The sequence below is a fragment of the Rhinopithecus roxellana genome, chromosome 11, assembly GCF_007565055.1.
Source record: "Rhinopithecus roxellana isolate Shanxi Qingling chromosome 11, ASM756505v1, whole genome shotgun sequence".
Taxonomy (NCBI): Eukaryota; Metazoa; Chordata; class Mammalia; order Primates; family Cercopithecidae; genus Rhinopithecus; species Rhinopithecus roxellana.
The window spans coordinates 31190528-31334706 of NC_044559.1; the positions used below are offsets into that span (position 1 = coordinate 31190528).

Here is a 144179-nt window from a genome sequence, read left to right on the forward strand (position 1 = left end):
CAGGCATTGTGCTGGACAATTTTTGAGGTATTGTTTTTCTGTGAAAAAAGTAGTTTGTTTTTATGCAGGTGCACCCAGAGACATCAAATATTTTTTGCCATCCCGGTTAAAACAGTGTTCTACTCTGTGGTAAGTCTTGGAGAGAGGCAGGGAAGGCTGCGGGGACGGGCAGGGGCGGTCCCGGCCTCGCTAGTCTCCACCTTTTATTTTGACCGGTCCGATGGCGACAGTCTCGCACTAGGACCCAGGCGCCAGAGCGCCTCCGTCTGTCCTGTAGGTTCATTCAATCTCCCATACACACAGACCCACTGCGAGACCGACACACACTCCCATACACTCACACAACTGCAGGCAGCGAGGCTCGGGAAGTCAGGCCGGCTCCTCGCCCCGGCGCCTTCTCCTCTCCAGCCGGCCGGGTCTCCCTGGGGGCCCGGAGCTCGGCCGGGCCGCGCAGCCCCGTTAGAGGACGAGCTCGGCGGACCCCCGTTGCTCCATGGGCAAACGCGGGCGGCCGCGCAAGGAGGCGCGCTGCGAGGGCGCGGGGCTGGCCCCCTCCGCGCCCCCAGTTGTGTCCCCCGCCGCGGCCGCGCCCCAGCCCCCGGCCCTGCCCGAGGAGCCTGCGGGGGCCAAGCCCAGGTGCCCCTTCTCGGACATTTTCAACACCAGCGAGAACTCGATGGAGAAGCACATTAACACTTTTCTGCAGAACGTGCAGATTCTGCTCGAGGCCGCCAGCTACCTGGAGCAGATCGAGAAAGAAAACAAAAGTAAGTTTGGGGGCCCCTGCTCTTCCTCGGCGCCCGGCTCTTTCTTTCTCCCCTACTTGGGCGACCCCTGTCGCGAACTCGGCCTGTGGTCCCCCCACCCCCCCACCACACATCCAGCCCTTGGCAGTAAAGCCGATGACACCGGAGAAAGGACACGCACGCACAAAGCTGCTAAAGATGTAACAAAGACGGGCGAGGGGGAGAGAGGGGCCTGTCGGTGCGTCGGTCTGTCTGTCTCCGGCGGGCTGGGGCTGGGAGGATGGCCCAGCGGAGGAGCGGGGGAGTGTTGTTGTTTGCTGACAACTGAGCCGAGAGCTCATCTCTTTGAGGTCGCCTTTCTTCCTTTTTTTTTTTTTTTTTCCGGAGCCTTCTCAGGCAGACAAGTGTTGTTTTTCTGTCGCTCGTTCCTGGGTGGGGTGGGGATTAGAAGCCGAAAGTTGGAAACCATAGGCAGAGCTCAGAGGTTCCAGAAAGAAAACACACAGACACACACTACAACAATAACAACCAAACAGCCCTCCACGGCGTGGGCTCGGCTCCGTCTCTCTCTCTCTCTCTCCCTCCTACTTCGCCTTTTTCCTTCCTTCTCGCAGCAGGACTGGGCTCAGGCCATCACGTCCACGGACACAGTCCCCCAGTTGCCCTGGGGTGCCACCGCCCCCCCCCAAAGAAAGAGGCCGGCGGGGCCAAGCAACGCCAGCAGCTCACCCCGGACACGCCGTCCTGAGCCCGGGAAACTTGGCCGTGGGGACGCGGCTAAAAGGAAACTTTGGGATCTTGGAGAAACAATAGTTGGGGAACAAGGTGTGGGCTGTTGTGTGCTTTTTCTTTATTTTCCGGGAGACGGTTCCTGAGTGAGCGCGCAGGGCAAGCAAGGCAAACGCCTTCCTGGTCGATTTCTACCTCCCCCCCCAACCCGCCCACCCCCAGATTCACGTGGAGAATAGTGCGTGGGTGGGGGTGTGCTGGGAACCCCACCGTGGCCTGGCCTCTTTTTTGTATATATTTGTTTCATTTTTGCCACTACCAGCCAGGTCCCCCAGCTTTCCCCAGGCAGTCGACTCAGAGCCCTAACGGGGGCACGCGTGTGCAGCGTATCCAGCACGGTCCTCAGAATAATAGCTGTGAAAAGGAGGAAGGGAACTAGGCAGACAGACCGATAGACAGGAGGAAACCGGGATGTTTAATGTGTCCGAACAAGTAGGAAGATCAGTGAGGTGCGAGTGTGTGTGTGTGTGTGTGTGAGAGAGAGAGACAGAGAGAGAGAGAGAGAAAGAAAGAAAGAAAGAAGAAAGGTCCCGATTGCAACGTGTCAGATCTTGCAACCTTCCCCCCACCCAACACAACAGCCCTCAGACACAAAAACACCATTGCTGACTGACACCCCAGGTCTTTAGGGTTAAAGTAACCGTGTGTTGGCAGCGCAATTATGCAGACGCTGTAAGGCCAAAACAAGGATTTGTGTTGCGAGGTCGGTGGTGCGTTCTTTTCTTTCTCTTCTCGCCTGTTTTCCCGGAGTGCATGGGTTGCGAGAGAGGCGCATCGCAGGCTATGCAGCCGAATCGCTTCGCAATTATTCATGCTGGTGGTGGTGGGGCCGGGGGGCGGAAGGTGGGGGGAGGCTATGTGTGCATTTGTCTGGAGGGTAGTTTCTGAAAAGCCAGAGCTGCTGGGGAGCTGGGTGAAGACGTGGTTTTGTTTGGTGTGTTTGCTTTTGTTGCAGGGGGGAGGGGCGCGATTTCTTTAGCTACCCCTATCCCCGGCTCCCAGTTCTCTGGAGTCTGTCCCGTGGCTTTGACTCTAACTAGGGGTACACCCCATGAGGGCACCTTGGCAGTGTGTGGCAAAGCTGGCTTGTCCCCCCACCCCAGCCCCCCACCCCCGCCCGCCAGCGAGGTGTATGGAGGAGGCGGTCGGAGCTTCCTCAGCGTCCCGCCCCCACTTCGCACCCGCTCCGCAGACAATCGGAGACCTCCCCCCGCCCCACCCCGCCGCCCGGGCCGCCGCCACCTCGTTGTTTACCCCGTGCCGGGGCTCCGGCGTGGCCACCAGTCACGTAAGCAGAGAGCCAGGCGCGCTGGGCTCGGGCTGCCCCGCGCGGGGCGGGCCCGTGGCGGCGTAACCGGGCTCCAGAGGCTGGTGAAGCCGAGGGGCTTCCTCCCAGCCCATCTCCCGAGACGTCCGTCCTGCAAATCTGCCGGCCCCCGAGAGGGGTTTGGAACCTTAGCGCCCTAGTCTAAGTCAACTTCGTGTGCGTAATAAGTCCCTCGGCCCCGCAGCCCCCCTTCTCCGGCCGGCTCCCGGAGGGAGTATTTTTAGCTCTCTCGCTTCTTTTCGCCGCTGCTGTTTGGCTCTAAATGACGTGATGCCAATGGCCCCCAGATTTCCCCGAGAGCTTGGGGTGCTGCGCTGTGCCCAGTTTGACTGCAGAGACCCTGCTCCACGCCCTCGCCCGTCCCCAACAGCTCGGACAGGCTGGGGTGACCTCCGGCAAACTCCGTGCGACCACCCGCCAGGCCCTCTGTTATCCCCCTCGCAAAGAGAGGCGGCCCACGGGGGCCACTTTATCCCACCCACCCCCTCTCCTCCCCTTCTACTGCCCGGTCTGGGTCTCTGGGTACGGAAACGGCGGGCCCTACATCTGCCTCGTTTTATGGGGGGCGCTTCTTCGCGCTGGCGGCGCTCGTCGTTGTTTTCTGCTCGCTGCACACAATGCCCGCGCGTCACGGCAATCCGCGTGTGCACAGCAATAACGCGAGTTGGGGGGCGGGTCGTGCGTGCGCCCGGCTCGGGCACTGCGGGTCGCTCCGCGCGCGCGGGGCTTGTTTTGCTCCAGAGCTCTGCTTTCCGAAACGCTTACATCATTCAGTCGTTGGGGGAGGGAGAGGGATCTGGGCGTTCCGATAGGATTCCAGCATCTACTGGGTCCCTGGTTTCTGGAAGGCAGCAAGGACCCTAGCTTTTTAGTTATTATTATTGGGAGTGGGGTGGGGTAGTTTGTTGTGTACGTCTTTTTTTTTTTTTTTTTTTTTTTTTAGGTCACTACTGCAAAAGGGCATCGCTGGCCGACTCAGGTGCACAACCTCCCCGCCTTCATTTCAGCGAGTTCCCCTATAATCACTTGATCTCGGTTTCTCCGCCTTCTCCTCCTCCCCCTCCCGGCTAGAGACACATGGTTTCCACATGGAGACAAACTTCTTTCCTCCGACTGGACTTGACCTAGCTGCGTCATTCAGCCAATCGGCAGCTCCAGCCTCTTCTGACGTCACGCGTTGCTGAGGCCGGAGGCTGCGGGGGTGGAGCCAGGATGCAAGCCAGGAAATCTCTGGGAGCTGTAGTGAGGCCAAGCTGGTCCAGTCTCTTCTTAAAGGGACGCTCTTCTCTCCGGAGATGAGTGTCGGGCCCCGATTCTCCATTTCGGGTTCGGTGAGACCTTTCCGAGATGCACGGTGGACCCTGGTCACGAGTTAACACGTTCCATTTTTACTGCTGTTTGCAAAGTACTTACTTGGCGGGAGCTTGCCTTATTTTCCATCGTAGCCAGAACTGCTTTTCGTTCCCTTGTTGAGGTTTCTGTACTGGTAGTGTTCACCAAGTTGTGGCCACATTGCTGAATTATTTCTAGTGGAGAGGTTGAGTTTTCTTGGAGGAGGGATTCAAATTAAGTCACCCATTGTTGACTGTCTGCTGTGTGCAAGGCAGGGGGGATTCCCTAGGAAAGGCAGGTACATTCTCCCAAAATTCCAACTGATGTGAATCTCTACAGATCACAAATTGAAGGCCTCCAGAAATATTAATCATGAAGGCTGTGACCCTGTTACCACAAATTCAGAAATTATATGTAAATAATCTCTGACATCACCTATACACATTTTGAGTCCAGTGGAAGGGTGGGAATTGAGGACTGACTCATAAGTAGAAAAAGATTTTGGAAAAGGTTAAAACTAAAAGAGAAGAAGAGATCCATAAAGGGATGTTATGTGCATAAGAGCTGACTGGCAGGTAAGTGAAAGAAGCTGTGAGAGCAGGTAAGGTCTGGAGGAGAGAAATGGGCTTCCTAGTGTCTGGGGGAGGTTGCTTTGGAGGCAACACTTAAGATAGGGAAGGGCGATCAGATGAGAGTAGAAAACCATAAGGCTCCTTGGAGTGGATCACCTGGTTTGAGGGTGGGGTGCTTTCCTAGGGGCATGGAGAGCCCAAGAAGCAGCCTTTTCCTCCTGGCAGGGGAAGCTGCTGTTGTGTGGTGTCATTTGGCCCCACCCTGCCTTCCTGACTTAATCTCCTTTGCCTTGCCCTGAAACCTCTGTGTGTGTCCGGCAGATCCACCAGCAAGCAGGCTTCACAGTAGAACCTCTGTGCTTGACTTCTACTGTCTAGAATGCCTTCATTCTCTTACTCCCCTAGGGATATCTGTATCCTACCTTCTCTTCAAGACTTAGGTCAGTTCCCACCTCCTCCAGGAAGCTGCCCCTAGGTATTTCAGCCCATGTGGCTCTATTTCTTAAGTCATTGTACTTAAGAGAATGAAACCTTTGCAGTCACATGGAGCAGGGCCCAGCTTGCTACTCTACTGCTTACTGGCTTTGACTTTGTACACAACTTACTTAGCCTGAGGTTCCATTTCCTTTTTGCAAAATGGGGATAACAATAGTATGACCCTCATATCATGGTCAAACAACTAAATGAGGCACTGCACTTAAATATTTAACGTACCTGAAATATAATAGGTGCTCAATAAATAGCACCTTCTCTGAGCTTTGATAATCAGTACCATGCACTTCTCTACTTGCTTCCTGTGTGTTAGCTTTATCTTTACAAGGACATTATTAGTAACTTAAGAGAAGAGATCACTTACAGTATTCAGTGTATGTTACCCATTGCATATAGCACACCACTGGGCATACAGTAGTAGATCCTTAACGTACATTTTTTGATTGGTTAGATTTGTCATTTACTAGCTATGGCACAAGGATCAGGTTTGGAGGCCAGGGGACACATGACAGCCTTTCTGAAGATTTGGAGAAGAATCAGAAATACTGATCTCTAACTCCCTTGGGTGATGAGACCAATCCCTGTAAGAAGATGATAGTTGAGACCTGAAGAGCTGAGACTGCATCCTGTGAACAGCTGTGACCCTGAGAACAAATAAGAAAGTAGGAGACTAGAGTGACTTCTGCTGAAATTGAGGGCTTTGACGGCAACTAATGTTCAAGCTGGTCACATTTTTCATGGCAACAATCTTATGATGAATTCATACATTCTTCAAATGTACATTGAATGTCTACTATGTGCAGATGCTTCTTTCTGAAAACTCTGTAGGTTGAAATACGGTGGGAGTGGAGTGGGGTATTTGTCTTTAGTGGAGTTATGTGAAGAGCATTCTTACATCAGGCCCTATTTCCTCTGCATCCCAAATTATGTTCCCCAGATTTAACTTATTTTTTCCAGTTTTAAATATGATGTCTGCTGACTGGTAAATACCAGAAGAAGGCTTTTTTGAGGATATTGTTATGGCTTTCAGAGTCACAGAGCTCCCAAGGACTGCATGCCCTGGAAAGGGGATCCAGGGAAAGGGGACAAGGCCTTGGAAGTTAGAGAAGCTGAATTGAGCCATTCCTGGTTTGGGAGCAAAAAGGAGGCTCCATTTAGCTACTAAGGCAAAACAGTAGCTGCTCATCCATCTCTCATCTCTGATCAAACACTCTCCCACTGACACATCCAGAAATGGGGATTCATCTGGGGATGCCTGGGCAAAAGTCTAGAGGTGAAACTGAAGAAAATGAAGAGGGTGCTGGCATGCAGGAGCAGCAATGAATTGTATGGCATAATATCAATTATGGCTACCATTTATTGAACACTGACTATATTCCAAGTATGGGGCTATGCATTCGTTATCTCCCTCGATCTTCATGCTAACCTTCTGATGGATGCAATTTTATTACCTCCTTTTACGGAGGAGGGAACTGAGGAGCCGGGATGCCAGGTAATTTGCCTAAAGGACATATAGCTAGTAAGTGGCAGAGCTGAGTTTTGAACTTAGTCCTCTAATTCCAGAGCCTGTGCTCTTAACCATATACACATGTACTCATTTTACAGCCAAGGAATGAAGTCCAGAGAGGTGAAGTGACTTACTCAAGGTCACCCAGGAACCTGAAGCAGAGCTGGTATTTGAAACACCTTGTTTATTGTCCAAGGTCTTCTTGTACACACCTTGCTTAGAAAAGCTTTAGAAGTGAGGCTGGAGACAGAATAGCCAACCAGAGAGTTTTTTTTTTTTTTTTTTTTTGGTCTTTCAGAGTTGTTCAACTCTCCTGGCCTTAACTCAAGTTTAGGGCTCCTAGGAAACACCACCCTCCTCCTACTGCCTTTCCCAAGTCTGTCCTCTGGGCATATTAGAGGACTTGGGGCTGTTGCTATGGTACTGGGGCCAACAGCAGGTTCATCAAAAGCTGGGTCTTTTGCCTTTTCAAAAAAAAAACCAAGCCCTGCAGAAGCGAATTGGCCACAAAGATTTGCATCAGTCATTGTGGCTTGTTCTGTTTTAGATCCCCCTGCCTCCCTACCCCACCCCCTCCTCCCTACCACCACCACTTTCTATAAATACAGTTGGATAAATATTGATTTAAACTGGGTTTCTGGAGGAGAAGCACATGCTTGCCTTGGCTTGGTCTTCACTTAGATACCACCAGTATGTCAGGCCTGACACACCTAACCCCCGACAGCTCTGGCTTCCAAATGTCCTGTTTTGGGGAGATGAATTGTGGTTTTGTGGCTTTTGAGTTTTTTTTTTTTTTTTTTTAAAGGAGAGAAAGAAAAAGAAATACAAAAGTAACAACCCAGCAAGAAATGGGAGTTTTCCTGCAGAATGAGGAAAGCAGTTTTCAGCAGGCAGAAATGCAGGAGCTTTATGGTAATCTGGCCTCCTAAACCATTCTTCTCCCTTCCAATGTTTCTTTCCGGTCCACTTCAGTTTTTTTTGTTTTGTTTTGTTTTTTTTGAGATGGAGTCTCACTCTGTTGCCTAGGCTGGAGTGCATTGGCACAATCTCGGCTCACTGCAACCTCCGCCTCCTGGGTTCATGCGATTCTCTTGCCTCAGCCTCCCAAGTAGCTGGGACTACAGGTGGGTGCCACCATGCCTGGCTAATTTTTGTATTTTTAGTAGAGACAGGTTTTCACCATGCTGGCTAGGCTGGTCTCGAACTCCTGACCTTGTGTTCTGCCCGCCTTGGCCTCCCAAAGTGCTAGGATTACAGGCGTGAGCCACCGCGCTGGGTCCAGGTTTTGTTTTTAAAGGAGGCAGGTAGTAGCACAGAGCATCAGGTTCAGAAGGAGACCCAGAAGTCACAGAGCATCCATCATCTGTACAGTCATGGAGTCTGAGACCCAAAGAGGGACACTGGCTTGCCCAAGATGACACAGCAGAGGCAGAACTAGGTCTTTCTGGGCTGTGTTCCCTCCCACCTGATATGAGAATGGGTTCCAGGTAGAGTCCCAACCTAGGCATGTGTTTCACAGGTCCAGTGCTCGTAAAGTCAGCAATTTTCAAACCTGGTTTACTGATCCCAGGGTGTGTCCGGTTATTGCAAAGGTCGTTGCAACATTCTCAATAGTCTTTCAAAATGAAGCTAATTTCAATTTGCCATACTTAGAAAAATACTGTCTTTTACATTTGGGGGATGGGAGGAGGGAGGAGCTAGAAGGTGGTGGCAGTGTCCAGATGGCTATCCCAAGCCTTGACTGAGGAGGAGGAATTCAAGTCTTGGGGGAGCCTTCTGGAGGTCAGGAGTGGAGCTCTAGGCTCACAGTGGGGAGAGAGAAAAAAAGAGAGGGAGGGAGGACAGAAGGGAATGGGAGAGGCTTCAATTCCCCAGGGACAGACACCTGCTCTCTGGCTCTTCTAACTTAAAGGAAGCAATTGTCTCTGATGTCATTGTATCCAAGTGGCCTGGCTAGAGGTGTTAAAGCTGTCAACAGCTGACTTGATCTTTGTGGTCAAAAATAATGGGCATTTGCCACCATCATGCTGAGCAGGAGGCTCCTTCTTTGCTTCCTCATCTTGGCAGAATGTGTGCTGGGCCCCTTGCTTATGAAATGTTTTGAAAGTTCAGGTGACCCTTGCTTTGAGCAATACACTCTAGGAAATATATGTAAACAGAATCCTCTTTCAAAAAATATTTAGAGAAACTCTCTTGAAAAGCCCTTGTGGCAACTATTTTAGTAAGATGTGGAATTATGTTGTGAGCCATTCTCCCTAAATTTGTGTTTATTCATTCATTTATTAAACCAGTACATAAAGAGTACATACTTGCTTAATGGGAGGCACTGGGCTAGGTCTTGGAGGTGGAGTCCCTGCCCTCATGGAGTGTATTATTGTAGTGCCAGATTTTAGAGGTAGTGTTCCTGTCCTCATGGAGTGTACTATTCCACTGCCAGGTTTTAGAATTTCACTTGTCTTAAAGTGAACCCCAACAATGCAGGATGGCATTTGACTTGAAGTTTTCTGTCTTTGGTTCTAGCCATCATCATAGACTGAATAAAAATTTAGCCTGGGCTTCCTAAAGGAGTAGTAGTTCCTTCCCTCCCTGTCTCCTCTATCTATGTTTAAAATATATACATATTTTTGGAGACAGGGTCTTGCTCTGTTATCCAGGCTGGAGTACAGTGGCACAGTCTCAGCTCACTACAACCTCTACCTCCTGGGCTCAAGCAATCCTCCCTGCCTCAGTCTCCCGAGTAGGTGGGACTATAGGAGTGTGCCACCTTGCCCCACTGATTTTTTGTACTTTCTGTAAATACAAGATTTTGCTATGTTGCCTAGGCTGGTCTCGAACTCCTGGGCTGAAGCAGTCCGCCAACCTCGGCCTCCAAAAGTGCTGGGATTACAGGCGTGAGCCACCGTGCCTGGCCTACAATCCTTTGTATTTTTGTGTTTGTCCTTGTAATGTCTACAGATCTATTTTTTTTTTTCATTTACTGCCCGAGCTTAGGAAACTGTAAGCAACATTGTAAATAAATACATTCCACTCTCAGTTCTTTATAGATAGGGGCCTTCTGCACTTGGAGGATTGTCCACACCAGCATTCCTCCCAAGTCCACTCTCCTGTACAATATGCTCTTGGCCACAGACCTCGAATATCCAACTCCAGTGTCTGTAAGGAAATTTAGACACAGCAAAATTAGAAAGATAAACACACTGTCCTGAGGGAGAGGGAGATTGAGAGATTCAAACTAAAGCCAATAAAAGGGGATTTGGATTACCTACTATTTGAAATTTCTTTTTCTGTGTCTTTATTGCCATTAGCAAGGATACTTGAATAAAGATGATTTGGGAGTAGGAAGGCTATTGTATTGAAGTGGAGGGCATGCCCAGGGCTGCTCTGGGCAAGTGAAAGCTGGTGTGGACTTGGTTTTTATTTCTACAGGGGCTCAGAACTACCTTATGGTGCCCCTGTGTTATTTCCCTCTTAACTCCACTATAGCCTGACCGTCCTGCCATATTTCTTGGCTCCCAAGACTGTGTGTGCCTTGCATACAACTTCCATTTTTTTCTACCAGTTGTAAAACTGAGCTAAGTTCAACAAATAATTTCTAAAACCTGCCAGAGAGCCAAGCTCTGTGCTTGGTGCTTCCAAAGTGAACCATGTATGATCTCCAGTTCCACGTCTATATTCTAGTTCAAATGACAGACATAGAAATCAGTCAACAATTCTTGTCTGTCTTCTGGGAGTGTGATAACCTGTCCCCAAGAGAGCTGCTGACAAGCGCAATGTCTTCTCTGTTTTCCAAAGGAATGGTGATAATGGCCTCCTATTATTGAGCATTTACTATGGGCCAGCACAATGCTACACGCTTTGTATTAAATTCTCACAAACATCCAATATGCAGGTGCTGTAATAACCCTCATGTTGTAGATGAGGAAAGCCTTAGCTTTAGCAAGGCTAACTTTCCTAAGGCCACAGGCTAATAAATAGTGGAGTAGAGACTAAAACCTCAGGTTTTTCTTTCTTCCTAGAGAGACCTTAGGGCTCTGGGAAAAGCCCTGGGGAGTAAGAAATGTGCAAGAGGCAAGAATTGGAATCTGGAGGCCGGGCACGGTGGTTCACGCCTGTAATCCCAGCACTGTGGGAGGCTGAGGTGGGTGGATCACAAGGTCAGGAGATCAAGACCATCCTGGCTAACACGGTGAAATCCCGTCTCTACTAAAAATATAAAAGTTAGCCAGGCGTGGTGGTGGGTGCCTGTAATCCCAGCTACTCAGGAGGCTGAGGCAGGAGAATGGCGTGAACCCGGGAGGTGGAGCCACTGCACTCCAGCCTGGGTGACAGAGCAAGACTCCATCAAAAAAAAAAAAACATTTGGAATGTGGAATGTTTTAACTTAGGCTGAGGGTCTCCTTGGGGATGCCTCCCTGGCATTCTTTTCTCCCTACTCTTGCTAGGGTAGAGAGCAGGCTGTCAGAACCTCCAGGGCCCTTTGGGTGTTGACAGTGGAGCCAAATGGCTCCTTTCTCTAGACGGAGATGGTTTAGGATGTCACTGCTTACACGTGCAGTAGTACCTTGCCCAGCAACCCCTGGGGAACTCACCCAACCAGTGTCTCCTGTGGTTCTGCATACGAGGGTGTCAGGGTGTGAATCCACACCCTGTCAGGCTGTATTAGGCTTCTGGAGGAGCCCGAGCTTGTAGGGCAACTGGGCTGGCCCATACATGGAGCCAAGGGCTTCTGCCAGGGAAGCCAGAGGAGAGAGGCAAGTGTGAGCTGCAGAGATGAGCATTAAGTCCTCGCTGCCACTGTGACAGTGTGGGTCAGCTGGTTCCGGTCAGACAATGACATAGGCCAACCTCTTCCTCTCACTGATCCAGAGCTAGGAGATAAGAGGGATCTTTAATATAACTGGGTTTGGCCGGGCATGGTGGCTCATGCCTGTAATCCCAGCACTTTGGGAGGCCGAAGTGGGTGGATCACCTGAGGTCAGGAGTTTGAGACCAGTCTGGCCAACATGGTGAAACCCCATCTCTACTAAAAAGTACGAAAATTAGCCAGGCATGGTGGCGGGTGCCTGTAATCCCAGCTACTCGGGAGGCTGAGGCAGGAGAATTGCTTGAACCCGAGAGGTGGAGGTTGCAGTGAGTCAAGGTTGTGCCACTGCACTCTAGCCTAGGCGACAGAGTGAGACTCTATCTCAGAAAACAAAAACAAAAGCAAAAAAACCCAAAATATAACTGGGTTCCTATTACTTACTTTTTAAAAGCCCTTCAATAGTTTCTTTCCTGCCTCACTTAAAATCCAAACTCCTTGCCACGGCCTTCATCATTGCGGTTCAGAGTGAGTGTGATTGGAGGATGGAGAGCCTTGGTACCTGCTGGGAGCTTGTCAGAAATGAGACTCCAGATCTGCTGCAGCAGGATCTGCATTTGCCACAATACCCAGGTGATTTGTGTGCTCCTTAAAGTTTGAGAAGATGTCCTAAACAGTCTTTGTGATCATCCCAGAACTCCTCACCCACCCACCTAAACCTTACCCCACTTTTATCATCTATCCTGTATCCTACTCATCACAATTTACACTTACTCTACTTGCTTATTGTCAGTCTGGAGGGCTAGAATATAAGCACATAGAGGACAGGGACCATAAGTAGTTTTGTTCATTATTTTATCTTTGGCATCTAGCTTAGTGCCTGGCATATAACAGATGCTTAAGGAGTATTTATTGAATAAATGATGAGTTTTCTGTCTTTATCTTTCTGACCTAGTGTTTCTCAACACAGGAGCTGTTGGTGTGACAGTTCTTGTACAGATTCGTCTGGAATATGGCAGGATTTAACATCCTTGGTTCCCACCCACTAAATGCCACTAGAACCCCCCCAGTCTTTGTGACAATAAAAAAGACACTCCTACAATGTTTCTAACACCTCTTAGTGTGATGGGATTGCCCTTGGTTGAGACCATTGCTTTAACCAATTTCATCTGACCTTATGCGATTGAACATAACATGATGTATGCTGTAGGGTCCAAGAGTCAGAAAATTCAGGTTCAAATCTTTTCATAGCCTTTGTAACCTTGGGCAAATCACCTAACCTTTCTGGGTCTTATTTGTAAAACAGGAATCTCAGAGGCGTGCTGAGGATTAAATGAACTGACTGGAGGAGCAGCACCGTGCATGTCGGCCCTAGTTATGTGGCAGCTAGTAGGCAAATGGATGCGTATTGTTCTAGGATCTAGGGACAATCCCAGCTTCCTCAAATCAAACCACTGTTGCTAGAAGAGCTGGTGAGATCAGCTACACCTTGGACAGGCAAGAGAATGTTATTTTTATTGTAAGTGCTGCATCTGAAACTGAGAGAACTCAGATACAAGGTGGCAGGAGCTGCTTGTGTGGTTTGGTGTTCAGGGCCTGGCTGGACCTAAGCGTGACCTCTACAAGTTTCTGCTGCCTGGAGAAGGGTGGTGATGCCAAGGGGTGGGGGCAGGGGAACTCAAGGTCAGCTCCTGGCAGGGGAGGGAGGGTTACCCAGGGCTTTGGCATGAATGTGGGGCATCCTCTTAGCAGTAGGAGAAGGCCTCTGGCAGTCTTTTTTTTTTTTTAAGGTTTTAAAAACAAGTTATATCTAACTTTGAAAGAACAGACTATTGCAATACCAACATCTAGTAAACAAAACAAAAAATACAGTTTACTTTTGCTTTCAAATATAGATGCAGAAATCCTAAACAAAAATATCAACTCTTGGAACTGAACAGTGCTTCAAAAGAATAACACACCATGGCTGACCAGGTTATTTGCCAGATATTGCTGAAAGTCACAAAATCTACCAGCATAAATTATTACAGGCACAAATTAAAGAATAAATGTGATTACACTAATAAATGTTGAAAAGTATTTGGGAGGCATTTCTAATGAAGAAAACTACTTCGACACAACAAAGATTGTTTCCTGTGGTGGTCTTTTAATTATAGTGGAAGGGTGAGGTTGGGCCCAAGGCTTGGGGTCATCACCAGGAGTGAAGGAATTCACTCTGATGGCAACATTTCCTTGGGGAAGAAGGAACCATGAACAGAAAAAAACAGCACTCGGATCCTTTGGGAATGTAACTTGATCTTGATATTTAAAGGATTGGGCCCCACAGGTTTAAAAAGCTTGAGTTCTAACCCTTATTCCATCAGTTTGATAGACAGCTGTTGGCCTTCGGCCAGTTACCATACCTCTCTGAGCCTCAACCTTCTCAACTGAAAAATGGGGACTGTATTGAGAAACAAACTTAATAACACAAACTTCTATGACATAAACCTTGAAATGTTATTTGGGGAAATATTCACTTGGCATGGCCCTAGCAAAATCCTCCCAAATACCTTATTGGTAGCACCCTGGTGTCACCCCAAGTGGGGTGCTCCAGAGTAAGCAAGCCACTTAGATGTGCATGTGAATTGAGTCCTGCAATGCAGATGTCTTCTTGGATCCAAGTTCGTGCAAAAAAGAAGGAAAAGGACATTTGAGAGATTAACACATCCATTATAATCACTGAAATAGGCTGCTGTAATAAGGGCCATTTAATAAAATGTAAGAAGCCCTTTTCTAAGAGGGAAGAGATGGGTCAGGATGGAAGTCAAGTGCAGCTGTTTGAGCCTTTGCCAGTGGTCTGATCTCACCAGTAAAGCTGGAGTTAAAAAACAACAAACTTCCAGATTCAGCGGTCTCAGATAAACACTGCCTCCCCCTGGCGTTCCACCCACCCCATGTCCTTTCCCTTTCTCGCCAGCTCGGGCAGCACCTGAGTCGCTTGGTGCGTTTCCGTGTGGTTGGGATGTCAGCCGGCAGCCCTGGCGACCGGAGCCCTGGGAGGCGGCAGCTACCTCTCGGGTTTAGCATTACGTCATCCCTTCTAGGCCCAAATTTATCTCGGCTGCACAGAGACCCGCAGCTCTGAGCTGCCGCTGACTTGAGGAGAGCTTACGCATGAACTTAGGCAAGGCTGACTCACCGGGCGAGGGAAAGGTTTTCTGCTGTTCTTCACGTTTCTGGGCTCTGGGGGAAGAGGAGGGGAGGAGGCTGCGGTAGTCATTTTGGAGTGGGGGATGGAAAAATGTATAACTGTTACGGTTCTCATTTAAGAGCTTGGAGTTCACCTTCCCTATCCCCAATGTTGAGTATTTGAAAACGCTCATCCTTAAAGATAGTTGCGGAAAACAGTGCCCTATTCAGTAAACACTTTGCAGTTTCGGGAAGTTTTCCAAAGTGCAAGGTGTCATCAACACAGTGACTCTGGACTTGTAACTTAACCTCATGGCCCCTTCCTCTCTCCCCATCTCTCCTCCCTGAAGAAAAGATACAACACATCAGCCTCCATTGTTTATGAATCTGCAATAAATCACTTGGAAATTGTCACTAAGTAAACTGCTGAGAAAGGACCCTTAAGAATTGAGGGCTGGCCGGGCGCGGTGGCTCAAGCCTGTAATCCCAGCACTTTGGGAGGCCGAGACGGGCGGATCACGAGGTCAGGAGATCGAGACCATCCTGGCTAACACGGTGAAACCCCGTCTCTACTAAAAAGACAAAAAACTAGCCGGGCGAGGTGGCGGCGCCTGTAGTCCCAGCTACTCGGGAGGCTGAGGCAGGAGAATGGCGTGAACCCGGGAGGCGGAGCTTGCAGTGAGCTGAGATCTGGCCACTGCACTCCAGTCTGGGTGACAGAGCGAGACTCCGTCTCAAAAAAAAAAAAAAAAAGAATTGAGGGCTTTGCCTGCTTCCTTCAGAAGGCAGATTGTCCCCATCTGTGGCTGTGATCGTTATAGGCCTGGGGGATTCTGGGGGACTTTTTTCATTTTCAAATGACTCCCTTGAGAGAGATACATACTTTAGGGAGAGGGCAGGACAGAGACTATGGGTAGGATTCCAGGTTCTTATATCGGTAGACTTCGGAAGCCTTGCTTTTCCTGTTTCCCCATCTGCATTTGTAGTGGAAACTAGTGCATTGGAGCAAAAGAAAGGCCATGGCTGCCTCTGGGTTCCTCTGGGTTGAGACTGTTGCTGAGGGATGGTTTGTGGGCAGCATTACTTTCCTGTGGATAGAGCCCTAAGCTTTGTGCTGGAGAGGCCCTTGTAGCTGATATCCTAGGAAGGACTCCAGGAGGCAGCCAGAGCGGGGAGAAGGAAGTGGTACCTAAGTTGCTTTTGGAAAAGGCTGGAGATTTCTGTACATGAACCAGCCCTTAATACTGCCCACCATGATCATCATCTCTCCTCTTCTTCAATGCAGGTGGCCTTTTGGTGAGTCTCGCTCTACTTTCCATGTCCTCATCTCCCTCTTGGCCATGGCTCTAGAAGAAGGGCTCTAGGTTAGTTCACCTGGAGGTCAACTGTGGAAGGCCATGCATAGGCCCCAGGCCTCTTGCATCTAGCCATCTCTTCCTAACCAGCTATGGCTCTGTGACCTCTGGAATTAAAGCCATCTTGAATTCATGTATATTTTCAGTTTGTACTACTTTTCTTGATTGCTTGTCACACAAGTTTACCTCCTATTAGGAAAAGTAGAGTTGTATTTGTCCTGACCAGGCGCAGTGGCTCACGTCTGTAATCCCAGCACTTTGGGAGGCTGAGGCGGGCAGATCACGAGGTCAGGAGTTCGGGACCAGTGTGGCCAACACGGTGAAACCCTGTCTCTACGAAAATACAAAAAATTAGCTGGGCGTAGCGGCAGGCACCTGTAACCCCAGCTACTCAGGAGGCTGTGTCAGGAGAATCGCTTAAACCCGGGAGGTGGAGGTTGCAATGAGCCGATATCGCGCCACTACACTCCAGTCCGGGTGATAGAGTGAGACTCTGTTTCAAAAAAAAAAAAAAAAAAGAAAAAAAAAGAAAAAAAACCTCTACTCTCAGCTAACAGATGTTCTAAATGAATGATATTTTCTGTAAAATAATCGAGTCCCACCCCTACCCAACATGACTTTTGTTGAGGGTGGAGGGTGGTTGTTACCAACACCCAATGGGAAAGCCCAGATCTGAAACGACCTAGTCAACAGCTAAAAAAACAGTCCCTTTTTCAAAGCCTTTGCAAAAAAAAAAAAAAAAAAAAAAAGTTATTCTGTGGCTTGTGAACACCTCTCATTTTGGGTCTTCTTGCATTTGATGGAATATCTATTTGGTTTTAAATGTGGTGCCAAGTGTAATATTTAAAAGGACTGGCAGAATTTCGCAGCTTGTGACCTCACTGGAGATTTTATTCACTTTAGAAAAAAAGAAAATAAAAGGTATGAGGGAAAGGTATGTTAAAATGCAGCATGAAGCCGTTAACATTTTTAAGAGGGTAAGAGTTCCATCTCAAGATGGTATTTTCTGCAGGAGCCAATGGAATGACCACGGGAGGAGGAAACTCTTCCCTCACCAGGAGCTTCGTGTTATTTTGGATGTGATGTCAACCAGCAGATTAAAACAATTGGGGTGGAGGCCCGGCGCAGTGGCTCACGCCTATAATCCCAGCATTCTGGGAGGCCTAGGCAGGCAGATCATGAGGTCAGGAGATCGAGACCATCCTGACTAACACGGTGAAACCCCGTCTCCATTAAAAATACAAACTATTAGCTGGGCATGGTGGTGGGCGCCTATAGTTCCAGCAACTCAGGAGACTGAGGTAGGAGAATGGCATGAACCCGGGAGGCGGAGCTTGCAGTGAACCGAGATCGTGCCACTGCATTCCAGCTTGGGCGACAGAGCGAGACTCCGTCTCAAAAAATAAATAAATAAATAAATAATTGGAGTGGAGAACAGTTATGGGTATGTTTGCATGGTTCCCAGCTTGCTCCTAGAGCATTCAACAAGTATGATCCTCTTGTCCTTCCTCTCCCTAGATCCCTTGTTCCCAACTCGGGGACAGGGGAGGGATTTTGTGCCCCAGGAGACATTTTTGGTTGTCACACCGGAGGGGTAGTGGTGTGCTACTGGCTTCTAGTGGGTAGAGGCCAGGGATACTCCTAAACATCCTGCAAAGCACGGAACAGAGCTCCTGCTCCAAGGAGGAATTACCCAGATCAAAATGTCAATGATGCTAAAGTTGAGAAACCCTGGTCTAGACTTTGAGAATTTTTTTAGATGGAGGACTTAGAAATAGAGTGGCCATGAGAGCAGTCAGGGGCCTTTTTTTTTTTTTTGAGACTGAGTCTTGCTCTGTTGCCCAGGCTGGAGTGCAGTGGCGTGATTTCGGCTCACTGCAATCTCCGCCTCCCAGGTTCAAGCGATTCTCCTGCCTCAGCCTCCCAAGTAGCTGGGATTACAGGCACCCGCCACCACGCCAGGCTAATTTTTGTATTTTTAGTAGAGACAAGGTTTCACCATGTTGGCAAAGCTGGTCTCGAACTCCTGACCTCAGGTTATCCGCCCGCCTCAGCCTCCCAAAGTGCTGGGATTACAGTCGTGAGCCACAGTGCCCGGCCAGTGGCAGTCTTTTAATGTGGTCTCTGCTCTCTTTAGCTAACTCCCCTTTTAGCTACAGAGGACAGCGTAAGAGAAAAACATCATCATCGCTTCTATTTACTGAGTGCCTAGTATATACTGAGTGCTGGAATTATTGCATTTAATCTTCGCAAAAAGCCCTACTGAATACAGGAACCTCGAGAGCAGGTCTGCGTCTGTTTCTCTTTTAGAGAAAAGACTATGCACACTAAGTCTAGTACAGTGCCTGGCACATGGCACGCGCTCAAGGCTGTGGATATGATCATATCCATTTTATATATAACGAAAATGAGGCTGGAAGAGTTCACACTGTCAGTGTAAGTAGCAGAGTCAGGATTTGAATCAAACTCTGTTCAGCACCAGGGAGAATTTTCTGGCGTCTAAAAGCATTAGTGAGGGACTGAGGGAGGAAAGTTTTAAAAAGTAAGATAACTACTTGTCTGTGTGGAAGCTGAGGTGGAAGAAGGGCTTCATGGAAACCCTCTCTGATGAAATCATCCCTCGTTTTTGAACAGCAATTTCGGCTTTTCCAGTTTCTGTGTGCGCTGTTGGTGCAGGTGTGTTATTCTCATTTTGCAGATGAGGAAACTGAGGCACATACGTTACATGAGAAAGTAGGAGATAGAGGACTGCAACATGATACTTGGAATAAAGAGTGTCTCAGCCCCTGGGCAACCGCAGGGAGTCGCTGAGAAACAAGTTTCCCCGGGAGTAGACTCCCAGCTCGCTCAAATCCTTCCCATTCCACATCGTGTCTGGAGGGGGAAAAAAAAATCCTTCCCTCCCAGAAGCAAAGTCCCGCAACTTCTTAGGCTTCCCTAGAGACAGGAAAGGAAACCCAGCGGGACTACACCTTCCGACGACCTTTGCGAATCGTGCGGAACGCAGGCGCTTGAAACATCGTGCGCACTACGATTCCCGGCAGCCGCGGGCGGGGGCGGGACTACATTTCCCAGGGGGCAGAGGCAGGGGCGGGAGGGGGCGGGCCGCAGCGCTGCTCCCGCCCCTCCCCCGTGCTCGCGCGGAGAGGTAAACAAACCACGCGCGGGCTGCCGGTGGCACGGTGGGCGCGGCTGGCGCGGCTGGGGCGGCGGAGAGCGCGCCGAGCCGCGGCCGGGCTGGCCCGCCCGCCTGCCGCACATGTTCCGGGACGGCGCCTCGCCGTAGCCGCCTGCGGCTCCTCCTGTCGGTCCGAGAAGGGAGTGCAGAGAGGCGCCGGTCGCCACCCGCGGTGCCCATGGAGCGGGTAAGGATGATCAACGTGCAGCGTCTGCTGGAGGCTGCCGAGTTTTTGGAGCGCCGGGAGCGAGGTAATGGCTGGGCGCCGCTGCGTGAGCCCGGGTGCTACTAATCTTTATGGGGAGTGCGGTGCGGCCGGTGAGGCAGGGCACGCGTGTGAGGTGCGCGCATGTGAGGGAGAGGTGTGCGTGCGAGTAAGCGTAGGGGAGCGCGCGTGTGAGGGGAGGGGCGTGTGGGGAGGGGAGCGGGCGTGTGAGGGGAGGGGCGTGTGAGGGAGGGGTGCCCGCGTGTGAGGGGAGGGGCGTGTGAGGGAGAGGTGCGCGCATGAGGGGAGGGGCGCGCGTGTGAGGGGGGGCGTGTGAGGGAGGGGAGCGCGCGTGTGACGGGAGGGGCATGTGGGGAAGGGAGCGCGCGTGTGAGGGGAGGGGCGTGGGAGGGAGGGGTGCGCGCGTGAGGGGAGGGGCGTATGAGGGGAGGGGAACGCGCATGTGAGGGGAGGGGCGTGCGCATGTGAGGAGAGGGGTGCGCTCATGTGAGGGAAAGGGCGTGTGAGGGGAGGGGAGGGGCGTCTGAAGGTAGGGGAGCGCGCGTGTGAGCGAGGGGTGCGCGCCTGTGAGGGGAGGGGCGTGTGAGGGAAGCGCGCGTGAGGGGAGGGGCGCGCGGGTGTGAGGGGAGGGGCGTGCGCATGTGTGAGGGGAGGGGTGCGTGCATGTGAGGGGAGGGGGCGAGCATGTGAGGGGAGGGGCGCGCATGTGAGGCGAGGGGCGCGCGCATGTGAGGGGAGGGATGCGCGCATGTGTGAGGCGAGGGGTGCGCGGGTGTGAGGGGAGGGGCGTACGCGTGTGGGGAGGGGCGTATGAGGGGAGGGGAACACGCGTGTGAGGGGAGGGCCATGCGTGTGTGTGAGGGCAGGGGTGCGCACATGTGAGGGGAGGGGCAACTGAGGAGAGGGGCAGGCGTGTGTGCGAGGAGGGGCGTGTGCGGGAAGGGTCGCGCGTGAGGGTGCGCGCGTGGGAGGGATGGTGCGGGGGAAGGGGCGTGTGCTGGAAGGGCGTGCGCGTGTGGGAGGGGCGCGTGTGGGAGGGGCGTGCGTGCGTGGGAAGCTCGCGCGCGTGAGGTGTGCGTGGGGAAGTGTGTGTGCTGAGATCGTGAGTGGAGGCGTGTGTGAGAGGTCGTGCAGGTGGGGGGGGAGGTGTGAGGGTGCGCCCGGAGGGTAGGGCTGTGCGTGTGCGGGGAGCGGGAAGGAAACTGGCCGAGGGGAGTTGGAGAGAGGGCGGTCCGAGACTGGAGAGAGAGTGACCGCGGAGAAACCAGGAGGGCCTGGAGTGGGAGAGGGTGCTGGGAGTTAAGAAGGAGGAACGCGTATGCTGGGGGTGTCTGGGGAGGAGACGAGGCCAGGAGAACACCGAGCGGGGGAAAGCCGGTGGAGAGTGGGCAGAGGACTGGCAGCGTGCGGAAGGGGCCTCTGAATACCTGCGGGGTGGTGAGATAGGGCCTCTTTAGCGGTGGCAGCCCAGGGGGCTGTGGAGATGGGGCAGGAAGAGCAGGAACTCGGAGATTGTGGTGTCAAGAGAGAGAATGTCTCTGTAAGACTTGTTCGAAGTACACGAAAATACTGGGCTTAAAAGAGACTCTTTAGAACAGAGAGAGTTGAAAGTAAACGGGAATTTTTGAGGCAAGTAAAATCAATGAGGCAAATGGTAACTGGTCAAAAAAATGTTGTTCTAAAGCATCTGAAACCTCAAAAAAATTTTTGGGGAGAGAAGGATTTTGGAAAGGGAGGATAAATTATTTGGTTTAGAGGAGGTATCAAAACACCTTCCAGCTGATGGGGTGTCACAGGATTGATGTCCAGGCGAGGGACATTAATCTTCTAACCAAAAAGAGTGGAAACATTGTACCTTTTTTCTTGCTTTCAAAAACCTGTTACTGCAAAGACCTTGGATTTGTGGTTCAATGGATTTGGGTACTATATTCTTCTTACCATATCTTTTTTTTCTTGCTCTCTTCAGAGTGTGAACATGGCTACGCCTCTTCATTCCCGTCCATGCCAAGCCCCCGACTGCAGCATTCAAAGCCCCCACGGAGGTTGAGCCGGGCACAGAAACACAGCAGCGGGAGCAGCAACACCAGCACTGCCAACAGGTAGCAAACTGGGAACGCTTAGAAGAGGGAACTGGAGGGAAGGAGCACATTTCTCCTGTAATCCCAAGTCTGGAGGAGCAGCACTTGATGGGTTCCTTTACCACTACCCTGGGGTGGGGATTTGGCCCTTTTACAATAATAAAGTCTGGAAATCATAACCTGGTTTTGCATGGAAGGGAAGGAATAGAATCTGGAAAGACAACCAAAGAAGTTCTTGCTGGGATTATTAAGATGGCTATGACTGAGAGGACAGTAAGTTGAGAAACTTGGCAGCATATGTCCATGCATGTAGCCACCTGCTAAAAGTAATTGTGGGGTGGCTTTTAATATTCTGGTCAAGTTTAGGACAGTCCAGGAAGATGTAAAAAAAGTCAGAAATAGGTCTGGCAGGATGTAAAGCAGAATCAAGGGCTTTGTTAAAGGAATAAAAATATTCAGATAGAATTGGTAGTGAGCGGGTGTGGTTATTTGTTTAAGGAGGAAAGGGAAGACCGTGCTGTGAACGTTTTGCCTCTTTAAATAAGATCGGATTGGTTGGTGGGCTCTACAAGCAAAAATGAAAAAAAAAAAATCTGCTTATCTTTCAAGCAGAATAGATCTTTTAGAATATACTTGTCTAGATGTACTTGGAAAGGACGGGCCTAGTGGCTCTCACCTGTAATTCCAGCACTTTGGGAGGCTGAGGTGGGAGGATTGCTTGAACTTAGGAGTTCAAGACCAACCTGGATGACATAGTGAAATTTTGTCTGGAAAAGAGAAAAAAATAGATGTACTAAGATGTAGTTGACTTCCATTTTTCAAAACTTTGAGTAGTATCTGGCTGTCTCTTCAGTGTTTTTATTCTAGAGAGCCAGTAAATTCCTAGGATTCATCTCATAAGAAGTTTTCAAAAGGCCTTTCTTTTTTTTTTTCTTTTTTTGAGACGGAGTCTGGCTCTGTCGCCCAGGCTGGAGTGCGGTGGCCGGATCTCAGCTCACTGCAAGCTCCGCCTCCCAGGTTCACGCCATTCTCCTGCCTCTGCCTCCCAAGTAGCTGGGACTACAGGCGCCCGCCTCGTCGCCCGGCTAGTTTTTTGTATTCTTTAGTAGAGACGGGGTTTCACCGTATTAGCCAGGATGGTCTCGATCTCCTGACCTTGTGATCCGCCCGTCTCGGCCTCCCAAAGTGCTGGGATTACAGGCTTGAGCCACCGCGCCCGGCCTCAAAAGGCCTTTCTTAACAGAAGATTAACAGATGGCTGCCTTTTCCATTGATAAGGGGAATTAAATGAGACCTTTATTTCTGTTTCCCAGAGCTTTGTCTAGAGAATATAATAAACATTCATTTTGGGGAGGACAGAGCAATCCCTGGGTAACCAAATTTCCCTGAAGGCTTTGGGGAGCTTCAGTCAGGTGGTTGGTTAGTCATTTGAAACTGCAGATTGGGACAGAATGGGGCTCTTGATGCAGAAAGCCTGAGGCTTCTATAGATAGCAATTGGAACTCATGAGGTTGGATCATCCCACTCTGTATTTCAGACATCTCCAAGGAAAAACTAGGATTCACTTTTCTCCTTTGACCTCTCTGTAGAGGTGCATGTTCCCTTTTTTAGCTACTTTTCATTAAGACTACTATATAGTTTTTAATTTCTTAAGTTATAAAAATAATTAACCATAAGCTTGATATACTATATGTGTTGTGTGTGGGTCTAGAGATTTTGTTGTAGTATGGTGGAGATGAAAATATGTGGTATGATATAGAGCATTTTAAAAAATGTACATTTGCTTGTCCTTACAGTTTCAATGTTTAAGCTATCAAGAATTAAGACCTATTCAGGAATTTATGTATGTTTTAATCCACATAGATTAAAACAAACTCTCTTTTTCAACTTGGAGACATAGTAAGAGTACACATAGGAAACCAGACCTGGGTTCTGTCATGCTGCAAGTATTTAAGCCTTTCCTATTTTCTAGAAATTAGGTATATAATTTCAGTACATTTCCCATCCCTTACTATATTCATCTGTAAAATGAGATGTATTAGATTCTCACCAAGGTCCCTCATTCTCCTGAACTTCTGTGACTCTGATTTATTGACAGTTTTAGAGATTGGTTACTATATTAGTAATTTAATATGTCTCCCATCATTGCAGATGTGACATTTTTAGGAACTCAAGGATTGTAGAGGCATAAATAAAATGCACATTCCTAGGTTTTTATCAATTATGTTACCGGTCATTAATAAAAAACTCTTAGTCATCTGTTGACTTACACTTGGCTCAGCTTGGGGTTTGGGCTAAGTGATGTTTCTCTTTCATGCTAGCATTTCTGTTAGGATTCTAATTTTTTTTTTTTTTTGAGACGGAGTCTTGCTCTGTCACCCAGGCTGGAGTGCAGTGGCTGGATCTCAGCTCACTGCAAGCTCTGCCTCCCGGGTTTACACCATTCTCCTGCCTCAGCCTCCCAAGTAGCTGGGACTACAGGTGCCCGCCACCTCGCCCGGCTAGTTTTTTGTATTTTTTAGTAGAGACGGGGTTTCACCGTGTTAGCCAAGTGGTCTCGATCTCCTGACCTTGTGATCTGCCCGTCTCGGCCTCCCAAAGTGCTGGGATTACAGGCTTGAGCCACCACGCCCGGCCAAGATTCTAATATTATGTGTGGGACCACCGTGCTAATTACTGTGTTTTGGCATAGCATGTCGGAAAATTTGTAAAACTGCAAGCATGCCATAGTGTTCTGATAGTGCCCAAAGGAGAATATGTGAACGTTAGACCACCTAAAACAAAAGAAGGTACTTTTTTATGGGAATGTAAGTAGCAAGAAAGAGAGAGAAATAAATAGATTTTAGAATGTATAATCTCGAGATCCACAAATGTGTGGGGTTTGGGCTGGGGCCTATGAGAGAGAACTAGTATGTTAAAATGAAACACTAGAAATTATTTCTCCTTAGCCACTTATTTAAAATGCCTGCTTCATGGAATTAAGGAGAGCTGAGGTGGAAGTTCCAGTACTGGGGTATTTGGACAATAGTGTTGATCCATTTCAAAGAGGACTCTGTAGGCTTCTTCTTAATTTTAAGTTTACTGTTGGATTTTAATAGAGATTTTATTATGTGGGTTACATAAAGCAGAAAGAAGACTTACAGAAATTTCCATGTGTTTATCATCTGAAACAAGAAAAGGAATAGAGTTCATAAGTATATGTGTCTTAGTTTTACCTGATCAAAAAGCTACTAGTGTGGAAGTAGCTTTTATTACTATACATCTTGAACATTGATGTATGTTATAAAATGACATTTGTTTCTCTGACATCATAGCATCTTTAAGACATAATGGTGATTGATTCTTTTACCCCTGATATTCTCAGGTATTATATGATATACCTGACAAAAATGTTACTTTAGGCCGGGTGCAGTGGCTCATGCCTGTAATTCCAGCATTTTGGGAGGCTGAGGTAGGTGGATCACCTGAGGTCAGGAGTTTGAGACCAGCCTGGCCAACATCATGAAACCCTGTCTCTACTAAAAATACAAAAATTAGCCGAGCATGGTAGCGTGTGCCTGTAATCTCTGCTACTTGGGAGGCTGAGGCAGGATAATTGCTGGAACTTGGGAGGCGGAGCTTTCAGTGAGCCGAGATTACGCCACTGCACTCCAGCCTGGGCCACAGAGTGAGAATGCATCCCAAAAAATAAAAAAATAAAAAGTTACTTTATAAATTTATGCTGAAAGTTAACTCCTAATACTATAAATTCCTATTCCCCTTCACCTATGTCTTAAAATCTTATTTTCACAGAAGTACAAAGGAGAGAAAATAACTGATATAATGTGATATTACAGATATGTTCCTTGCAAATACCAGTAATTTTATCATTTGGGATGGGTCTGATAGTTGGAAGTGGGACCTATAATATATAATTTTTTTTTTTTTTTTTTTTTGAGACGGAGTCTTGCTCTGCCACCCAGGCTGGAGTGCAGTGGCCGGATCTCAACTCACTGCAAGCTCCGCCTCCCGGGTTTACGCCATTCTCCTGCCTCAGCCTCCCGAGTAGCTGGGACTACAGGCGCCTGCCTCGTCGCCCGGCTAGTTTTTTGTATTTTTTAAGTAGAGACGGGGTTTCACCGTATTAGCCAGGATGGTCTCGATCTCCTGACCTCGTGATCCGCCCGTCTCGGCCTCCCAAAGTGCTGGGATTACAGGCTTGAGCCACCGCGCCCGGCCAGTATATAATTATTTTTAAAATAAATGCTTGATTTTACTGTGGTCTTGGTCACAGCCTTCTGGCACACTTCCAAAAATCAACATTGCTAAGATGTTACTGCTGTTAGAGAATGTGGCTGCAATAGCTATCTGGCTCTTTGGGGAGCATCAGATAAGCTCAGATTCTAGCTTCTTTACTATTTGGTATCACAGGTGAAAAAATCTCAAGGTCTGTCATCCTTAAAACTCTACTAAATAAGCCATTGCTGCAGTGTAACACTGATTTCTTCCTAAATATCTCTTCAATCGGCCTTCTTTCCTGTTACCTTCATTACTGTCCTCCTAATCTCAGCTACCGTCATCTCTTACCTGGACGACTGCAGTAACTTCTTACCTGGTGTCCCTGCAACCACAGTTCTTTTTTTTTTTTTTTTTTTTGTCTTGCTCTGTCACCTAGGCTGGAGTGCAGTGGTGCGATCTCGGCTCACTGCAAGCTCTGCTTCCCAGGTTCACGCCATTCTCCTGCCTCAGCCTCCCGTGTAGCTTGGACAAAGGTGTCCACCACCACGCCTGGCTAATTTTTTGTGTTTTTAGTAGAGACAGGGTTTCACTGTGTTAGCCAGGATGGTCTCAATCTCCTGACCTCATGATCCGCCCGTCTTGGCCTCCCAAAGTGCTGGGATTACAAGCGTGAGCCACCATGCCTGGCCAGTTCTTATGAATTACATTGGCCAGACTTCTTTGGATACACGTTTTCTTCTGCCTCAAGATCTTTGCATACTTTCTGTTCCCTGCTAGAAATCATTTTTCCTCCCCCTTTGTTATCTCTGTTGAACAACACTTTTCCTTCAGCTCGATCATAAGTTCCTCAGGAATGTTTCCTCATCTGTCATAGTAGATCAGGTCTTCACATACTTCATGGCACCCCTATTTTTCCTTCATAGTGTTCATCACATTTGTAGAAATACAGTTATCCAATTCTTTCTTAAATTCGTATCCTATTCACTGGATTAAAAACACTGTGAGGTGGGCAGCGATTGAGTCTCTTCTGCGTAAACATTTATCCCTAGTACTTATCACAGTGCCCCGTACATAGTATGTGTTTCTTAAAGAATGGAAGGTTTTCAAACTCCAAGTAGACTGTCTTAAATTGAGTTTCTTTTTTGTGCTGAGTACCATATTAGACTTGAAGGAAGGATGATAGAACCCCTGCTTTGGCAAACTTTAATTACTTTGTGTTCCAAGGGATGTTAATGATATATTTGGAAGAACAGTATGTAGTATTTAAAGAATAAAAATCTCTAAACTGTCAATTCTTTTAAACAAGTAGGCTACAGAATGCCACACTTAATTTTGAAGAACGTTCAGTGTCATCCTGTTTCGTGAAAATAAAATAATATCAAAACTTGCGTATTGAAAGAACCAGAAGTTTGTCAAATATTGACAATAAATATTCGTATGAGCCTGTGACACGCACATAGTAATTGCATTGTTTTAAGGTAATCTGGGAAGTAGTAAATAGCCAATTTATGCTTTAATTTCAAGTTGATATGTTTCTTCTCTTTAGTGTCCTATGGATACTAAAGAATCTCGTAACAGCAGTATTTCAGTTCCACCTTCTAAGATTGAGGACACTAAAAAACAACTTTTCTGTTGCTTATAAGGGTTTAGTTTAATTTTTCTTAAACTATAGAATAAAGAAATGTTTTAGTCTTATTTTAGATAGAATTATTATATTGTTACATTTTTAGCTTTGCATCCTTATCGGCTATCTTCATGGATTTTTAGTTTTTCTGCGGGGAGGGATGGTGGTGAATTATTTTCCTAGGATGAGTTACAAAGGATTTTTTCCAGTAGTAATTTGAGATGCTTTATCTTCTCTTTATTCTACATAACCTATTTGTTCACAGAAGAATTGAATGAAGCCTTATTTTTATTTTTGTGTAATTTCTTTCCACTATTCTGTGTTTTTCAAAATTTATTTTAAAAAATAGTTTCTGGGTCTTTGTCCCATAGAAAACTCCCAAAGTTTCAGGACAAAAATGTAGATTAGTAGCAGTTAAACTCTTAATGATGTTGTTATTATTCTTCAGTATTTTCTGCATTTTGAGTGATTAACACTTCCAGTGAAATGTGTTTTGTGATAGTCTTCCACGAAAATTGAGTTAAATGAAAAATTCCCAAGAATTATATGCTTTATACTAAAAAAACTCAGGCTTTCCTTTAAATGCTTCCTTGAAGTGTAAGTTCGCTTCCTTGAAGTGTAAGTTTGCTTTTTTTTTTTTTTTTTTTGAGAGAAGTCTCGCTCTTATCCCTTAGGTTTGAGTGCAGTGGCTCGATCTCGGCTCACTGCAACCTCTACCTCCTGGGTTCAAACAGTTCTCCTGCCTCTGCCTCCCAAGTAGCGGGGATTAAGTCGCCTGCCACCACGCCCAGGTTAATTTTTGTATATTTTAGTAGAGATGGGGTTTCACCATGTTGGCCAGGCTGGTTTGGAACTCCTGACCACAAGTGATCTGCCCGCCTCGGCCTCCCAAAGGGCTGGGATTATAGGCGTGAGCCACTGCGCCCGGCCTGCTATTGCTGGGTTTCTTAAGGTTATATTCCTCTACGAAAGTATTCGAAGGAGACTTGTATGATCATGCCTTGTAAGTCAGTAGGACAGCTGTTTCTGTTCCCATTAGATGAAAGGCATTTTTGTCAAAATATTGAATATGTGATGTAGAAGATCACAAAATGTAGAAAGGGAATGCTTCAGTACAGTTCTCTGTTTTATGAAGACAAAATATTATCAGTCATTTTATGATGAAAGCACATGTGGCTTAGAAATGGTGATTGCTTAAGCCTTATAGCTGTAGATGGTGGCTGACTTTATTGTCAAGCTGGATTTTAAGCAATACATGCATCACTGTTGTAATCAGGCAGTACTGTTGACTAGAAGAAAGCTTTCTCTTCTAGATTTCTCCTTACAAATGAAAGAACATTGCCTCCTTTTGAATATGGCATGATTCTTTGTCATTTTTTCAGTAAGGACAGTTTTCTAAATACTAATCTAATCAAAGAGGTTTGATGGTATGCTTTGACAAAGTATATTTCCAGGTCCCATTTTTAGTGTGATTTTATAGTGCCGATGAAATATAAACATGAATTTTTTGTTAGATTTTTTTTTTATTTTGATTTCCTACATTGTAAAACACAGTCAGTGGTACTATAATTAACAGCATTACCCATAATATCAAGTCTATTTTTTTGAAGTTGCTCCTAATTTTTATATTATTATTAATATACTCACCTCCTCCCCATAGATGCAAGTGTTATACATCTGTAGGACCACTCATTTTCCCCCAACAATTATTTACTGAATATTTATTTCATGCCTGACTCTTCTTTTTCTTTTCTTTTCTTTCTTTCTTTTTTTTTTTTTTTTGAGACAGAGTCTTGCTCTGTCGCCAGGCTGGAGTGCAAGGGCACGATCTCGGCTCACTGCAACCCCCACCTCCCGGGTTCAAGTGATTCTCCCACCTCAGTCTCCTGAGTATCTGGGACTACAGGCGCGCACCACCATGCCCAGCTAATTTTTGTATTTTTAGTAGAGACGGGGTTTCACCATGTTGGCCAGGATGGTCTTGAACTCCCGGCCTCAAGTGATCTGCCCGCCTCAGCCTCCCAAAGTGCTGGGATTACAGGCATGAGCCACAGCGCCCAGCCAATGCCCAACTCTTTCTTAAAATGATTACCTTTGGAAGTCAGGTGAGTTAGGAAATTGCTGATATTTTCTGTACTTTTAAAGGTTTTTTAGAATATTGCTCTGTAATAGAATTTGTTGTTAACCAATGAAGTAGTTTAGATAATTAGTGGTTTATGTTAATGTCTTTTTAAACTTTGAGAATATGTTTAAGACCAGTTATTTTAACCATCAAAATTATCTGTAGTTTCTAGTGTTGCTCCCTTACCTAAGAAGTATTATTTTACAGGGTCGGGCGTGGTGGCTCACACCTGTAATCCCAACACTTTGGGAGGCCAAGGAGGGCGGATCATGAGGTCAGGAGATCGAGACCATCCTGGCTAACACGGTGAAACCCTGTCTCTACTAAAAATACAAAAAATTAGCTGGGCGTGGTGGCGGGCGTCTGTAGTCCCAGCTACTTGGGAGGCTGAGGCAGGAGAATGTTGTGAACCCGGGAGGCGGAGCTTGCAGCGAGCCAAGATTGTGCCACTGCACTCCAGCCTGGGCGACACAGCAAGACTCCGTTTCAAATAAATGAATAAATAAATAAGCTCTGTTGGCCAGGTGTGGTGGCTCACGCCTGTATTCCCAACACTTTGGGAGGACAAGGCAGGCAGATCTCGAGGTCAGAAGTTCGAGACCAGCATGACCAACATGGTGAAGCCCCATCTCTACTAAAAATACAAACATTAGCCAGGCATGATGGCACATGCCGGTAATCCCAGCTACTTGGGAGGCTGAAGCAGGAGAATCACTTAAACCTGCATAATGGAGTCTACAGCGAGTTGAGATAACACTACTGCACTCCAGCCTGGGTAACAGAGTGAGATTCCATCTCAAAAAAATTTTTTCTTCTCTATTTTCTTCTAGCAGTTTATAATGTTAGGTTTTACATTTAGATCTAAAATTCATTTAGAGTTAATTTTTGCAGAGGGTGTGAAGTAAAGGTTGAAGTTCATTTTTTTTTTTTTTTTTTTGCAAATGGACATCCAGTTGTTCCAGCATCATTTGTTGAGAAGACTATACTTTATACATCAAATGGCCTTGGCATCTTTGTGAAAAATCAGTTGACCACAGACTTGTGCATCTTATTTCTGGATTTTCTGTTCTGATCCTTTGATCTAAATATTCATCCTTATTCTAATGCCACACAGTCTTAATTATTATAGTTTTTCAAAAAGTTATGAAATCAAGTAATGAATGTACTCTGACTTGGTTCTTCTTCTTCTTTTTTTTTTTTTTTTGAGACGGAGTCTTGCTCTGTTGCCCAGGTTGGAGTGCAGTGGCCGGATCTCAGCTCACTGCAAGCTCCACCTCCCGGGTTCACGCTATTCTCCTGCCTCAGCCTCCGGAGTAGCTGGGACTACAGGCGCCGCCACCTCGCCCGGCTAGCTTTTTGTATTTTTTAGTAGAGACGGGGTTTCACCATGTTAGCCAGGATGGTCTCGATCTCCTGACCTCGTGATCCGTCCGTCTCGGCCTCCCAAAGTGCTGGGATTACAGGCTTGAGCCACTGCGCCCTGGCCGGTTCTTCTTTTTCAAAAGTTCCTTTGGCTATTCTGGGTCTTTTGCATTTTTATTTTAATTAATTAATTTTTTTGAGACAGGCTTTCACTCTTTCACCCAGGCTGGAGTGCAGTGGCATGATCATGGCCCACTGCAGCCTTAACCTTCTTGGGCTCAGGTGATTCTCCCATCACAGCCTCCTGAGTTAGGAGCTGGGACTACAGGTGTGCACTCCTACACTTCGCTAATTTTTGTATTTTTTGTAGAGGTACGGTTTCACCATGTTGCCCAGGCTGGTCTTGAACCTGGGCTCATGCAATCCTCCCACCTCTACCTTCCAAAATGTTGGGATTACAGGCGTGAGCCACTGCACATGGCCTGCATTTTTACATACATTTTAGAATCAGTTTGTCAATTTCTATAACAGAGCCTGCTGGAATTTTTGTTGGGATTGCATTGGATCTATAAATTAATTGGGGGAAACTCGATATGTCTTAACTATTGCATCTTCTAGTTCATTAACATGGTATGTCTATTATTTGGATGTTTTCAAATTTCAGCATTATTTTTTAGGTTTTCAGAGTGTAGGTCATGCACATACTTTGTTAAATTTACCCTTAAGTATTCTTTGATGCTATTTTAAATGGCAATTAAATTTGGCATATTGGTTTTGTAAACTGACTTCACTAAACTTAATTGTTCTAATAGTCTGTATATTCCTTAGGATTTTCTTTTTTTTTTTTTTCCCTGAGACGGAGTTTCACTCTTGTTGCCCAGGCTGGAGTGCAATGGCGCAATCTTGGCTCACTGCAACCTCCACCTCCTGGGTTCAAGTGATTCTCCTGCCTCAGTCTCCTGAGTAACTGGGATTACAGGCATGCGCCACCACGCCCGACTAATTTTTGTATTTTTAGTAGAGACGGGGTTTCTCCATTTTGGTCAGGCTGGTTTCGAACTCCTGACCTCAGATGATCCACCTGCCTCAGCCTCCCAAAGTGCTGGGATTACAGGCGTGAGCCACTGTGCCCGGCTTCCTTAGGATTTTCTAAATAGACAGTAATGTTGTTTGCAAGTAAAGACATTTTTATTTTTTCCATTTCCTTCTGTGTGTTTCCTTTTTTTTTTTTGTTTTATTTCACTGGCTAGAATCTCTAGTACAGTGCTGGAGAGAAGTGATGAGAATGGACATTCTTGCCCTGTTCCTGATCTTATGAAAAAATGCATTCTTTGACCATTGAGTGTGACTATACTTTTTCTTAGATGCCTTTTAGGTTGAGTGAATTTCTTTCTTCCCTTATTTGCTAAGAGTTTTTATCATGAATGGATGGTAAATTTTATTAAATGCTTTTTCTACATTATTGAGGTGATACTGTCATTTTCTTTTTTATTCTGTTAATATGGAGGATTACATTGATTGATTTTTGAGTCTCTTAAACCTGCATTCCTGAAATAAATCCTACGTAGTCATGTTGTATTTTGTACTGTTGCAGTACCAATACTAACAACCCAGAGCTAAAACAAACTTCACAGGTTTAAGGATTTAGTCCCCAACATGTCTGCCCTTGCTACAGATGCCAGCTGTAAGTTTAGGAGTCCTCAGGCCACTCTCACATCTGACCAACTGGCTGCAAATTCAGAGGTTCCTACAGCCCCTTCAGGTTTGACAATTTGCTAGAACTACTTATAACTCAGGAAAGTGCTACACTTTGTCTTAGAGACAGGGTCTCACTGTCACCCAGAGTAGAGTGCAGTGGTAAGGTCACAGCTCACTGCAACCTCAAAATCCTGGGCTCAAGGCAGTCCTTCTGCCTCAGCCTCTCAAGTAGCTAACAGTATAGGCATGCGCTACCGTGCCCAGCTGCTAGGCTTATAATTACAAGTTTTATTGTAAATGATACAGATCAGGACCAGCCAAATGCACAGACACAGAGAGTGAGGTCTGGGAGGAACCTGGACACAGAGCTTCTGTGCTTTTTCCATGGAATCAGGATGCATTACCCTCCTGGCACATTTATATGTTTACCAACCATGAAACTCACCCAAGTTTCAGGTTCCAGAGTTTTTATTGGGATATTATTACATAAGCATGATTGATTGAATCATTGGTTATATGGTTGTCAGTTCCCAGTACTTTTCTCCCCTGTGTTGGGCCAGAATCAGTGACTCAAAGCCCCAACCCTCTAATCACATGGTTGGTCTTTCTGATGTGACTAGCCCCTATCCTGAGTTATCTCTCCTTGGCATAAGCTCAGGTGTGGTCCAAAGACTCACCATGAATAATGAAGACACTCCTAATTACTCAGAAAATTTCAAGGTTTTAGAAGCTCTGTCCCAAGAACTAGGGTACTTTCTGTATATTACTGGGTTCAATTTGGCAATATTTTGTTAGAATTTTTGTGTCTATGTTCATGAGAGATATTAGTATTTGTTTTGTTTGTTTTCTATGTAATTTCTTTGTCAGGTTTTGGTATCAGGCTAATACTGGTCTCATAAAATGATTTGGAAAGTGTTCCCTCTATCTTTATTTTTTCAAATATTTTATGTAGGATTGGTTTTATTTATTCCTTAAATGCCTGGTAAAATTTGCTAATGGAGAACTTACAGGCCTGGAGTTTTCCTTGTGGGAAGTTTTTTTTTTTTTTTTTTAAATTATGATTTCAATCTCTTTAATAGATGAAAGGCAGTTCAGAGTTTCTGTTTCTTCTTGAGCCAGTTTTGATCATTTGTATCTTTCAAGAAATTTGTTCATATCATCTAAGTTATCAGATTTAGATGATCTGGACAATTGTTGGCATAAAGTTGTTAATGATATTCTCTTATCCTTTTAATGTATGATGTATATAGAATCTGTAATGATGCACACTCTTGATACTGTTTTTGTATTGTAATTTTTGTCTTTTATTCTTCATCAGCCTTAGCGGTAGTTTATCAATATATTGATTTTTAAAAGTCAGCTTTCAATTTTACTGATTTTCACTATTTCTCATTTTCTATTTCTTTCATTCCTGTCCCTGGTTTTTATTATATTTCTCTACTTCAGTTTCTCAACGTTAGCAGTCTTGACATTTGGGGTCAGATAATTCTGTTTTGTGCACATTAGGATGTTTAGCAGCATCCCTAGCATCACCTTACAAAATGCCAGTAGCCTCCTCCTAGTTGGCATAACCAGAATATCTCCAGACATTGTCAGATGTCTTGGTGGGCAAAATTGCTCACAGTTGAGAACCATTGCTCAGCTTCTTTCAGTTTAGTTTGTTCCTTTTTCTACTTTCTTAAGGTGGAATCTTGGATCATTGATTTTGGACACTATCCTCCCAACAGAAGGATTTAAATCTAAACAGTTGTGTTTAAGCACTGCTTTAGCTACATTCAACAACTTTTGATATGTTGTGTCATTAAGTTTAGAATATTTTCTAATTTTTCTGCAGTTTGTTCTTTGAGCTGTGATTTATGTTCCAAATATTGGGATTTTTCTAATTAGCTTACTGTTGCTGATTTCTAATTAAATTTCATTGTGATTGGAGAACTTACTGTGTATGATTTCAGTACTTTTAGATTTGTTAAAAATTATCCTTTACAAAGCACATTTCTTTGAGATGTTTACGTAGTATGCCAAAAGATTTGTCAAGGACTTACATTAGGGTGTTTGCTATATTTGAAGTAAGAATTGATTTTTAAAGAATTCAGTTTGTATGCTATTAAAAAAATTTTTCCTGTTTACCAAAGTAAAATGTACATACAAAAAAGCATACAAATTGTGTGTACAGTTCAATGCATTTTTACAAAAGCAAAGAAATATTACAAATCTCAGAAACCCCCTCCTGACTTTTCCAATCACTGTCACCCCTTCCCCAAGGTAACTGCAATTCCAACTTTTTTTTTTTTTAATTCTAACTTTTTATGCCATAGTTTAGTTTTACCAGTTTTGAACTTTATGTGAATGGAGTTATGTAGTGTGTACTTTTCGTGTGTGTTTGGCTTTTTTCATTCAACATTATGTTGAAATAGTGTCAATTAATCCATGTTACTGCACAATAGTTGTAGTTAGTTTATTCTCATTGCTGTATAATACTACGTTGTATGAATGTTTCACAGTTTATGCATTCTGCTATTGATGAATGTTTCCAGTTTGGGGCCAGTATGAATAGTTCTATACGAGCATTCTTTTGTATGTCCTTTGGTGAACCTGTAAACATATATTGGTTTGGTATATGCCTGTAAGTGGAAATACTTAGTCACGAAGTATACATATATCCAGCTTTGATATGTAAGTTTTAAGAAAAAAGGTTTTTGGGCCGGGCGCGGTGGCTCAAGCCTGTAATCCCAGCACTTTGGGAGGCCGAGACGGGCGGATCACGAGGTCAGGAGATCGAGACCATCCTGGCTAACACAGTGAAACCCCGTCTCTACTAAAAATACAAAAACTAGCCGGGCGAGGTGGCGGGCGCCTGTAGTCCCAGCTACTCGGGAGGCTGAGGCAGGAGAATGGCGTGAACCCGGGAGGCGGAGCTTGCAGTGAGCTGAGATCCGGCCACTGCACTCCAGTCCGGGCGACAGAGCGAGACTCCGCCTCAAAAAAAAAAAAAAAAAAAAAAAAAAAAAAAAAAAAAAAAAAAAAAAAAAAGAAAAAAGGTTTTTGATTGTAGTTATTGTTGTGCATCTTGTTTAGATACTTGCTGTTTGGGGCTTAGTTATTGTGGTGGTAATGGTTTTGTCATTGTTAAGAAAGAAGCAACATATTTCTTATGAGGCATTTTTTCTAAAAGTTTACAGTATTCAACTTTTACTGTTTTTAATGGTTTTTAAAATGAGATGTACTTTTTGATGGAAACAAATGCACAAAACTACCATCTTAAAAGAAGAGTAATAATAAATAGAAGTTTTACTATTCCGCTAATCCCAGTATATTTTCAATCTCAACCCCTTTGGTACATCCTTGAGAGATACCTGCTCTACTGTAGCTAAAATTTTCTGTTTTTCTTGCCCTCTATGTATATGTATAAGAATTGTAAGCTTTAGGATACCAGTTAGAATTTAGCTTCGTAGAATGTGTTCTTTTCATTGTGTGGAGGGCAATGTGTGAGGCACTTCAGGATTAGAAAGTAAGTTAAATGATAATGTTAACAAAGTGTAGGAGTTTGGCTCATTAATTCAGCAAAATTAGAAATCTTTTCTTTTGCTAGAAGAGAGTATTGGAATTCTGGAGTAGGGGTTTTTATTTTCTTTCCACGATGGTACTGTGCTTGAGCCAAACTGTACCATTTCGTATAGTTTCAATTCTGTGGTTCATTTCTTTGACTGCCACCAAACTACACCCTAAATAATCACAAGTTTATGTATTGGAGCTATGTTGTAGTCAATGAAAAGTCACATATCTGGTTAAGGTAGTCACATTTCGTAGATAATGACTCCCATTCAAATAGGGAATACATTAGGATGCCTCTCTTAAAGGGATGCTGTTTGTGAAAAATATTACCTGTGATTCAGTGATGAAATGATAGACGTGTCTTTTTCTCTGTCATTGGAAGTTGTTAAGCATTCAGGGTAAGGGTGTTTGAAAGGAAGACACAGTTCATTAGTGTTTGCTCTCAGAGGTGCATTTTATTGGGAGAAGAAAAGTGGGCTAACTAGATGGATTATTCAGAACATCTCAGCCTTACATAGGGAATTTATCGTAATTGAATATTTCAGTGGAACATTATTGGAAGGGCTTGGTTGGACACATAGCTCAGAGAAGCAAAGGGGTTGTTTCTGAATGTGCTAGCGTGTGATACGTTTAATTACTTGTTTATCGCCTCTGCTGTTTGGATTACTTTCTCTGTGTACATATAATTAGGCATCTCTCTCTGTAATATACTCCTAAACCTTGTACTGTCCTCACAGCTGACTAAATGATCAAGTAGCTTCAGTCACCTATCGTTCAGTTTCTCTTTCCATCATTATGGTTGTCATTTGCTTATTTCCAGGCTAATTCAAAGTGTTACTGAGAATCTATCAGTTTGTTATCCCATGTAGTATAGTTAATAACGTTTTGGGTAGCATAATTTTAGTCTTTTAAAAAAATAATAAAAATACTAACAGCTAACAATAGCTAACATCTATTAAATATTTATTGGGAGCTAGATGTTTTTACATATGTTTCTCTAATTCTCACAGTAACCTGGCTGAGGCATGTGTAATAGTCCAGTTTTACAGATGAGGAAACTAAACCAGAGAGGTTAAATAATTTGTCCCAAAGTTACACAGCTAATGTGAGTGACAGAGTTAATATTTAGATTCAGGACTGACTTTCTCTAACACCATGGGTCTTTATGATCTCTCTGTGTTGTTTGCTGGTTTTGCTTTGGACTTCACAACTCGACTTTTTTGCTTATCTTATCCCTTCCACTTGGAATGGCATCTCCTTAACAGTTTCAGACTCTACTAGTAGCAAATGTACCTATCATTTAAGCCTTAGACCAAATGCCACCGTTTTCTAAAGTTTTTCTTACAGTGCCATTTGGAAGTAAACTGTCTCTTTTGAACTCCCACAATACTTTGTACCTTTCTTTGTATATTTATTTTGCCTTCAGTTATAATTATTGCTAAACATATCTTAATTTACCCAATGGAGACGGTCTTTGATTTCCTGCACTGTAAGACAGCCTTGAACACTGAAGGTTCTCAGTATTGTTGACTTGATATTACAGGTAAAAACTCATCAAAACAGAAGTAAACACTATTGATGCTTTTTTAAAAAAATTGGAAGAACATGGCAACATGGTAATGATTTGTATATTTATGATCATTTTTGCTTCTTGTTATTTGAAAATCTTGCTAAATTTTGCTGGTGGTATAATTAAATGTGGCATGCATTTCCTGGTTTGGTGAAAAGGTTCATAATCTTAGCTATCATTTTCTTTAAAAAAAGATAATAAAGAAATGTCTGTTTGCCAGGCAGGAAGAACCCGCTGTTTTAATTTTGTTCACAGCAGTGGGTCAGATTATGATCTTTTGGAGCTAGCTCTGATAATAGACTCAATATAATATTGGAATTCAACAATTGGTTATTGTCGAGTATATTATCTCTTGCACTGATGGCTGTCAGTGCGATTGCCAGACTGTTTAGAATAAGTTTATGGCTGTTTAGAGTAAGTCTATGGCAAATAGTCTACTCTTCTCTAAATACAATGTTTCCATTTATTACTTACTGTAGTATTTTATATGTGCATTGTCTTTTTGTTTTGTTTTGTTTTTAGTTTTCTCAGAGAGAGGCAATTAAACCAAAACTGGCTCACTAGTGGGGGTGGGGAATCTTATTATTGATTCTTTACTCCATTTTGAATGATATTTTTTTCTTCTAAACCTCTTTAAATAGGCCTTTTCCCTCTTCTAACTTAACTGGTTTACTTTAACATTTAATTCAAACAAAGATTAACAAAATTGTAAATAAACACTTTTATGGTGATAAAGGCACACTGTCGTTGTAATTTATTGAATTTTGAGCTCCGAGTCTCTGTTAAACTTAGATTTCTGACTATGCTTTTATAGTTTCTTCTATCTGAATTATTGAAACATCCTCAGACTCTATTTACTTCCCTCAAAGGAGAAGTCCTTTTGTTAAGATAATATTTTTTAAAATGAGTATCAGTCTTTTTAATCTCATGTCTCTTAGACTTTATGAAATTACTCATGAAGCAAAAGGTGAATAGGAGACAGTAACTCAAAGAAGTCTTTTGGCCCTTGAGCTAAGACAGTGGATAAAATTTACACAAATTATGAGACCAGCAAAAGCACTCTTAATTTTAAGGTTTGAGGATCTGATTATTAAATATCCATTGAAATAATCAGATTAAAGCAATCAATATTCTTTAAGCATTTGACATTAACCAGAATCTACAAAATGATGAAAGTTTTAGTTCTAGTGACAGGAATTTAAATTGTCCTTCACAAAATTCCTATTGTTGTTAATGTTAAGTTATTGCAAAAGTAACACATGTTAATTCCAGGGAACTAGTATAATTCTAATAGTAGCTAACTTTAGAGTTCATTATATTTTGCTATTTAGCGTAAACTTGTTAATCCTTATAACAATCATATGAGGCAAATACTGTTATTTTTCCTATTTCATAGATGAGGAAACCGAGCACAGAGAAATGGAAGGACTTTACTGAGGCCATACAGTATTTGAACTCAGGGAGTTTGGCCTTAGAGTCTGTGCCCTTAACCTCTATTCAGTATTGCTTCTCACTGAATGGTTAAGATTTGAGGATTATTAAGATAGACCTGGATTTAAATCATGGCTGCCACTTTATACTCTTGGGATAGGAGTATATTTCTTGACTTCTCTGAGCTTCAGTATTCTTGTTTATAAAACAAAGGTTGTTTTAGGGATAAAATAAGATATATTAACTGCTTATCCCACTGTTCCCCAGATGCTGTGCTTGTTCAATAGATGGTATCATTTAAAACAAATAATGAGAAGCAAAATGAAAAAAAGGCACCAAAACAAAACAATAACCATTGCTAACATTTCGAATTATCCAGTCTTGTAAAACATGTTTCTTGATTTTATTAATATGTTTTTTCTTTATATTAGTATATTTTTCTTTCATGTGTAACTTTTTCTTGTTTTTGTTTCACAAAATAAGGTGGGAAGACTTGGATTTGCCTGTATCACTTAGCAGTAAGGCAACCCTTTTTCGGCTTCTATGCTAGCCAAAACTTTTTTTTCTCTATTTAGAAGTGGGTAGATGGAGATAGAGGAGAACATGGAAGTACACACACTTTTTTTTTTTAAAACAAAAACAGGATTATATTTAAAATTTCTTATATAACATCTACAGATTAACAAAATCTAGGATGCTAGAAGTAGGGAGAACATGTGCTAGTATTACTTTTATTAAAATAGCAACAGTTTCAGAATATTTAGAGTTGTTAACTGAAAATACTATATTTGAATAAGCAATCTTAATGAATGTAGACTTTTCCTCTTGATGAGTGAGCTTGTAGAAGTCTGACCATATATTGCATTGCTAAATACATTCATTGGGTGTAGCATAACCTCCTGTCTTTCTATAGCTTTTATCAACAAAGCATGGCTAATGCTTTTTTTTTTTTTTTTCTTTTAGATCTACACACAATGAGCTGGAAAAGAATCGGTGAGTCAGTGATGAGGTGCAGCTTTCACTTATGTTTAAAAGCAAACTCACCATTTTACCTGTGAAAATAATGTCATAGTGCATATGTAGTTGTAATTTTGCTTTTCAGATGTACAGCTTATTGTGAGTCTGATACATATGTATTTTCTCTAAAAAATGACTTAAATAGTAAGCTTATAGCAGCTAGAAAATGTAAATACATTTTTAAAGCTTATTCGAATTTGAGTTTTGGGTGTAGCCTTTATTTCTGTCTCCGAAAATGAGTTAATTATTAAAAACTCATGGTTTAAATGTAGTTTTACCAAAGGGTAGTATTTCTAAAGAGTAGGTAATAAGCATTACAAATTGGAGGGCATTGAATTTTTCTTTCTTTGTAATTCATTCATTCATTCATTTATTCATGCATTCAACAACTATTTATCAAATATGAGCTGTATGTCAGTGCCAGGCAGGCAGAATGCTTTATATAGGAAATATAAGAATATATAAGATAGTTTTTATCCTTTCCTTAAGGAATTCAGAACTTTGTAAAGGAAAGACAGGTAATTAAAGTACTATATAATGTGGCAAGTATGGTAATGGAGAAGCAGAAGGTACTGGACGGTACTGAAAGATGTTTTGGAAGGTCACCTGATTCCTTTTTGAAGGGAGTCTTGGAAAGTCTGCAGAGGATGGTGAGTGAGCAATGTATACTGAGGAAACTGCAAAAGGGTTCAGTATGACTATAAAAGATTGTAACATGAAGTGAAGCATGCCAGGTATTGAAGAGTCTTGTCTACCATGCCGAAGAGTTTAGACTTCCTGAGATCCATAGGGAGCAGTTAAATAATTTTAAGGTGGGTTATCATTTGATCAGCCTGTTTCTTGGAAATATCATTTGGCTACAGTTTGAAGAATTGGTTGGTTGGGAGAAGGGATACCAGAGGCATAAAGATGCTTTTTAAGACTATACAGTAATCTAGGTAAGAGATGATGGTGGCCATTGAGATAGAAGTAGACAAAGTAAAGAGTATGGAATGGAGTCAATAGAAATTGGTGATTAGTTAGCTATGGATAGTTGAATCTTAGATGGTATTACTATTAATTGAGGAAAGAGAAGAAGAGGACAAGTTTGGAAGAGAACATAAGAATTATAAGAGTAAAATACTTTGTTTTTGGTATAGCGATTAGGTTAATAGCAGCCAGGCCTGGTGGCTCATGCTTGTAATTCCAACACTTTGGAAGGCCCAGGTGGGAGGATTGCTTGAAGCAAAGAGTTCGAGACCAGCCTGGGCAGCAAAGTGAGACACCCTCCATCTCTACAAAAAAATAAAAATAAATTAGCTGGGTGTGGTGGCATACAGTCCCAGCCACTCAGGAGGTTAAGGCAAGAGGATCACTTGATCCCAGGAGTTGAAGGTTGCAGTGAGCCATGATCATGCCACTGCACTGCAGCCTGTGTGACAGAGTGAGACCCTGTCTTAAAAAAAAAAAAAGAGATTAATAACAAACTGAAATCATATGTACCAGCTGTTTTTGACAAATAAGATCTCATGACCTTCAACTTTTTGTCCTCCCTTTAACACAAAATAGATTGACTAACCTAACTGCCTCATTGCAAGTAAGTTTAAATGTCAAATCCCCTTGAAAAGGCTTAGCATAGTCTTTTAGGCAGACTCAGTAGCTGTTGACTACTTTGTTTGCACAATACTCTGTTCTTGTCTCCTATTGTAAGGCTGAATAGTTAGCATTGTAATTATTTGTTCATATGTCTCTTTCTGCCAAATGACTATGCCCCAAATGCAAAGATTCTGTTTTGTTCAATTTTGTATCCTCAGTGCCTAGCATTTGAGGCATGTATAGGAGACAGTGGCTCTCATATTGAGTGAAGGATAAAACTGGAGCTCAAAGTTGAGTGGTCGAGTCAAAGACATTTTGGTGTAGTTAGTGGTAGAAACTCCTTCGTTTTAAAGAATCTCTTTTCTGCTTTTTTATTTCTGATTTATTAAAGATCTGGATAGATAAAGGAAGGACATATCTGGCTATGTTAAACATAACAAAAAAGACTGAGAAATGAAAGTTCTGAGGATCCTAAAAATAAAACCTTAAATTGAAGTTTACTCTAAATTAGATCATAGAGTATGTTTTGGGCCCATGGATTAAATATTGATAAACACGTGGCTTTTATAGTTATTTCATTTGAATGTGGTCGTTGGGAGACCCTCATTGGAAACCTGGCGAAAACCATTAACACTGGAGTAGAGACTCTTTTTAGTAACTATTTGGAATGGAGCTTTAAAAATCTTTGATTCAGTTTTGTTGAATGCATTTTGCAGATTCTTTCTGACTCACTGATAACCTTTTTAAAAACCCTCACAGAAGATGTGTGCATCACCCATAGTATTACTTTGGTATGCCATGTAAATTGTTTAATCTAGCATCTAGCTGTGGCACAGGTATAACGTGTGTGGTTTTATTACCTGGGCTGTGTGTAATCTCCAATAAAAGTCATTTGTTCCTATTTTACTTACTTAGATATAAGACTTTTAGACTGGTTTCTTACCCTACCTTACTTCACTTAAGGCATGATTTCCTTATCTTCTTCTAATAGCTTTGGAAGTACTAACAGATATTCTTTATTAGCCCAGAGGACTAATAAGACATTGTTTATTTCTCAAATTATTTCTTCCCCTCTCTCTTTACTCCTTTTCCTCTCGCTGTTCCCTGAGGCGTCATTGAAAGATGATATAGAATTAACTTTTCCAAGATATATTTGTTTTTAAAAGGGATTTTTATCAACAAAAATAAAACTCAAATTTAGAATAATAATCTGTACCCCGCTTCTGGAAAGTTACCAGTGGTGGTCTGGCAAAAAACAAAAATACTGGTAGACATAGGATAGGGGAGGTGGTTTAGCAAGAAGGTGGCACAGGAATATTTTAAAAATTTAAGCCTATATTGTTTTTATGTTTTAAAGCCCCCATCCAGTTCTGTTTAACAGTCCTCTTTACCAAGGCATCATTTTTATTTGACATATTAAAGAAAGAAAAGTTAATCTAGCTTTGGCATCCTTTAAAATAAATAGAATTTTGACTTTACCTTTGATATGCCTTTGAGTGTGATGTTATATGAAGACAGTAACTCACTATCAAAAGATTAGTTTTGTCTTCATTCTGAAAAGACATTCCTGAAGTAATTCATGTTCTTTAAAATTTGTCACTTTATATAACATATTCGTGTCAGAAATTGCTTTTTTCCTTTTTAGCGTGGTTCTGAAATCTTGGATATAAGCTTCTCTGTGTCAGTGTTTTTTTTTTTTTTTTTTTTTTTTTTTTTGAGACGGAGTCTTGCTCTGTCACCCAGGCTGGAGTGCAGTGGCGTGATCTCAGCTCACTGCAAGCTTCGCCTCCTGGGTTCACACCATTCTCCTGCCTCAGCCTCCTGAGCACTTGGGACTACAGGTGCCCACCACCACGCCTGGCTAATTTTTTTTCTATTTTTAGTAGAGACGGGGTTTCACTGTGTTAGCCAGGATGGTCTCGATCTCCTGAGCTGTGATCCACCTGCCTCGGCCTCCCAAAGTGCTGGGATTACAGACTTGAGCCACCGTGCCCGGCCTGAGTTAGTGTTTTTTTTATTGGCGCAAATGCAGTGAGATTTAGAGTAGGTGATTTTAAATTGCTGATGAATGGCTAAGTAATTCCAGATAGCTATCTCAAACAAAGCCCTAAAATTGTTGAAGCCCTGGGATCTGGCCTAAAAGATATAATAGCCACCAGATGTTGAGGTTCATACTACTAGATCTCCAAGGGAAGTCTAGTGGTGGAGATTTGGGTTTTGACAGGCCCAGAGTAGTTGGTTGTGATCCACAATTACCCCAGGATTCCTATAGCCCATTAGGGAGCTCTAGGTAGTTTCAGGACTGATAGAGAAACTCCGATTTTCTTCTTGGATAGGTCTTGGGAGCTGTTTTCTGCCCAACTCCTTATTGGTTATACTGAGTCTGCTCTAGATGGTTCAGAGCATTTGTTACCTGTATACCAACCCTGTCCGCCTAGGCCCACAACAGGTCATAATAGGCCTAGGAGATGGAGGGGAAGCAAAATACTTCAGATGTTCTGCATTCCTCAGGAACCTGTGTGAATCATCTCATAGAAAACTTAATGAGACTTTGAGATTGAAGAATTAAGATATTACTTTGCCCATTGGCTTATCTTACAGGTTGGGTCCTTTGCCAGAGAAGACACAATTCAGTATCAGTACAGATTTTAGATTGCCTCATTGTTTTTTCATTTTTTAAATTCAGATTACTGATGATGTTTTAGAAAGAATCAAAAACTCTGGCCAGGCATAGTGGCTCATGCCTGTAATCCCAGCACTTTTGGGAGGCCAAGGGAGGCGGATTGCTTGAGGCCAGGAGTTTGAGACTAGCAGGGCCAACATGATGAAACCTCGTCTCTACCAAAGTTACAAAAATTAGCCAGGCATGGTGGTGCATCCTTGTAATCCCAGCTTTTTGGGAGGCTGAGACACAAGAATTGCTTGAACCTGGGAGGTAGAGGGTGCAGTGAGCTAAGATCATGCCACTGCATTCCAGCCTGGGCAACAGAGCAAGACTTGTCTAAAAAAATATAAAATCAACAACTTGAACAGGACTCTGATGGTCAAGAACCTTAGTGCTAGAAGGGCCAAAAGAGAACACTGGACTAATAATGTCTTCCTAGGCAGAGGAGAAGTGACTAAATATTTGTTAAAATAAAATAAAATAAAATCAAAAAAGAAAAGGATGTCTAGTGAGTGATAATAGGTGTTCTCCATATAGGGACTTTCACATACCTCTGAGGGGAAAATGGAAATTAGCATTTATAGAGTTCTTACTGTGTTCCTCCACTGTGCAAGGCTGTTACATAATTCTGTAAGGTAGAAAGGCTGAAAGTTTGAGTCAAAGTGTCAAAAACTGACCATTTTATCATCACAGCTACAATTTGAAACAAGATGGATATGAACACAAAACAGTTCTAATCATGATCCTTTTTGATCATGAATATGAGAGTTATGGTTAATATCAATCTTTCTCTTCAGCAACAATTAATAAATACTGTATGTGGCATCATGATAGATCAAATGAAGTATAAGATACCCTATTCTATTCTAAGGTTAAGGTCATTATAGTTTGGTATTTATATTTCATCTTTCAATATCATGATCTAGTTAAGTTACCAGTAAATGTCTAGAAGGGTACACTAATAGTGTTTTTCATACTGAAAATTGAAACTCACTAGTGGTCTATGTGATCATTTAGTGAATCATTTTGAAAAAGAAATTGAAGAAAACACCAAAGTACACTGCATGAAGTAAAGTTAAATATGGAATTGTAAAACTTGTGTATACTGGATTGTGATATAAAATCCTGTGCGTCATAGTCAAAACCTACTACTGTGGGTAGTTAAGGAGAATGTATACTGAGCCATGAAGAAGAGAGATAATTTGAATATAAGAAAAGAATACGGAAAGGAGTCAGTGTGAGTAGAGCCGTGGAAGCAGGAATGTAGCATTGTAAGCTGTGTTCAGGAAGGAGTGAGTAGACCATATTGAGTTAAATAGCAGAGTCTTATCAGATCAGTAGTGGAAGACAAGGCTGAAAAGGTGGTTTGGAATTAGACTGTGGAATGTTACTGAATGCCAAGGAATTTGGATTTTACTTTATTGGCAGTGGTGAATTTTTGAGGCTTTTGAAGCAAAGAGATAGGCATGTACAAAGCATTAAAAAAAGTACAATCTAGCTATAGAAGCAGGGAGACCAGTTTGGATCCTTTTTGAAGTAATCCATATAGTAAAAAGATATGAGTCAGCACTCAGGTGATAGAATTGGGAACAGAAAGAAAGACAAAGGTCTAAGAAACACTATAAATAAAAAATTATTTTCTGTTAATTGGTACTACTTATTTCTTCACATAGCTGCAAAAGTTATCTTCTCTCAGTGCCTACTGCAGCAAGGAAAAAAAAAGTGATCTTCTCAAAGAATATATCAAATTGAGTCATTTCTCTGTTTACAGTCCTCCACTGGCTTCTCACTACAATTAGATAAAATCTGTGGCCTGCAAAGTGCACCACTGTATCCCTTATCTCCTGTAGCCCTTCTGACATTGTTTCCTCTCTTTTCTTTAAACACAGCGTGATCATTTCCATCTTAGGACTTTTGCACTTGCTGTTCCTTCTGCTTGGAAAGCCCTGCTCTAGTTCTTCATCATTATTTAGTTCTCAACTCTCAGATCATCTGATTAGAGAATAATCATTACCTCCTGGTCACACTCTATCGCATTACTTTTTATGTCACCTTAACATGTATATCCGTCTGAGTTATTTATTCATTTATGCTGTCTGACTTCTTTCACTAAAATATAAGTTTCAGGAAGGCAGGACTTTGTCTTATTTACCCAAGGACATAGCAGTCATTTAGTAAAAGTTCATTGAATAAAAAATTATATGTGATAGTAGATTTATAATCAACATGTTTTCACATTATAATGACTTCAGTGAAAAGTGATGAAGATATATACTCTTGAGAGTTCAGTTGACCTGATAAAATAATTTTATAATAGGCAAATAGAAAATTTAATGAATTCTCAAAATGTAAATAAATGATATGAGAAAACTTGATAAGTGAGAACAGCTTAAAGGATTTTTACCATGCCAGAGTTTATCCTACTTTTTTAGAAGTGTATGGACTCATTTAGTCCTTTAGGATATCATACAGTGCACTAAGATAAGGATAAGTAATTTTATAAAGGAGAACACTTTATCTGATGGAGTTTTTGCTGTACTTGTGGGATCTTTATTCCTTTCTCATCCCATGACTTGAAAATGGTAAGCATTTTTACAAGGAAAAGATTTATTTATACTTGTAGACAAGAATCCTGTAAAAAATTTCAAATTTTTCGTGTTAGAATTTCTGATGGATTAGTTCTGTTTATTCTAATTATTTGGACATGATAATGAATATAATTTTTTTTTAATCTATACTGCCTATCATGTCCCCATTTTACATGGATATTTTAACAGAGTGATGGTTTTGGTCTACCTTATCTTAGAACAAAATGTAAAAGTAAATCTTTATGACTGAGGTTAGGCAGTGTTTTCTCTTGGTACATCATCAGACTAATTTAGGATTCCTTGGCAGGAAGAGCATATCTGAAATGGTTTTCACTGCCTATTTTTTGTGCTTTTAAGATACTTGTTTAAAAAGGACCTTTTTTTTTTTTTTTAACATGGTGTGCACATTCTAGAAAAAGAATGTTCACTTGTTAGTAGGAAAGAAAACATTGGTTTGGCAGAACTTTCTTTAAAACTCTTACCTCAACTAATAGTACTTAAAGGGTATTTGCTTGCATTAAAGTCAAGTTGCAGGGTTAGGGAAGTCAAACCTTTATTGTAGGTTTAAAATTAACCTATAACTTCAGCTGGATTAGAAGTCTATGGTTTTAGATTGGGTACTGTAATTTTGAAAAGTTTAGTCAAAATCCCATTTTAGCCTTGGTTTTTATTAGGATGCAAAGGGTATTAGTATGTCTCAGTTTGAAAATACTTTAGAGTAACTTTCTCAACCTGATAAACAGCATTAATGACAAACCCACAGCTTATGGCACTTGTAATGGTAAAAAACTGAATGCTTTCTCCCTAAGATCAGAAATAAGGATGTCAACTTTCATGACTTAATACTCAACATTGTACTGGAGGTTCTATCCAGGGCAGTTAGATAAGAAAAAAATACATAAATAAAAGGCATCTAGATTGGAAAGAAAGAGGTAAAACCATTTCTGTTTGCAGATATCATAATCTTATGTACAGGTATACTTCGTTTATTGCACTTTGCAGATACTGCATTTTTTAGCAATTGAAGGTTTGTGGCAACCCTGTGTCAAGCAAGTCAGTTTCCAACAGCATATGTTCACTTCGTGTTTCTGTGTTGTATTTTGGTAATTCTTGCAATATTTTAAACTTTATTATAATTGTATGCATTATGATGATCTGTGGATCTGTAATCTTTGATGTTACTATTGTAATTGTTTTAGGGTGTCACAAACCATGCCCATATAAGATGCAGACTTAATAAATGTTGTGTGTGTTCATCTGATGGCTTCACTGACCGGCTGTTGCCCCATCTCTCTCCCTCTTTTGGTGCCTCCCTATTCCCTGAGACACAGCTATATTGAAATTAGGCCAATTAATAACCCTACAGTGGCCACTAAGTGTTCAAGTGAAACGAAGAGTCACGTGTATTTCACTTTAAATTTAAAGCTAGAAATCGTTAAGCTTAGTGAGAAAGGCATGTCAAAAACCACGACAGACTGAAAGCTAGATCTCTTATGCCAAATAGCCAAGTTGTGAATGCAAAGGAAAAGTTCTTAAAGGGAATTAAAAGTGCTACTCTGGTGAACATCCAAATATGAAAGTGAAACAGCCTTATGGGTGATATGGAGAAACTTTTGGTAGTCTGGATAGAAACCAGCCAGAACATTCTCTTAAGCCAAAGCCTAATCCAGAGCAAGGCCCTGACTCTATTCAATTTTATGAAGGCTAAGAAGGGAGGAAGCTGCAGAAGAAAAGTTGGAAGCTACCAGAGTTTGGTTCATGAGATTTAAGAAAAGAAGCCATCTCTATAACAAAAGTACAAAGTGAAGCAGCAGGTGCTAAGGTGGAAGCTATAGCAAATTATTGAGAAAATCTAGCTAGAATAATCAGTGAATGTGGCAACAGGTTTTCAAAGTAGACGAAACCACCATCTATTGGAAGAAGATGTCATCCAGGACTTTCATAGCTACAGCAGAAGTCATAGAGAAGAGAAGTCAATGCCTGGCTTCAAAGTTTCAAAGACTGGGCTGACTGTCTTAATAGGGGCTGATGGGCTTATGCAGCTGGTGACTTGAAGTTGAAGCCAGTACTCATTTACCATTCTGAAAATTCTAGGCCCTTAAGAATGAGGGCAGATCTCCTCTGCCTGTGCTCTGTAAATGGAATAATAAAGCCTGAATGACAGTACATCGTTTATAGCATAGTTTACTGTTTGAAGCCTACTGTTGAGACCTACTACTCAGAAATTTTTTTAAAAAAATTATTGCTCATTGACAATATACCTGGTTACCCAAGAGCTCTCATGGAGATGTACAAGGATATTAATGCTGTTTTCATGTATGCTAACACAGCATCCATTCTGCAGTCCATTGGACCAAGGTATGATTTCAACTTTATTATTTCAGAAATACATTTCATAAGGCTGTATCTGCCATAGATAGTGAATCTTCTGATGGATTGGGCAAAGTAAGATGAAAATAATTACATGTACAATAGCATCCAAAAGAATAAAATACCTAGGAATAAATGTAACCAAGAAGATGAAAGCTTTGTACACGGAAAAGTATTAATACAAAATACTTTTGAAATAAATTAAGGAAGACCTAAATAGATGAAAAGATATCCTGTGCTCATGGATTGGAAGACTTAATATTGTTAAGATGGCTATACCCTCCAAATTGATCTACACATTCAGTGCAAGCCCTATGAAAGTTCCAGCTTCCTTTGTTTTTTTTTGCAGAAATTGACAAGCTGGTCCTATAATTCATGTGAAAATATAAGGTACCCAGAATAACCAAAACAATCTTGAAACAAATAAAGTTGGAGAGCTTGCATTTCCTGATTTCAAATCTCACTATAAAACTACAGCAATCAAGGCAGTATGGAACTGACCAAAGAATAGACTTACTGATTAGTGGAATAGAGTTGAGCGTGTAGAAAGAATTTCTGACATTTATGGTCAACTAATTTTTAACAAGGATCACAAGACAATGTAATGTCTTTTCAACAAATAGAGCTGACACAACTGGATACCTACATACAAAATAATGAGGTTGGATCCCTACCTCACACCATACACAAAACTCAAAATGGATCATAGACCTGAATTTAAGAGCTAATAAAATTCTTAGAATAAAACATAAGTGTAAATCTTTGTGGCCAGGTGCGGTGGCTCAAGCCTGTAATCCCAGCACTTTGGGAGGCTGAGACGGGCAGATCACGAGGTCAGGAGATCGAGACCATCCTGGCTAACGTGGTTAAACCCCATCTCTACTGAAAAAAAAAAAAAAAAAAAAAACTAGCCGGACGAAGTGGCGGGCATCTGTAATCCCAGCTACTCGGGAGGCTGAGGCAGGAGAATGGCGTAAACCTGGGAGGCGGAGCTTGCAGTGAGCTGAGATCCGGCCACTGCACTCCAGCCTGGGCGACAGAGCAAGACTTTGTCTCAAGAAAAAAAAAAAGTAAATCTTTTGTGATGTTGCATTAGGCATTGGTTTCTTACATATGACACCAAAAACACAACCAACAAAAGAAAAAAATAGATACATTAGAATTTATCAAAGTGAGCCAGGCGTGGTGGCTCGTGCCTGTAATCCCAGCACTTTGGGAAGCTAAGGTGGGCAGATCACCTGAGGTCGGGAGCTCAAGACCAGCCTGACTAATATGGAGAAACCGCATTGCTACTAAAAATGCAAAATTAGCTGGGTGTGGTGGCACATGCCTGTAATCCCAGCTACTCGGGAGGCTGAGGCAGGAGAATCACTTGAACCTGGGCAGCAGAGGTTGCAGTGAGCTGACATTGTGCCACTGCACTCCAACCTGGGCAAAGAGTGAGACTCCGTCTCAAAAAAAAAAAAAAAAAAAGAAATGGCCAATATACATGTGAAATGCTTAATATTAGTAGTCATTAGGGAAATATGAATCAAAACTATAAGATACCACTTCACAATTACTAAGATGACCATCTAGGGTTGCTCACCAACTTTGTAGTCATCCATTCATCATACCAGTTACCACTGATCGGAGAAAGGTCTTGAAAAGTCCATTGAGTTTGCAGTTTGGCACTTAAAAAAACTGATAATCTCATCATCAGCTGATGGCACTGCACAGATGGCTCAACACTTTGCAGTTACTTAAGACATGTAATTAACCACAGGTAAGTTTTCAATATATTATGTGGTGCCAGTATGTAATGTGATATGAGTATTTAATAATGGAGAAAGATTAGGCTCAGTTTAGCATATGAAAAGAATATACCTTTCTTTTAGCTGGAACTACCATCTTCCAGTAATTTACCAAAATAACAAACATAAAGGGAAAGAGAGAGATTCCTGACATATGTTCTCTGGGTTTTTTAGAAAACATGGAATCATTCCTTTGGCCACAGACATGCGATTCTGCAAGAAAGATGATATTATAGACATCAAAGGAACGGGTACTGTTCAGAAAAAAGTCCACAAATGTTACCATGGCAAAACTGGAAGACTGCGAGCATGCTATTAGCATTGTTGTACACAAACTAAGTTAAGGGCAAGTTATTTATTTATTTATTTTTTGAGACGGAGTCTTGCTCTGTTGCCCTGGCTGGAGTGCAGTGGTGCGATCTTGGCTCACTGCAACCTTTGCCTCCCAGGTGGTCCAAGTGATTCTCCTACCTCAACCTCCCAAGTAGCTGAGATTACAGGCATCCACCACCACACCTGGTAGTTTTTGTATTTTTAGTAGAGATGGGGTTTTGCCATGTAGGTCAAACTGGTCTCGAACTCCTGACCTGAAGTGATCCACCTGCCTTGGCCTCCCAAAGTGCTGAGATTACAGGCATGAGCCACTGTGAAGGGCAAGATTCTTGCCAAGAGAATTAACGTGTATTGAGCATATTTTTTAAGCACTTTAAGAACTGAGGTCGCTTCCTGAAATGCATGAAGGAAAACAGAAAAAGAAGCCAAAGAGAAACATTTCTGGGTTCAGCTGAAGCACCAGACTGCTCCATCCAGAGAAGCGTACTTTATAAGAACCAGTGGAAAGATGCCTGAGTTGCTGGAACCTATTCCCTGTGAATTCATGGCATAATAGGTATTTAAAAAACAAACAAGCAAACAAAAACCCTCTGGACTGGAAAAAAAATGGGGGGTGGGGGTGGTATAGGTTTCAAGGATTTCTAAATAACAGTGAAATCTAACAAAATTAAGACCAGATATTGAAAGAATTTACTAGTTTTATAAATTTCATTTAAGATATAATGGAATATAACTTGATTGTATTTGTTATAACAACAAAATTAAAGGAGTATAGTTGTGGAGGAAAGAAGAAACAACATTGTCCAGTGATCAGGAAGTAGCTACTGATCCAGTTTTCTGGATTTTATTTCTGGCAGATAAAAATGGTGGTTACTTCCCATTTTTAACCTAAAGGTAGAAAACTGACACCCATACTTTTAATTATTGGAAAAGTCCTGAAGAAGATAATTATATTCTTTGCACTTTTTTAGACAGTAGGAGTCCAATTGCAGGGCTTAATTATAGAGGGTTACTGTAGAACACTTAAAAAGTGACTATGTCTTGAAAAGTAGGGATCCCTCATTTAATTGAATTTTCTTATGAAACTCTTAGAAAGTAGGGGACACTCATTTACTTGAATTTTCTTAGGAACCAGATAAACATGTAAATTAATATCAAACAGTATGAAGAATAGTATCATTTGTCACAGAGACATATAATTCATGTATTTCTTTTTGTATGCAAGTAAATGAATATTTTAACTGTAATTTCTATAGGGATAGGAATACTGAAAACTGTAGACCAACTAAAAATAGTTGTCAGAGGGCAGAGATAGGCATCTGTTAGAGTTATAATTGAATGCTATATGAGATAAAGATGAAGTAATATGCAGCTTTTAGAGATAAAATAGAGGAAATGTAGCCAGGATAAAATTACACATCTAAAATGCAGTCTGTACAATGAAGTCATGGCAGTTGTGTCTAGATAGATTCACAGTTTCTATACTGACCTTTGTTAGAAATAGTTCATTAAGACTAAGCTTTCTTCTCCCTGACCTAGGTTACATATACAACAAGGTGACAGAGGCTCATTCAGAGACAAAGACTGAATTGTAGGAACCAAGTGTTCTTAGTATTTCAGCTATCCAATTATTAAAGTTTGAAGCATTTCTACAACTGATGTGTAGGAAGAAATGAGATCATGAGATCTTAAAAAATAATCAGAAGTATTATAACTTGAGATTCAGCTTCTAAAATTATGTATAGAAGTAAACAAATAAGTGAGACCTTGAATTATTGACATGGTATATTACAGCAAAGTTGAGGTAGCTTTTTGTGCAAGTGATTGCAGAGTGCCTAACTTAAGCTGTAACTTGTTTAAGAAAACAATTCTTCTCAAACTATGAATTTGTAATTTAAAAAACGACAGGAAGAGTTTAATTAATAGATTTTCTTGAGATATTTTAGATGATGCAATATAAATTTATTTTATATGCAGCTTTGAGGAATGTGTTTGATTCATAAACTGACTATACCTTTAGTACTGATGCTTGTAATAATTACATAGGAGAATCCTACTAGACTTTAAGGCAGTATGTTATTTTGCCAGATTCTTTTGCTGCATATTGTAATGGAATTTGTCCATTGTAAATGCTGTGATAAATATTGAAAGTTGAATAGTAAGCACAATTCAAATAGTTTTCCTTAGACTAGAATCTTCTTCATTTAAAGATAATTTCTATTCTGGTACAAATTTTGGCAATTAAAGCATGCCAAGAGGAAAATCAGTAAGAAATCTGTCTTTTTATTAGATGGGAGACTTTGTTAGTATCTTGCATTTATATTCTAAAAATGAAGAGATTCAGATTTTTTGATATATTTTAGCTGTTTTGAGGAAGAGGGTAATTCTTTTCTGATTGCTTATCTTTTTCTTTTTTCTTTTCTTTTTTTTTTTTTTGAGACAGAGTCTCGCTCTGTCGCCCAGGCTGGAGTGCAGTGGCCGGATCTCAGCTCACTGCAAGCTCCGCCTCCTGGGTTTATGCCATTCTCCTGCCTCAGCCTCTGGAGTAGCTGGGATTACAGGCGTCCGCCACCTCGCCCGGCTAGTTTTTTGTATTTTTTTAGTAGAGACGGGGTTTCACTGTGTTAGCCAGGATGGTCTCGATCTCCTGACCTCGTGATCCGCCTGTCTCGGCCTCCCAAAGTGCTGGGATTACAGGCTTGAGCCACTGCGCCCAGTTTGCTTATCTTTTTCTATTTATTCTAGTAAATAATGTCAATCCCATGACAGTGAAAGTCCCGAGTTACTAGTGAAAAACTTTAGGTCTAAACTAGGATTCAGTAATGACAACAGAATTTCCTAATCTGATTACTAGTTCTAACCAGTTCTTTAAGACAAGTTTGTTTGGAAAATAATTAATCAGCACTATGACAAACATATGACATATTGCTTATACTCACATCTTCTAAATCAAGAAAAGTTGGAACTTAACTCATAAGTAAATGACTTCCTTGTTTTGTTGTTATTTTGGGAAACGCTAATGGAGAAAGACAGGTTTTAATACTAAACATGATTTTGGAGCCAAATTGTCAAAAACGATACCCAGAATCCAACACAGGTGACCCTTGAGAGATATGTAATGCATTGACTTGAGTATCATACCAGAAGTCAGAAGACATAATTTTTCCGTTCATCTCTACTGCTGATAGAGTGTGAATGTTGTATAAGTTATACAACTTCTTGGGGTCTTGCTTTTCTTCGCTATTAAAGGAGGAGCTCTAGATAATCTTTGAAATCCCTGCTTACATGTAAAGTTTTGTACAGTTTTGTGAATTTTTGAGTTCAGTAATTATTGGCATATTAGAAACTTAGTTGTTACTCTACTGTTTCTGAAGCATTTTCCTTGATACAGGTGTGTATGTGTATATATATATATAATATATATATATATATATATACACACACACACACATATATACATATATATAACACTTGAGACACACATACACACAAAATGAAAGACCAGCAGGAAAAATCAGCTTAGAATCTCACTTCATTTAAAATTTGGTACTTTGTAAATATCTAAAGATTATTATAATACATGGTACTGTAGCTATAATAAGGTTTTAATTTATAATGAAGTACTTTGATAAGTAGTAAATATATAAGACTAGAATTTGCCCTAAGAAACATATATTTGTGCATATATTACAAACACATTCCTCAAAGCTGTGTGTACACATATACACACTCATATGGATAGATACAGATACAAATTCTGAAATTTAAATGCTTAGGAACATTCAGGACCCTGTCCCTTTTGGAAAACTGCTTACCATCGACTTCTTTTTTTTTTTTTTTTGAGACAGAGTCTCACTCTGTCGCCCAGGCTGGAGTGCAGTGGCACGATCTCAGCTCACTGCAAGCTCTGCCTCCCGGGTTCACGCCATTCTCCTGCCTCAGCCTCCCAAGTAGCTGGGACTACAGGCGCCCGCCACCTCGCCAGGCTAATTTTTTTTGTATTTTTAGTAGAGACGGGGTTTCACCGTGTTAGCCAGGATGGTTTCAATCTACTGACCTCGTGATCCGCCTGTCTCGGCCTCCCAAAGTGCTGGGATTACAGGCTTGAGCCACCGCGCCTGGCCACCATCGACTTCTAAGGAAATGTAGTTAATCTGGTAAATGTTATTGTGCTATAACTTCTGGCCACTTTTTTTTTTGTATTCTCTGACAAGTTTGTGTTTGCTCAGGCTCCAGAAATCTGGTTTTGTGGTTATAACTAAATTATATTGTTGTAGCTCATCAGTCACTTTAATAGGCTCCAGTGATCACTGGATGGAGTGAGCCATATACCAGGAGGAAAGAGCACACTGCTCTTACACAAAACAAGGAGTTCAGCTTAGCTCATCTAAAATATTTGTCTATAAACAATCTGAAGAGAAAGTAGCTGCAGATCAGTATGTTGGAATCTTTCTTCCTAACCATTTAGACAATAAAAAGTAGCTTTTAAATAATGTCCTCCCTGCTTTGATAATCTGCCAAGCACCATTCCTAATTCTAGGACATGTCTGCTGTTTATTTTTTGCTTGCAGAGTTTCTAAGCGTTGGAAATCAGAGCTGTGCTGACTGAGTCCACTAGATAGTTACGCTGTGTTTTAATTGCAGCCTTTATGGATTGACCATTTTCACTTCTCATTGTCCCCCTATAGCATTTACATAATGACTATTCAAACCATTTTTTTTTAACCCCTTCAAGAGAGAGTGAGGCAAAAGCCAAAGCTCTAGGGGTCGTCAAATTATATTGTACTTTACAGACAGGACCTTAGTTCCTCTAAAATTATGTGACAGAGATGAATATCTTTTAAGATTTCTTCGAGACTAAAAATTTCTGCTATTTGAAGTACCCAATCCCACTTTTTACTCTTAGATCTAGTTTTTGATCCAACGGCTAGGACCTGTATCTCCCATCTACTAGTCTAAAGGTATTTCCAGTATCCTGTTGTGACTCTTCATTTCTCCCTTTGCTGAAAATATGGATGCCTGGTCTGAGCTTTTTCATCTTCTTCTATATTTTCTACCTTTATAACTTCAGCTCAGATTGACTATATACTTCCCTTGCTTTTTGAACTTCTACTCATGCACAGATAGTCATGAACAAGAATAACAAAAGAGTTTATAATAACAAAAGAATTAGAAGTAACATGAATTTCTGCTAACAGGGGAATGACTAAATAAATGATGATACATCCATACCATGTAGCAAGTAAAAAGAATGATGTAGATGTGTATATGTGTATGTGGAAAGATTTCCAAGTCATATTAAATGAAAATAAGCAAATTGCAAAATAGCATTTCAATATGATCTCATTTATGTTAAAAAATAACAAAGCAAAATCACATATAGTTGGCTGTTGTATCTGTGAACTTCACATCCATGGATTCAAATGACTATGGACTGAAAGTATTTGGGGGAAAAATTGCATCTATGCTAAACATATACAGACTTTTCCCCCTTGTCCTTATTCCCTAAACAATACAACAACTATTTACATGGTATTCACATTGTAGTAAGTATTATAAGTAATCTAGAGATGATTTAAGGTATAGAGGAGGATATACATAGGTTATATGCAAATATTACACCATTTTATATCAGGGACTTCAGCATTTGGGGATTTTGGTATCCCCCATTGATACTGTGGGATGATTATATTTCTGTATGTACATGTATGTGTATATAAACGCATCGGAAAAGGCGCACCTCAAAAGAGATGTCAAACGGATACACTTTTGTTACTTCTGGGGTAAGGAGTGAGATTCAAGGGGAAATGATCATGTTGATTTTATTGTCATAGTTTCTGTAGTAAGAGTGCATTAATTTGTGAACTTAAAGATTTTTTTTGAACCACTTAGTTTACAGTACTTTAAAAAGATTTTTAAAAAGGCAATAGATGTATTCTGTTCATACATTTCCACAGATAATAAAGGTGGGAGAGACCTTAGAAGATCATCTAGTAGAGTATTGAAAATCTAAGTCCCTTTAAGTAATATGCTCTGCCAGTCTGGTTAATGACAGTCAGGATGAGAAACTAGGTTTTCTGATTCGCAGATCAGAGTGTTTTACACTACCTTCAAGGTGCACAGCTAAGATACATAATTTTTCACAAAGTGTTTCCTGATTATCCAAACTAATCTCTCTAAATTCCTATCTCAGATTCACTGTTTGTGTCACTTGTATGAATTTTAACCCATACTACTTTATAGTGTTATTTCCTCCCTTTCTAGATCATTTATATTCTTGCTAGAGCACGTATATTCCATGAGGGCAGAAACTGTAACTTGCTTGTCTTTGTATCTGACATAGTGCCTTACACTTAATACTTAAGGTGAATTAGTAAGGAACATTTCTGTAGCAGGCTCTGCACCTTTCGTTAGATTAAGAGAAAAAAGTTGACTGCCAAGTCAAATAAATAGCTGAGTTTTTTTTTTTTTTTTGCTGGTAAAACCTGCCATGTCAAGATAGAAAATATTTTAGGAAGGCACATACTGAGATATTTGCTACCCTGCAAATATATTCCCTTTCCAAGGAAAATAGTTTTGTTCTCCACTCCTGCTTCAAAGAGAACAGTTTGTCCCCATAGAATATTCTAGGTAATATGACCCACTTAGGAAATATGTGGTGATTGTGCTTCATAATGGGACCTCTTTGCTAAAGTTGTACCTTGAGAAAATGCCTCGAGTGCAATGGTTTTACAGATGAAAGTACATTTTTTTCTGTATTTGAATTGGTGCAGCAGACCAAGAAACTCCATTGTAACTTGAAGTTTACTGTAATTAGCATAGAAGCTGTGACAGATCTTTTTTGTTATGAAAACATTCCTCAGAATTTTTGGAATTTATACAAGTATCTGGCCCTTGAGGTGGTGTTACCCTGTTCTGTCTAAATAGCTCTATAATTTGATAATAGCATCTTAGGTTTCAGCTTGCTTTTCGAGATAAACTCTTTTCTACGATTTTCATCTGCAGTTGTGTTAATCCTATTTTCCTTCTGTTTTTTTGTTTCTTCTCACAACTATTTAATTTGACATCATTTAAGGCCTGTAGAATTATTTACAGAAATACCATCTTTCATGGAAGTTTCCATGATCTGCTGGAACACTGATCTTGGACAGAACCTTAGGAACACCTATTCCTTTTTGGAAAGCTAATGTCTCTCTTAGTTTAGAATTAATAGCTTTAGGAAAATATGTTAGGATGTGCTAAATTTCCATACATGCTGCTAGCTACAGAGATTATTATTGAAATGGTCAATGGGTTCATCTGGAGCCACTTTTCTGTTACCACAATTTAAAAGCGTGTGTGTGTGTGTCTATGTGTATGAGAGAGATACATATACACATCTTTTTTTTCCACAAAGGTATATGAGTTACATATATGTGAGTTCTGAGTTTGATTCATTTGAAGGCTGTGAAGCAATTAAAGTAGAGATAAGAGGTTATTAAAAATAAAGTAATTTGGCTGGGCGTGGTGGCTCATGCCTGTAATCCCTGCAGTTTGGGAGGCTGAGGTAGGCAGGTCACGAGGCTAGGAGATTGAGACCATCCTGGCTAACACGGTGAAACCCCGTTTCTACTAAAAATATAAAAAAATTAGCCGGGCATGATGGCGGGCGTCTGTAATCCCAGCTACTCAGGAGGCTGAGGCAGGAGAATGGTGTGAACCCGGGAGGCGGAGTTTGCAGTGAGCCAAGATTGCGGCACTGCACTCCAGCCTGGGCAACAGAGTGAGACTCCGTCTCAAAAAAAAAAAAAAAGAAAAAGTAATTTGTAACTATTTTAGTGAGTTTCAAATATCATATACCAAAACTTGTTCCTGCTGTATTGGGCATTTTATTAGAAAACTTGAAAATAGTTTTGTTTAGCACATTCTGATATGCTGTGCTTAGAAGGAAATATATTAGTAATTGATTTTTTTTGTTTTGATACGGAGTCTCGCTGTGTCGCCAGTCTGGAGTGCAATGGCGTGATCTTGGCTCACTGCAACTTCTGCCTCCTGGGTTTAAATGATTCTCTTGCCTCAGCCTCCTGAGTAGCTTGGATTACAGGCACCCGCCACTATGCCCAGCTAATTTTTATATTTTTAGTAGAGACGGGGTTTCACCATGTTGGCCAGGCTAGTCTCAAACTCCTCACCTCGTGATCCGCCCACCTCGGCTTCCCAAAGTGCTGGGATGAGCCACCACACCCGTCGTAGTAATTAATTTTTAAATATTCTCGAGATCATAAAATTTTAAATTTCATCCAGATAAAGATTTCTTATGTTGATTAATTTACTCAGGCAAGTTCCTGTTAACTTTATTATTTTTTAGATTTTAACTGGGTTTATAATTTGCCATAATAAAATTCCATTCATTTAAAATTGTAGTCAACAATGTTTAGTAATAGTTGAATGGAATGGAAAAAAATTGATTTTTAAACATTAGCTTGAGGCTACTGCTGTTTAGTGCTTTATGTTAAAAATTTTGTTTTTTCAAATGGTGGTCCTCGATGGAGAAATGTTTTCTAGAAATGGTATAGAGAACGGTATTCTACTTCTATTTAGGATTTTTTAGTTTGGATATGGAAAAGCTGGAGCTCAAACATACGTTTGAGTTTGGCACCTTCGATTTGCAAAATGGACACATCTTTCTTGGCAGGTGAAGATTTTGGTAGAGCTCTTGAGTATGGCGGAGTTAGATGCTAGTATAGGCCCAACAGTAGTTAGGAATAAATAATAGTTAAGAATTGTTTATCTTTTAACAACAGTTTTACTGTTTTCAATAAAGTACAATTTGGCTCCTCTCTCTGACTCTCTTCACTTCCTCACCCTTTGCACTTTTAGATGAGAGAATAAAGAAATAAATAAAAATTTAGATTTAGGGTTTGTTTCAAACTTCCTTGATTACTTGATCTTGAAAATTTAGGATTTATTTTGAACTTCCTTTGATTATCAATCTAGGGTGACTTACAAGTAATGGGTAATTATGCTGATGTCTCTTGACAGTCTTACATACCCCAAGATGATGTTTTCTGATTTGAAATTTTTGGTGGAAATGGGAGTTCATTTGAAGTGGTATAGATCCTAACACTGACAGAGGACTTCTAAAGATAATTACAAATCAACTGACAAGCACGTATTAGGCATTGATTGTATGCTAGGTAATGGGGATAGGATAAAAGAAGTAGAAGTCCTAAGCCCTGCTCTGGAGACTTGTCGTCTAGGTAGAAGACAAAAGATATTATAAGCTTCTATAAGCAGCAAATAATTAAGTGCTAAATTGTGTGTGTTTGAAATGGGAGTTAAGGTAAACTCATAGCAGGGGTTATCCCAGGCTGAAGCTAATATGAACAGCTTAGACATGAGTGGCTATTCCTCTGCATGGTTCTCCCTTGGAGTTTGCCATAATTGGTTTTTATCATGTTTTCAGTATGTTTAAAAGGGCTTTCAGGAGAAATACTACATCTGAGTCATTTTTGCTCTTTTAATTGTTATAGTTGTCACCTACTCTGGGGTGAAAGTGAACTTGCAGCTTTTCAGCATGGATAAGATAGATACAGGCCTGAGAGTACATTTGGAGAATGTGATACAACCTTCTTATTAATTTACAGTTGCTTTCCTGGTATGTCTCTGATGACAGCTAAAATACAATGTCATTTTTAATGGCTGTGTTTTCTATGAAGGAGTGTCTACAATGGTTCTCCCTCTTTTTGTGGTGGCAATGTTGGTGAATGCCCAAATGTCTTGTGAAAACAACCAAAAGCCTCAACTGGGACAGATCAATCTATCATTACTTCTAAGTAAATAAGGATAACTGAACATCCAATTCCTTAGCCCTCTATAATTTTCTTTTTTCTTTTTTTTTTTTTTTGAGATAGAGTCTTGCTCTGTCGCCCAGGCTGGAGTGCAGTGGTGCAATCTCGGCTCACTGCAAGCTCCGCCTCCTGGGTTGATGCCATTCTCCTGCCTCAGCCTCCCAAGTAGCTGGGACTACAGGCACCCACCACCACGCCCGGCTAATTTTTTTGTATTTTTAGTAGAGACGGGGTTTCACTGTGTTAGCCAGGATGTTCTCTATCTCCTGACCTCATGATCTGCCCGCCTTAGCCTCCCAAAGTGCTGGGATTACAGGCGTGAGCCACCACGCCCAACCAGCCCTCCATAATTTCTTAGAGGTCATTCTGTTTTGGAGTACTATTGAAGATGTCAACTTTATTCTAGTAGGCCCTATATGATGAAGAGCCTAGTAACTTTTGAGATTATGTATTTCACCTTGTACGTTGTATTTTATCTGAGTGCTTCTCATCCTTTAATAGAGAAGCCCAAGCAAGATGTTTGCATGGGAAATCCTGTGCCTTTTTAAACTTTCTGCCTGCTTTAGTGCATCAACCCGTGATTATTGATTTTTAAAAATTTTAACCCATAACCTATCTCTTGTAAGCTTCCCTAAAAACTGAGGTTGATAGGGGATTTTATGCCATTACAGAAAAATCTATGTTTCATAGAATGCATTATTTTCTGATACTTTTATCCTGAAGTAACTAGAGCAAAGCCGTCCCTTTAAAATCTAAAATTAAATGAGAAAGATACAGGTTTTCTAACATTGAAGTGTAATGGCTAAATTAAGATAAGGGAGAAACCCAGAAATTAGGAAAAGGTACACTTAGATTTCTTCTTCAAAAATCATAATGACTAAAATGAGGCTGTCTATTCCCTTTGAATCTTAAAAGAGGAATTCTCAAATTAAAAAAAGTCTTAATACAATGTGTGGTAACTATCTTACTACCCTAATAAAAATAGAAATAAAATCAAACCAAGTTTAGATCAGTTCTTTGATTAAATATTGCTGTTGGGCTTTAGTAAGGAGATGTTAGGCATATGTTTCTGTAATATATTGGTTACTGTCATGGAGGACAGCCATCATAGTTTTTTGTGAGCCATCTGTTGGTGTCATTGTCAAAAGTGAACTCTTTGGCATTTGGACCATTGATGCAACCAAATATGTCATTTTTCTTTAGAATTGTAATGTTTGTAGGGTTTTTCTATCTTGATTCACTTTATTCCAGCCTGATTCACAATTACTCCTTTATAGAACAGCTTGTATTCGACAAAGCTGTGAAAAAAAATCACTCTTTTCTAAATAAGGTTCTTTTTTTGATTAGAAATTCCATCTTTGCAGTTAAAACATTTGTAAACATAACAATTTAGATAGAGCTGATTGACTTTTCAAGACTGCTATTTTTTTTTTTTTTTTTTTTTTGAGACGGAGTCTTGCTCTGTCGCCCAGGCTGGAGTGCAGTGGCCGGATCTCAGCTCACTGCAAGCTCTGCCTCCCGGGTTTATGCCATTCTCCTGCCTCAGCCTCCCGAGTAGCTGGGACTACAGGTGCCCGCCACCTCGCCCGGCTAGTTTTTTGTACTTTTTAGTAGAGACGGGGTTTCACCGTGTTAGCCAGGATGGTCTCGATCTCCTGACCTCGTGATCCGCCTGTCTCGGCCTCCCAAAGTGCTGGAATTACAGGCTTGAGCCACCGCGCCCGGCCAAGACTGCTATTTTTATAATGGAAAATGATTTTTCTTAAAGAAGCAATTTGGTGATATGGGCCCTTAGGACTTTCTTGAAAACAGTTGGAATTTACTGCCAGCATATATTAGGTCAGATGAATGAGGGAATATGGGTTTGCTGGTTTGCAATGTTCAAGAAATATTGATGTTTTAGAAGAAAATACAGAATATATGTTGGGTTTTATTTTCCACCGTGTCCAAGTATCCTTCATATGCCTTTTGTTCTGTGAGTTAACAGTTGTTGGTGATCCTGAAAGATGTTTTAGAACTTTCATCCTGCAGTATCTGAAAGGAAATGTAGCCAAGATTGGAAAATGTAACCTCCGTAATCTACTGGCTTCTTTAGTTGGAGTAATGGTCAATATGTTCTTGCTGTTGGAATATACTTAGGCAAGAGAGCCACACAACCTGCCTGATGAACAACTAAATTATTGATTGGCAATGGTAACAAAATGAAACATGTTCCCCTCCGCCTGGCTCTTCCTTCTTTTCTCAAATCTGTGGAACTGTATAGATTTTTCAGGAGAACCTGAGCTATTGATGAAATGAAAATAATAGCGCTTGTGTAGCAGTCCTTAGAAAACTGTAATGGTATTGAGCTGAGGCTGGAATCATATAAAATAAATACTAGAGCTCTGATTCCTCTCTCATTTAATCTTTTCCTGGGCTTTTCTAGAGGAGAGTCAAACTAAGATTTAGACAAATATAAATAGAAGCAAGTCACACAGTGTAATGTTGCAACCCAGATATAACTTGAACCCAGTCTTTTACTTGATAAAGAGGAGATAATTGTAATTGGTGTTAATCTATCAAACCACCTTTCCCTTTTCAGAAGGGTTTTAAAAAATAAAGTAGTTCTTAGGGCATGTTCACTTTCTATCTGCCTAAAAGTGCTAATCTGTAAGTGCCCTACTATAACACTGAGAAAATTTCTGCCTTATCAGAGGACAGCATGCCCAGGATTGGTGCCAGGTGTTGTGTTATGCTAGGCTGCCTCCAAAAGTTACTCTCAAAAACTACTCTTCAGTTGGGCCCTTTGTGGTCAGGGAAAAAAAAAAAAAGGTGATACAGTATAATGAAAGAGAGCTCAGAACAATTAAGTAATTTAGAAATAAAAACACATACCAAAACATCGGTTCTCTATTATTATTATTTTTTTTTTTTTTGTGAGACGGAGTCTGGCTCTGTCGCCCAGGCTGGAGTGCGGTGGCCGGATCTCAGCTCACTGCAAGCTCCGCCTCCCAGGTTCAGGCCATTCTCCTGCCTCCGCCTCCCAAGTAGCTGGGACTACAGGCGCCCGCCTCGTCGCCCGGCTAGTTTTTTGTATTCTTTAGTAGAGACGGGGTTTCACCGTATTAGCCACGATGGTCTCGATCTCCTGACCTTGTGATCCGCCCGTCTCGGCCTCCCAAAGTGCTGGGATTACAGGCTTGAGCCACCGCGCCCAGCCGGTTCTCTATTATTATTAGCGACTATGGCATATTTTGAATTCTGTGAATTTTATTTTTCCAGAGGTTGCAAATGGCCTGTAAATGCCTCAGTTGTTAACAACGACAACACCACCACCACATACACATACACATTGGCCAGCAGTTCACTTTGTTACCCTTTTTCTACCGCAAATTTTATCTCCTCCTCACCAAAAAACAAACTGTATTTTGATTTTGGGAAAATTGTTCAAAAATGGGACTTTAAAAATAATTCCTGGCTGGCTTAACTGGATTGGCAGATGTCCAGCAATGCCAAATCATTTGCCATCTGCCAGTAGTAAGCATGGTTACCACTTTTAATCGTTTAACTCTCTATTTCAAGTTACTCATATTCAGTACAAATTATGAATATTCGCCTTTTGGGGTGAATTAATTCTTGGGTCAGATTATTCCTGTTCCATTTAATAAAATGTCTTTCCTCCTACATGAATATATCTCCTTAAAATGAGCTATTTTACAACTCACATCTTATTAGTAGGGCCATCTTTAAAGGTGCTTTGCTATTTTCATTTTATGCTTCTAGATGAACAGCTATATTACAAAGCATTCTTTAAATGTGCTGTTTTGTGCTATGTAAGATCACCATTTTAATTAGAGATCAGTAACAGTATTTCATCATTTCCCTCTTCCATCCTGGACAATAATTTGATATAATAAAGCAATTATACTGGGCTCTGGGTAGGAATAGATAGAAGAGTAGACTTAATTCTTGCATTTTGTATATAAAACTAGGTCAGTGTCTTATAGAACGTTATCACTGTGTCTCAGATCTCACTTGCCAGCACGTAGGAAGTTTGTTTTGGTTTCAAAATGTACTTTACCCCATGGTGGCTGGCAGGGTACAATACTATTGACATCACTGTGTTTCAAATAGAAAATTAACAAGTAGCTACTGTTGTGATTGCAGATTGCCTTCCCAGTCCCTGTGAGAGAATGCTTTTTCTTTTGGACAGCAACACTTCTCAGCCCCTTGGTACCATTAAATCAGCCAATGGGGGCTGCCAGAATAGGGATGAACACCAACAAAAGGCCAAAGAGTAGAAAAACTGTTAATAAGGCAGAAATCTTTAATCAGTTTCCAAATTGATGTGAAAGATAATTAAAAAAAAATTCTCTCCCATCGATGGCTAAGTTTTGACAGTAGTCCAAGTTCAGAGCCTGATCTCTCTAGAGAGGAGTATCCCTTCCGTCCACCCAAACCCCTGGAAAGTTGCCAAAGGAAAATAAGCTATTTTGTATTTAGAACAAATTGCCACTGTTTTCTCCAGTGATGTAGCCCTATTTCCCAGACTTTGAAACTTGGAATACAGAAAGTTCTTGTGTGACCAAAGAAGAAATATGGTGAATGAATGATCAAGTTTTTCTTTTTAACTAAATCCTTATAAACAGATAGGAGAGGGTTTTGGAAGTATGGATAGAAGCTAAATTTAGCACAGAATGGATGTCAAGTGAGCAATTTCTGTTAAATCACTTTGGAGACTGGGTTCCTTGTGGGAGTTCCAGTCAAGAACAAATGCCTCTGGAACAAGATTTAATTATTATTATTTTTTTCAAATGAGGCTGTCAAAAATGAAGTCTTCCTTAGACATGAATGCAGGATAATTAAAAAAAATAGTTGTTTATAGGCCGGGCGCAGTGGCTCAAGCCTGTAATCCCAGCACTTTGGGAGGCCGAGACGGGCGGATCACGAGGTCAGGAGATCGAGACCATCCTGGCGAACATGGTGAAACCTCGTCTCTACTAAAAAATACAAAAAACTAGCCGGGCGAGGTGGCGGGCGCTTGTAGTCCCAGTTACTCGGGAGGCTGAGGCGGGAGAATGGCGTAAACCCGGGAGGCGGAGCTTGCAGTGAGCTGAGATCCGGCCACTGCACTCCAGCCTGGGCGACAGAGCGAGACTCCGTCTCAAAAAAAAAAAAAGAAAAAAATAGTTGTTTATATGTTCTGCACTATAGTCTTCAACTTAGCAAGCAGTCCATGGATCTTGTAAGCCTATGCATACACTAGTTTCTCATTTATCACATGGGACTAAGAATTATTGATTTAATTTTTTTCTTCTTTGCATTATGGAATATTTCTTTCTGGACTTTCCCTTCTCATACCTTGGTTTTGTTAGCTGTTTCTTTTCTGTTTTCCTAGTCCTAGGCCCCTATCACTGTAAATACTTTGATAAAGTCATTCTGTTGTAAAAGCTGCAGTTCTTAAACTCTTTGCTTCACTATTAAAAAAGGTGTTGGCCGGATGCGGTGGCTCATGCCTGTAATCCCAGCACTTTGGGAGGCTGAGGCGGGCGGATTGCCTGAGCTCAGAGTCCAAAACCACCCTGGGCAATATGGTGAAACCCTGTCTCTAGTAAAATAAAAAAATTAGCCAGGCATGGTGGCACGCGCCTGTAATCCCAGCTACTCAGGAGGCTGAGGTGGGAGAATTGCTTGAGCCGGAGAGGCGGAGGTTGCCGTGAGCCGAGATCCTGCCACTGCACTCCAGCTTGGGCAACAGAGTGAAACTGAGTCTCACAAACAAACAAAGCGTTGACTCTCATGAAGAGTTAAGTTGGAGACTGTTGGTTACTCTACATGTAGACATCTTTGGTGGTGTGCACCTTAACATTTGCTGGTGACTTCAGTTGCACCAGAAAACAAAAAACAAAAAATAAACAACAACAAAAAAACGGTTAAGAGTTCTGGCATTCATAAACAGATCTCTCACAAATGCTAGCCTGGCATCTGATTATACTGTTTGGAGGTCCTAGTATTGATTGTTACCTCAACTTTGGTGAGATAAAGAGTCCCAGAGACATCCACTAGAAATATTACATCTCTCCTCCCCACTGTGCGCCAGCCATTTTGTTTATTTGGAAAACAGAAATGACTGAAAGTATGGCTTCAGTCTCAATTGAAATACAGTGTGATTAGTATAAAATCAAGTATTATCTGAGGAAGGAGTATCCCTAGGATGATCTTGTGGAAGAAATTGTTTGGCTATGGCCTGAAATTGAGTTAGATGCCCACCAGGTGGACATTTGGAGAGACCGGCATTCCAGGGAGAGAAATTGGCAAGTATAAAAAAGCACATTTGGTTATGGAAGAGGTTTGCAAGGGTATGAGTTATGGGAAATGAGGCTGGAAAGGTGGTAGGCAGAGGACTAAATTATAGTCTTCAAACAGGTAAAGATTACTGACAACTTGAAAAATAGTTACAGCATTTAGCTCAGTGGTATAACAGGGCACTGTTGTTTACTGATGATAATTGTTATTGACTGAGTGGCACTTCATGTTCTTCATATTTCTGAGTTGTAAAGACTAAATAACATTTCAGCCTATGTGGAATCTGTGTAGTTTGAGAAAGAATATGCTACTATTTTGTCATCATTAATTTACATCTCCCTTTCCTCTCTCTTCCATATCTTCTCTCCCTTGTCCCTTCTTTTTCCCTCTTCAAACCTTTGAGAGACATAGTCCCAGCCATGAGTCAAAAATGATGTTCCAAAGTCTATAGTGATGTGTAGTGATTTGCTCTAGCAGTCTGAACATAAATTCCTGGAGATCCTGGGATGTAGTACAGGTTGAGCATCCCGAGTCCAGAAATCTGAAATGCTCCGAAATCTGAAACATTTTGAGTGTCAACATGACTCTCAACAGAAATGCTCATTGGAGCATATCAGATTTGGGATTTTTGGATTTAGGATGCTCAGCTGAATATAATGCAAATATTCCAAAAGCCGAAAAAATGAGAAATCCAAAACACTTCTGGTCCTAAGCATTTCACATAAGGAATACTCAACCTGCCTGAAATAATATGAAATTTGAAGTCTTCTTTTAAAAACATATTTTGCATTATCTGTACTTGTTTTTATATACAATGTTTTTCTTCCAAATTTTTGAAAAAAAATTAGGACTTCTGGAAAGGATAGTATAACCCTGTGGCTTCAAATATCCTCTGGCTCAGTGTTGAATACCTCTAGCGGTATATATAGCCTATGCTAAAAACTATTTATATTTTATTGAAAGAAAGTGGTTTTAAAAAGTCTCCCAAGAATGAGTAACATGCATCTCAACCATTTTAATTCTTATTTGTATACAGATAAGCCCTTTCATGCTGAGGCTGACAATGTGACAGAATAATTTATATTATTATATATTATATGTAATTTGTATAATTTGCAACTTTATAATAACACTTAATATTTCTATTTGATTATTTTATAAGATACCAATTAAGACTATTTAAGTGAAAGCTGCTTCTTTTTGAAAAGTGAGAAGACAGTCCCAGCTATTTTCCTAAGTTTTTATTTCTGTCATCATTAAATTAAGTCCCATGACTACCACAATCAGATCTGACACTAGGGACATGCCACTTGCCAAGTTACTACCTGGGAGTTAATAGTCTGTTTATTTACTGTGAATCAGATAATATATGAGTTGTAGGTGAAACATACAATTATCAAATGCCATTTTGTAGAAATAGCTTGTTTAGCTTTTTTTTTTTTTTTTTTTTTTTTGTGAGATGGAGTCTCACTCTGTCACTCTGGTTCGAGTGCAGTGACGCGATCTCGGCTCACTGCAAACTCTGCCTCCCAGGTTCAAGCGACTCTCCTGCTTCAGCCTTCTGAGTAGCTGGGACTACAGGCGCGTGCCACCACTCCTGGCTAATTTTTTGTGTTTTTAGTAGAGACTGGGTTTCACTGTGTTAACCAGGGTAGTCTTGATCTCCTGACCTCGTGATCCGCCCGCCTCAACCTCCCGAAGTGCTGAGATTACAGGCATGAGCCACCATGCCCGGCCTTTGTTTAGCTTTTTTATTTCATGAACAGAATAAGCTGAACAGCAGAATATGATCGTACATGTTTTAGTAAATAAAACTCAGCCACAATATGCTTTTGATATATCAGGATCCATTTTTAATGTCATTTTTCATTAGGAAAACAGGCGGGCAGGGTTTTTTTGGGGGGTAAATTTGGGTTTTCAGAAGATTCTCAACACATTAAGTTTTAGAGACACTTTGGTATATAGGATGTGTAGGATAAGTAGCTAGCTGCTGTCACATGCAGGAGTGTGTGCTGGGAGTTGGGAAACCTGGCCACAAGCCACTGCAGCTTTGAAGAATGTGGCTCATGGGAGGAGTCATAGCCTATTACGTAACATTGAGCAGAGAGGAAAATATAAGCACTGTCTCCATCACTTGACTTGCTTTCCATTTTGATTTAGTTACCTGGTAAAGTCTAGGTATCCTATAGTGGAAGAATGAAAGATAAGCAGGTTCCAATGAAGGACCATGCCTCCAAAGGCATCTGCCACTGGATCATCTGTGGGGCCAGGCAGGGATTAGATTTATTATTGTTGGACAGGGGCATTAGAGTTTTAAAGACTACTTGAAAAACATCATCAAATGATACTCAGAGTTTGTTTCTGAAAGGGTATTCTTTCCTCTCTTTTCCCACAACAGTGTACGCTTCCTCTAGTTGATACACCTGTGCTTTAAAATAGCACAGCTACTAGTGGAGCCATTTTATAGCAAAATCATTTCCCTTCATGTTCTGTGGTACATCAGTTTGGCAGTAGAGGTTACAGAGTTTGAAATCAAAAGGAGCATTGGTTCCTTCAGGGAAAAATGATCCCAGTCTTCCAAAATAAAAGCCAAACAGACTCTAATTGTTCTTTATCCCACAAGGGGCTTGCCCTTTTTTGAAGGTGTGGTTAATTTTGATAGGACTCCTCTCTCTAACAGGGTTAGTGGCTGGGAATTACCTTTTCCCCTGGCCAAAACCCACTTTAAAATCTCATTTTAAAACAGAACTCAAAGTGTCTTTGAAAATAAAAGTACTTTGGGAACTCTTCATTCTCCAACCCCCTCCCTCTCAGCAAGGCAACTCCAGTTTTCTCACAGGGCACTTCCTGCTGCAGTACTTTAATTCTAACTTTGTTTTACTATAACTCATGCTAAAATAGGAAAGGTTTCAGTTTTACAGTTTTTATTAGCTGTTCATGTTTTTTAAAAAAGGTATGTGCTAAATAAAAGTAAAGTAAATGTCTACCAAGGAGCTAAATGTTTTAAAAAATCAGTTTCCATTAAATCTAGTTCTGTAAATGTTTCAGTACCAGGTTTTTTCTACTTGCTGTTTGTCTAGTGTTCATCATAATATTCAGAACAGCAGCCTTAACTTTCCCCGTCCTTCTTTCCCTTCTTTTACTAGAGGTGCAGGACCGTGCCTTTCATGAATCCTTATTCTGTCAGCTCTTCTCTCCCTTAGAGACTTGAAAAACATCATCATATGATAGTTGCAATTTTTTTCCTCAGTGAATAAGGATTTTTTTTTTTTTTTTCATGGAGTCTTGCTCTGTTACCCAGGCTAGAGTGCAGTGGCGCGATCTCAGCTCACTGCACCCTCTACCTCCCGGGTTCAAGCAATTCTCCTGCCTCAGCCTTCCGAGTAGCTGAGATTACAGGCATGGACCACCATGCCTGGCTAATTTTTGCATTTTTAGTAGAGTCGGGGTTTCACCATGTTGGCCAGACTGGTCTTGAACTCCTGACCTCAGAAGATCTGCCCACCTCGGCCTCCCAAAGTGCTGGGATTACAGGCGTGAGCCACCGCACCCAGCCCATGAATAAGGATTTTCAAATCAAACCAAGCTTTTTTCTTCTATTGCTTGTCCTTTTTCCTTCCCCTGAAATCTTACAGCATCCATGATTTGGTAACCTCATAACAGGAGGCTCTTGAGCTACCAGTCACATGAGAATGAAGGCAAGAAAAGAAAGGACCAGATGGCATCAAAAGATATGCCTTTCTAGGTCACTGGTGGTTAAGCTTGCAATCTGGTTACCAACAGGGAGACTTATGGGGGAAAGGGTGGAGAGCAGCACCATTGAAAAGGAAGAATAATTTTGCCATACAATTACTGTTCTAAGAAGTTGTGGGAGAGAAAAAAACTTACACATTGAGGAGAATGATTTTTCTGATTTAACTCTTTCCAGTTTACAGTTACAGGGCATCCATTGCTCTTGGAAGGGTACATTTACCTAAGTGGCATCTAAGGACATGTGGTAACCGTGTGTATTATTTGGATGGGACTCTCCCTCTTGGTCAGCTGCTGTTCTTCAACTGCCATTAACCATTTGTTATTCTACTCTCCAAATGCCTGTTACATTTAAATACAAAAACTTAAGGAAATGACATTTATCTTCCACAGGTACACCTCTCTCCACAAGAGCAGAGGAAATAATTCACTGTTCATCCTTCATATTAATATCAATTTTGGAGGACTGTATTTACAAAATATGAAGAATGGCATCACTGGCCCTTGTGAGAGATCTCAGGGTGTATTTTCTTGGTGTAAGCTGTATCTCAGAGCAGATGAATAATTATTTGACAATAAATGTTCAGTAGTGGCTAATAAATATCTTTTAGAGCATTCTGCCTTCCCTGTTCATTTAGGCATTTTTCAAACTTTAGTCTGGGTACCTCCTGATTTGTCAGTGCAATGCAGATCCTCAGACAGCTGAAACTAGCTGATTATTTCCTTATAGAATTCCAGCTCAGTTGTTTTCCCTTGAAGGAGAGAAAATAAGGCATTTAAAAGTTTATGTTTAAACTTGCTCCCAGTCTATAAATTTAGGTCCTTTACTTTTTAAATTACCTAGAGAATCCTCACTTTTTCACAGACAAATTCAATATTCTTCAAGTCCAAAGTCAAATTTCAACCTCTTTTTCAAGTCTACCTCCTCTGATTATAATCTCTCCATTTATTCAAATTCTGTTGTCCTTGATACCTGTATGACTCATTCAGTGTGGACCAAATGATACAAAACAGTATGTTTCTTTCTGTAGTCTAGAATGTAAACTCTTAAAGTTAACATTTCTTTTTTACTTTTCTTTCTCAAGCAGGTATCTGAAACAGTGCTGAGTACGTAAAATCCATGTAATAAATACATGGAATGATTAAAGAGAGAAAAAATTTTAATATGTTAGTTATTTTCATTCTGGGTTTTAGCAAGTATCACAAAACGGAAAATAGACCCACCTTTCTTTTCCTTGATATGAAAGTTTATGGAATCATTTTGATCTCCCCTCCCCTCCCCTCCCTCTCCTGTTGTTCCTGAGGCAGATTTTCACTCTGTGGCCCACGTAGAATGCAGTGGCGCCATCTCGGCTAACTGCAACCTCCATCTCCTGGGTTCAAGCAATTGTCGTGCCTCAGCCTCCCAAGTAGCTGGAATTACAGGCATGCGCCACCATACCTGGCTTTTATATTTTTAGTAGAGATGGGGTTTTGCCGTGTTGTCCAGGCTAGTCTCAAACTCTTGGCCTCCAACAGTTCACCCACCTCAGCCTCCCAGAGTGCTAGGATTACAGGCGTGAGCCACCATGCCCAGCCCATTTTGAAGTTTCTTAAAAACTAAAAAATACAAGATAATTCTTACATATACTGAAGTTTTGGAGTTAATTCAAACAAAATTGACAAGGTATTCTTGTGGTAATGTGCTTAACTTTACTAGTTGCTTTGTTGAGTTTTTTAGAAGACTGAATTTAAAGCTGGAATGTCTATTAGTGTAGCTGCCAGTCTCTGTTTCCACACTTCAGTCATATTATATGAGTGCAGTTGTTATATGCCATAATAATCTTTTTTTTTTTTTTTTTTTTTTGAGACGGAGTCTCACTCTGTCGCCCAGGCTGGAGTGCAGTGGCCGGATCTCAGCTCACTGCAAGCTCTGCCTCCTGGATTTACGCCATTCTCCTGCCTCAGCCTCCCGAGTAGCTGGGATTACAGGCGCCTGGCACATCGCCCGGCTATTTTTTTTTGTATTTTTTTAGTAGAGATGGGGTTTCACCATGTTCGCCAGGATGGTCTCAATCTCCTGACCTCATGATCCGCCCGTCTCGGCCTCCCAAAGTGCTGGGATTACAGGCTTGAGCCACCGCGCCCAGCTGCCATAATAATCTTAATGAAGAGTTTAAAGGCACTTTTTACTCCAGTGTTTTGTTGTTGTTGCTGTTTGTTTGCTTTTTTTGGTCTGCTGAGCAAGAGTACTGTGGTCACATGAGAATCCTCACCTAAGAAATTTTCCAGTTAAAAATAAAAGTTTAGCTAAAGGTTCCATGCATTTGAGTAGTATAGCAGGGGAGGAAAGTGACTTTGAAGTTGTTAAATATCATTAAGGAGAATCCATTGATACACTTTTAATTTAGGGATTCCTTTATCCACGTCACTTATGTCAGGTTTCAGCCTGGACCCAAATATTAGACTTGAGGTACTGAACTCAATAAAGAAATTTGAAATGGAAATACTGTCAGACCTTTAACTATAGTTAGGTTAGTAGGTGCTAAAAGAATCTTAATTCATCAGCCAAACCTCTGACCTCATTACCCTTAATCATCCTTGTTTATCATGACATAATTGGCTGCTTATTGCCTTCTCCTACCTCTCTTTCAAATTGCTAGCCTTTGAGAATTTCACTTGACATTATTTCTTGTCTATTAAGACAGAGAAAGCACATAGTTTGGTGTGTGAATTAGCAAAACCATTTTGGTCCTCTTTCAGAAGAGAACGGAGGGTATGTGTTTTGTTCTTGACGCAGTTAAGACAGTTACTGAAAGTTCAATTATAGGTCCTTAAGGAGGAGGGGTAAACTATGAACATATTTGTGGATTTTCTTTTCAGATATGCTGTTAACTGCTGGATTACCTTATCCCTTGTGAAACACAGGACCAAAGATGTGGACTAGTATTGTTTTAGGATGAAGTTAAATACTCAGAACTCTCTCTTCACCATGATCATAGTTCTTTTAGGGCACAGGGAAGGTAAATCCATGAGGTTCTCTGCTATCATTTCTAGGAGAAATTTCCCTCAACTTTCCCACAGGAAGGGTAGATTAGAGAATGCAGTGACTTTCAGTAATTTTTGTCACCTGTTGTCCTTGTGGATTGGAGGCAGGTAGTGAGAGAGAGAAGAGAGAAAAATAAAAAAAAATTAAGCTAACAAGCTAGCACACTTAGGTAAGAAGCAGGGGATTATTTTCTGGGTTATTTCTGTGGCTAGAATTGACCACAGGACATATATTTTGTCTAATCCTACCCTAGCTGGTCACAGAATTTTGCTTTTTCTTTTGTATTGGAGTATAAGAAATCACCATTTTTATAAGTGAAAAGTGGTTGAATATCAGAAATTTCATATGGTTCAAACTAATATATAACAACATGTAACACATTGTAGGATGGCTACAGTTGTAGAGAAGTAGGGGTGTGTGTGTGTGTGTGTGCGCGCGCACACGCACGCCATGTCCACATACACATGTGCAAACAAGTAAAAGGTGGGAGGGAGGAAATAGAAACTTGTGAGCATTTTATACTCCCTTGGGGTACCACAGCTGAAAACCTCTCCTCTCGCCTGTGGTTTTAGTTATTCAAGATCAAATACAATTGTCCTGGTATGTTTTCACATTTCCATATTATACAGTTGAGACAGTTTATGGGGTGAGTTAAATAAACTATCTTGACAGAGATTACCATTGGGGATAATAATCTAAAGCGACTGTTGTCTAAAGAGTACAACAGAAATAGCAGAGACTGAAATGCAGCCACCCCTACATTCTTTGAAAGTGGAGAATTAGGGGTGGAACATCTATCCTATGGGCTGAATAGATGCAAATTATTGTTTATCTTAAAATAGATTTTATGATATTTCTAGTGAAATATCCAGACTGTGCTGATTTGACTTTTTGTCTTTCTTAGACGAGCTCATCTGCGCCTTTGTTTAGAACGCTTAAAAGTTCTGATTCCACTAGGACCAGACTGCACCAGGCACACAACACTTGGTTTGCTCAACAAAGCCAAAGCACACATTAAGGTGAGAATTTTTACTTTCAGAATTGCACAATTCACTCGGTTCTGGTTTAATTATTGGCACTGATTCCTATTCATATACATCAGCTAGTTCACCATGCCCTCCTTAGTAACTGACCTCCAGAGAAGTCTTTCTAAAAACTTACCAGCTAATCTGATGGGAACAACATAACCTGATTAAACTAAATTGTTTTGACAGTGTGGCCATTTGAAGAGCTGGGAACACTAGGAAAATAACAATTACCCTCTTCATACTCAGAAGGCAGGCAGTTGTGCCCTCTGGTGGAGATGACTTCATTTGGCTGTGTCCTTCAGTATTTTTCCATCAAATACCACACTACAGAGGAAGTTTCTCTGTGGAGATTACAGACTTTTAGAAGTCCATCTTGTTCAGTAACATAGCATTCATTACATACACACAAAAGTAAAGACAAAACTATTTTTCATTTTTAAAAATATGTATTTATATGCATTCTCATTTTGGAGGCTTTAAAAATGTATTTATGTATTTTTATACACACACACACACACACACACACAGACACACACACACGTGTATATTCATTCATGTTTTCTCTGCCAAAGAAGGAATGTTTTTTTGTTTGTACTGGACTATACACAAATGTAAAAATCATTTCATCATTTCAGAAACTTGAAGAAGCTGAAAGGAAGAGCCAGCACCAGCTTGAGAATTTGGAACGAGAACAGAGATTTTTAAAGTGGCGACTGGAACAGCTGCAGGGTCCTCAGGAGATGGAACGAATACGAATGGACAGCATTGGATCAACTATTTCTTCAGATCGTTCTGATTCAGAGCGAGGTAGGCAACTTGCCTCTTCTTTAATGAAATACTAAACATCTCTGTATCTGGATTTAGGGAGGGTATGTTGGGAGGCACCATATTTGCTTTCTTTTTAGCCAACAGTGTAACATTGTAGGTTTTATGCAATCATAATATTGTCTAGCAGAGCCAGTGTGGGCTATTAAACTTCTTTTTTTCTTGAAAAAAAATATATTTATATTATATATTATATAATGTCCCTCAATATGGGTTTGTCTAATGTTTTCAAATGATTGGATTGAGGGTATATAGTTGGGGTAAGGAATATCACAGAAGCAATGTTGTGCCCAGTGGCTCACACATGTAATCCCAGCACTTTGGGAGGCCAAGGTGGGTGGATCACGAGGTCAGGAGATCAAGGCCATCCTGGCTAACATGGTGAAACCCGTCTCTACTAAAAATACAAAAAATTAGACAGGTGTGGTGGTGGGCGCCTGTAGTCCCAGCTACTTGGGAGGCTGAGGCAGGAGCACGGCGTGAACCCGGTAGGCAGAGCGTGCAGTGAGCCAAGATCAGGCCACTGCACTTCAGCCTGGGCGACAGAGCGAGACTCCGTCTAAAAAAAAAAAAAAAATGATGTGCCCATGTCAGGAAGATACATGATGTCAAAGTTTTTATTACTGGTGATGTTAATTTTTATATGTAGATTTTAAAGTACAACACCCTTTATTTTGCTTTCCATCTATCCTAGAATATTTGTCTTTGACAGAATTAAAGAACAGAAGTCAACCAAAAAATAATGGTTTGAATTTTACTGATCATTCTTCTAAAGCTCCCACCACATCAGGCTTCATATCACATTAAAAGATTCCAGAGGTGAACACTGGTGATTTGAAGCCTTACATTTGGAGAAAAGAGCTCATGAGCTCTTCAGGATTCTAAAACATGAGACAAATGACAGGGTTTTTTTGTTTGTTTTTAGGACTCTGATTTTGTTTTTTGGTTTTGACTTTTTTAAGTGGAAATTTTCAAATATACTTAGAATAGAATAATGAACTCCTGTATACCCACCATTCAGTTTGAATAGCTGTCAACTTGTTTCATCTGTTTTTCACTACCCTCACCCTCAGTATTTTTTCTGGAATGCTTTAACTCAAATCCCAGATAACATTATTTTGCCCCTAAATACTTCAGTATGTATCTTGAGTAAATAGGATTTTAAAAAAATGTAATTATAATGCAATTATAATACCCCACAAAATTAATAAAATCACATAATCTTATTTAATATCATCTAATATCCAGTCTGTGATAAATTTTCTCCAGTTGTCTCAAAAATGGTATTTTACCATTGGTGCGTTTAAATCAGGATCCAAAGGCCACATTGCATTTGTTTGATGTGCCTTTTAAGATATTAATCTATAATAATTTTTCCTGTTCCACACCATTTTGGTAGAAACAAAAACTGATTTCTATATAACATCTCAAAAAGACTTCTTTGGCAGAGAAAACATGAATGTGTATATACTTACATTTTTTTTAAACATCAAGAGACTGAGTCATTTTTCTTATAGAATTTCCCACATCCTAGATTTGTCTGGTTGTATCCTCATGGTGTCATTTAACATGTTATGTCCTTTATATTTACTGTAAACTAGTTGGTAGATGCAGAATACTTCATAGGTGGTGCTTTGTACTTCCTGTTACATCAGTATTGTGTCTAGTTGTCACACTTTTAATATTAATCAGTAGGTTCAGGTAAAGTCATTTTAATACATTTATATAAATGTATCAGCCTTTAACTTAATAGTTTTAGCAATTATTGCCCTTATTTCATTGAGGTGTCATAAAATAGTGGTTTTCTTGTTTTTTTTTTTTTTTGTTTTTTTTTTTTGTTTTGAGACGGAGTCTCGCTCTGTTGCCCAGGCTGGAGTGCAGTGGCCGGATCTCAGCTCACTGCAAGCTCCGCCTCCCGGGTTTACGCCATTCTCCTGCCTCAGCCTCCTAAGTAGCTGGGACTACAGGCGCCCGCCAACTCGCCCGGCTAGTTTTTTGTATTTTTTAGTAGAGACGGGGTTTCGCCGTGTTAGCTAGGTTGGTCTCGATCTCCTGACCTCGCGATCCACCCGTCTCGGCCTCCCAAAGTGCTGGGATTACAGGCTTGAGCCACCGCGCCCGGCCAAAATAGTGGTTTTCTAATTGTGTCATTCTTCGTGTATTTATTAACTGTTTTTCTTCTATAAACATTTTCTCAACTTTTGTTATCCTGAAATAAAATTCATACAGGGAAGGTGGGATAAATGCTTGGTCTTGTTTTTTGCTTTATCAGTTTCCCAAACAGAGCTGGTACCATAGCAACTTCCAGAAGTAACAAGTTTTGGTTTTACTGGTTTTTGATTATATCATGAACTCACGTTTTGCTGTACCGAATGTGTTCCAATCCATTACAGTCATCCTTTTAAATTCTTTTGAATGCTCAAACTGTCCCAGATTTGGTGAGTAGGAGCCTTTCAAATAGTTTTTTCATCCTTTTTAACACAACCCTAGGAGTTCTTGTTTTTCTGTTCTGTTATTTTTCTATGTAAAAGTTTATTTTTGTGTGGCACTCAGTTTTCAAGAAAAGTCTACCAGAGGCAGTAGCAAGAACCTTAAGGACATTCTGCATTTATAACAGTGAAGTATAGCAGAAATAACCCAGACCTTGGTGTCCTGGTCTTTCCTCTATTGCTAACTAGTGGAAACCTCTTCTTAGGTCTTTAGGTTTTAGCTGTCCTTCCTGTTACTTCCTCCTTGTACCCACCCCAACTACCTCCAAATTTCAGAGAGGAGGGTGTATTTCATCACTATAGCTCTCATATTTTTTTTAGTGTTCCCAGTGTACCTTACTTTAGTAGTACCTTACCAAGTACCATCCTTGTCCTGAGCTGGCAACCTCCTTTTTGTAGCGTTACATGGGCTTTTAGTTAACATCTCTGGTACACTTGGCTAAAGCAGTTTCTCTTTTTTTTTTTATTTTTATTTTTAAAACATATTTTTAAATTTTATTAAAATAGAGATAGGCCTTGTTGCCCAAGTGGTCTCAAACTCCTGGGCTTCAAGCAATTCTCCCGCCTTGCCCTCCCAAAGTGCTAGGATTACAGGTGTGAGCCGCTGTGCTGGCCATCATTTTACTTTGTTTTGACTGAGTTCAGCATGCTCTTTTGAATAGTGTGCCTTGTTATTATCTTCTAGTTGTAGGTTGGATGAATGTTCAGTGGGGTGGGGAAAAATGGTTTCTGAAGCAATATGGATATAGAGCAAATATATGAATTAATAGATTATTTGGATAGCTGCCTACATTTTAAAAACACAACTCTAGAATCTCTAAAACTTTTGAAGCAACAAGCCCTTTTGAAAAGTATATTCCTGGAAATAGCTTCACCCTGTCCTTTTGGCCTCATAAGAATCCACTTTTTTTTTTTTTTTTGAGACACAGTGTCGCTGTATCTCCCAGGCTAGAGTGCAGTGGCGCGATCTTGGCTCCCTGCAGCCTCTGCTTCCCAGGTTCAAGTGATTCTGCTGCGTCAGCCTCCCAAGTAGCTGAGACGACAGGCGCGTGCCACCATGCCCAGCTAATTTTTGTATTTTTAGTAGACACAGGAGTTCACCAAATTGGTCAGGCTGGTCTTGAACTCCTGATGTCGTGATCCGCCTCCCTTGGCCTCCCAAAGTGCTGGCCGCACCCGGCTGAATCCACTTTTTTTTTTTTTTTAAAGCAGTTGTGATTAGTGTGACCCCTTAAAGTCAGTGCCAAATGTGAAACATCAGGCTTTGAATTTGTTTTAAGATAACTGAAAAATCCTGGGTTCACTCTAGCTCTGATGGGAGAAAACAACTTTTTAACTTCTTTTTGTTTTTAACATGTGTATTGCTTTATATATATTATTGGTGATTGAATAGCTAGTATTTAACAATTAAGACTTTTTTTTATTTGTAAGAGACAGGGTCTCACTCTGTCACATAGGCTGAAGTGCAGTGATGAGATGTGGGCACACTGCAGCCTCAACTTCCTGGGCTCAAGAGTGATCCTTCCACCTTAGCCTCCCGAGTAGCTGGAACTACTGGCTCACCCACTGTACCCAGCTAATTTTTGTGGGTTTTTTTTTTTTTTTTTGGTAGAAATGGGGTCTCACTTTGTTACCCAGGCTTGTCTCAAACTCCTGCGCTCAAGCGATCCTCCTGCCTTAGCCTCCCAGAGTGCTGGGATTACAGACACTGCATCCAGCAACATTATCTATTGATAGCTGAGTCAAATATTTATTTGTGGTTTTTTTTTAATGTTTGGTTTTTAAGTCTGTATACTACCACCAAAATGGATCTCACTATAATCTGAAGACTTTTAAGTCTCAGGGCCTTTATTTCAAGCTATATTTGATGCAAGAAAATTAAATCTAAGACATATCCCTCAAACTCTACTTTATAATGACTTGTTTGACTGACTAGTTGAAGATCTTTATGATGAATCCTAGAAGTCTGTTGAACTATCTGTAGAATGGCACTACCAAAGGCCTGGATGGGTAAATTTTCTAGTTTGCCTATATTAAGTTTATGCTCCTGCCCACCATTTAAGGCAACCCTGATTAATAAACAGAACTGAGGATTAGTTTGTGGTTTAATGCAAAACAGATGTTTTTAAACCACTTGGGGGTTGGGACCTTTTAATATTAAGCACTAATTCCCAAATACGCCAAGTGGTTTTAGTGGGAGGTCCAGACGGACTGGCGTCAAAGGATTTAGTAAATTTGCTGCCTAAATTAAGACCACCACTGTATATCAGACATTCCCCTTGGCAAAAAAATATTCCTGTCTCTTCATCTTCAGTTCCTCTGTTCTCCAGGGATCACTGATAATAAGCTTGTTGTATTAACATTTCTTGTACCTCTTTTCCTCATGCCGTTAGTTTTTGAAAGTGCGCTATACTTATTAATGTTCTTTTTGTGTTTTTTTTTTTTTCCTTTGGCAGAGGAGATTGAAGTGGATGTTGAAAGCACAGAGTTCTCCCATGGAGAAGTGGACAATATAAGTACCACCAGCATCAGTGACATTGATGACCACAGCAGCCTGCCGAGTATTGGGAGTGATGAGGGTTACTCCAGTGCCAGTGTCAAACTTTCATTCACTTCATAGAACCCAGCATGACATAACAGTGCAGGGCAAAATATTCACTGGGCCAATTCAATACAAACAATCTCTTAAATTGGGTTCATGATGCAGTCTCCTCTTTAAACTATACTTGAACAAAAGGGTCAGAGGACCTGTATTTAAGCAAATACTTAGCAAAAAGTGGGGCAGAGCCTCCCAAGGAGAACAAATATTCAGAATATTCATATTGGAAAAATCACAATTTTTAATGGCAGCAGAAAACTTGTGTGAAATTTTCTTGATTTGAGTTGATTGAAAAGAGGACATTGGAGATGCCATCCTCTTTCGCTTTTCTAGTTTGCTCATACTACATTGAGTAGACACATTTAAGGATGGGGTTATGAACCCTTCCTGAGCTTTATGGTCCTAAAAGCAAAATAAAAAGTATTCAAATGAAAAGACAAGAAAATCAGGTATTAATCTTGGATAGCTAATGAGCTATTAAAACTCAGCCTGGGACAGTTTATCATGAAGCCTGTGGATGATCAATCCTTTATTTTATTTTATTTTTTTAAAAAAGCTCATTTCATGCTCTGCAAAAGGAGAGACTCCCATGAAGCCTTTTGAAAGGGATCATCATGCAGCTCAGCTTTCTGTTGGATTCCATGCTAAGCAAGCTAACCTTATCCTGCATTGTTAGCACTAGGGCACCCAACTGCCAGCTCTCCATCCTGCTGCCCTTAGGCCACATGGGAGCAGTTCATGCATGATAGCCTCTATCCTACAAGGCCTATGAGTATGGATTGGGGGGCCAGAAGGAAAAAGCTCCACGTGCCTCTGTGTCTGCGTGGGTCAGAAGAGTTGTGCACGCAGACTAGCAGGCCAAGGTCTGAGCCACAGCAGCATTTTTATTTCAGATTTTGATAACTGTTTATATGTGTTGAAAACCAAAATGACATCTTTTTAAAGCTTATCCATAAAAAAAAACATAGATGTCTTTTATAGTGGAAAAACACATGGGAAAAAAAATCATCTATTTTGATGCAGCATTTGATAATGATAAAACACCTCACACCTCACTCTTTATAGTGCACAAAATGAATGAGGTCTGGGCTAGGTAGAAAAAAGGTCAATGCTATTTTTGTTTTTAGAATCATTACCTTTTTACCAGCTTTTAACCATCTGATATCTATTGTAGACACACTATCATAGTTAACATAGTTAAGTTCAGCACTTGTCTCATTTTAATGTAAAGATTTGCTTCCATTTTCCTACAGGCAGTCTCTCTCTCCCTCACAGTCCCACTGTGCAGGTGCTATTGGTACTCTTACGAATATTTTCAGTAATGTTATTTTCTTCTAAGTGAAATTTCTAGCCTGCACTTTGATGTCATGTGTTCCCTTTGTCTTTCAAACTCGAAAGTTCCTCTGTGGCCCTCTCTCTTACCCTGGGAAGGCCTCTTGGAGACCTTACCCCTGGCTGTTTGGACTTTGTATACTTTAAATAATTTAACTACCCTTAATTACTTAAAAAAAAAAAAGCTTTATGATTTTCATAACTTATTGCTGATTTTAATGGATTGTTAATTTCAGTCCTGTAGTTTTATTTTATGTTTAGATAGGGCTGGGCAAGGAAAAAGAAAATAAAGACAACCATATTTAGCAGTGCAGTTGAGTTGTGTGTTAATGTTAAGACTATCCCTTTGTAAGTGGCACTTTAACAGCATTCACTGCTTCTATATATAGTGTACCATCTTGGTCATATGTTACGCCTCAACATATACTTGTTCATGTGCTCTTCCTGTGCCTCTGGAAGTTTTTCCCTGATTGTGCTATGTTTGAGTGGAAGAAATTCTTTGAAGTAGATGTGAGTGAAAAACTGCATGCCTTTAGAAGCCCAGTATCAGAATTTGCTACATTTCAGGTGCTAGGGACTTAATGAAAAACATGACAAAACAATTCATTTTTGTGGCCCAGGTAAATTATTTCTGCTTTCACTTATAATTACTACTGGCTGAGTGAAGATGTTGCCTCTATATTTGCTTACTCTTGACCAAGTGTGAGACAGTTTGAAGAGTGTGCTACCATGGAAATTGAATGAAGCCAGTGACTAAGCTTCTGTTTTATTATTCTCATGGCCTTCGCTTGCATTATTTGTCCTAGGGCATTATTTGGGCCTTCATTCAGATGAACTTGAGGTGCTGCCATTTTGTTGTATATGTACAGGATCATGGGCTGGAAAGCATTTGTTATAAACCTATAGTCCACATTTTAACTGCCCCCTAAATTATTCCTTCCCCGGGTTTGTTTTCTTTGGGGTGGTGTAGATTGTATGACGAGTAAGTAGTATTAATTTTTTAAAAGACAAATCAACTTTGAAGACACAGAAGTTAATTGGAAGAAATAAAAACTGTGAACGAAGAATACCCGAGTTCTTTTTGTACCATCCTTCTTTATGAAGGCAAAAACATGAATAGGTATCCACACCTAAAGAGTTAACTATCTCCTAAATGTCTATTTTGTTACCAAATCAGTATCAATGCCAAATCGAATAGCAGTTTGAATTATAATTGCCATTCCTGTTCTGTAATTTCAACAGGAGCCTGACTGATAACTCCATATAACCTAACTGCATGTGGTTTAATGTGCCATACTAATAATAATCTTAACTGCTTCAGGTAGGACACAAAGCCATTGTCATGATCTGTTCTCTAAATAACTTGGGAGCATCCCTTTAGCTACACTATTATTCAAATTGCAAACAAGTCTGGAAGTTCCACTAACCTTAGTTTTCACTAACCTCATTTAGGGTACCCTATTTATAAAACACCTGAGTGACATTTATGTTAAAAGGTACAGGTAGGCCAGATGCAATGGCTCACACCTGTAATCCCAGCACTTTGGAAGGCAGAGGTAGGCAGATCACTTGAGTTCAGGAGTTTGAAACCACCCTGGCCAACATGATGAAATTCCATTGCCCACTAAAAAAAAACCTACGAAAAATTAGCTGAGCGTGGTGGCATGCGCCTATAGTCCCAGCTACTCAGGAGGCTGAGGCAGGAGAATCACTTGAATCCGGGAGGCGGAGAATGCAGAGAGCTGAGATTGAGCCACTGCAGTCCAGCCTGGGCAACAGAGCGAGACGCTGTCTCAAAGAGGTACAGGTAAAACCTATAGTGCATTATGACTAGAGGATTCTGAAATCATGGCAACTCAAGTTTCTGGTTAGAATAGGTATGAAAACTCCTGTAGAAATGCCTTTCTAATCTCCCCGACAATGACTACTTTTAGCATTACAAAGGAATTTTAAGAGGCAGTGAGAATTATTGAGGCAAAGTTCTTGACCAAAATCAGGTTCCCAACAGTTAACCCAAAATAGTAAAATGTGGGAAAAGCAAGGGTTTTAATTACACTTTAATCCCAGTTCCAACATTTGCTGACCCTGGTTATTACTTAATTCTTCATGGAATCTTTTTCCTCCTGAAAAGCTATTATAAGTACTACCTCTATCTTGAAAGGTTGAACTTACCACCCCACTCCCCGACTGCCATCTAGGAAGATGTAGGAAATTAAAAGGTGTGTGTTTCTCTAGTTTCTCTGTTGAATGCAACCTTCTAACGCATCCTTAATCCCGAATTTTACTCTGACTCTAGATCTTGCAGAAAAAGACTTTCTAAATATTGGTTCACTTAAGCAAAATTCCATGGTAGGTAATACTTTAATAAATAAGTCATTTGTTATTTCCTATAGAATTTCTGTCATGCAGGCTGTAGTGCAGTGGTGCGACCTCGGCTCACTGCAACCTCTACCTCTTGGGTTCAAGCGATTCTCCTGCCTCAGCCTCCTGAGTAGCTGGGACTATGGCATGTGGCACCACACCCGGCTGATTATTGTATTTTTTAGTAGAGAGGGCATTTCACCATGTTGGCCAGGCTGGTCTCAAACTCCTGGCCTTATGTGTTCTGCCCACCTTGGCCTCCCAAAGTGCTGAGATTACAGGTGTGAGCCAGCGCACCCGGCCTCCTACAGAATTTCTTAAATGAAGGCTTTATATAATGTAGCATCCGTTTTAGCGATTATTTGGTCTTTCTAAAAAAAAAAAAAAAAAGGACTAACCTCAAGTTGAACATATTGTACACTGATAATAATGTGCCCTAGGTTAGTATTTAGTGTTGACTTTGCCAAGAAAGAGAAACAGCAGCTATCTCCTTTCCTATGTATCAGATCTAATAGGAAACTGCTTTTCTTGTGGAATATGTCAGATTATTTTAAATAGGCAGCATAGTTCAAAATAAATGTACTGGCTGATAACTTCACTTCCTGTTCTGTTTTACCTTTCTATAGTCATAAATTAAAGAAAATGGCTTTAAATGAAGTTCTTTTAAGATACTGCCAACTAACTTACTGTAGTTTTGGAATTTGGAATTTTTTTCCATATCCTCAAGCTCATAGCTCTTTGCCATGGGGAATGCTTTAAAAATCTTTATTGGCAGAGTAATAATTGAGATACTTATTTTAGATGCTCACACCAGCGCACAGAATAGCACTGTAAAAATATAACAAAACCTATAAAAGTACCTCTAAAATTATAAGAAGAGTATAAATTTAAGATCATCAGTTATTTCTAAATTAGTAGCTTCATCACACTTAGAAACCTAGGTCAACTAAACCTGAGGGTGATTTTGGAGGGAAAAGAATAAAAGGGATACTTACTCCTTCCTGCTACTTCTGAGCAATGAACATTTGGACAGTTACCATCTATTAAAGTGATTACTAGCCTAGCTTCAGATCTCAGGCTTCAAGTCAAGTGTTTCCTCCAAGCCTGAATTCTTTTGTTTCTCTGGTCAGAAATTCACTGCATCTTGCTAAAGTAAGTACAGGGCTTGAAAGGGGAAAAAACAAAAGCACATCAGTTTTACCAAGGGAAACACTGAGCCAGCAAAACAACAACCACCTTAACTTTCAGCCCCAAGTTGAGAAAGTAGCTCTTCAAACAAAATGCCAACTTTCTCTCCTAGTGAGTATCACCATGGCTCTTTCAGCTGTATTCTTAAAAAAAAGACTAAGTGGAGAAACAAATTACAGTTTAAATAATTCCAGTGACTATACTGGTTTTGTTTTAAATAACTGGTAAGGTGTGTGGTGGAACTAAGTTTCCAGTTTTTATTGCCTGGGAACTGAAAGATTAATTAAATATCCAAAACTTCGTGTGTTTAGCTAGTTCAGCTGTCAACTACCACAAACCCCTATTATTCTCAGTTCTGCTTTACCCCAATCAAGGCCACAAAAGAACAACCTTTATATACGTAAGTTAAAAGGCAATTAAAACACCTCACAGAAATCTAACACCATTTTGTTTTGTTTTACTTATGTTTGGCTAGGCCAAAACAAATTATTAAAATGTTCCAACTATAAAATTGATTTCTGAACCTCTTAAGATGTTTCTTAAGAACCTAACTATACACATATATAGGCCTTTTAAACGATGATCGGGTAAAGGGCGCCAATTACTTGGGTTTTTCTGTTTAAAATACAATATTACCTGTTATTTTGCCTGCTATGCTCTTCCTCTCCACTGCAGTAAAAATTCAGTTTAACTTGCAACTCAAAAATCCTAGATACAAAGAATGTTTACATTTACTGTTGAACTTGTAAATTGCCATTTATACTAATTGATTGCTTCGTAGTACCATACAAATACTTAATTCAGCTGATATTTATTGAATCAAGATTTTAACAAATATAAAACCTCATTGGTTTTAATAGATTTTCTTCCTTTATATTTCAATTACTACCCAAGTTAAAGCAAAAAGCTGTATCAAAGCTTTAAATGTTTTTTTTTGGTTGAATTTACAACCGGTAGTTTTTCTCTTATAAAAATTGTAATTATAAAATTATAATCCACAGACATACGAGAGTCACAAAACTACAATTTCCCTTTATGCTAACCTGATGGTCTCCTTTGCTTTTTTAAGGCAGACATTCAGCATTAGAATTGCATACTGGAAACATACACACCCTTCAATGTGACAAGCAATTTTTTTTAAAAAAAATGTGTTGCTACAATAACTGATGCATCTTGTTTTGGTTTGATGCCTAGTCTTCATGATTAGGCTAAAAGGTAATTTTTCTTCATTTCAAAAGTCCAATCTTTATAGTTAACAAAACAGTTCTCAGATGGGGTTGCACATCAGGATCACCTGTGGTGTTCGTCGGACAGACATACCTTGGCCTGGATAAGTCTAAGGTTGGTCCCAGGCCCACAAATTCCTCTTTAATTTTAAACAAGCATTAGGGGTGACTTTTATTATAACCTTCACCCCTTCCCATTAAGAAACATACCCTAGTATACAAATTAGTTCAAACATTTAACTAGGAATACTTAATATATCTTATAACCTTGGTAATTTGGTAATACTTCAATAATGGTTATAATTGGATGCCTCAAATCATAACCAATGGGTATTGTTATCCATTGTAATGTGGATTGCTGTTGAAGTTACAGAAAAAATACCAGATAATTCACCACTGCCACTCTGCAGAGTAATAGCAGACACTTCTATAGTGCTTATGCCAGACACTCTTAAGCTATTTTCACATTTGAACTCAATCCTTAAAACTGAAACATTTTCCATTCTACAGCTGAGAAAAGTGAGTCAGAGGAATACACAGGTAATAAATGGTAATAAACACTCTTCTGGTTCTAGAGTCCTTGCTGTTTTCCAATATGCTCTGTGGCCTCCCTACATGTTAATTAAAATAGCACTTGTTACCTGTGATTACTACTAAAACTAAACATTTTGGTTATTAATTTCTGGGAGATTAGGACTGTTCTTTCCTTGAAATGGTAACAACAGTCAAATGTCAAGCTTTGGTAAGTTACATGCAACCATTTCTACTTAGGTGCCCATAACTCAATATTTAACATTTCAGTCTGTCACACTTTCAAAGCTTCAAGTCTCCTTTCTTAATGGGGAAAACTCTACATTAAATTTTCTAACAAAGCTTTTTAAGGTCAATGTTTGTATTTCGTTTTAGAATAGAGAGCTTAACCACCTTCAATTGTAAAATACTGTTGGTATCATGCTTCTCATTGAGCGTCTTCTCAAATTCAGTATCAAACTGTGACAGGTAGTCTCCCCAGGAGTCCTGCCTTAGTTCAGACACAAACATCATCCTGACACTAGGATTTTCCAAAGGGCCACATCTAGATCTTTGACACAACGGTTGCTGATTTCATTCTAAAGGTCTATTTTCAAAATGGATTTTTTTTTTTTTGATAAGGTCACTTTTATTCCTTTTCTCTCTCCTACTGCAAAGTCCTCTGGGAAAACTAAGGCCCCCAGGGTCAAAAGAGGGACAAGACTGTTAACAGTCCCGCCTACACAAACATCAGGTGAATTACTATTCTAACACCACCGAGGTAATCTCAACAACCATTTTCTGGGGTCACACAACGACACCAAATTTCTTCCCATTGCTTTTTAATTCAAAGGATTATCTTGCAGTCCATCAAGGCCCCTCTTAAGATGTTACAATAAGAAACTATTTTATTTAGAAGTTTACAGGCTTCAAAGAGCCCTTTTTCTACTGCAATTTGTGCCTTTCTGTCCTTTGTGTCCTACCCTGTGGCCACGAATTATATGAAGAAAAAGTGACCCTCCTGGGTTGAGAGGGGTTGGGGTGGAAGGGAGAGATGAAGAATTCTACCTACCACTGTCCTAAGTTTCAATTTATTAAAAAAATTAAAATTCATGAAATAAAAACTTATTTTCCCCTTCCACCAAAAATCTACAAACACCCATTAAAATGAGGACATCCTATAAACACATGCCTAGTTGGCCCTTTAAGATCCAATTTCTTCTAATGGAAGGAATACTTAAGGATTTACTGAAATCTTTCTCTCACACTCAATATTCTCCTCCATGGCAATGCTGTGTGCAAGTACTTGGAGGTTTAATCACTATAAGTGCTGACAGCTAAAGAGCTTACCCTTTTGTTCACACACCCTGGAGATTTTAAAAACACTTTATTTAATAAAAGTTAAACATACAAAACTGAAATAATACACATCCTAAAAATTACCTTCTTCCATTAATAGGAAGACCCTTTTCTATGCATGTATTTGGCTTAAACTCAACTCAGGATAACTGTGATGTTCATTTATACCAACAAATGCAGACTTGATCTAATTAACAAAAATTACAAACAGCTAAATGAACATAATATACAGGGAAATTATGGTCAGATTAATGCACAAGAAATACAAGAAATTTTTAATGATGAAACATTCAGTACTCTTGTTCATTAATTTAGCCTTGCGTTTTTACAAAAATAGTATCTACACTGTATACAGGGCTATACATCAGCTTTTTGTTCTCCCATATAAACATTACACATCCAAAACATGGTACCACTGCCGTAAATGAAAAAAACAAAAAACAAGAAAAAAGCAAACATACAAAAAACAAAAACACCTTAGAAAAGGGAGCTCATCCTAGGGTTTCTTACACAGAACTAAGAGTACATAAAAATAAAACAGATCAATTTTAGAGATGGCCTAATAGGCCTAGGAAACAAGTTTTTGAGGAAAAACCTCAAAACAAACTTTGCCATTTACAAATTAACCTATCTTTAGGCTTAACTGAACGACAGCTAAGTTTTAAAGTTGAAAATAAGAAAAATGAAAGGATCTCTTTAGCAGGTTGGTGTTTTTGCCTTGGTGTTCCAATGAATTGCCAGAGTATGTGTCAAGTTCAAAGCATCTGAAAATTTCAAGTTACAACTTACAAAAAGTACATACCATAGGTTAAGCAGGTGCCTGATATTAGGAAGATCAATAATTCATCTAAGTGCTGTATGAAACAGCATCTACAAAAGTTGCTTTATTCAACAAACTTTGAGGGAACCGTGGTACTGATAATGAGAAAAGTTAAACAAATAGCAGTTATCAAATGCAATTTCTTCACGTTTCATTCTACTCAAGTCAACCAATGACGACAATGGTATCTTGCTTACTCATCTAACAAATAATTTACCTTTAGAAAAATATAAGGATAAAAAGGTAAATGTAAAGCCCTGCAGAGATGAAATCCAACAGTTTTTCTGATTATTGAGGCATCAAATGCCTGACATTGTATTTAGAGGTATCTTGATATTGTGTCATAGGTTTATCGGCAATTCCACAAGTTCCTACTCCAACTTTGCCAGTCACACTCTCAGGTGAAGCAAAAATACTCCTCTTTACCTAGGGGAAAGAAAACAGAAACCATTCCTATTAGTATTGGAAAAAATAAAAAATTTCAAATTTTAAGCAATATTAAAATATATTCTGGTTTCAATGTTTAAAAGAAGAAAAGCATATTGCCTTTGTTTAGTGTTAAAAAATGGGTACAGAAGTGGTCCCATGCTGGAAGCCATTTACTCTAACTTCTAAGTTGAGGAAAATATCATTAGACACTTACTAATACTCTGACACTTGCCTTCTGATACCTCAAAATTTTAGTTTTGCAAACTCAAATCCTAACTTCAGCTGTGAGCGAGCCATTTTAGCGTGATTAAAACTCTGACCGTTGCGGTTTACTGTGGGGCCTGTTATGATATCTAAATTGTGAAGTCCCTTGGCCTTTATTTGTCACAAAATAAACATCTTTATGAAAAGGAAGCACTTCTTTCCAGAAGCCATGTCCATCAATGGAAGGGCTACCTTGATAGGAGTGACAAGTAATACATGGGTGAAAGTCAGGCTATCCTTATTCTCAACTTCCTATATGAATGCTACAGTTTTTTTCTGCCTGACACACACTTAGAAAGATAAGTGTATCAAGGGAAACTGAATGCACTTTTAAATAAAGTCTACCAGTAATGCCCAGCATGAAGGCATGTTAACAAAGCAGGTAGAGTTAAGCACACTGCCTCTAAGTAGCAACCATTTTTTCAAATATTAGTTTATTAAAGGAAAAGAACATAGACCTTTTGTAATTCCTGATATAAATTCTCTCATTTGTAATATTTTTATGCAGAGATGATGGCTAACATTTTTCAATAAGCTAAATTGAGCATCAACAAGGATTCTGAATGCAAAATCTGAGTTAATCATACTTTTAAAAAATCTACATACTTCTCTTTTCATTTTAAAGTTAATAACAGTTACATTTCTCAAATTTACAAAGTGTCATAAAAAGATTTACCAACCTGGCCTTTTTTGTTTTTGGAATAGGCTCTGTTGTTGAATTGTTGCCATTTCACTTTCTGGTCCTCTCTTTCCTGCTCAAGTTCTTTTATTCTCTGAGCTTTTTTCAAAGCCTTCTTCTTTTTATATTCACGCTGCTGGGCAATCATTTCTTTTCTGCATGAAAAAAAAGTTAAATGTCAACTGTTAAGACTTATTATACAAGAATGACTTCCTTGAAGACACCGGCAGTGCCGGAAAAAAAAAAAAAAATCAAATAAACATATACAATGCTCTATGAATAAAAAGTACTAACTCATTAAAATCAGTACCAATCACCCAGAATTACTAAGCAAGGTTTTTTTTTTTTTTTTTTTTTTAAATAGCATCCTTGGGAGCTTTCAAACATAAGTGTAATCTATTTACCCATATAAAGTAAACTTCCAACTATGATTTTTAAATTTTTTTATTTTGCGACAGTCTTGTTCTGTCACCCAGACTGGAGTTGGAGTACAGTGGTACTCTTGGCTCATTGCAACCTTCACCTCCTGGGTTCGAGAGATTCTTGTGCCTCACCCTCCCTAGTAGCTGGGACTATAGGCATATGCCACCATGTCCAGCTAACTTTTGTATTTTTAGTAGAGATGGGTTTTTGCCATGTTGGCCAGGATGGTCTTGAACTCCTGGCCTCAAGTGATCCACCTGCCTTGGCCTCCCAAAGTGTTGGGATTACAGGCATGAGCCACTGTGCCCAGCCTCAACTATGACTTTCTATTTTACTTCTGTATAGCTGTTGCCAGTTTTAGGAATAAGTTGAGTTTCAGTATTAATGGGTATCTAAGCCTTCATCTACTTCCAAATAGACACAGTTAACAAGTATGGCATTTAGAAAAAATGTATGAAGAGATTCAGTGCAGATAAAATATTTTACCTACATTGGAAGAATGCAGCAGCACAAAGGGAAATCATAGCTAACAATTCTCATCAAAACAAAACACCTGGGGGTTTCAAAAACATTGTAAGTAAGGTTCTAAATAGGATCAGAGCCTAAAATCCCCAATAATTTCTGCTCAGTTAACACTGACTTCTCACCAAAAGGATGAAAAAAAAGATCTTTAAGAGGGGCATTATCTAGACTCCCTGGTACCATATTACCACCATGAAGCTATGGCTTTTTACACAGATGACGAAGACATAAATATATATATATATACACACACACACAATTGTTCTAGAATTGGATTTTATTGGGATGCTTACGTTAATATATAATTTTTGCATATTCCAATATGAATATGTAGCAACTTAAGTTTTGAAAACTCTTGACAAATCAAAAGACTAAGTTGTGGCAAATATGCAGTTCACCAAAATATTGTTAATTCTGCCTCTTACTTTTCAAAACTGCATAGTTCCCCATTCCCATTGCTACTCCCTGGGTTCAGGCCATCATCTTATACCTGGATCACAGCAGTAGTTGCCTCTCCCTACTGACAGAGATCATTCTAAAGCTCAAATGTGATCACATCATATTCCCTCTACTTAAAATGTTATCAGTGGCTTAAAGCTCTTTATGTTCTGGACTTTACCTCTCTAATCTCTTCTCAGACCACCCACTTTCCAAGTCCCAAATTTCTACCACAGGGATTTGTTACTTTTACGTGCTCACCCCCTCTTTAAAAAAAACTTACTAAGCTCTTACTACGACATGTACAGAACTGTTACAAGCTTTACTAACACTTATCATTTGAATCCTCACACCCAATAAGTACGTACGGCCCCTATCTTACAGACGAGGAAACAGAGTTAAACAGCTTATCCAAGGTCATAGTGCTCATTATAACAAAGAATTCAATCCCAGATCAAAGTCGTATCACCTTGTAGCTTTGTACTTGGTTCTCTCTTATTCTTTTCAAATCTCAGTTTAGATGTCGTTTTCTCAAAGAAATCTGCCCTAATAAAAGTGTAGGCTGAGTACCTCTTGTTCTCTTACAGTACCTGTTATAGCCCCTTTGTAATGTTTACACTCTATTATTAAAGCACTTCATTAATGATGAGATTCTTCTCTAAATATAAACTCAGCCGAGGTGGTCTCCTGTGGTGTAGCCCCAGCACCTGGCTTACAAAATATGCTGGGAAGATGTTCATTGTACATAGTATCTTCTTAATATTTACTGAATGCCCAAATGGGAATCAAAATTCACTTAGGCACATTTATACAGACAATGTTGACCCTTTGTTGCTAATCTTCAAAACAACAGTAAAACAGTATTATAACTTTCTTATGCATAGATTCTCTCTGCAGACTACTTCAAGTATCCAAATGGGGAAGATTACACCTAAAATGGAAAAATCAAAGTCACTTACTTTGACATGGGTTTGTTGCCACTGTCCTCCTTTGCTTTCCTTCCTTCTTCTACAGGCTTGAGGTTCAACAGTGGAGTCACTTCAGCATTGCCATAACCAGCAAAGGTGATTGCAGCGGTGCCATTTTCTTCATCTATCTCTTCAATCTCCGCTTCATAACACCTGTAAAGATATCATGGCTGTAAGCAGGTGAGTAAAGGTTTAGTACTCAGCCTACAAGACTTATACTGTAGTGATACAATCATTACATGTGTCTATAATGAAACTTCTATAACCAAATGGTTGTTTTAGCAAAGAGAATACAAAAGAGTGGTTGAAGTTAGTTGGATTTTTATCAAAAAAAAAAAAGACATCCTAATCAAAATATTGCTGGGAAAGTCTCTTGCACGTATCTACCCAATGTGCTTTAATGTCTTTGAGAAAAGAGGTTTCTTTTCTTTTTTTGCGACAGACTCACTGTCACCCAGACTGGAGTGCAGTAGTGCAATCTCGGCTCACTTCAACCTCTGCCTCGCAGGTTCAAACAATTCTCATGCCTCAGCCTCCCAAGTAGCTGGGATTACAGGCACACACCACCACACCTGGCTGATTTTTGTATTTTTAGTAGAGATGGGGTTTCACCATGTTGGTCAGGCAGCTCCCTAACTCCTGACCTCAAGCGATCCGCCCACCTCAGCCTCCCGAAGTGCTGGGATTACAGGCATGAGCCACTACACCCAGCAAAAAGATATTTCTTATAGGAATGATTTCAGTGTATGCTCTTCACAGAATTCTCAGAAAAACCAGCCGTTCAACTCAATTTTCAATTTCAGGAGAAAAGAATTCAGATTATTTTAGAAAACACCCATTCACTGTCCCGTTTTTCCTTCCTCTAGAATCTAAGTCATTCTTATCCCCGAAACTTAATCTAAAGCTAAAACTAAACTGTATTAATGGCAACCACCCAAGAATCAAATTGGCTCTATAAATCATACTGCCTAATAGAAGTAAAGATTAAAATAGGGTAGTTAAAACTGAATAAAAACTTCTTACCATTGTATTTTATTATTTCATGTTACAGTTAGGGTTTTTTTTTCTACACTTACTGTCCATCTTCACTCCAGATTGCCATACACTTGTCTCCTACTTTCCATGAATGAGTAGGTTGAGTAGAAGCAAAACTGTCTGAACTTGCAAGTGTCTCAGAAGGTTGAGTTGACAGAAGGTCTTTGGTTAGTTCTATAACTTCCTAAAAAAGAAAAACAAAACCCACAACATTATTTTTGTAATTCTCATTGTCAACTTTGTTTTTGATGACAGCTTTCATACTGTGCACTAAGTACTCTACATATATTTCATTTGCAGTTCATAACACTATTAAGCAAGTACTGTGATTACCCCATGTAGAAACTGAGATACAGTATTTTCTACAAGTGGTAGAGCTGTGATTTAAGCCCATATAGTTGCCTTTCAACTTAACCACAAATGCTAATGAAAATGTAAGACTTGAGCTTATACCATGCATTATTTCTAAGTGCCTATTTTAGCTGAATAGATCTCTCTAAAGATGAGAAAGTCAAGTATGAGGGACTGAATTAGATATTCTTATTGTAACATATTTTATGCAACTGTACTGTTTTATAGGGCATTACTCAGCAGTATTAACTGCCAAACAATCCCAAAACAGTTGAAGCAGCTTTATTAGTAACAAAAATGTTCCTACTTATACGTATCTCAACTAAACTACTACAGGCATATGTAAAAGAAACCAGTGGTCTTCCTATTCAATTATTGTAAAACTCACCCCATCTGGGTAACCAAATTACCAGGTTAGATTTTAAATGTTCCATACCTTAATGTTAAGCACATCAGCACAGCTTCATTTAAAAGGGGGGAAAAAAGGTAACACACGTAGGCAATGCCTTTCTGTGTGGCAAATATTTTCTTCTAATTCAGGCTTACATTATTGGCTTCATTCAAAGATGTTTGGTGTAGGGACGGCTAAAAAATTGAGAATAGTACAAACTGACAGATTCCGCTACCTATCTACTACATTTTTACTCTAATGAAGATCCACACTATGCATCTTATCTGATCTAAGAACTGGCGTAGCTGTTCACCCATTGTTGCATTTAAAACATCATACTGTGTGTTTGGGGAGAAAAATGAACAAAGTTAAACTATGTACTGAGTTTCTTCTAGTTCCCACTGAGGTTTCATAATAGTAAATCTGATTCAGTAGCCAAGAAAGTTAAATATTACCTCTCTTCTAAAGATTCTAAATCTTCCTGGCTATTTCTGAAAAAACTAATATTTGAGTCTTAAATCTCTTCAAGAAAGGTTAGTTTTATAAATAAATAAATACAACACTTTGGTTTGAGTTAAAAATTTAGTAGGAATAATATCTCTAAGTTTTATTAGTTGCCAACTAGCCATTAATTAGATCTCTTTAATTACACAGTCCTTTGCAAATAAAGCAAAGAAACTTCCAAATAACTGGATCAAGTAGTACACAAAAGAAGAGTAAATTATCTGGTCTTACTTTTAACCACTTTTAGGGGTAGGAATGTAATCCAGTAAGCCGGACTCAAGAGCCTACACAAATCTCTATCATTAAATATTTCCAGATTCACCTAAGGATCATTTAACTTAAGCACAGACATGAATTCTGCACTTGCAGGTTTCAGATTTAGAACTCTATTTCTTTTAGGACAGAACTATTTTCCAAATACACTTTGTTAAAGAAATATATTTCATCAAAGAAAAGGGTCCTGAAAAGCTGTGCATATTAGTGAATTCAGAGGCCTGTGCTGAAATCTTTTTTTAGAAAAAATCCAGAGCATTTACTCCTCATGTCCTTTAACTTTGCCATGGTTTTACAAAACCCTCCCAACGAACTATGAAGAACCTTCTAAATTTCTATTCTTCACATGTGCGTATGGACCAAAGTATTAGAAAAACTATTTTATGTATGAGGGGGTTCTTGAAGGTACATACCATTAATTACTTTTCCTCCCTCAAGTCTGAGTTCTGAAACTGCTCCTTCATCGACAGATGGGCAGCAGTTACAGTAATCGGCAATTCCAGGAAGCATCAGGTGTTGTGATCTACATATCAGCAGGTCAAAGGGGGTGCACTCAAGCACTCTGCTTACTGAAGGAAGGCGTTTCGGGGATGCAGAGAGCCACTGTAATATATGAGACAAGTGACTTGACCCCTGCCTCCTTTAGAACCAGCTTATTCAGCAAAACAGCCTAATAAATTGACTATCTGTGATTATCATAGACTGCCCGGGGAGCTAGTCAGCTAGCTAGCCTAGATTTTATTACACCCACTTTTTTAAGTGAAAAAAGAGAGGCAGGACTTTAGTAGATTTTGCTGCCTGTTGAATAACTTTAGTCTCTATGAAAGACAGTACATGAAAGAGATAAACATAGAAACCTTACTGGCAAAATGAAGTCATTGAAAAGATGCAGAAAAAGTATTTTGTCATAAATCAAAGGGCAAACAAATTAATAACCAGGATAAGGATCTATTTCTATAGAGAAACACAAGAAATTAGAAACCATATGGTCAAAAAATAATATAAGGAAGCCACAAAATCAGTCCGAACAGACTTCTCACCAAATGTAACAGGCTGAATTAAACACCCATAGCACGAGATACATCCCAGAAGGCAGAGAAGGAAAAAAGGTGAATGAGCGCGGGAACCCCCATAGCTAAATAGAAGCTGTAAGGATAGTCTCAATGGAGACAACAATTACGGGGTGGAAGCATACAGCCAAATACTTTTCAGAGTATTACCTCATCTTAAAAGATGGTTTCCATTTTTGAGTAGTTTTCAATTCAAAACAGACCTTATCTACTGACCAAAATGAAATTTCTAATGATAGAATAAAATGGGAAGAAACTCTGATCAAGACTGGTCAGGAAAAACATTCTGTTATTACTATCTGAAGTATGAGAACTTACACTTCTAAATTCTTGCCATCCAATATGGTAGTCACATGTGGCTAATTAAGTTATATTAAAAACTCAGCTCCTAAGTAAACCTAGCTATATTTCAAATATCCAACCAAATGTGGCTAGTGGCTATGGTACTGAATAGCAGATATAGAATATTTCCATCATCACAGAAAGTTCTACTGGACAGTGCTGTTTTAAATGGTTATAGAAAAGAGGATACTTTACAGAGAAACGATTTCCAGGTCATTATTAACTGAACCCCCGCAGGCAAGCCTTTTAGGGGCTTACTACAATGTTTATCACAATGGTTTCCCCCTACAGTACTTTCCACTACAATGATCATGACATGGTAAGGCAGTTCTGCCCAGACTCTAATGATGAATTAATGTAGAAATATTAAAAAGACCTGATGATAATGCTATTTCTAACTCCACTCCCAACTTCCCCAACCCAACCAGTTCAACAAATACCCCTCCTCCCACTGCCCAGGAAGCAAAATACAGAACACTGGCACTCAATGTTTTATTTTCCTAAAAAAGGACTGCTTAAGTTGGTAAAGGTAGTCGAGGCATCTCTCTTTGGGGCAAACAAAGTGCTTTACAGAGTGTAAGAAAAGGTCGGTGTACCTCTGTTGCCTCATCTTCAATGTATACTCACAACATGTGAGCAAATCAAATGGACAGGTGGCAAACCATTGGGTTATTTTTCACTTAAGGGCCTGGGAATGGGAGAAAATGCTCCCAAAACATCTTTTTCTTATTGACTGGCACCCTGAAACCCACAGGCCTGGCTTCCACGTATCGAAGAGGGGTCTTGTTCATATTGAAATTATCCCAGATGGTTTGTGTGTGTTTAAAAATAACATACTACTGCAATTTTATTCTAAATCTAGAATTTGAAAGTATTCAACTCATTTTAATTATGCCCAGATAAGCAGTTCCAGAATCCCAAATCTGCACTCTATTTCAGTTAAGTTTGTTTGCAGTTGTGATATCCCTAAAATAGTAATAGTTTTAATGGACACTGGAATAATAAAGGGAGGGAAAGAATTTTTAGACAGGATACAGATTCGAGTTTAGTACTCAATTAGTAAAGCAATCTCTAATTAAAACACCCTTGAAACTTTTTAAAAATCAGGTTCAGAATTTAAAGGAAGCTCTTAAAAGTCATATATATTTGCAAATTATATATGGCATTTTTCTGAATCAGTCCAGTGTCCTGAGAAACAAATGGTATTTACTATGATGGTTCTGTCTTGAAATCCCAGTGCAGGTTTTTAAAAAAAGGTTTCATATCTACTGAACATGACAAAGATCTCCTTTTCACCACATACTTCAATTTCCCCAAGTGTCAACAACTTTACTGTAAGACCTAGCCTTACGTCCTAACATCTATGTAACAATTATACAGAGCACATGTCTCTCTCTAGGCATTTTTGCAGTGTGTTTTCAATACAAAATATAACCCACAAGTTTTGCGGGGGGAAAAAGTCACGCATTTTCAAAGAATCTTGTGGTATTAAAAGGAATCTTAAGGTTCTATTTTTCTCCTTCAATCTTTGTTACTTTTTGAACTAAATTTCATTTTCCAGGTCTTAAAAAATAAAAGTATTTTTCATTGTGAAGTTACATGTACCTCTCGTCTTGAAAATCTGACAGACTTAGAAATTTCTACCAACTTTTGTTTTTAAAAATTATGTAAGTACACAAGATTTATATAACAAAGAACAATATGTCATTCCCTCTGATGTACAGAAACCTGAGAACTGGGGAAACAACAGTACCTACACAATTTACCTATATACACAGGGTGGGGTGTAACCCCTCAAAAGGCGCTTTGGGTGCTTAGGGATTCAAGTAATAATTTGAAAACCAGAGAAAAAACTACATTTGCCTACCCATACTTACTTGTAAATCTTTCTTCAATTTTAGCAAATCTTCATTTTCTCCATTTCCAGATAATGCAGCTTCAACTTGCTGGAGCTGAGCTTTGTAGCTTGCTAGCTGCTTTGCTAAATCCTCTGACATCTGGGGAAAATAAAAAGGGTTAGACCATGAAAACTGAACCAAAAATCAAGGCCTAAAAACTAACTTCCCTGTCTGCCCGAATTACCAGTTTTTGCCTCCAACTCCTTCTAACACTGCAGCTTAATTCACCACCATTACCTTTACTCTCAGTTTATACTTCACCTAAACCACAAACTTAAAGGCAACAACTTCCTAAGATTATAAACTTGAGATACAGTCCATACTTTAAAAAAGCATACAGATACAAAGAAATTTCTAATTTTCTTTTAACTCCTATCCACAGGGTAGGTGCTGAATTCGGCTCAATAATCAACGTTATCTTTTTAAAAAGCACTACTCTGCTGGAGAAGTCGAAACTTTCAAAAACAATCCAAATACTTATTTTTAAGCACTAAAGTACGCTTCCAAAGTCAAACAAGTACGTTTTTAACTTAACTACACAAACAACTAACTTTACGTGAACTATTCAATTGAGTGTATTTAAAGTGCTTCTCCAGAACAAAAATCTTTCGCCCAGTCGCTTAACTATTTATCGCTGCATTATCTTCAGCAAAAAGAACAGCACAGGTACTCTCCTATTTAGGCGTTCAAAGGAATGAGCCTTTCGCCAAACCCAGCTCACTCAGTTTCCTGAAAATAAGACACTAATTAACCTTTTTTGATGGTTTATAAGCAAATGTACGACGTTTCCGAGGACCCTTCTCTCTGGTAAAATTCCCGTCCAACCAAAGGCTGGGAGCCTGAAAAGGCCCCCAAGAGTTACAGCGACCCAGGCTGCTCTCCTCCCCGCCACGCAGCGCCTCAAAGCCCGCCACAACTCGATCATTCAGACCTGGAAATCCAAACGCCAGCTCCAGGACCACCACCGGAGCCCCGCTGCGCTCCAACAGGCAAGCTCCACACGGAGCCGCGCGGCGCCCAGCCCCACCCGACCCGGTCCCCTGCGGGCCGTGTTTGCCGCCGCCGCACGGAGGCCAGCGCCGGCCGGGCCGCCGAGGCTCAGCTCTGGCTGGGAGACGGCCGTGGCTCCGGGCTCCAAGGCCAGCGCCTGGACGTCTCCGGCGAGGCGGGTTCCTCGGCCTTGGGCCTCCGCTTCACCTCGGGAAGGACCCGAGCCCGGCCAGGCCTCACTTTCTCACTCGAGGGGGTTGTTACCTTGTGTGGGGCTGGGGGCGGGGCGGCGGGAAGGGGTCGGGGCAAATGAGCCCAGTGGTAGGGGTGGCGGCAGCAGCAACAGTAGAAAGAAAATCTCCGCGACAACAAGACGACTCGGTCTGAAAAGGAAGAACTCAGTCGGCGGCGAAGGGGGAGGGGAGGAAAGCCGGGCACTGGAAGGAGGAAAAGACAGAGACGGTGAAGTATCGCGAGAAATACAAACTCTCGCGCGAGTTCGCTCGACTCACGTGACTCCGCGCGCCCTCTAGCCTGTCCCTGGCTGTTAGGGACGCAGAGTAGGCGGGGCCTAGGACGGATGTGGCGTAGCTGGGCTGCGCCAGGCGCGGAATGTAGGTTGTCTTCCTGGAGTTCGGGTTTGGAATTTATTGGAAATGCAAATTCTCAAGCCCCACCCCAGACCTCCTGAATCCAGAGACTCTGTTTTAACTAGCCCACTGGATGATACCAATGTCTGCTGACGTTTGGGAACCACTGCTTTTCGGAGCGGTGGTGGTGGGTTGGCGGGGTGTTGGTGGGGGCTCTCCTTATGTTGCCCTGGCTGGTCTCCAACTCCTGGGCTCAAGCGATCCTCCCGCATGGGCGTCCCAAAATGCTAGGATTACAGGCGTGAGCCACCGCACCCGGCCTGAGAACCACTGCTTTATATGATACAAGGCTTGGTAGCAACAGAAAGCTAATTAAATCGTGACAGAAATAACCTATTGGAGAGGATATTGATTTCTTTAAAATCTTTTTTGTTAAAACCTACTTGATTTTAATTAAGTTAGTTGGATTAATCTCGCCTGATAGGGAACAAAGTCCAAGTTAGTCTAGAATGGTAAACAGAGTGGTAGGAATACTGACATTTGTGTTCAAAAAGAAATGCCCCTTGTGTATGTTTGTAATAATATATACGCGTTCTGGACGGATACACAAACCTGTCCAGAGGTTTGGAATGGAAGCCAAATGTTTTATTGATTGCCCTCTTTGCTGTTTACTCTTTTTCGTTTTCTTCTTCTCTCTCTCTCTCTCTCTTTTTTTTTTTTGAGACGGAGTCTCGCTCTGTCACCCAGGCTGGAATGCAGTGGTCTGATCTCAGCTCACTGCAAGCTCCGCCTCCCGGGTTCACGCCATTCTCCTGCCTCAGCCTCCTGAGTAGCTGAGACTACAGGCGCCCGCCACATCGCCTGGCTAGTGTTTTGTATTTTTTAGTAGGGACGGGGTTTCACCGTGTTAGCCAGGATGGTCTCGATCTCCTGACCTCGTGATCCTCCCGTCTCGGCCTCCCAAAGTGCTGGGATTACAGGCTTGAGCCACTGCGCCTGGCCCTTCTCTCTCTCTTTTTTTAACCACATGTATATAATTTTGTTTCAATTAAAAAAACAATAAAGGCCTGAGACACAAAGGGTTATATAGATGCCAGGAAGCAACCTTTCCTGGGAGGTGGGGAGTTTGTTGCTGGACCCATAAAAAGGCCCACTTCTTGCGGATCACCTGAGGTCAGGAGTTTGAGACCAGCCTGACCACATGGAGAAACCCCGTCTCTACTAAAAATACAAAAAGAAAAAAAAAAAAAAAGCCGGGCGTGTTGATGCGTGCCTGTAATCCCAGCTACTCGGGAGGCTGAGGCAGGAGAATCACTTGAACCTGGGAGGCGGAGGTTGCGGTGAACCGAGATCGCGCATTGCACTCCAGCCTGGGCAGCAAGAGTGAAACTCCGTCTCAAAAAAAAAAAAAAAAAAAGGCCCACTTCTCAGATGGGATCTTTCGAACTGTACCAACATCTTTAGTTCCTTGGTTTCTTTTCAAGGAGCCTTCCCTTTTGTTGTCTATATCCACACACGTAACCCTTATAGTGAGTCAGATAACCAGTATAGATGGAAACTAGGTCAGGTTTGTGAGTATGATTGAGATGCAGGCAACTTAGAAAGATTGAAATTGCAGCAGAGGGCAGCAGTGTGTAGCTAGAATTAAGAGGGAAGACAAACCAGAAAGCATGTGCTTTTAAATAAAGAAGAGATTTGTTTAAAATAAAATGTAGTTTTAGAGAACTGCTGTTATTGTAATTGTGTGTTTTAAGAACCGATGCGAGGAGGAACTTCCTTGAATATAAAGTAAACCTTATTGTGTAAAAATCTCTTAAATGAGAACTTTTCCTTAACCCCATAGATCAGAAAATAGGGAAATATTCATTATCAGTTCCATTATAGATTTCTATACTATCTTAATAATTTTGTTTTCAGTATTGTTTTTATCTATGCAACATTCATTTATAAAGAAAAGCTATATTGAATTTTAATTTTCACAAAGAAATAACAGTTTGTATGTGCCAGATACCATTCTAAGCACTCTACACATGTTCATTTAATTTTCACAATTGTATGCAGTGTTGCTCCAGACAAAACTGGAGCAGACAAAACTAACAGCAATACTTCAAATAGGCTTTCTGAATTAGTACTTCCTTTGAAGTGTCAAAATTTACTTTCAGTGTCTGACTTGTCTTAAAACATTTGTGTTCAAACTTAATCATGTTTATTCAAAAAAAAGAGCAATATCTTAAACCTTCAGTTTTGAAACATGATATTTATTTTATTGAAAGACAGTAAATAAATAAAATGTAAAGGTTCCAAATTGTCATCAGAATATACAGCTCTTTCCTTTCTACTAAAGAAAATTCAAGTATGGCACCATGGCACCCAGCTACTCGGAAGGCTGAGATGGGAGTCTGGAAGTTTGAGGCTGCAGCACACTCTCTGCCTGTGAATAGCCGCTGCACTCCAGCCTGGGCGACACAGTGAGATCCTGTCACAAATTTTTAAAAATTAATTTTTTAAATTTTAGATGGATTCTTGCTCTGTCGCCCAGGCTGGAGTGTAGTGGTGCTTTCTCAGCTCACTGCAACCTCCACCTCCGTGGTTCAAGCAATTCCCCTGCCTCAGCCTTCTAAGTAGCTGGGATTACAGATGTGTGCCACCATGCCTAGTTAATTTTTTTTGTATTTTTAGTAGAAATGGGGTTTCACCATGTTGGCCAGAGTGGTCTTGAACTCCTGACCTCAGGCAATCCGCCCGCCTCAGCCTCCCAAAGTGCTGAGATTACAGGCGTGAGTCACAGCACCCAGCCTAAATTAAAAAAAAAAATTTTTTTAAAGTATAGTTTTCTTTGGAAATGTGCCACCCCACTGCAGAGCAGAAGAATATGCAATAAAGTAATACATGTTGGTGAAATAGGTTTGGGTTTTTTGTTGTGTGTTTTGTTTTGTTTTGTTTTTGAGACTGGGTCTTACTCTGTTGCCTAGGCTGGAATGTAGTGGTGTAATCTCGGCTCGCTGCAACCTCTGCCTCCCAGACTCAAGCAAACCTCCTGCCTCAGCCTCCCTAGTTGCTGGGACTACAGGCACATGCCACCATGCCCGGCTAATTTTTGTATTATTATTATTTTTTTTGCTAGAGACAGAGTTTCGCTATGTTGTCCAGGTTGGTCTCAAACTCCTGGGCTCAAGTAATCTACCCACTTTATCCTCCCAAAGCGCTGGAATTACAGGGTGAGCCACCTCCCTGGGGCAGAGACTGCATTCTTTATCTCAGCTTTTATTGTATCATTTCCTGACTAAAAGTAGCCGCAGATTTGGTCACGTCTTTTTCTAGTTTGACAAAATGCCAAAGGTAATGAATTAGAGTTGTGTACGTAATCATAGTAATTGTTTTATGCTCCTTTCTTTAGTCCTAATAAGTGATTTGAATCTCTGCATAATTTGCTGCAGGACAAGCTACTTACCTTTCTGTGCTTATTGAGTGTTTTTGGATACAGTGCATGGAACACATGTATCCTGGGATGAAGCTTAGGTGGCATCATCCATTTCAAGTTGATGGAAAACAACCTGAAAATGGTGTTGGTCAGTGCAGGCGCTCAGATATTCATCAGTCATAGCAATACTGAATTGTTTGCTTAAATTTGTATGGCACAGCTAGCCTTAGGATGTGCATTTTCTTTCTTTTTTTTTTATTATTGTTATACGTTAAGTTCTAGGGTGCATGTACACAATGTGCAGGTTTGTTACATATGTGTACATGTGCCATGTTGGTGTGCTGCACCCATTAACTCCTCATTTACATTACATATATCTCCTAATGCAATCCCTCCCCCCTACCCTCACCCCATGACAGGCCCTGGTGTGTGATGTTCCCCATCCTGTGTCCAAGTGATCTCATTGTTCAATTCCTATCTATGAGTGAGAACATGTGGTGTTTGGTTTTCTGTCCTTGTGATAGTTTGCTGAGAATGATGGTTTCCAGCTTCATCCATGTCCCTAAAAAGGATGTGAACTCATCCTTTTTTATGGGTGCATAGTATTCCATGGTGTATATGTGCCACATTTTCTTAATCCAGTCTATCATTGATGGACATTTGGGTTGGTTCCAAGTCTTTGCTATTGTGAATAGTGCTGCAATAAACATACGTGTGCATGTGTCTTTATAGCAGTATGATTTATAATCCTTTGGGTATATACCCAGTAATGGGATGGCTGGGTCAAATGGTATTTCTAGTTCTAGATCCTTGAGGAATCGCCACACTGTCTTCCACAATGATTGAACTAGTTTACAGTCCTACCAAGTGTTCCTATTTCTCCAGATCCTCTCCAGCACCTGTTGTTTCCTGACTTTTTTCTAATCGCCGTTCTAACTGGTATAAGATGGTATCTCATTGTGGTTTTGATTTGCATTTCTCTGATGGCCAGTGATGATGGCATTTTTTCATGTGTCTGTTGGCTGAGGATGTGCATTTTCAAGTATTCTGTGTTTTACACGTACCATTGAGGAACAGAAGACTGTACCACTAAAAAACAAAAATATGCCACTGAAAACAGAAAACAAGAATTTCTTGAGTTTGAAAAAAGATTATAGTCTAAGGCTTTACAGGATAAGAAATGTCAGGGTTTTTTTTGTTTTGTTTTTGTTTTGTTTTGAGATGGAGTCCCACTCTGTTGCCCAGGCTGGAGGTTGACGTGCAGTGGCACAATCTCGGCTCACTACAACCTCCACTTCCTGGGTTCAAGTGATTCTCCTGTCTCAGCTGCCCGAGTAGTTAGGATTACGGCCATTTGCCACTACCCCTGGCTAATTTTTGTATTTTTAGTAGAGACGGGGTTTCACCATGTTGGCCAGGCTGGTCTCGAACTCCTGATCTCAGGTGATCCACTTCCCCCCCCACCTCGGCCTCCCAAAGTGCTAGGATCACAGGTATGAGCCACCGTGCCTGGCCAGAAATAGCAGTTCTTTTTTTTTTTTTTTTTTTTTTTTTGAGACGGAGTCTTGCTGTGTTGCCCAGGCTGGAGTGCAGTGGCACAATCTCAGCTCATTGCAACCTCCACCTGCCAGGTTAAAACAATTCTCCTGCCTCAGCCTCCCAAGTAGCTGGGACTACAGGTGTGTGCCACCATGCCCAGCTAATTTTTTTTTTTGTATTTTTAGTAGAGATGGGGTTTCACCATGCTGGACAGGCTGGTCTCGAACGCCTGACCTTGTGATCTGCCTGCCTCGGCCTCCCAAAGTGCTGGGATTACAGGCATGAGCCACCGCGCCTGGCCCTGAAATGGCAGTTTTTTACTACTTATTTAGAAGTAGTACTCCAACTATACATTCTTAGTGGTTTATATTCTGAGAGCAAAAAGAATGAAAACAAGCAAAAGCCCTCAAACACCACAGATTTATTGCCAGTAGTGGTATTGGCAAATTTTGAAACTCTTAGGCCTACTATAAAACAAACAATAAATTTATTAGTAGAAACTCTAAGAGAAAAGAAATACAAATATCCTTTTTGTATTGTATAAAAGAAGATCCACCTTCTTTTATATTTGCACTTCTCTTACAGTGGGAAAAACTGATGTTAAAACCTCTGATGTTAAATTGAATTAGAATCTTTCATATGTATATTTCTTAGAAGCAATGTCATCCCACTAGAGAATGCCCACAGCTTGATATCAAAATGCCAATCCCCACTGAAAGGAAACAATGTTTCTTAGAGAAATGGCTGATTTCCGGTTTCAGGCCCATAAAGTACAAAAACAGAAAATTAAGCCTGAAATACCTTGCCAGAAATCATGGAAGTGCCCCAGAATGAATAAGGTCAAGTTAAAAGCCCACAGAGCCCAGCTCAAGTGGGGTCCACTAGCCACCTATGAGACAATTTGGCCACTAAAAAGAATAATAATTAATAGATCATCAAAGCCTTCAATACATTTTAAAAATCCATTAAGTCCAGAGTGATACTCAAAAAGTTTGGGAAGGGAGTTTCTCTTTAAAGAAGAATGTCAGCCAATTCATATAAATAAAATGATGGAATCAGAAAAATCACCATTTGCAATTTCCAATAATTCAGGCAAGTATCATCAGGAGAAGCTAAAACCCATCTGGTGAAAGGAGGTGAGGAAAAGGAAGATGCTGGCATAATGTCAAAGTATCACACATACATACAAAATATCCCCACAGACTATTAAATAATTACAAAGGGGAAATATGTCTTACTATGATTAAATTCAGCTGTCACCAACTTAACCCAGAGATCAAGTTTAGTACCGCTAATTGTGGAACAACCTGATTTTATATGCCTCTGATTTGATGCAACATGAAGCAATAATAGCATTACCTGTGAAGGAAGGCTGCCAAAAATGCTTAACCTGAATACAATCAAGCTTATTGACCCAACTTCCAGTATACAAGAAATATGGGCATAAAGGAACAAGTAAATTGAGCATGAGGGAAGAACTACATCCAGAATATAGGACATTCTATAAGAAAACACCTAAATTCTTCCAAAGGTCAGTGACATTGAAAAGTGTGGGGAAATGTTCTAGATTAAGAGGTAAACAGATGTAACAAGTCTATGGATAAATCTTGATTGATCTTGGTTTCGAAAAATAAAGCTGTAAAAAATTTTAGGGACCCCTCGAAAATTTAAGTATGGACTCAGATTATATTAAATTATTGCTAATTTTATTAGATGTAAAAACTATTTTATGGCTTCTCAGGAGAATGTCCTATACTGACTATAGAAGTGTTCTATAGAAGTGATTGTTTCAAATTTTTCAAAATGAAAAATATAGATAGACTGGCTAAAATGCCTTTTAGAATAGTTTTGGGAGGTGTGTGTGTACATGTGTGTTTGGGGATGATGGGGAAGAGCAGAAGGTAGTTGCAGGGAACTCTAGGCATTAGCAATAGTTTAACAAGCTGAGAAGTAATACAGGAGATTACAAAAGCATTGTCAGAAACAAAAGACAATAGAAAGCCAGATGGGTCAAGATTTAGAAAGCCAGATGGGTCAAGGTTTAGCAGGAAAGATGTGGGCAGTGGAGGCTGTAGCAGTCACCAGGAGCTCTTTGAAGGGCAGGAAGGAAAGCATGATTAACATGTGAAAGAATTACTTTGACTTCCCCACATGCAGGAGAGTCCAGTGGGTCTTGCCTTCTGATGTTGTGATAGGACATTATTTTTCATCTTTTGGCCCTGTTTAACTTCCTCGTATAGCATCTCCAGCAGCAGTCTTAAGACAGTCTTTTAAACTCTGAGTTAATTGGATTCATTTGCATCACAGCCCCTGAAAGTACCCTTCTTATCTGGATATTCCCCACCCCATATTCATGGCACTTACAGATCATTTATCTTAGAAAAAAGAGGAATGGGGTGAATTAGTCCACATTATTTGTATTGCACAGTGGATAAAAGAGCAATATTTTAATGAAGGTTGGTTAAACCAAACAACCATGAGTGGCAGGGGATGTACGTTCCCAAATGTAGACAGGAAAAAATAAGACAGTTAACTTGACTTTTTCCAAAAACCAAAATGAATCCCAGAGTTTTCCCCCATGAAGACTAATGGGCATAATTTGACATGGTCACATTTAGCCATTTTGTTGATATTATTTATGTCAGCAGTTGAAAAACCCCCCAAAACCACACAATGAAGACCTTAATGCTCAAAGATTCCATTAGGTGGCAGTCAGGATACAGGAATCTTTTGATGTCTGATTTTTTTTTTTTTTTTTTTTTTTTTTTTTTTTTTTTCCCCCACCCCCACCTCCTCCAGCCTTAGTGAAGGAATATTGCCAGGTAGTGTGGTGGGGAGAGAGGAGTTAGGGAAAAACAAACAACCCCAAAAAACTATGGCTCGCAGTATCCAAATGACAAAGAACAGCAAGTTATCTGTGCTCGACTTCCATTTTGGTTCTAATATATATGTATTATTTGGCCTTGCTGTGATTCCTTCCTTTATAAATTCTTTTATATCTAAAGTCCTTTATAGACCACTTGTAATGCTGTTTACATCCTGTGTTATTAGTCTTAGAGCATAAGTAGGAAGTGTGGCTCATTTTGTTAAAGACCTATAAAAGTTCAAGGGACTTTCTTAGTGACACCCTCATCCTCTGTAATTATTGCTCATGAAAGGCTCCTGATGGTCCTGGTTGGCTTTGTACATTGGGTTTCACGGAGAAAGGACTCTAAGATTTCTGTGCGAGAGGTAAAGTTTTGGAGAGTGCCCTTGGGAACATCACCTGTGAGGGCTGATGGGCAAGACTGCACAGAGGAAGGTGAACTGTTATGTGCTTGCAATAGGGACCTTAATCAGTCCTGTAGAGGCTCTGGAACTGGGATGGCCTTTCTGTATCTGAGATGCCCTGTCCCTTAAGTCAAGGGGCCAGGGCTTTATGTTCACCCATCATCAATTGACCAGCCAATAGATGGGGGCTGTCCATGTGAAAGGGGCTAAGAACAATTCAGCTAAGAGCTGTCAGCTATCAGCACTCCCCACTGCTAGGAGAATGAGTACCTCAGTCCTAAAGAGGGAATCTGGGAAGCACACCATAACATCTGCTACAACAGGGGAAAAGGCATACTTTTTGAGTATCACCCCTATTTTTGGTGTCTCTGACATTGTTTCTCTTGCAAAAGCTACTCATATTAGAGATCATGAAACATCACCTTCTCATCTTGTTTTCCTTTGATTAAAACTAATGGAGAAATGCCTCAGCACTTCCTGCAGATGATATGTCTGTTTCAAATTGATTTCTGATACATATATTTTATGCTGTATGAGAGTTTGCTTATGCAGAAGCATCTCAGACACAAAGATTAAGCATTTCCTCTGTTGCAGAATACTCCAAAATATTTTGGCACGATTGGTGATGATTTACTCCATTCCATCAAAAAGCCATTAGAATGAATTTTATAAAAAGAGAAAGAAAAGGAAGAATAAATGATATTTTCTGAAAATAGCCTATTTGCAGGTAGTAAATATATGATTGGCTAGAAAGATTTTAAATTGATATTTTTGCCTGACCTTGTCTTTTATTGTATTTTGTGACACTGATGCTCTTCCTAATTTTTTTTTCTAGTTTTAGCTGAAGGAATCACTTTCTTCCCTTATGGTCATTTAACTAGTTTTCAAGTCCCTCTGAAAGCCTTTTGGATGTATTTCCTTTCCTCTATCCCCTGTGTTGTAAACCAGGCTGCCATCATTTCTCACTTGGTCTAATGCAATAGCCTAAGAATGAATTCCTTCCCTGAGACGCATCCTCCACTCTTGGTTATCAGATTGATCTTCTGGAAACACTAATCTTAGCATGCCCACACCTACTCATTGAAATCCCTTGTTAGCCCACCATATAAGGCCATTGGTGATGTTGTCACAGCCTTAGCACTGGCACATACTCCATATGTAAACCTGCCCTGCCTTTTCATGCATTACTGCCTTTGCTCCAAGTGTCTGCTCTACCTCACATGCCTTTCCCCACTTCCCTGCCTGGAAGAATGCCTTTAAAGACCCAGTTCTTTATTTTTATTATTTTTATTTTTTTTTGGTATAGAGTCTCACTGTCACCCAGGCTGGAGTGCAGTGGCCCAATCTCAGCTCACTGCAATCTCCAAACCTCCACCTCCTGGGTTCAAGTGATTCTCCTACCTCAGTTTCCTGAGTATCTGGGACTACAGGCACCTGCCACCACACTTGGCTAATATTTTTCAGTGCGTTTTTAGTAGAGATGGGGTTTTGCCATGTTGGCCAAGCTGGTCTCAAATTCCTGACCTCAGTATCCCGAAGTGCTGGGATTACGGGTGTGAGCCACCATGCCAAAAGACCCAATTCTAATGGGCATTGGTGACAGCTCACCAGCTTTCATGAGTAGAGCTCCTTGTTTCTCTTTTCTGCACCCTTAGTATTTTTATATCTGTTAAGAGAACCCTGGACTACTGGGTTTAGAACTGGGAGCCTTGAGACATTATATCCAAGGGGGTAGGGGGTAGTCACATCCTGTTCTTTGCGTCTTCAACACCTGGCAAGATGAGCCTCCTTGATAACGTGACTGTTTAGTTGGACTAAATTTGATCTCCCTGAGAACACAGAGAAAGTATATTTTTGGTATCAGTGAACACTATATTTGACTTTGGCAAATATTCTAAAGATTTCTCGGAATTGGTGTTATATGTCTCTAACACTCGGACACGTGATAGCAATTTCTTCATAAGTTTGTTGCTATAGTAAGAAGTAAGGAGTGAATGTTTTAGGTGTTTTCATTATGGAAAGAACTTTTGATTAATCCTAATGATAGCATGTATTTTTACAGGCAATTGAAAGTGATTTTTACATTCATGTGTGCTGGTAAGGATATAGATATGAAAAATGAGAGCTGTAGTAGCAGCTTGGTTATGAGCAATTTAATCAACATAGCTCTGGTTTATTTTTTTTCAGCATTACTGGCTTCTCAAGTTTGATGCTTTCTCTACAGGCAACATTAAGTAGAACCAATTAACCTGGCTGTCAGTAGAAGAACAATATTCATGTAACTGAGACAAGAAAGTAGCTATGATGTATAGATACATGTGGCCATTGATCCTGTGACTTATGAAATTATTGAACGTGTTCTTTGTGTCTTATCTGGGAAAAAAATGAGGCTAACATATTTCCCTATATGCTCATAAGACAAACAAATGGATGTGAATGTAATAGCTGTTTCTAACAGTTTCTGTGCCACATTTAATGGTCATGGGCTTTTTGGGGTGTTGATGTTCTGTTTTGACTAATTAGTTTTTTCTTCACATCACTCTCAAATCTATTTTACCATCAAAGGAAGATATGTCAACATTTTTTTTTTTTTGAGACTTTTTTTATTTTTTATTTTTTTGCTGCCCAGAGTGGAGTGCAATGGTGCGATCTCGGCTTACCACAACCTCTGCCTCCTGGGTTCAAGCGATTCTCCTGCCTCAGCCTCCCAAGTAGCTGGGATTACAGGCGTGTGCCACCACGGCCGGCTAATTTTGTATTTTTAATAGAGACAGGGTTTCTCCATGTTGGTCAGGCTGGTCTCGAACCCCTGACCTCAGGTGATCTGCCCGCCTCGGCCCTCCAAAGTGCTGGGATTACAAGCGTCAACCACCGTGCCCAGCCCCCCCCCCCCTTTTTTTTTTTGAGATGAGGTCTCACTCTATTGCCCAGGTTGGAATGCATTGGCACAATCATGGCTCAGTGCAACCTCCATCTCCAGGGCTCAAGCAATCCTCCCACCTCAGCCTTCTGAGTAGCTGGGACCACAAGTGTGTGCCATTGTGCCTGGCTAATTTTTTGTATTTTTGGTGGAGACGGGGTTTTGTCATGTTGCCCAGGCTGGTCTTGGACTCCTGAGCTCAAACAATTCACCCAGGTCAGCCTCCCAAACTGCTGAGATTACAGGCATGACCTGCCATGCCCAGCCCCATGTCAACATTCTTAATGAGCAGGTGAGACAGCACCCTGGATGGGAATCTGTAGTTCTAGTATGGATTCTGCCTCTCACTAGCTGTGAGACCTTCTGCAGAGAGACCTTCAGTGTGCCTCCATTTCCTTACTTATGTTAATTTTTTACCCCACATTTAAAATTTGTTTTTATTTTACCTGAAATTACAAGAGTAGTTATTCCCAACCTACTTTACCTCATTGTCATATGTAGGATATCATCTCATGAACATTTTTCATTGGTATAACACTTAAATGGGATACAGATAAAGAGATAGATGTTTTCACTGTATACGTCTATTTATTATCTTTAAAAATAAATTCAGACTTTATTAAATGTAGTTTTAAATACTTTTGAAAATGAAGACATTTAACCAACAGTAGGAATTAAAGAAAGTTGTTAGCAAGTTTTTTTCCGGACATATGTCATATTCTTTTACATAATAAGGTCATTTAGACAAATTAGTTTGTGTGCACATCACATTCATAAAGTGAAATACCTAGTTTTATGGAATTAGTCACTTCTGATACTGTTAATATTTAATGAATTCAACCTAAGACATACTTAGTCAAAATACAAAATTGTTACTTCTTTTATAACTACTGTATCTAAATCTCCTTATAAAATATTTATATGAAAGCTACAGATGATTTTTCTTCCATGGTCAATTGACTACCAGTTATCTATTAATTTTCTTTAATGAAACTTCCCACAAATTAAAAAATTTTAATGGTTTTAAATATAAAATATAAATATATAACTATAAATATATACTATATATAATACAATGGTTTAAAATATAAATGTAAGAATGCCTTTTGTAGGCATAATTTCAATATAATTTTATATATTATACTTTAATATACTTTTTCTCCTTTCATTAACTAAGATATTATCCATGAATACTCTTACTTATGTTTCTTTGCAGCCTAAGACTCTGTGATTCCTAAGTGTGCAGGAAGTCATAAAATTTGACATACAGTCTGCCCTGATGAATCCAGTCCATAGACAATTACTCAGTCCTATCCCAATCTCTCCTTCCTCAAGTTTCTACTACAGTATTTCAGAACTACACAGTCTAATGCTTATTAGTCCTCTGATGGTAAGTTCTAGTAAGGCAAGGTTCCGTGTATGAAATCCTACCTCATCTCCCTCCCCTCCAACCCAGCCGATTCCCAGGTCTAGGCATTTGGTGTGGACTCAGTTAATGCAAGGCGATGGAAAGTGGAATCTCAGGAACGCTACAGCTATATCCAAGGATTGTCCTCCCCTTTCATTTTACAGAGAAAAGAAAGATCATTTGGCAAGAATTTCGTAAGATACCTTCCCCCTCCAGCACATACACCTTCAGGTTTTATTCATCCTTGAAAATATTGAAAAAATATGACTATATTAAAATGTAAATCATGTATACAATCAAAGACATTCTTAAAAAGTTAAAGACAAGTCACAGACCATGAGAAGTTATCTGTGATAAATAATTAGTAGCCAGAATAATAATAATTTTAAAAATCCTATGTATCATTTAGAAAATAGATAAATAGGCCGGGCACGGTGGCTCAGCACTTTGGGAGGCCGAGGCGGGTGGATCACGAGGTCAGGAGATGGAGACCATCCTGGCTAACACAGTGAAACCCCGTCTCTACTAAAAAAATACAAAAAACTAGCCGGGCGTGGTGGCGGGCGCCTGTAGTCCCAGCTACTCGGAGGCTGAGGCAGGAGAATGGCGTGAACCCAGGGGACGGAGCCTGCAGTGAGCCGAGATTGTGCCACTGCACTCCAGCCTGGGCAACAGAGCGAGACTCCCTCTCAAAAATAAATAAATAAATAAATAAAATAAATAACCCAATGGAAAAATGAAAAGTAGAAGAAGAAAAAAGGAAAGTAGGAGGCTATCTAAACAAACAACTTACAAAAGAAAGAACCCCAAATGGCTGATAACATATGAAAAATACTCAAACTTATGAACAATCAGGGATATATCAACAAAAGCTATAGCCCCTCAGGTAGGAGAAAATGTTAAAGTCTGAAAAGAAAACACTCAGCAAATGGTAACACTCATACACGACTAGTGGAAGTACCTATTGTCATACCCACTGTGGAGGCCAATTTGGCATTATCTAGTGAGAGTAAAGTGGGTACTCCTGTAGCCAGCAATTCTGCTCTTAGAGAAGTTCCTGGGTATGTAATGAGGAGACATATAAAACTGATTACAGCTTTAATTTTAAAAATGAAAACTTTAAAACAAAACCTGAATGCCCATCAATAGGAAAATGCTGGGAAAAGCATGGTATATTTATTCAATGGAGTATTGAATAAATATTTTATGAAATGAATAAAAACAAATGGACTTGGGAGGCCGAGACGGGCGAATCACGAGGTCAGGAGATCGAGACCATCCTGGCTAACACGGTGAAACCCCGTCTCTACTAAAAATACAAAAACTAGCTGGGCGAGGTGGCGGGCGCCTGTAGTCCCAGCTACTCGGGAGACTGAGGCAGGAGAATGGCGTAAACCCGGGAGGCGGAGCTTGCAGTGAGCTGAGATCTGGCCACCGCACTCCAGTCCGGGCGACAGAGCGAGACTCCGCCTCAAAAAAAAAAAAAAAAAAAAAAAAAAAAAAAAAAAAAAAAACAAATGGACTAGAGGTACAAATATCAACATGGATAAATCTCAAAAAAAAAAAGCAACAAAAAAGAAAGAAAGGAAAATTTCAGGAAAATATGTATAGTTGGAGACCGTTTATACAAATTTTAAAGTCATGGAAAAATATTTCATATTGTTTATGGGAACACATTGGTAGCAGAGTATAATACCATGCATGAAAATGAAAAATACCTTCTTCAGGATAGTGGTTGTTTCCGGGGAAGAAGGAGGGGCATTGGGGTGCTACAGAAAGCTTTTCACTATGTCTGTAATATTTTATTTCTTTGATATATGATGAGTCATATGTTTAAAAAGCAGAGAAATCAAGATCTCGTAAGAGTCCTCATGGCATATTTATTTAAAAATATGTAAGTTCAATACAGGGCCACTTTTGTAAATCTTAGAAAAAGGCTATATGAGAGGGGGGCGGGGAAGTGCTCTATAGAGAAAGGTGAGGTCCCTGGTGAGGGCTCCACCCTCGGGCCTGTGCCCAGGGACCTAAGTGAGGACAGGCATTCCTGGTTTCCTGCCCAAATGTTGCATTTTCCACGACTACCCTGGCCTGCCACACCCCGCATTGTGTACCCACAAAAACCCAAAGATCCTAGCGGGCCCACACACAAGCGGCTGGACGCCAAGAGGAGCAGAGGAGAAGAGCCCACCGACAGACACCAGCAGAAGCTGGCAGGCCATCGATGGCAGGACAATGTGGAATTCAGTGGTGGGGGCGGTCGGAAGAGTCTGGCCAACCGGAAAACAGGGCACAGAGGAAGACGGCCTTCCCACACCGTCTCCCTCCTGGCCTCCCCATCCATCTCGCTGGGGGCTACTTCCACCACTCAATAAAAAAACCTTGCACCCGTCCTCCAAGCCCACGTGTGACCCAATTTTTCCAGTACACTAAAGCAAGAACCCGGGATACAGAAATCCTCTGTCCTTGCAGTAAGGCAGAGGGTCTAACTGAGCTGATTAACACAAGCCACTTGCAGATAGTAAAACTGAAAGAGCACACTGTAACACACGCCCACTGGGGCTTTGGGAGCTGTACACACTCAGCCCTAGATAAGTCCTCCCCATGATCTGCCTGTTTGCATGCTCCGGCTAGGGGTTTGAGCAGCAGGACACCAAAAACGCAAGCCACAGCCCTGTCACATGACTTGTGAAGGGCATAAGGGAAAACTCCTCTCATTTCAAAAGCACCCCCTCCCTTCAGCAAATGTGATGCCACAGAGGCATGTTTAGATATTACGTGAGTAAGGATGCCTCTTCCTCTGGGTTGACACAGCCCCACATCAGGGCTTATGGCTTAGAGAGCAGACGCTCTTCTCAGCCAGGGATCCACATACAGGACATGACCAATATAACCATATGTAGCAGCCCTGACTCTATATCAAAGAAACCCTTCTTCCCCTCCTCTCTTGTGTCTCAGGGTCAAAGGGAGACGTCTCCTTGCTCTTATCCAAGGCAAACGGCTCCAGCTGACCTAAGCTTAACTCTCCCCAACTTTCCTCTCTCATTATTCCCTCATTCCTGCAGCTTCAGCCTTACTTCCCTTCTAGCCTCTTTTCCTAGCCTTTGACCCCATGTTTCTATTTGCTGCCACTTCATAGCCCATTGTAGTCTTCCACTGTATCACTGAAATGATTGTCAAAGTCATCAAAGCCCTCCTAACTCTCAGAGAGCCACTCTGCCATTCACTTGATTTTTGCAATATTTGACACCTTCCTTATGAAAACTCCTCTTGTAAGGCCGGGCGCGGTGGCTCACGCCTGTAATCCCAGCACTTTGGGGAGCCGAGGCGGGCGGATCTCGAGGTCAGGAGATCCAGCCCATCCTGGCTAACACGGTGAAACCCCGTCTCTACCAAAAAAATACAAAAAATTAGCCGGGCGCGATGGTGGGCACCTGTAGTCCCAGCTACTCCGGAGACTGAGGCAAGAGAATGGCGTGATCCTGGGAGGCGGAGCTTGCAGTGAGCTGAGATCTTGCCAGTGCACTCCAGCCTGGGTGACAGAGGGAGACTCCATCTCAAAAAAAAAAAAAAAAAAAAAAAAAAGGAAAAGAAAACTCCTCTTGCGGCTTCTGTGACATTATTCTCTCCTGGATTTTCTCCCTTTGGCTGATGGAACTGATGTTTTTATAGGCTCTTGTTCTACCACATGGCTTGTGAATATTAGTGTTCCTTCCTTACCCAGGTTTTCATCTCTTTGATTCAAATAGTTTCAACATTCATTTAACAACTATTTATTGAATACCTACTCTATACCAAGCTCTTTGCTCAGTGTTTGGGAGAAAGCGGTGAAAAGGCCCTGCCCTTGCAGACCTTATACTGTAGTGAGGGGAGACATACAGCAACAATTTTTTTTTTTTTGAGACGGAGTCTCGCTCTGTCGCCTGGGCTGGAGTGCAGTGGCCGGATCTCAGCCCACTGCAAGCTCTGCCTCCCGGGTTTTATGCCATTCTCCTGTCTCAGCCTCCCGAGTAGCTGGGACTACAGGCGCCGGCCACCTCGCCCGGCTAGTTTTTTTGTATTTTTTAGTAGAGACGGGGTTTCACCATGTTAGCCAGGATGGTCTTGATCTCCTGACCTCGTGATCCGCCCGTCTCGGCCTCCCAAAGTGCTGGGATTACAGGCGTGAGCCACCGCGTCCGGCCTGCAACAATTTAAAAAGCAGATACTGGCCGGGCACAGTGGCTCACGCCTGTAATCCCAGCATTTTGGGAGGCCGAGGCGGGTGGACCACGAGGTCAGGAGATGGAGACCATCCTGGCTAACACGGTGAAACCCCGTCTCTACTAAAAAAAATACAAAAAATTAGCCAGGCGTGATGGCGGGTGCCTGTAGTCCCAGCTACTCAGGAGGCTGAGGCAGCAGAATGGCGTGAACCCGGGAGGCGGAGCTTGCAGTGAGCTGAGATCGTGCCACTGCTCTCCAGCCTGGGCAGCAGAGCAAGACTCCCTCTCAAAAAGAAAAAAATATATAATAAAATAAAATAAATGAAAATAAAAAAATAAAAAGCAGACACTAGTTACGTGAAGATAAGTGCTATGGGGAAAAGTAAAGGAAGCAAGGAGATAGGTAGTGGAAAGGAGGGAAGGAGTTGTATTTGTTTTATAGCAAATGGTCAGGAAAGCCTCACTGAAAAGTTGACTTTAGGGCTGAGAGCTGAATGGAGTGAGAATTGTGAACCATGTGGATACCTGGTGGAAGATCATGCCATGCAGGGGGAACAGCAAGTGGAAAGACCCTGAGGTGGGCATGTTCCCGTTTTGAATATGTTGAATTTGAAAGGTCTATTATTTATTCAAGTGGAAATGTCAAGGCAGTTGGAATTATATTCAGACTTGGGGAGGAGCAGGTTGGCAGGAGGTAGGAATGAGGGAATGAGAGAATCAAGAGTTTAATTAATTTAGGTTAGATGAAGTGTATAGTGTCTATCAGTGATCAACATGTAGCTATAAAGTGGGTACTTGAATCTATTCAATAAATATTTATTAAACACCTGGAATTCCATCTCTGTTAAAAGCAGAGTCGTTCATATTGGATTAGCCCTTCTGCAAATAACAATTATAAGCTCTGGAGGAAAAAAAATTGACCTAACGGCATTATAGAGTGACCAAACGAGAAACCAGAGGATAATTTACAATTGGAAGAAGGAAATGGTACTGGATGAGTCAGCTTTTTTTTTCCCCCCTAATGAATTTTTGCCTGAGGACAGGCCTCAGTCAGCTCTGTGATGGAATAGTTCGAATTTGGATAGAAATATACAATTTTGAAGAATTGGAAGTCAGACCTTGAGGTTATCACAGCTATTGCAACAACTGGGAACTTGTTGTGGTGATGGGTATCCTAAAAATGAGAGAGCCACGGAAGAGAAACCAAAAATTCTGTGTATAAAGTTTCCCCAAATCTCTGACTGTCCTCCAAATTATACGCATAAAGGGCAGACCTCAAATAGCCTAGCTAATGACAAAAGAACTGAACAGACATTTTAACTCTTGCCCACTAAACAAGAGAAAGAGTTTGAAGTTTTAGCATAGCCAAGTTAACTGTTTTGTAAAACAAAAAATTAAAAGCTTTCCAGAGGAACACAACAGAAACCATGGTCTCTATGATATATAATTTACCATGTGCAGGTCACAATCCAAAATTGCTGGACAATCAAAGAAAACAGAAAAATGTGGCTTATATTCAAAAGAAAAGGCAATCAATAGAGATTAAATCTAAGATGATGTAAAAGTTTGAATGAGGATACAATTATTTTAACTATTATAAACTATTTTAACTCTGCTCAAGGACATAAACAAATACATGTTCATAATGAATGAACAGAGAGGAAACCTCAGCAAAGGGACAGAAACTAGAAAAATGTACCAAAAGGAGATTCTAGAAGTAAAAAATACAACATCTAAAATTAAAAATTCACTCAATGAACTTGACAGAAGGTTAGAAATGGCAGATGAAAATCAGTGAGCTTGAAGATAGACAAACAGACATTATCAGAACAGAAGATAAAAGAGAAAAAAAAGATTGAAGAAAAATTAAGAGCTTCAGTGACCTCTGGGTCAATACAGAAAATTCTAACATAGGCACACCTGTAATCCTTAATAAAGAGAAAATAATACAGAACATGTATTAGAAAATAGTGGCTGAGGTTGGGTGCAGTGGCTCATGGCTATAATCCCAACACTTTCGGAGGTTAAGGCAGGAGGATTGCTTGAACCCAGGAGTTCAAGACCAGCCTGGTAAACATAGTGAGACCCCATCTCTATTAAAGAAAAATTTAAAAAATAGCCAAGTATGGTGGTGCACGCCTGTAGTGTAAGTTACTCAGGAGGCTGAGGCAAGAGGATTGCTTGAGCCCAGGAGGTTGAGGCTACAGTGAGCTATGATCACACCACTGCACTCCAGCCTGGGCAACAGAGTAAGACCCTTTCTCAAAAAACAAACAAGCAAAAAAAGAAAATAGGCCAGGCACGGTGGCTCATGCCTGTGATCCCAGCACTTTGAGAGGCGGAGATGTGTGGATCACTTGAGGCCAGGAGTTTGAGACCAGCCTGGCCCACATGGCAAAACTCCATCTCCATTAAAAATTCAAAAATTAGCTGGGTGTGATGGCATGCACTGGTAGTCCCAGCTATTTAGGAGGCTGAGGCAAGAGAGTTGCTTGAACCAGGGAGGCAGAGGTTGCAGTAAGCCAAGATTGCACCATTGCATTCCAGCCTGAATGACAGAGCAAGACTCTGTATCAAAGAAGAAAAAATAAGAAAATAGTGGCTGAAGTTTTTCCAAATTTGGTGAAAGACATAAAGTTACAGATTCAAGAATCTTAGTAAACCCCAAGCAGGATAAAGACAAAGAAAAGCATACTTTGGGCCGGGCACGGTGGCTCAAGCCTGTAATCCCAGCACTTTGGGAGGCCGAGACGGGCGGATCACGAGGTCAGGAGATCGAGACCATCCTGGCTAACACAGTGAAACCCCGTCTCTACTAAAAAAATACAAAAAACTAGCCGGGCGTGGTGGCGGGCGCCTGTAGTCCCAGCTACTCGGGAGGCTGAGGCAGGAGAATGGTGTAAACCCGGGAGGCGGAGCTTGCAGTGAGCTGAGATCCGGCCACTGCACTCCAGCCTGGGCGACAGAGCGAGACTCCATCTCAAAAAAAAAAAAAAAAAAAAAAAAAAAAAGAGAAGAAAAAAAAAAGAAGAAAAACATACTTTGGCACATTTTACTTAAACTGCTAAATGCGAAAGAAAACACAGACATTTTGCACACATGTCCAAAATGGAATTTATCCTCTTGCCTCTGAAGTTGCTCCTCTTCTTATATTTACTTTTTCAGGAAATGATGCTACCTGCTGCACTCTACAAGAGGGAACCTTGGAGTCCCTCTGAACTCATTCTTCTCCTTTCTTTTCTACTTCAATGGGACACCAACTCCATCTACTATGTCATTACATAGCTCAAGCCTCTTTGCTCTCTTACAGCTGCTGTCTTAGTACAATTCCATATTTATAGCCTGGGAGCTTCCTAGATTGTCATCCTGATCTCTTCTCTTTCTGCTGCCAGAATGGTTATTTTAAGCCCTAATTCTGACCTTGTCACTTTCCAGTTTAAAATCTTCCAGTGATTTTCCATCCCTTTGGAAACAGAATTTCTATAACATAGCATATTGCTTCAAGATCTGGGTCCTGATGTAATCTCCAGCCTTAGTTATGCCAAATCACTTGGAGGTCTCCAAAAGAGCCACGGTGTCACACCTCTGACGGCTTTGCCAATGTTGATCTTTTTTGGTGGAAGCTTATTCTCTTGTTTCTCAGGCTAATCTGTACTCATCCTTCAATCATCAACTCAAGGGTCATCTTCTCTTGGAAAATGTCCCTGACCCCTTTCCCTAAGTGGAACTGGATGCCCCCTGCTCATCCTGTGTAGTGCTGTGGTATCTGTACTTCTTTACCTTTATTATATCTGGTGTTCCATTGTACTCTTGCCATTGATTTTCCTTTAGCATCACGTCTCATTCATCTGTAGATCTCCAGAACATGGCAAATAGCTGGGGCTCAATGTTTGTTGAATGAGCAAATGGCTGAATGAAACAGAGTTTGAATTGATTCCCTGTATGGAGTCTATCTGTTTCTCAGGCAGTAAGTTCTTCTTTTGCCATGATAAACCTCCCCAAATAAGATTATCCAGGTGAGAAAACCAGCAAGGAACCTGAGGCAAAGGCCCAAGGAGAGGAACTTTGTACACATGCTTAGGTAAGGGACAGTGAGGCACCTGGGCTTATTTTTCCACCAAGGAGATGCATTGGGTTAAGCAATTCACGTGCAACTTTGTATGGTCACTAGCACATGAGTAGACCAGCAATAAGCTTAAACTAGGAGAGTGATCTTTTTCAATGAAACTCTTTTGCAGTCTTTTCTGCTGTGGTTGAGAGACTACCCTTCTTTGCTTTTTATACCACTTTTTGTGGACTAGTACTCATGCCCATAATGCATATTCCTAGGATTCTTCCTTATAAATCTTAAGCAACTCATTTGCCAAAACAAAGCCCAAATTTCTCCAAAACATTGTTTGCAATCAAAACTTTTGTTTGCAATCATTTTCAGCTCATCAGCATTATTGATTTTATGTCCACTCGGAAGGGAAGGCCACAGAGTTGACACCCAGGAAAATGATTCTCACTCAACTTACAGACCAGCTTAAACCAAGAAAAATGGGAGCTGCAGAAAGATCTGGCTGTTCCAGACAAATGGGCGTGAGTCAGGTTTAGCTCTGTCAGGAGGCCTCTCTGCTGCTGCATTACTGCCACATCAGCTGCCCTCCTACACATTCCTGCTCTTGCCTCTTGTCTTCTGGAGCTGGTTGCGCATAGGCCCAGGGACCCAGTGAGTCAGCTCTTACCTCTTTCCTCACTGGCTTATGCCAGTCCCCTCCTCTGTGACCTGGTGCTTTTCTTTCCATCCTTTCTTTTCTATCATCCTCCCAGATGATAACATTTTTCTTATAAAGATTATATTATGACCATACTTGAAATATTTGTACATATTTTGTTTATTTTCATTGCTGGAGCTAATTACCACACTAGGGCTTTCTGTAGATATCTCTTGACTAGCCCAGAATCCTTATCCTGAGTCCACTTAATAGATAACATAGGTGGGAGTCCTGAGACCTGGGAGAGGCAATAATCCTCCAGTGTCCAGCCCAAGCCATATAGTGAACATCTGTTGCCAACTCTCTTTGTACTCCCAAGAAACTCCTTTCACATGAGGGAGACCCCTTCAGGGTTCACTAAAAAGCAATTTAGAAGTAGCAGAAGTAGCATCAACAAAGGTAAGTCAAAGAAGGAAAATAAGTTGTCAAGAACAATGAGCAATGATAGAGCTCAAAACAATCAGACTACATATTTCTTTGTTTTTAATTTGAGATGGAATTTCACTCTGGTTTCCCAGGCTGGAGTGCAATGGCATGATCTCGGCTCACCGCAACCTCCACCTCCCGGGTTAAGGTGATTCTCCTGCCTCAACCTTCCGGTAGCTGGGGTTACAGGCCTGCACCACCATACCCAGCTAATTTTGTATTTTTAGTAGAGACGGGGTTTCTCCTTGTTGGTCAGGCTGGTCTTGAACTCCCGTTGACCACATATTTCTATGCTTGGGGTGTATCCATCAAAGTGAGTGGGTGACAGTTGTCCCAGCCCAACACTGAATGACTCACCTTCTGTGCTATCAGCAAACTACCAAGCCTCTGCCTGGTAGTTAACAAACTCACCGAATGAAACACTTTTCTGAATCTGTCACGAATTGAATTTTTAAATGTAATCCAATTGCCAGCCAATTTACAAACTTCCTCTGTATTCTCCAGGTTGTTTCCAGCCTTCCTCCTAATCACTTTTGCAGCCTGGCTGCATTTGATCAGGTTTATCTTTGTTTGCTTTGAGAAGGACTTGAAATGCCTCCTTCTCTAAGAAGATGATTGTATAGCCTAAGAAGATGATTGTATAGCCTAAGAAGATGATTGTATTGCCCTTGCACAGTTTGGTTAGAGCACAAGGTGATCTCATAGGGTTTTTCCACTTGGTGTATCTGATTTTAAAAACATAAATATGTGAAAGCCCCAATGTTGCCTCTTAAAATCCCCTTTGTGCTCAAAGAGGAAGTTTGGTGAACAGTTTCAGCAAAGTATCAGGAATATCAGATGGCATTGATTCACCGAGTTCTGGAAACAAACCTCAGTTTCTCCGGTCATTGGCCCACGATAACAAAACTTCCCTTTCCCACAAACTAATATCACAAAAAACAGAGATCAGCCTGTCCTCTGATAAAGATGACACATGAATTTGATGAGTGTTCCATCTTTTTTTTACTCCAGCTCATGCTGTGCTCTTCTGGCTATATCATTGCCCTTGCTTTTCTACACAAGTCTTCTTCATTCTCACTCTTGCCCAGTAACCTTCACCAACATTCTGGCCTGTGGGGAGCTCTTCCTTCCCTGAACTCCTCTGGCTTGTATGTAAAAATTTCTTAACATAGACATACAGTATAGACTTTCCAAGGCAGGGACTCTGCTGAATTCTTATTTGCATACCTGTGGGTTAAGCTGCTTAGCTCACAGCCCTGGTGTGCAATGCAGGCTGGGCATCAGAACCACCCATACAGCTTTTAAGAACTACAAATGTCTAGGTTGGGTGCAGTGGCTCACACTGTAATCCCAGTGGAGGCCGAGGTGGGAGGACTGCTTGAGCCCAGGAATTCAAAACCAGCCTAGACCACATAGTGAGACCCCGTCTCTACAAAATACAAAATTAAAAAAATTAACCAGGCATGGTGGCATGCACCTGTGGTCCCAGCTACTTGGGAGACTGAGGTGGGAGGATTGCTTGAGCCCAGGAGTTTGAGGCTACAGTGAGCCATGTTCACACCGCTGCACTCAAGCCTGGGTGACACAGCAAGACCCCAACTCAAACAGCAACAACAACAACAACCAAATAAACCACAAATGTCCAGGCTCCACTCCAGATCTTCTGAATCAAAATCACTCCATGGGTGACTCTGACTTGCTGCTGAAATGAGAACCACTGGCTTACCATCATTAGAAGGATTAAATGAGTTAACATATAGACAGATTTTTTTTAAACTATAGACTGTCATGACAAATGCTAGTTACGATTCGTAGTGAATGCTACAGTTGCCCCCCACCCCATCCAACCCCTCTAACTCCTCCTCCCTTTCTCAACGTTTCTGTTTGGAGGGTCACTCCTCCTCCAGGCAGCCGTAGCTCCTCGCTTCGGGGAAGCTGACCCCGCCTTCAGTGTCAGGTGAAGGGCTGATTTGTCTGAGCCTAAATCGATGATTCAGGAGTGGGGATGTGACTGGCCATTGAGACCCAAAAGGACTGCTGGAGGCTTCTGGGAAGAGTTTCCCTCACTTCTTCCAGAAGCTTCACTCTTCTGTCATGATTCTAGTTGTTACTGATGGCTATTCTGGAACCTTTCTCTCTCTCTTTCCTCTCTCCTTTCCCCAAAGGTAACTGGGCTTAGGATGATGCTGTGAAAATACCTAGGTCTCAACCCTGAGCTGATCTCAATTTGGATTTCCATTTCTGTGCACCAGGAAATGCCTCGTTGTTTAAGGCAGCTCTGTTACTTGTGCCTGAAATATCCTCCTGGCTACATTTGCTTTTAATTCCTTCTCAAGTATCACCTGACACAATGCCCTGTTTAGTAAATGCTTCAATAAGCATTTGTTGAATGAATGAATGACTTCATCGTCAATGAGTGCCTAGATTTGCCAGGTACTGGAGATACAGGAGCAACTAAAAGAAGTCCCTTTCCTTACGGATTTTATATTCTGGTGGGAATAAAACTGCACTTGTGGGTCAGGTTAGCAGCTTCCCTAGAGAAATAAACTTTATGTTTCTAGTTGTACAAACAGATCGATTCAATCAACATTAGGGGTTAGAATGGTAACACTTGTGCTAAAGGATCACTGCTTAGGAATTCACCTGACCACCAGAGTGACTTTCTGCAGCTAAAGAAAAAGGAAATGACAAGTAGAATCATGAAGAATACTTTGTCCCTAAGTCTATAACTCAGAGGAAAAACTACAGGGCCCTTGTTTCCAGATCACAACCCCAGAGCATAAGACAGGTCTTCGATTGCAGAAGACCAGGTGAGGAGTAACAATCTGAAAGATTCAGGAAAACTCGATTTTAACAAATGAATGAAATTGGAAGAAGGGGAAACTGATGACCTACTGAATGTTAATATTCGAGTCAGTGCAAAGTATCACGAGAGGTAGGGATCAGCTCATCTCTAGGTCTTCTGTCTACAAGAAAGCAGGCAAACGGAGGATGCTTCCAACTTACAGATTGTCCAGTGCAGCTTAAACTGAGGAACAGCCTTTCTTCTTTACTTTTGTATAGGATAAACTCTTTTTCAAGATTGCCTTAGATGTGTTCTTTGCACAAATGTTGGGATGATCCCATAACTTCTCCGGGGAAGTCAATGCTAGCTAGGATGGCTACATTCACCACTCAGGTCAAGGAAAGAGTCACCTGGCAAGTAAAATGACTGAAATGAAAAAATGTTTGGGGCAGCAACAGGCCTGGTGATTCAGGTGGGCTGGCCAGAGAGCAAATTCCAAGGGGGAGGATAGAAGGGGAAGCAGTCCAGCAACCTGAGGTAAGGGCCAGACTTAGGAAGATTAGTGATAACGCCAGGCAAAGGTAAACACTCTAGACCTGGAAGATGAGGGCTTCATGGAGCAGGGCTCAGGAACTTTAAAGCCTGGACACTTGGCGAACAAGAGGCATGGACTTTGACCCTAAGATCCTGAGGTTAGGTTTTAGTAATAAAACTCAGCACCAGCTGGCAGAAAGGACACTGACAAAGGCTGTGCCCTTCAAGGATAGGAGGAGTCCTACAGGCTTTGTGAGATGTGGCACACAGTCAGTGCTGTGTAAATGTTAAATGGGTGAATGAAGTCACTAGGCTGGGCTGTGTGATGGCAGCAATCAGACTGTTTTTCATCCTTAAGCTCTAAAACTACTGGTTCTTCTGGAACTGGCAAAAGTTTCAGTAACACTCTTTAGTTCCCCAAAACAGATAATTGAGATAGTTTTTGTTTTGTTTTTCCCCAACCTGCTTCTATTCCCCTAGAGATAGCATTGCAGTTTTCTTTGGGGGACTGCCCCTCCTCTGCCCTCAAACCTTGCAGCTCAGGTAATGCCCTCTTTAGTAAATGCTTCAGTAGGCATTTGTTGAATGAATGAAAAAATTCAGCCGGGTGTGGTGGCTTACGCCTGTAATCCCAGCACTTTGGGAGGCCGAGCCAGGCGGATCGCGAGGTCAGGAGATTGAGACCAGTCTGGCTAACACGGTGAAACCCCGTCTCTACTAAAAATACAAAAAATTAGTCAGGCATGCTGGCAAGTGCCTATAGTCCCAGCTACTTGGGAGGCTGAGTAAGAAGAATGGCGTGAACCCGGGAGGTGGAGCTTGCAGTGAGCCGAGATTGCACCACTGCACTCCAGCCTGGGCTACAGAGCGAGACTCTGTCTCAAAAAAAAAAAAAAAAAAAAAAATTCATTGTCATTGAATGCCTAGACTTACCAAATACTGGAGATAAAGTAGTGACTGAACTAAGTCCCTGTCCTTATGGATTTCATATTCTGGTGGGAATAAAACTGCACTTGTGGGTCAGGTTAGCAACTTCTCTAGAGAAATAAGCTTTATGTTTCTAGTTGTACAAACAGATCGGTTCAACCAACAAAAATGGTTCAAATGGGAACCCTTGTGCCAGAGGGTCACTGCCAACCATGCTCTCCTATCTAGGAGTGGGCAAGTGGCTTAGCTAATTAGCATATTCCATTCCTCTAGACACAGTGATTAGTTCAGGGATGGGCACATGATCTAAGTTGTTCCAATGGAAATTAATTCCGAGATTTCTGCTAGAACTACTGAGAAGGGGCCAGTTTTTCTCTACTGAGGTTGCTGAGCTATACAACGTGGAATGTAAACCCAGGGTTGGCAGGAGCCACTGCATGGAGCTGGCCTGGCAGCAAATGGAACCAACTCAGAAAAAAGCATAACTGGGGAACTGGGGGATAGATTGAAAGACAATAATTCTGGTGACATAATTTGAGTTTCTGCTGCCAGTTGTGCCTGAATAGAGGCCTACTACTGGTTTTCTCTATGACTATTGCATAAGCCAGCCTGAATTGGGTTTCCATTACTAACAACTTGGTGTCCTGAAATGATAAACAGTGGAGACCGTATGATAAGTAACTGCTTTCCTATCTTGTCAGAGCTGATGAACTCCAGGCCCAGCATGGTGGCTCACACCTGTAATCCCAGCACTTTGGGAGGCCGAGGTGGGTGTATTACTTGAGACCAGGAGGAGTTTGAGACCAGCTTGGCCGACATGGTGAAACCCCATCTCTACTAAAAATACAAAAATAAGCCAGGTGTGGTGGTGCATGCCTGTAATCCCAGCTACTTGGGAGGCTGAGGCATGAACATTGCTTGAACCCAGGAGGCAGAAGTTGCAGTGAGCCAAGATTGTGCCACTGCACTCCAGCCTGGGCAACAGAAAGAAACTCCATCTAAAAAAAAAAAAGAAGAAGAAAAAGAGTTGACGAAATCCAGCCAATCAACTAATACTTATATAGTGATTTCTATTGCTAGATACTGTTCTAAGTACTGGGGATAGAGCTACAAACAGAAGTCCTTGCCCTCAAAGAGCTTATATTCCAGCAGGAGGAGACAATCATTAAAGTAGTCAACAATAAATACATAAGAAAAGTTTAGGTATAAATAAGAGCTATTAAGAAGATTAAATAGAAGCTAGCCACCTGCTCTCAGACAGGGCCAATCTCTCAGAGGAGGCAACATTTGAATTGAGGTCATAATGACAAGGTACAAAGAAGCAGCTGTTCAAAGACTGGGGCAAGAATGCTCTGAGCAGAATGAAGAGCAGGTGCCAAGGCTCTGAAACAGGAACACGGCTGGCCTGTTCAAGAGACTAAAAGAAGGCATGCGTGTCTGGAATGTCTTGAGTAAGGAGACCAGTAGAGAGAAGGAGATGGGGCAGAGAGGTAAGCTGAGGCAGTCACCTAAATTTTGTGAGAATTTGAATTTTATTCTGAATGCAACAGACCCTCACTGGAGTTACTGAGACCTGATTTACCTTTTAAAAACATTATTCTAGGCTGGGCGCAGTGGCTCACGCCTGTAATCTCAGCACTTTGGGAGGCCAAGGCAGGTGGCTCACCTGAGGTCGGGAGTTCGAGACCAGCCTGCCCAGTATGGTGAAGCCCTGTCTCTACTGAAAAAAAAAAAAAAAAAAAAAAAAATAGCCAAGCTTGGTGGCTGGTGTCTGTAATCCCAGCTACTCAGGAGGCTGAGGCAAGAGAATTGCTTGAACCTGGGAGGTGGAGGTTGCAGAAGCTGAGACCGCGCCATTGCACTCCAGCCTGGATGACAAGAGCAAAACTCCATCTCAAAAAAAAAAAAAAAAAAAAAAAAAAAAAAATTATTCTAGATGTGGGTTGAAGGTTGGACTTAAGGAAGGCAAGAGAGAAGTAAGGAGGACCTATTAGGAGATAATGCAGTAGTCCAGGCAAGAGATGATGGAGGGGCCCCAGGCCAGGGTTCGAGCAGTGGAGATGGAAATGGAGAAAGGGGGTTGCATTCAGGGTACATTTTGGAGGCTTAGTCAATAGGATGTACTGTGGGTTAAAGGGAGGTGTGAGGAAAAGATGATTTAAGCCTCATGACTAAGTTTTAGCCTGAGCAGCTAGGTGAATGATGGTGCCATTTACAAAAATGAGAAAGTCGAGGTGAGGTGGGAAAGAATCCATATTGTTGGGAGGAAAGCTGAGTGTGGGAGAGAAGCTGAGGCAGGGCTTGCATGTCTGTTAGACTTGCTGGCTCCTTGCTTCTAGCACTCCCATTATCTCAAGTAGCCATATGTTTCTAATTCACTTAATACACTGTTTCCTTTCAACCCCCATCTCCTCACCACCTGTTTCTTTGTTTGATCACCAATAAATAGCTTGGGCTTCCAGAGCTCACGGCCTTTGTAGCCTCTACACTCGCGATGGCCCCCTGGTCCCACTTTCTCTCTCAAACTTTTTCTCATTCCTTTGACTCCGCTGGACTTCGTCACCCCCATAACCTGATGTTGGGTCTGATCACCCCAATACATATTCCTGCCTCGGCTATGCAAGACATCCAAGTGGAGATGTCAAATGGGCAATGGGATAGAATATGCCTGGAGTTCCTTTTTTCTTTTTCTTTTTCTTTCTTGCTTAAACAACAAATTTATTTTCTCTCAGTTCTGGAGACTAGAAACCTAAGTCCAAGATCACAGTGTCGGCAGGGCTGCTTTCTTCTGAGGGCTCTCTCCTGGGCTTAGAGATGCCCATCTTCTCCCTGTGTCTTTGCATGGTCTTCTCTCTGTGTCTGCATCCTAATCTCTTCTTTTTATAAGGAAGCCAGTCCTATTTGACTAGGGCCCACCCTTATGATTTCATTTAAACCTAGTTACTTATTTTTAAGAAATTAATCAATTTATGTTTTTTTTTTGTTTTTTTTTTTTTTTTTTTTTTTTTTTTTTGAGACGGAGTCTCGCTCTGTCGCCGGGGCTGGAGTGCAGTGGCCGGATCTCAGCTCACTGCAAGCTCCGCCTCCCGGGTTTACGCCATTCTCCTGCCTCAGCCTCCCAAGTAGCTGGGACTACAGGCGCCCGCCACCTCGCCCGGCTAGTTTTTTGTATTTTTTAGTACAGACGGGGTTTCACCATGTTAGCCAGGATGGTCTCGATCTCCTGACCTCGTGATCCGCCCGTCTCGGCCTCCCAAAGTGCTGGGATTACAGGCTTGAGCCACCGCGCCCAGCCTCAATTTATGTTTTTTTGTTTTGTTTTGTTTTGCTTTGTTTTGAGACAGGGTCCCACTCTGTCATCCAGGCTGGAGTGCAGTGGTACAACCAGAACTCACTGTAACTTTTACCTCCTGGGTTCAAGCAATCCTCCCACCTCAGCCTCCCGAGGAGCTAGGGCTAAAGGCAAGTGCCCTATTACACTCACCTATTTTTAAAATATTTTTGTAGAGATAGGGTTGCACTATGTTGCCCAGGCTAATCTGGAACTCCCAGCCTCAAGCAATCCTCCTGCCTCAGCCTCCCAAAGTGCTGGAATTACAGGCATGAGCCACTGCACTGGGCCTAATTTACTTTTTTTTTTTTTTTTTTTTTTTTGAGATGGAGTCTCGCTCTGTCTCCCAGGCTGGAGTGCAGTGCAACCTCTGCCTCCTGGGTTCCAGCAATTCTCCTGCCTGCCTCAGCCTCCCAAGTAGCTGGGATTACAGGCATGTGCCACCACACCTAGCTAATTTTTTGTATTTTTAGTAGAGATGGGGTTTCACCATGTTGGCCTGGCTGGTCTCAAACTCCTGACCTCAACTGATCTGCCTGCCTTGCCTTCCCAAAGTGCTGGGATTAGAGGCGTGAGCCACCGAGACCGGCCCAATTTACTTTTTAAATTAACTTATAATTATACATATTTATGGAGTACATAATGATGTTTTGATGCATATGATGTATACTGCTCAGATCAGGATAATTATCATATTCATCATGTCAAACATATATCATTTCTCCATGTTAGGAATATTCAGTATCCTCCTAGCTATTTGAAACTACGTATTATTCAACAGCATATACATTCTTCTCATCACCACATCACACTTCTTCCAAAATTGACCACATAGTTGGAAGTAAAGCACCCCTCAGCAAATGTAAAAGAACAGAAATTATAACAAACTGTCTCTCAGACCATAGTGCAATCAAACTAGAACTCAGGATTAAGAAACTCACTCAAAACTGCTCAACTACATGGAAACTGAACAACCTGCTCCTGAATGTCCACTGGGTACATACTGAAATGAAGGCAGAAATAAAGATGTTCTTCGAAACCAATGAGAACAAAGACACAACATACCGGAATCTCTGGGACACACTGAAAGCAGTGTGTAGAGGGAAATTTATGGCACTAAATGCCCACAAGAGACAGCAGGAAAGATCTAAAATTGACACCCTAACATCACAATTAAAAGAACTAGAGAAGCAAGCGCAAACACATTCAAAATCTAGCAGAAGGAAAGAAATAACTAAGATCAGAGCAGAACCGAAGGAGATAGAGACATAAAAACCCTTCAAAAATCAATGAATCCAGGAGCTCGTTTTTTGAAAAGATCAACAAAATTGATAGACCGCTAGAAAGACTAATGAAGAAAAGAGAGAAGAATCAAATAGATGCAATAAAAAATGATAAAGGGGATATCACCACTGATCCCACAGAAATACAAACTACCATCAGAGAATACTATAAACACCTCTAAGCAAATAAACTAGAAAATCTAGAGGAAATGGATAAATTCCTGGACACATACACCCTCCCAAGACTAAACCAGGAAGAAGTTGAATCTCTGAATAGACCAATAACAGGCTCTGAAATTGAGGCAATAATTAATAGCCTACCAACCAAAAAAAGTCCAGGACCAGACAGATTCACAGCCAAATTCTACCAGAGGTATAAGGAGGAGCTAGTACCATTCCTTCTGAAACTATTCCAATGAATAGAAAAAGAGGGAGTCCTCCCTAACTCATTTTATGAGGCCAGCATCATCCTGATACCAAAGCCTGCCAGAGAAACACACACAAAAAAGAGAATTTTAGACCAATATACCTAATGAACATCGATGCAAAAATCCTCAATAAAATACTGGCAAACCAAATCCAGCAGCACATCAAAAAGTTTATCCACCATCATCAAGTGGGCTTCATCCCTGGGATGCAAGGCTGCTTCAACATATGCAAATCAATAAACGTAATCCATCATATAAACAGAAACAAAGACAAAAACCACATGATTATCTCAATAGATGCAGAAAAGACCTTTGACAAAATTCAACAGTCCTTTGTGCTAAAAACTCTCAATAAATTAGGTATTGATGGGACGTATCTCAAAATAATAAGAGCTATTTATGACAAACCCACAGCCAATATCATACTGAATGGGCAAAAACTGGAAGCATTCCCTTTGAAAACTGTTACAAGACAGGGATGCCCTCTCTCACCACTCCTATTCAACATAGTGTTGGAAGTTCTGGCCAGGGCAATCAGGCAGGAGAAAGAAATAAAGGGTATTCGATTAGGTAAAGAGAAAGTCAAATTGTCCCTGTTTGCAGATGACATGATTGTATATTTAGAAAACCCCATGGTCTCAGCCCAAAATCCCCTTAAGTTTATAAGCAACTTCAGCAAAGTCTCAGCATACAAAATCAATGAGCAAAAATCACAAGCATTCTTATACACCAATAACAGACAAACAGAGAGCCAAATCATGAGTGAACGCCCATTCACAATTGCTTCAAATAGAATAAAATACTTAGGAATCCAGCTTACAAGGGATGTGAAGGACCTCTTCAAGGAGAACTACAAACCACTGCTCAACAAAATAAAAGAGGACACAAATAAATGGAAGAACATTCCATGCTCATGGATAGGAAGAATCAATATCGTGAAAATGGCCATACTGCCCAAGGTAATTTATAGATTCAATGACATCCCCATCAAGCTACCAATAACTTTCTTCACAGAATTGGAAAAAACTAATTTAAAGTTCATATGGAACCAAAAAAGAGTCCGCATTACCAAGACCATCCTAAGCCAAAAGAACAAAGCGGGAGGCATCACACTACCTCACTTCAAAGTATACTACAAGGCTACAGTAACCAAAACAGCATGGTACTGGTACCAAAACAGAGATATAGACCAATGGAACAGAACAGAGCCCTCAGAAATAATACCACATATCTACAACCATCTGATCTTTAACAAACCTGACAAAAACAAGAAATGGGGAAAGGATTCCCTATTTAATAAATGGTCCTGGGAAAACTGGCTAGCCATATGTAGAAAGCTGAAACTGGATCCCTCCCTAACCTTATACAAAAATTAATTCAAGATGGATTAAAGACTTAAATGTTAGACCTAAAACCATAAAAACCCTAGAAGAAAACCTAGGCAATACCATTCAGGACATAGGTATGGGCAAGGGCTTCATGTCTAAACCACCAAAAACAATGGCAACAAAAGCCAAAATAGACAAATGGGATCTAATTAAACTAAAGAGCTTCTGCACAGCAAAAGAAACTACTCTCAGAGTGAACAGGCAACCTACAGAATGGGAGAAAATTTTTGCAATCTACTCATATGACAAAGGGCTAATATCCAGACTCTGCAAAGAACTGAAACAAACTTAACAAGAAAAAAACAAACAACCCCATCAGAAAATGGGCGAAGGACATGAACAGACACTTCTCAAAAGAAAACATTTATACAGCCAACAGACACATGAAAAAATACTCATCATCACTGGCCATCAGAGAAATGCAAATCAAAACCACAATGAGATACCATCTCACACCAGTTGGAATGGCAATCAGTAAAAAGTCAGGAAAAAATAGGTGCTGGAGAGGATCTGGAGAAATAGGAACACTTTTACACTGTTAGTGGGACTGTAAACTAGTTCAATCATTGTGGAAGAGAGTGTGGCAATTCCTCAAGGATCTAGAACTAGAAATACCATTTGACCCAGCCATCCCATTACTGGGTATATACCCAAAGGATTATAAATCATGCTGCTATAAAGACACATGCACACGTATATTTACTGTGGCACTATTCACAATAGCAAAGACTTGGAACCAACCCAAATGTCCATCAATGATAGACTGGATTAAGAAAATGTAGCACATGCACACTATGGAATACTTTGCGGTCATAAAAAAGGATGAGTTCACATCCTTTGTAGGGACATGGATGCAGCTGGAAACCATCATTCTCAGCAAACTATAGCAAGGACAAAAAACCAAACACCGCATGTTCTCACTCATAGGTGGGAATTGAACAATGAGAACACTAGGACACAGGAAGGGGAACATCACACACTGGGGTCTGTCATGGGGTGGGGGAAGGGGGAAGGGATAGCATTAGGAGATATACCTAATGTAAATGATGAGTTAATGGGTGCAGCACACCAACATGGCACATATATACATGTGTAACAAATCTGCACGTTGTGCACATGTACCTTAGAACTTAAAGTATAATAATAATAAAAAAGAAACTAAGTATTATTAACTATAGTCATACTCCAGTGGTATGGATCACTAGAACTAATTCCTCTTGTTTAGCTTGTTTAACTCAACAAATGGGACATGTTTTCTTAATATACCATTTAACACACTCTGTGAAAGAACAAGTTTCATTTTTCAACTTTAAATAGATGAGTTTTACATAAAATAGCTCTTTATTCAAAAAACACTGGCCAAAGCAAATTAATGTACTGCGTTAGAAGTCAGGATAAGGAGGAGGAGAGTGTGTAGCAATGGGAAGGGAAATATCAGGAGCTTCTGGGGTGCTAGAGATGTTCTATTCCTTTTACCTGGGTGGTGGTTACATGGCCCACTTAAGGATGATTAAGCTGTACACTCACGATATGTATACTTTTCTGCATGTATGCCTCAATTAACAATTTTTTTTCACAATAACAAAGGAATCAGGAGGCCTGTGCTTCAGTTCCAGTACCGAAGGTAACCAGCTGTGTGATCCTAGGCAAGTTACTTAACCTGTCAGTAGAGAGGATTGAGCCAGATGCTCTCCAAGATCCAGTCCATCCAACGTGGTTCCACAGGCAGCTTCGTCCACTTGGGATCGGGCACTTGTGCTGCTGGAGTCAGCCTGAAGCCCTCTCTGACCTTCGCCAAGGAGGAGCTGGTCTTTTTCATGTTCTGCCTTTCAGAAACTAACAGTTGTGGCTAATATCTTTGTGGTACCACTTGTTACTAACAAGGCAGCAGTGAAGTTAATGATAGTGCAAATAAAAAGCTGCTGGTAATTAGGTGGCTACATGTTCAGTCATTATTGTTGTTTAAAAAAAAATCAGCTGGGCATGGTGGCTCACTCCGGTAATCCCAGCACTTTGGGATCCGAGGTGGGTGGATCACCTGAGGTCAGGAGTTTGAGATCAGCCTGAACAACATGGTGAAACCCTCTCTCTGCTAAATACAAAAAAAAAAAAAAAAAAAAAAAATTAGCCGGGCATGGTGGCACATGCCTGTAATCCCAGCTACTTGGGAGGCTGAGGTAGGAGAATCGCTTGAACCTGGGAGATGGAGGTTGCAGTGAGCTGAGATTGTGCCATTGCACCCTAATCTGGGCAACAAGAGTAAAACTCCATCTCAAAAAAAAAAACAAAAAACAAAAAACAAAAAAAAAACCCAATTAACTGAATAAGAAAATGCCATTGAGATGAACATTTATTTTTCTCCTTAGCATGATTCTGGTTGGATAGGAGGATAATGTGGTCAATTCCAGAAGGGAAAAATATGTTTCTTATATATTAGAACTTAATATGTACTTTTACAAGTGCATAGGGGGCCAGGCGCAGTGGCTCATGCCTGTAATCCCCGCACTGTGGGAGGCCGAGGCGGGTGGATCACGGGGTCAGGAGTTCAAGACCAGCCTGACCAACATGGTGAAACCCCATCTCTACTAAAAATATAAAAATTAGCTGGGCATGGCGCACGCCTGTAATTTCAGCTACTCGGGAGGCTGAGGCAGGAGAATCCCTGGAACAGGGGAGGCAGAAGCTGCATGAGCCGAGATCTCGCCACTGCACTCCAGCCTGGGTAACAGAGTGAGACCCTGTCTCAAAAAACAAAACAAACAAAAACTGCTTAGGGGAAGATGGAGGCTTTTAATTTTTTACAAAAGGTTTCTGTAAGTGAGGGAGAAACTTCATAATAATGACCTGTGATTTGTACCTACTGCTGACTTATTAACCAAATTCTGACTCTGGCAATGACCATATCTTCATTTCCTCCTTTTAGAAGGTAACCAAAAACACTTCTAGGAAGTCTGGGGTTATCAAGCTGTACTCCTATCTCTAAGACCTAGATAGTCTATAAAGCAAAATAAATGAAGCAACAAACTTTTTTCCCTATACTTCTCTTGTTCACTGTTCAAATAACTACATTTAAGCCAGCAGGTATTCTAATATGGCTGCATTTGTTTACAGCTGTCTTCTGAAGACTGCCTGGATCTGTTTTAACCTGGTAACCCTGGGCAAGTTACTTATCCTTCCTGAGCCTTATTTCTTCATCTGTAAAAGGAGATACTGATGGTACCCACCTCAACATGTGTGTGTGTGCGTGTGCATGTGTGTGTGCACGGACATGCATGTGAATTAGGTGATACAGCCCATGGAAAGTGCTTTGCACAATGCCTGGCATGTAACAGGCTCTCAAAAAATATGAGCTATTTTTACCCTTGGGTAGAAGTGGTTCTTACACCTGTGGTGAAGGGACCGGGCGACATTAGGCAGCAGAAAGTAGGTCTGACTGTTTTCCTTTTGTGTGGCCTTGAGAACTCCTGCATACAAGGGCTCTTGTCCATCCTGGCTCTCACAGGACCCCCAGCAGGGCTTTTAGACTTCTTTGTGTTTATTAGTTTTCAGTCCCTGCTTGTCATGCTTTTAGAACCACAAATAGCCTCGGAGAGAGGGAGTCAGATGTTCCGAATCTTCCACTGCTGATGGATGGGACCACACCCCCTGTCGCCACAGCTGGTAACACAGGCCTTTAGCATAATGGAAGGCATTTGGGGATCTATTTTTCTCTCACTGCGCAGAGCATTACTCACCTCACTCCTCTGTGTTACAAGGAAGGCGAAGAAGTAAAACACAATAAGCTGCCAAGGATGAGTCAAATTTCAAAAGAGCGTCTTTGCTCAGAGGCAGTGACTGCCAACTGCCGTTTCTTATGCATTCCTGAGATTCACATTGCAAAGCAATTCCTGAACTCCTGTCCCTTTCTTCTTCTTTTCCCCAGGGAAGGGCAACAAATGGAGCTGCGTTTTGACTGCACTCTTTCTAGGTTGGAGAAGCAGGGGAAGTGATATTCTCGGAGCTGGTGTCTCTAAGGCCTCTGTGAGTCTGCATGGCCAAATGGCTGGCTCTGCCTTTGCGCTCAGCTTCTCCTGAGGCATCAACCCACATCTAAGCTCTTCTGCCTCCTTTCCAGGAGTGGCCACAGTCTATGGTTTCTCAGCTGACTCTAGATTCAGGAGAGTGTGGAGAACTTCTCCTTCCCTGACCAGTGGTATATTGCTGTGACCCTCGTAGCAGGGGGACAGCCTAACTGCTACTACATTCATTTCAGTCAAGAGGTCAGTCCACTCCCACATGGGAGCAGGTGCCTGCACTCATGACCCTGACCTTCTTACAAAGCTTTCGTTTCAGGGTGGCATGATGTCTTTCCTCAGAAGGTGTCAAGAGAGAGAAATGCTAAAGGAAGAGATATAATCAGTTTTATGATCATTAGGTGTTTAAGCAAAAAGGGCTTTTCTTATAACACATTGTATCTGTGGTATAAAGCAATGGAAGTGTCAGAACGGAAAGGATGAGGTTATGTTCAGAGTGTAGGGCAGGAAAAGAGAACATACAGCATCATTGAATTAACCAGACTCTCTCCTGCATGAGGCATATTTTGAGCATCTCCATAGGCCATGGGAAACAACATTGCAGAAAACATTAATTTTAACTGAATGGGCGTACTTGAGGCTGGTGGTTCCCAAACTTGGCTGAGCATGAGAGTCACAGGGAGCCTTCTGATGATACAAGTTCTCGGTTCCGTGTAAGGGACTTCTGATTCCCTGGGTCTTGGGTGGAAATATTCATTTTAGAAGTTCCCCAGGTGGTTCAGATGACCAGTCAGTTTTGGGAACTACTAAGGTGGGCCACATTTTGAAAGGACATGGTCCCATATCATCTACTATCAACAAGTCAGCTTTTAAACTTTTTCTTGTGAAATAATGCACAGATACAGAAAAGCTTATAAAACAGAAATGTGGCTCAGCTCAGTGATTTAGCTCAAAGAAAATGCCCAAGTGGCCACCTCCTCCTTGAGAAGTAGAACACTGCCAACAGATGTATTTTCTGGCAACTAAACAAAATCTTGAAATTGTCCCCATTTATAAACCATCGGAGCTATTTGGCTTCTCTAGTACCTGGATTTCAAGCCTTGGGCTTTGTGTGTATCTCTGATACTCTCAGACTTTGACTTAAGGAGATGAGTTTTTCATCCTTTATAATCTTGCACTTGAAACTCATAATTAACCAGGAGTCAGAATCTCTCTTCAAATCTTAACTCCTCCACTTGCGTGCAGTGTGATTGTGGGCAAGTTACTTAACATTTCTGGTTCTTAGGTCCCTCGTCTATTAAATAATGAGAATAATAATATGCGCCTGATAGGAGTTTGTGACCATTAAATTTTTTGAACAAACTCAATAATGCCTTACAACCGTACAACACTTTTCTGTCAGATCCCGTTTACATTTTGCTATTCTCCAAAATGACCCTTCCCAGCAATTATTCCCTCTCTCCCTTGCATCTGGGCCCTGTGCCAGAACCTGTGTCGTTTCTGTACTGCTATGGTTTGAATGTGTTCCCAAAGTTCGTGTGTTGGGATCTTAATCCTCAATGCCACAGTGTTGAGAAGTGGAGCCTGATAAGAGGCGATTGAATTAATGTCATCATTATAGGCTTGTTATAAAAGCAACTTTGGCCCCTTCTTGCCCTATTACCTTCTGCATGAGATGATATAGCAAGAAGGCCCTCACCAGATGCCAGCCCCTTGACCTTGGACTTCCCAGCCTCCAGAACTAAAAGAAATAAATCTCTGTTCTTTATAAATTATCCAGTCTAAGGAATTCTGTTACAGCAGCACAACATGTGCTAACACAATTCATTGCTGCCTTACCTCCTACTTTAAAAGGAAGCAAGCAAACAAAAACATCTTCCTTGACCCCACATCTGTCTCCTGCTATCACCTTACCATTCTGCTTCCTTTCACAGCAAAAATTTTGTAGTTACTGTCTATGTTCTCCCCTCTATCCTCTGCAGTTGGGGCTTCTGTCTCTGTTCAGCCACTGAGATGACACTTGTCAGATCGCAGTCATACCTGTGTTGCCCAAGTCCAGTGACTACCGCTCTATTCTGGACTCAGTTGGCCTTTCAGCAGTATTTGACAGAGGGAACTACAAATACAAAGGCCCCGAGACGGGGACAAGTTTGGTGAGTTCAAGAAACAGAAAAAAAAAAAATGCTGGTGTGGTTGGAGCACAGAGCTGAGAAGGCAGTGGTCTGTGAGGGCCAAATCACATGACGGCACCTTGTCAACTGGAGTGAAGCTTCAGACCAGGTCTGGCACAAGCAGGTCTCAGTGTTAGCTATCACCATTGTTACTAAGAGCTTAACAGTGCCAAGTGTGAGCAAGGTGGGAAGGCGGCTGTTAGGGAAATGAAGAGAAAATCTCAGCCCTTGAAGAGCTTTCCATCTAGTTGAGGGTCTAGATTGTACCTGTGACATAGGTTACTGGGCAAGAGAGCCTGTGAGCCAATTTCTTGGTGGCCGATTTGTTGTCATTGCCCTCCCCTGCCCGGTTCACTTTCTTGGTGAATTGCATCGCATCCAGTGATTGTGTCTGGATAATTAAGATTTTTTTTTTCAACCGGAAAGGGGGCAAAAGTGGGCTGTGAGCCCCAGTAAAGAAAGAGGCAGCTGAGAAGTACCAACCACGAGATCGGAGTGCAGGTTGAGGACAGAAACTGACCTGGTGTCCTCTCTTCTTCCAGATTACTCAAGATAATCCTCTCCAAATAAATAATAATAACTGGTCACTGCTGTCTCATTTGTACTAAAGCTGCAAACCACACAAAAGAAGTCAGACTGCAGAAGTAGCCCTTTGGATTCCTGATGCAACACAGGAGGCCTAAGACAGGTATGTGTGTGTGTTTGAGACAGAGTCTCGCGCTCTCACTCATGCTGGAGTGCAGTGGCGCAATCTCAGCTCACTGCAACCTCCGCCTCCCGGGTTCAAGAGATTGTCCTGCCTCAGCCTCCTTAGTAGCTGGGACTACACCACCACCACACCTGGCTAATTTCTTTCTTTCTTTCTTTTTTTTTTTTTTTGAGACAGAGTTTCACTCTTGTTGCCCAGGCTGGAGTGCAATGGCGTGATCTTGGCTCACTGCAACCTCTGCCTCCAGGGTTCAAGCAATTCTCCTGCCTCAGCCTCCTGAGTAGCTGGGATTACAGGCATGTGCCACTGTGCCTGGCTAATTTTGTATTTTTAGTAGAGATGGGGCTTCTCCATGTTGGTCAGGCTGGTCTCAAACTCTCTACCTCAGGTGATCCGCCCTCCTCCACCTCCCAAAATGCTGGGATTACAGGCGTGAGCCACTGCACCAGGCCTAATTTTTGTATTTTTAGTAGGGAAAGGATTTCACCATGTTGGCCAGGCTGGTCTTGAACTCCTGACCTCAGGTGATCCAACCCCTCAGCCTCCCAAAGTGCTGGGATTACAGGCGTGAGCCACCGCACCCTGCCAGGCACGTATGTTTTAATCCTCCTGCTGTCTTTGCACACATCCCTACTACAGGCACATTTGCAGGCACACACTCAACAGACCCATACACTCAACACACACATTCAATATATATGCACACTTAATACACGCTCAATAATATTAGCACTCATCACCCAGTTAACACACACAGACACACACACTCAGTACACTCAGTACATATGCTAAACATACACACACCCAACAAACACAACTCTATACACACGTACATACATACTCAACCCACACGGTCAGCACCCACATATTCAGCACTCACAGACATTCATGCAAAGTCCAAGCATTCATGATACTGATGGACTGTGAGTTATTTCCCATTTCTTTGCCTGTATTGCCCAGCAAGTTGAAAGCTGAACATCATGGAACACTAAAGTGAGTCAGGAAAGATTCACCATCTTCAATTATAATTTTATGCCACTTATCTGCCACATCAGAGTCTGGTGAAAATGAGATCAAGAAAAATGAGCAGGTAATTCTTAAAAAGAAAGACACTACTGCATAGCATGTTCCCTTTTTCTATATATATGTCTCTCTGACACTCTCTCTATCTCTGTGTCTATCTTTGATTATGGAAAAGCCGGCCCAGAAGAGCATCCCATTTAGAAATGAGCTAAACAAAAAGTTAACACGTGCTATGACTTTTAAAGGAGACCTGTTTGAAATAGGCTATCCTGAGATAACCCCCAAAGCTTGAAAGGTTAGAGAATACTCCAGATACCATCTGGGCAAATTAATGATGCTGGATGATGCAAAACCAAAACTTTAATGAAGGATTCCATAAATAAGTAGAATAGATGATCTTGCCGTATCTAAAATTAATTTGCTTTCATTTCCAAACTCTGACGTTAGCAGAGTTCTTCCTTAAAATGATGAACCTGTAGAGCATTCTGGGCAATGGCATGCAAATGAGTAAGATCGCTGTGTTCCCTGCTTGGATTCCGGTAGACCACTTCATATGGCAAGAAATATGCTAGGGTAGAGCATATTCCACTCTTAATCTGGTTGTTTTCAGATTTTCTGTTTGAGGACATTTTGTCATTATCCTACTTTTCTAGTATTCCTCTTTTTTTTTTTTTTTTTTTTTTTTTTTTTTTTTTTTTTTTTTTTTTTGAGATGGAGTCTTGCTCTGCCGCCCAGGCTGGAGTGCAGTGGCCGGCTCTCAGCTCACTGCAAGCTCCGCCTCCCGGGTTTACGCCATTCTCCTGTCTCAGCCTCCCGAGTAGCTGGGACTACAGGCGCCCGCCTCGTCCGTCGCCCGGCTAGTTTTTTGTATTTTTTAGTAGAGACGGGGTTTCACCGTATTAGCCAGGATGGTCTCGATCTCCTGACCTCATGATCCGCCCGTCTCGGCCTCCCAAAGTGCTGGGATTACAGGCTTGAGCCACCGTGTCTGGTAGCTCAATTGTCTTTTCTTTCATGCTTCATTTCCAGCATTTCAGGCCGGTTTGATACCTTTATTCTCTCCATTTTAGATCCTAAAGCATCCATTGACTGTCTAAATGTATCTGGCTCTACACAGGTGCTTTGTGTAAAGAAAACCTGGTAGAGTATTAAAAGCCAAAGTCACAGAAAAGGACGCAGCAAATTTTCCTTGACAATTGTCTTAGCACTGGAACAAATTTTCAATCTATTTTATAATCTTATTTTATTTTAGAACATATTGGTCTGCCACTAACGGAAATAAAACCAAAAAATTGGTCCATCACCCATAGGTGAAATAGATAACATTAATATTAGGAAATGCTAGCAATGAAAAGAAAGACAAGGATGAAAAAGCAAGTCATAAAATGGGAGAAAATTTTTCAACACATTAATTGTCAAAGGAGTTATAAGAATTAATTCAAACAAAAATGGGCAAAACACACACACACACACACGCACACACACACACACACAACCCATGGAGAGATACTTTACATGAGGAAATCCCAAGGCTCAAGGAACAGGTGAGTAGTGTCCAACCTGACTATCATGAGGTAAATGAATATTAAAACCACAACGAAAGCCACAGAGCCACCAGATCAACAAAAACTACAACATCTCACAATCCCAGGTGTCAGTGAGGATGCTGAGCAGCAGGAACACGCGAACATGCTGGTGGGAAGTGAACCCATCAAAGCCCTTCAGAGCACTCTTCAGCAGCATCCATCAAAGCTGAATGTGCTCACGGAACCGTGAGCAGCAGTTCCACTGCTAGTCCTCATCCTAGGAACCAACATCAGTGTGTGTACAAACCCAGAGGTGGGGATGGGAGCATTCATGGCAGGAGGGTTTGTGATGGTTGCAAAATGGAAACAAGCCAAATGTCCACCCAAGAGCACTGGATAAATGAAAGCTGTTGTATTCACACTTTGGAATAGTAAACGGCAGTAAAGATCATCAAGTCACAGCTTCAGATACCATTGGTCTCGTCTGACTTCCCCACTGGATCTGCAGGGCATCCCAGGGACAGATTCTCCATGAATTCAGTCATATCTTAGTCCTGGGGTTACTCCTGTCTGCAAAGCCTACCCCTGCTTGGTGCCCAGACATCATAAGCAGTTAGAAAGGACCCCTGAAGGGGTCTTGCCTGGGAAGATCCCCCAGGCTCCCTGCCACAAGCTTTGCCCCCTGGTAATTGCTGGGATGCTGTCCAGAGTATTTGATCTGCTGGTTAATGAACCACAGGTGCTTGTTCAGGTTGAGTCCTGCAGCCCTTCTGCTCTTTGTAGACTGAGTACCCACTTTTCTCGAAGTATTTCTCCATCTCCTGCTGTGATT

The 144179-nt window shown here is 41.1% G+C and overlaps 2 protein-coding genes across 5 annotated transcripts; one reads left to right on the forward strand and one right to left on the reverse strand.

Moving 5' to 3' along the window:
• The first annotated feature begins 219 nt into the window (after positions 1-219).
• On the forward strand, positions 220-82968 carry MXI1 (MAX interactor 1, dimerization protein). 2 transcript variants are annotated; one of them, XM_010370320.2, is made up of 6 exons: positions 220-767; positions 21460-21592; positions 40112-40141; positions 75287-75401; positions 76046-76217; positions 81181-82968. In XM_010370320.2, the coding sequence occupies exons 1-6, from the start codon at positions 494-496 to the stop codon at positions 81342-81344; spliced, it is 888 nt and encodes a 295-aa protein (XP_010368622.1). In that variant the 5' UTR covers positions 220-493; the 3' UTR covers positions 81345-82968. The 2 variants fall into 2 exon arrangements, with proteins under 2 accessions (XP_010368622.1, XP_030796362.1); XM_030940502.1 differs by lacking the exon at positions 220-767 and adding an exon at positions 19236-19518.
• A 6340-nt stretch (positions 82969-89308) lies between these two features.
• SMNDC1 (survival motor neuron domain containing 1) lies at positions 89309-101173 on the reverse strand. 3 transcript variants are annotated; one of them, XM_010370322.2, is made up of 7 exons: positions 100961-101163; positions 99686-99805; positions 96810-96999; positions 94919-95061; positions 93834-93995; positions 91493-91646; positions 89309-90545 (listed from the first exon to the last, which is right to left on the reverse strand). In XM_010370322.2, the coding sequence occupies exons 3-7, from the start codon at positions 96810-96812 to the stop codon at positions 90408-90410; spliced, it is 600 nt and encodes a 199-aa protein (XP_010368624.1). In that variant the 5' UTR covers positions 96813-96999; positions 99686-99805; positions 100961-101163; the 3' UTR covers positions 89309-90407. The 3 variants fall into 3 exon arrangements, with proteins under 3 accessions (XP_010368624.1, XP_010368623.1, XP_030796363.1); XM_010370321.2 differs by lacking the exon at positions 96810-96999 and having other exon boundaries at positions 100961-101173; XM_030940503.1 differs by lacking the exons at positions 96810-96999; positions 100961-101163 and adding an exon at positions 100638-100785.
• Positions 101174-144179: the final 43006 nt, after the last annotated feature.

Excerpts from the sequence above, each read along its gene's own strand:
- SMNDC1 (XM_010370321.2), bottom strand. The coding sequence starts at position 99,805 with ATGTCAGAGGATTTAGCAAAGCAGCTAGCAAGCTACAAAGCTCAGCTC. Across the intron at positions 93,996-94,918 it reads ATCTGGAGTGAAGATGGACA|GTGTTATGAAGCGGAGATTG; the intron begins GTAAGTGTAGAA and ends ATATCTTTACAG. Across the intron at positions 91,647-93,833 it reads GGCAACAAACCCATGTCAAA|AAAAGAAATGATTGCCCAGC; the intron begins GTAAGTGACTTT and ends TTTTTCATGCAG.
- MXI1 (XM_010370320.2), top strand. The coding sequence starts at position 494 with ATGGGCAAACGCGGGCGGCCGCGCAAGGAGGCGCGCTGCGAGGGCGCG. Across the intron at positions 768-21,459 it reads GATCGAGAAAGAAAACAAAA|AGTGTGAACATGGCTACGCC; the intron begins GTAAGTTTGGGG and ends TGCTCTCTTCAG. Across the intron at positions 76,218-81,180 it reads TCGTTCTGATTCAGAGCGAG|AGGAGATTGAAGTGGATGTT; the intron begins GTAGGCAACTTG and ends TTCCTTTGGCAG.